Source organism: Lynx rufus, unplaced genomic scaffold (assembly GCF_022079265.1).
Source record: "Lynx rufus isolate CCGP_SWC_20201006 ecotype Redwood Valley unplaced genomic scaffold, mLynRuf1.p SCAF_3, whole genome shotgun sequence".
Classification (NCBI taxonomy): domain Eukaryota; kingdom Metazoa; phylum Chordata; class Mammalia; order Carnivora; family Felidae; genus Lynx; species Lynx rufus.
Genome location: NW_025814845.1, coordinates 149,887,579 through 150,030,846, shown reverse-complemented (window position 1 = coordinate 150,030,846; position 143,268 = coordinate 149,887,579). Strand labels below are relative to the sequence as shown.

General features: G+C 45.5%; 2 protein-coding genes across 7 annotated transcripts; both read left to right on the top strand.

Annotated features, from left to right (window-relative positions):
- The first annotated feature begins 60,708 nt into the window (after nucleotides 1-60,708).
- On the top strand, nucleotides 60,709-108,513 carry GATA4 (GATA binding protein 4). 3 transcript variants are annotated; one of them, XM_047092385.1, is made up of 6 exons: nucleotides 60,709-61,324; nucleotides 99,853-100,019; nucleotides 101,715-101,840; nucleotides 104,987-105,074; nucleotides 106,946-107,094; nucleotides 108,331-108,513. In XM_047092385.1, exons 1-6 carry the CDS (start codon nucleotides 60,709-60,711, stop codon nucleotides 108,511-108,513), a joined length of 1,329 nt encoding a protein of 442 aa, XP_046948341.1. The 3 variants fall into 3 exon arrangements, with proteins under 3 accessions (XP_046948341.1, XP_046948340.1, XP_046948342.1); XM_047092384.1 differs by having other exon boundaries at nucleotides 99,850-100,019; XM_047092386.1 differs by lacking the exons at nucleotides 60,709-61,324; nucleotides 101,715-101,840 and having other exon boundaries at nucleotides 99,855-100,019.
- An 11,658-nt stretch (nucleotides 108,514-120,171) lies between these two features.
- On the top strand, nucleotides 120,172-135,463 carry NEIL2 (nei like DNA glycosylase 2). Of its 4 annotated transcripts, none has more exons than XM_047091879.1 (5): nucleotides 120,172-120,299; nucleotides 122,219-122,358; nucleotides 127,389-127,741; nucleotides 132,304-132,500; nucleotides 134,422-135,463. In XM_047091879.1, exons 2-5 carry the CDS (start codon nucleotides 122,221-122,223, stop codon nucleotides 134,733-134,735), a joined length of 1,002 nt encoding a protein of 333 aa, XP_046947835.1. In that variant the 5' UTR covers nucleotides 120,172-120,299; nucleotides 122,219-122,220; the 3' UTR covers nucleotides 134,736-135,463. The 4 variants fall into 4 exon arrangements, with proteins under 4 accessions (XP_046947835.1, XP_046947834.1, XP_046947836.1 ...); XM_047091878.1 differs by lacking the exon at nucleotides 120,172-120,299 and adding an exon at nucleotides 120,675-120,954; XM_047091880.1 differs by lacking the exon at nucleotides 120,172-120,299 and adding an exon at nucleotides 123,520-123,969 and having other exon boundaries at nucleotides 122,294-122,358.
- The last annotated feature ends 7,805 nt before the right edge of the window (nucleotides 135,464-143,268 follow it).

Below are 143,268 nucleotides of genomic sequence, written 5' to 3'. Positions count from 1 at the left end.
TACCATCTACTGACTCCAGAAGTCAAATCAGGGTCAGAACCAGAATGATATGAAGAAAGTCCATGCCAAGTGACTTTAAGAGTTTTAAATGCATATTTCATTGAGGTAAGCTATACATAAGATGTATTATCTTAACTATTTTTAAGCGTACAGTTCAGAGGCATTAAGTACACCCACCTTGTTGGGCAACCGTCACTGCCATCCATCTCAGGAACTTTTTTCATCTTCCCAAACTGAAATTCTGTCCCCAGTGAACTCCAACTCCCCACTCTCCCTTGCCCCCGGCCCCTGGCAACCACCGTTTTGCTTCCTGCCCCTATGAATTTGACTACTCCGGGAACCTCACGTAAGTGGCATCATAGTGTTTGTCCTTTAATGGCTGGCCTATGTCACCTAGAATAATGTCTTCAAGGTTGAATGTATGGATTATAAGATCCTTTGCACAACGTGTTGTGGCCTGATAAGTCACCCCTCTCTGCTGAGGAATCTAAAGCCAATTGGTCTGCACTAGAAAACCACTAACAAACCCACACTGGCCTTTCTGCCCATGGACCGTACCTCCAGTAAAGCCATGTTAGGGGAACATCTTCTCCATTTCTACACTTCCGGGTCTTGCTAAAGTCCCCAGATGTCCAGGTCACTTTTCACTAACTTGTTTTGGGGGATGCTTCCCTGTCACAGCTGCACAGGCTCCTAATCTCATCAGGGTTAGACAGACCCCCAAATGCCCCAGGGGTGGTTCCCTCAGGGAAGACATCCAGAATCAGCAACTGCCTCGTGGGGCTGGGGGTTCTTGGTTTCTGCCATACAGCTGGGCACCTGCTGGCCTTATTCTAGTCTTCTGCTCACTGGCTCTCCCCACTCAATTACAACCCCAAAATAAAGCTGGCCTCTGGGTCCCTCCCCCGCCGCTTCATTCCAGCTCATCCACCGTCCTGCTCCTTGCCTGTGCCCACCTGTGCCAACCTGCCATTTGTCCCCTCACTGCCCCAGGAAAAGACCTTCCTTCAGTCATTCCTTGAGGGTTGAGGCAACCTGTCCCTCCTAACCACCTGCTGGCTGCCCCAGACTGCCCAGGGCAGCTTCACCCTGACCTCCTGGGAACACACACGGCCATGGATTGCGTCATGCACACCTTTAGACTGCAAGTGCCACATGGGCAAGGACTCTGCTATTTGTCTTGGCTACACCTTTTTCTTTAATTCCCTGCTCTCCTCATTTACGGCCCCATAAAACTACAGGATTAGAAAGAAAGAAATAACCCATTGGCCGTTGGCGCTCCCTTTTCTGGGGAGAGGTTGGGAGGGGTCCTACTGTCCAAGTTCAGAAGTGAAAATAGCACCTTTCACCTAAATAAGGAGAGGAACCCAAGAGGCCTTGCAGAGCTCAACAGCTGCCGTCTGAGCCCTGTCTTGTCTGCTTCCAGAAGACCTTCCTCCCAGAGTGATGTCTTCTGGATGTGTCTACATGTCGCACCTCGTCCCATCTCCTATCCTGTCTCCCACCTTCTCACTCCCAGCCGTCCTCTCCCCTGTAACTGTCCAGAGCTGCCCCCAATCCCCACCGGAAACTTTCACCACCGTCCATTTTCCCTCCTGGATCCCAGACTTCTCCCTTCACCAAAACCCTGGACCTGCTTCCCCAACAAACCCCCTCCATGGGGCCTCTCTCACCTTATTTGTAAACAGAGAATAAAACTAAGGACCCTCCCCCAGAAGCACCCTCTGTACCTCCTCAGCACCATCTGTCACCACAGACCACCTGCCCCTGCTGCTGCCCAGAGGAAGTCCCACTGATGAGAGGCAGGGCTGGCCTGCAGTCCCCAGAGAGCTCTTCCAACCTCTCACCCACCATCAGTCACCCTAGCTGACACGTGGAAAGGCCCAGCTGACAAAACCCTCATCACTTCTCTCTATGGTGGAAGCATTCTGGCTTCCCAGCTCCACATTTTAGAAATCACCTGCCTTTTCATCTTCCTCTCAGGCCTATTTTCAAAAGTGAGAAGGGCACCTGGGCGGTTGAGTCAGTTGAGCGTCTGACTCTCGATTTTGGCTCAGGTCACGATCTCGCAGTTCATGAGTTCTGGTCCCACATCAGGCTCTGTACTGTCAGTGCCAAACTCGCTTTGGGTCCTCTGTCCCCCTCTCTCTCTGTCTCTGCCATTCCTCTGCTCATGATCTCTCTCTCTCTCTCTCCTCTCTCTCTTAAAGATAAACATTATATTTATAGCAGCACTCTCAACAATAGCCAAATTATGGAAAGAGCCTAAATGTCCATCAACTGATGAATGGATAAAGAAATTGTGGTTTATATACACAATGGAGTACTACGTGGCAATGAGAAAGAATGAAATATGGCCTTTTGTAGCAACGTGGATGGAACTGGAGAGTGTGATGCTAAGTGAAATAAGCCATACAGAGAAAGGCAGATACCATATGGTTTCACTCTTATGTGGATCCTGAGAAACTTAACAGGAACCCATGGGGGAGAGGAAGGAAAAAAAAAAGAGGTTAGAGTGGGAGAGAGCCAAAGCATAAGAGACTCTTAAAAACTGAGAACAAACTGAGGGTTGATGGGGGGTGGGAGGGAGGGGAGGGTGGGTGATGGGTATTGAGGAGGGCACCTTTTGGGATGAGCACTGGGTGTTGTATGGAAACCAATTTGACAATAAATTTCATATATTGCAAAAAAATAAACATTATAAATAAATAAATAAGTAAATAAATAAATAAATAAATGTGAGAGAACTCCTTTTTTACCAACATTCAGTCCCATGACTGGAGGTATCTTTGACTGCTCCCTCCTCCACTCACACCCAACCTTTTTTTGTGACTTAAAAATTCATGCTAGACCAGGTGTCTTGCAGCACATTTCCTCTGGGTTCCGTAGCTGCCTCCATCACTAGGGACCTGGTCCTCTCCAGCCTGGGCTGGGACACCAACCACCCAACAGCTCTCCCCACCCCTCCCCACTGCTACAGAACAGCCTCAGCAAGCCAACACCAGAAGCCTCCACGGCACCCTTCCTCAAAAACCCTAAATGCTTCCTTATTTTCTATAGAACAAAGTACTCGAAGCCCTGAGCACTCTGACCCCAGCCTCCCCTTCCAGAATCACCTCAGTGTAAGTACCTTCCACCACAATCGAATGAACATACTCTTCTTTCATAGAACATGTGTGGCTTATCCCCTGCTTTCCGGGGAATGTGCAATTAACTAAGAGAGAATTTGGTTTTGAAAGAAAGCAGTTATTATGCGGTGTCTGATGGGTAGCAGGAATGATCCAGGAGAGAAAGAATGGATGAGTCAAAGGAGAGAGGGGAGATTTGTAGAGGCCACCCTCAAGCATCAGGAAGGAATGGGGTACACAGGAGAAGAGGGAGTAGCCTCACAGATGAACAAGGGCAGCATGGTCATGCACAGATGGGAAGGATGGTCCCAGACAGATCCTAAGGTAGGTGGGCAGATGTTGGGATAGGAGCACACGGATGGCTTCTGTTTTCTCAGTGAGATAAGTAGTTGATGGGGTACCTGGATGGCTCTGTCATTTAACGTATGACTCTTGATTTCAGCTCAGGTCATGGTCTCGCGGTTCATGAGTTTGAGCCCTGTATCAGGTTCTGCACTGACAGTGTGGAGCTTACTTGGGATTCTCTCTCTCACTCTCTCTCTGCCCCTGCCCCCTCACTCTCTATCTCTGTCTCTCAAAATAAATAAATAAACATTAAGAAAAAGAAGCTGAGAGAGAGGAAAAGGAGGTGGTGCGGAGGTCTGGAGAGAGAGAAGGAATGAAATATAGGATGACATCAACTATGAAAACACACACCCATTTTTATGTGGCTATGTCTGTCTGTCTGTCTAACTGTCTTTCTGTATACCAATCCCCTCTCCCTCTATCAGCCTGGACAGAAATACATCAGCCTGGATGTAATGCGAGTCTACGTCTCAACAGAGGGTTTACAGGAGGCTCCTGTTTTCTTCTTTGTATATTGCTTATATTTTTCAAAATGTGTCCAGTGAGTGAATTAATTTCATAATTAAAATAGAATTTTTCATAGCAAAAACAAAATGAATTACAGGCCGGTATCTGGAGTTAGACAAAATGGTCACTTTAGATAACAGGTTAAGAGAGTCTCAAACCTGAGTCAGCCTTGAAAAGAAAAGGCAGATTCTGACCCAAATAGGAACAGAAGGGTTTGCCTCTTCCATGAGGAAGGAACAAAGTAGCTACAAACTCTCCCTTTCTCCCCTCCCCCCACACCTTCACCACACACACACACACACACACACACACACACACACACACATATCAGGAGCTGCAGGGCCAAGGAGAGTACTGGACTATGAAGCTCTGTTCTCCCCACTGTCTGGAACCCTGTGTTCATGAAAATCTCATGTCTCTGGCTCTCTAACACCAGCCCACATCTTATAGTCTGTCCATTGTTTCTTTAAAGTTTATTTATTTTGAGAAAGAGAGGGCAGGGGAGGTGCAGAAACAGAAAGAGAGAGAGAGAATCCCAAGCAGACTCCACACCAGCAGTGCAGAGCTTGATGCGGGGCTTGAACTCATGAACCATGAGATCCTAACCTGAGCCAAACCAAGAGTCGGTTGCTTAACTGACTGAGCCACCCAGGTGCCCCTCATAGTTTGTCCATTTGACACCATAAAAACCCTGAAGTTGTCTACAAGTATGGTCTCTATGCTGTGTGCCTCTCAGGAGGGCAAGGGGTCACAAAATCCAGAGAAGTATGGCTTTTGAAAGAAAGATGACAGCGTATAGTTGCAATAAGGCTGAGCTGGCTGAGCAGAGAGGAAATCAACACCAAACGTGAATCTCAAATTTTGTCCACGGCTTCTGAGAGAGGACAGTCCTGGGCTGTCATCACCTGTCCCCCCATGTACGTGGCAGTAAGTCACAGAGATACACGACAGAAGGCCCCTCTCTCCAAGCCGGGCCAGTGTTCCGAGCCCTGATTGCCTTACAGACCAAAAAGAGTGAGTTTTAAAAGCACAGGCAATGAAAGAAAGAAAGAAATTGGACTAGAGCAAACTTTAAAACTTCTGTGCAGCCACAGACACGATCAACAGAGTGAAAAGGCTTTCTACAGGATGGGAGAGAACATTTGCAAATCCTCTATCTGATAAAGGGTTAATACCCAGAATATCTCAAGAATTCCTACAATCCGATCATAACAGAAAAAAACAAATAACCCCGTGAAAAGTGAGCAAAGGACTTGAATACGCACTTCTCGAAAGGAGAGACATACGAAAGGCCAATAAGCACACGAAGAGATGCTAATCGTTAGGGACCTGCAAATCAAAACTGAGAAGGGGAAACATTCAGACTAAACAGCTAGAGGAACGACGTGGACAGGCCCCTGCAGCTGTGACGCGGCTTTCCCAGGAAGAGCGAGGCATCCGTGTCACTGGGGCGTCCGAAGCACAGTATTAGACCGACACCTTTCTCAGGGGGAAAGGTGGAGATGACGTACAGGTTCTCACATGATCCTCTTGGGCGACTCGGAGCCGCCCCAGGATTTTCACACCGACAAGCTCCTTACTTGCATCCAAAACTCAAGCGTACCTGGAAGCGAAAGGAGAGACCAACTCAGGTTGGCTCCGTGGAAAAGGCTCCCTGCCCACCCTGTGCGAGTTCCACGGCCACGCACCTGGAGCCCTGGCAATGCAGGCAGGGGTTGCTGCCCTCCTGCACTTTGGGGCACCTGGCACCACAGATCACATTTCTAAATTTTTTCTTTTAATGTTTATTTATTTTTGAGACAGAGGGAGACAGAGCGTGAGCGGGGGAGGGTCAGAGAGAGAGGGAGACACAGAATCCGAAACAGGCTCCAGGCTCTGAGCCGTCAGCACAGGGCCCCACGCGGGGCTCGGACCCACGAACCGTGAGATCGTGACCTGAGCCGAAGTCGGACGCTCAACCGACGGAGCCACCCAGGCGCCCCACGCAACACGTTTCTAAAGGACCAGTTCGGGAGCCCAGAGAGGGAGAGGGCCTTGTTCAAGGCCTCCCAGCAGGTCAGAGGCCGAGCCTCACGCAGGTCTTTGACTCCGCACTGTGTCCGCTCACCACCCCCAGCTGGTGCCTGATACCAAGCCTGAAGGGCACCAGCTTTTTCGACAAGTGGCACCAAAATCTGAGCAAGTCCATCTTATCTAATGGAAGTCGCTCTCCCCACTTCGACCCTCTTTCCCCGTCTGCGTCTGGCCCCATGCCTACGTCTCTATTACCAACACTCAGGCTTCCTGCCCCGCCGGAGGCTCCCCACCCCGTGACTGTTTGAGGCGTCCTCCTTTCTGGATGAGCTGGCAGCCATCGCGACTGCCGGCCTCCTCCTCTGAACTACGCTCTTTCCCACCACGGCCCTTGACCGCCACAGAGCGAGTCTCCAAATCTTCTCCCATCAAGCGGAATGGTACCTGTTCTTTTCCGCTGGGGTAGTCTAAACAGGCATCTTAAGAAAAAGACACTGATTGCCAAGACAGTCGGAGATAAGGGAAGATCATCTGTCTGCCCAAATGGCTCGGGCCGGGCCTGAGGTGCAGCGCGGTCAGTGATTTTAGCACAGACCCTGCTCGACATTAGGCTCTTACAAACTCTAGATAAGACGCTCTTTTTTATAAGGCTTGGAGGAGTAGAAAGGAGACGGGGAGTTGCATGATAGTTGCCACTGTAGATAAGGAGAATATATATTTTGTTTAACCAAACCTGTCCTTTGGCTGGAAACTCCACTGAAATAGCATCCATCAAATCCTTTTCTGATTTACACAAATACCTGATTCCCCCGATAAGGAAAAGTGTAAGTCAACACTGCTCTGTTGTAATTGGGTGTTACCTGCCCAGATACCGGACTTTTTATCTACAGATCCTTTTGCAGGCTCCCTTCAGCTTTATCTGCCTCGTAGGTGTGACCAAATTGCTGTGTGTGTGTGTGTGTGTGTGTGTGTGTGTGTGTGTTCCAAGGGTCCATTCATGAATATGTCCCAAAGAAATGGCACAGAAAAATAGTGACTTGGAATCTAAAGAGGAGAAAAAAAGGGAGACGACAGGAGAATGATGGATCCATTTAATAATCGTACCTAAGCCGCCTCGAATTGTCTGCTGTTCGGAGATCTCGTCTGCTATCCATCACCCATAACACGGGGAAGCCGAATCCTGGGGCTGCCCTGATAAGAGGCCAATGCTGTGGTAAATCATCCCACACCTCTGGACTCAGTTTCTCCATCTACGAAAGGGAAAATTGTATCTACCACCATGTATCTATCATGAGGATAAATGAGCTGCTTTACACCGAGTGATCTTAAAACAGAGAGGCTGGTGGATTAAATAAAGATTTACAAAGAATTATGTCCAAATGATCATTATTGATGATGTGCTTCATGAAGGTAATAGATGAGACCTGGAAGGGACCCCAGAGAAAACCTGCTTCCGGTACCTCTATTTCCAGATGAAAAAAAAAAAAAACAGGGAACCATCCCCCATGCACCACCCCCCTCCACACACACACACACACACACACACACACACCTTCCTCAGCTGGCTGGTCAGGTCAGTACCTGGGGAAGACAGGTTGGTGATGCAAATCACTGGTAACTCAAAGTCCACCCTTCTAGCCCTGAAAAGTGACACAGTAGCAATGCACAGAAACAGCTGTGACAAAATTTTGAGCAACGTAGCAGAATACAAACTAGCACACTGTGTACTACAGTATACATATCTCAAAATGAATGAAAATAATTGTTTGGGAGTGAGTTTTAGTTTAGAATTTGGTCTCTAATTTCACCGCTTTGTTACTGGTCTATTATTACATTCTTTGTAAAAGAATTTTTTTTTTGCATGCAATACAAAAATGGATAAGGTATAAAAAGTAAAAGTGCCCACACCACCCTCACTCCTCAATCTCTTAATCCCATTCTCCCAGGGTAACTCCTTTATATTTGCAACGTCTTTCCAGACCTTTCTCAGATACAAACCTGAACCACAATGTTTGTATTTATGTGTGTTTTTTTTAATGAAAATGGTGTGAGGTGGTGACTCTCAGGTGTCACCCTACTCAACAACAGAACGAATCGCCCTGTGACTATAAGCCATCAAAGGGGGGGAGGGTACACTCTCCACCAAAGGACCAGGAAAAGGTGACTAGTGGAACAGGATGAGAAAAGAGTTCATTCACCTTCTTAAGAGGAGACTTTACTCCCAGAAAAACACGAACTCAGCATGGTTCCTCCTGGTCCAGCTTCTTCCCCTTCAGCCTGAAAGCACCAAGTGCATTAGTCTGTGGACTCAGTCCCCACCAGCTTAGTCACAGGCCAGCTTGATGGAGGTGAGGCTCTGAGACATCAGGGAATCAGTGTGCGTGAGTGATTTGGGAAAAACAAATCATAAAAGAGGAATTATGGGAATAGCAGGTGGAGCAGGCAGGCATTATGTCCAACATATTTTGTTATGTACATGCGTAATATTCCTGGAAAATCCACCATCTTTCATGACCTAATTCAAATGCAACTTTCATTAAATATTCATTTATTCTTAACTCTGGGTTGTCATAATGTACTAATCCAAATTTTGAAACAGGGTACTTTCTTTTTTTTTTTTTAATTTATACTTGAGAGAGAGAAAGAGAGACAAAGTAGGGGGAGGAGCAAAGGGAGAGGGAGAGAGAGAGGGAGGGGGGGAGAGAGAGAGAGAGAGAGAGAGAGAGAGAGAGAGAGAGAGAGAGAATCTTAAGCAGGCTGCAAGCTCAGTGCGGAGCCTGACGTGGGGCTCAATCCCAGGACCCTGGGATCATGACCTGAGCCAAAATATAAAGTCAGACACTCAACCAACTGAGCCACTCAGGCACCCCTGGAACAGGGTACTTTCATAATGCCATGCCCTAAGTACCCTCCAAGTATAAGGACACCCTCGTTCACAGGCCATCTCCATCAACACATGCCCCCATCTATTGACCCAAAAACACTTGTAGTGGGCTCTCCATATTTAGAGTTGCCAGATTTAGCAAATAGACGCATAGAATACTGAGTAAAATTTGAATTTCATATAAACAACAAATCATATTTTGGGGTGCCTGAGTGGCTCAGTCAGTTAAACATCTAACTTTGGCTCAGTTCATGATCTCACAGTTCATGAGTCGAACCCCACATAGGGCTCTCTGCTTGTTGGTCCAGAGCCAACTTCGAATCTCCTGTCCCTCTCTCTCTGCCATATGCATTCTCTCTCTCTCTCTCAAAAGTAAATAAACAGGGGCGCCTGGGTGGCGCAGTCGGTTAAGCGTCCGACTTCAGCCAGGTCACGATCTCGCGGTCCGTGAGTTCGAGCCCCGCGTCAGGCTCTGGGCTGATGGCTCAGAGCCTGGAGCCTGCTTCCGATTCTGTGTCTCCCTCTCTCTCTGCCCCTCCCCCGTTCATGCTCTGTCTCTCTCTGTCCCAAAAATAAATAAACGTTGAAAAAAAAATTAAAAAAAAAAAAGTAAATAAACATATTTTTTTTAATGTGCAAGCTCAAAATAATTCCTTTGCACATTTAATCAGGTACAGTGGTACCTCACTTAGTCTTTGAAATAAATTACAGATATATCTCAATCATATTTCAACCATGTGTTGTAACCCTGTGGGTTATACTAAACATCATCATCATCTCCACTACCATTTATATAGTTAGTAGTTTATAAAATACTTACCAATTATGTGTGCAATTGAATATAATGCTCATAAATATCCTGTGAGGTAACCATTTATTACCATCACCATTTTTAAGTGTAAAACTTTGATATATTATTTTTGTTTTTATTCACAGGGCGTCTGCCAGACAAGAGGAGATCAGAGGAATAAGTATCTTGTTCAATTGCCGAACAGCTGGTAAGCGAAAAAAAAAAAAACCAAAACGGGTGTTAAATCAGGGTCATCTAATTCTAAATCCTGTGCTTCTTTATCTCCACACATCCCTAGTCTAAAAGCAAAAAATAAGTTAGTAATACATAATATTTCCATAAAAGTGGGAAAGTAAGGATTAGGAAAAAGAAAAAATTGGGGCACCTGGGTGGCTCAGTCGGTTAAGCGTCTGACTCCGGCTCAGGTCATGATCTCACAGTCTGTGAGTTCGAGCCCCACATGGGGCTCTGTGCTGACAGCTCAGAGCCTGGAGTCTGCTTTAGATTCTGTGTCTCCCTCTCTCTCTCTCTCTTTCTCTGCCCCTCCCCTGCTTGCTCAGGGGCGCACTCTCTTTCTCGTTCTTAAAAATAAACACTAAAACAAAAAAAAGGAAAAAGAAAAAAATGTTAATCACCAGATATGCCATCACCCAAAACCAACCACTTTTAAAATGTTAGAATTAACTGTATCTCCTTCCAGACATTTTCCAACACAAATAGATAACGTGGGTATATACCTAAATAAATAGTATCTATCTATCCATCTATGTGAGCTACAGAGACCTATTCAAAATATCTATCTGATGATATAATTCTGATTAAAACTCTTCAAAGACTTACCATTTTCCTGGAGATAAAACCCAAAATCCTAGCATGGCTTGCAAGGCCATGAAGTGGCCCAAGCTGGTCTTGATCTGATCACATCCCACCTTACTCTGCTCTTCAGCCACATTGACCATCTTTCAGCTTTGTTAACTCAATTAACAAAAATGATGCTGCATTTATGTTTTAATTTGCATTTATATAAATTATTAGTGAAGTTTCACTTTTTTCACATTAATTGGCAATTTTTCTTTTTTGTGTGAAATGTCTAGTTATAGTCTTCATCTAATTTTCTACTGAAGCCTTGTCTTGTTCTTACTGATTTGTAAGTGCTTTCTATATATTAAAAACGTTGTGGGTGCCTGGGTGGCTCAGTAGTTTAAGCGTTTGACTCTTAATCTCAGCTCAGGTCTTGATCTCAGGGTGGTGAGTTCAAGCCCCACATTGGGCCCCATGTTGGGTGTAAAGCCTATGTAAAAAAAAAAAAAAAAGTTGACCTTTGTCTGACATGTAAGTTGCAGATAACTTCTTCCAATGTCTCATAGTAATTTTTTGCCATACAGAGTTTTAATTTTTTATCTAGTTACGTTTATAAATATGTTCCTTTATAGTTTCTACCTTTGATGTCATGCATTGAATGGTCTTTCCTACCCTGAGATCATATAAGTAAATGTTCAGTATATTTTTTTTCTACAACTTTTCGGTTTTATTTTTATTTATTTTAATAATTTATTTGTTTTTTAATTTATATCCAAGTTAGTTATCATATAGTGCAACAATGATTTCAGGAGTAGATTCCTTAATGCCCCCTACCCATTTAGCCCATCCCCTCTTCCACAACCCCTGTTTGTTCTCCGTATTTAAGAGTCTATTATGTTTTGTCCCCCTCCCTGTTTTTATATTATTTTTGCTTCCCTTCCCTTATGTTCACCTGTTCTGTGTCTTAAAGTCCTCATATAAGTGAACTCATATGATATTGGTCTTTCTCTGACTGACTTATTTCGCTTAGCATAATACCCTCTAGTTCCATCCACGTAGTTGCAAATGGCAAGAGTTCATTCTTTTTGATCGCTGAGTAATACTCCATTGTATATATATACCACATCTTCTTTATCCATTCATCCATCGATGAACATTTGGGCTCTTTCCATATTTTGGCTATTGTTGATAGTGCTGTTATAAACATTGGGGCGCATATGCCCCTTCAAAACAGCATTACTGTATCCCGTGGATAAATGCCTAGTAATGCAATTGCTGGGTTGTAGGGTAGTTCTATTTTTAGTGTTTTGAGGAACTTCCATACTGTTTTCCAGAGTGGCTGCACCAGCTTGCATTCCCACCAACAGTGCAAAAGAGATCCTCTTTCTCCGCATCCTTGCCAACATCTGTTGCTGCCTGAGTTGTTAATGTGAGCCATTCTGACTGGTGTGAGGTGTATCTCATTGTGGTTCTGATTTGTATTTCCCTGATGATGAGTGATGTTGAGCATTTTTTCACGTGTCAGTTGGCCATCTCAGTGTCTTCTTTGGAGAAGTGTCTATTCATGTCTTTTGCCCATTTCTTCCCTGGATTATTTGTTTTTTGGGTGTTGAGTTTGATAAGTTCTTTATAGATTTTGGATACTAACCCTTTATCTGATATGTCATTTGCAAATATCTTCTCCCATTCTGTCGGTTGCCTTTTAGTTTTACTGATTGTTTCCTTTGCTGTGCAGAAGCTTTTTATTTTGATGAGGTCCCAGTAGTTCATTTTTGCTTTTGTTTTCCTTGCCTCCAGAGATGCATTGAGTAAGAAGTTGCTGTGGCCAAGGCCAAAGAGGTTTTTGCCTGCTTTCTCCTTGAGAATTTTGATGGCTTCTTGTCTTACTTTGAGGTCTTTCATCCATTTTGAGTTTGTTTTTGTGTATCGTGTAAGAAAGTGGTTCAGTTTCATTTTCCTACATGTCGCTGTCCAGTTTTTCCAGCACCATTTGCTGAAAAGACTGTCTTTTTTCCATTGGATATTCTTTCCTGCTTTGTCAGAGATTAGTTGGCTCATACGTTTGTGGGTCCATTTCTGGGTTCTCTATTCTGTTCCATTGATCTGAGTGTCTGTTTTTATGCCAGTACCATACTGTCTTGATGATTACAGCTTTGTTATACAACTTGAAGTCCAAGATTGTGAAGCCTCCAGCTTTGGTTTTCTTTTTCAAGATTGCTTTGGCTATTCAGGGTCTTTTCTGGTTCCATACAAATTTTAGGATTGTTTGTTCTAGCTCTGTGAAGAATGCTGGTGTTATTTTGATAGGTATTGCATTGAATATGTAGATTGCTTTGGGTAGTATTGACATTTTAACAATATTTGTTCTTCCTATCCAGGAGCATGGAATCTTTTTCCATTTTTTTGTGTCTTCTTCAATTTCTTTCATAAGCTTCTATTATTTTTCAGTGTATATATTTTTCACCTCTTTGGTTAGATTTATTCCTAGGTATTTTATGGTTTTTGGTGTGGTTTTATTTTTTTTAATTATATGTTTAATCCAACTAAAATTTATACATACAGTACTGTGTGAGATAAAATTTGTTATTATACTTTGTTATATGGTTAGCAGTTATCCAAATACTTTTATTGAATAATCTGTTCTTTCTGAAATGGCACATTATAATGTAATAAACTTCTATATATAGTTCTGGACTACCTATTTCTGTTCCATTGATCTATCTAGTATTATTAAGTCAGTGCCACAGTGCTATGATTATAGCTTTATAATACATTTTAACATTTAGTGGTCAAGTCCCCTATGATTACTTTTCTTTCATGGCTATTTTCATCCCTTTATTGTTTTAAATAAATGTTAGGATAAATTTATGAAGTTCTAAAATATCAGTGTATCTTTCAATATTGAGTCTTCTCATCTAACAGAATAGTGTGTTTCTCCATTTATTCCACCTCTTCCTTCTCTCTCAATAAAGTTTAACATTTTTTTTGTGAAATCCTTCACTCTGCATTGTCAGTGAAAACGACATAGGAAGCCTGGTCTCACAACCCCACCCAGTAGCAACGTAGCAACCACACTCTCAGCTGGAATGGTTAGAGAAACTGAATGGAGTCAGGACTTCCACCACCACACTTTGATAATGAGGCCATCCTTCTTCTCATGGCATAAGTAGAGTCCACACAGAAACAAGACGCCTCCGATGATCTCAGGGAGAGTTGCATCAGTAGAGGCTTAGTGGGGAGCCTGAATTTCCAGTAGTGTCAGAACCCTACTGTAACAGAAGGTTTAAATAAGATCCAGTCTTGTCATGTAATATGCAAAATGTCCAGGTTTCAACTGAAAGTCATTCCTTATACTGAGAACCAGGGAAAATTCATCCTGATAAGAAAAGACATTCAACCAAGATGACACACGTGTTAGAATTATCTGAGAAAGGTTTTCTAGAAGCCATAATAGAAGTGTTTCAAGAAGCAATTACAAACACACTTGAAACAAATGAAAAAGCAGAAACTCTTAGCAAGGAAGAACAGAGAAAGAAGAGCCAAATGGAAATTTTAGAACTAAAAAAATACAGTAACCAAAATTAAAAATTCAGTAGATGGATTCAACAGCAGAATGGAGGATATAAGAGTAAGAATCAGTGAACTTGAAAATAGAACACAAGGAGCACCTGGCTGGCTCGGTTGGTGGAGCACACAACTCTTGATGTTGGGATTGTGGGCTCAAACCTCATGTTGGGTATAGAGATCACTTAAAAATAAAATATCTGGGGCACCTGGGTGGCGCAGTCGGTTAAGCATCTGACTTCAGCCAGATCACGATCTCGCGGTCCGTGAGTTCGAGCCCCGCGTCGGGCTCTGGGCTGATGGCTCAGAGCCTGGAGCCTGCTTCCGATTCTGTGTCTTCCTCTCTCTCTACCCCTCCCCCGTTCATGCTCTGTCTCTCTCTGTCCCAAAAATAAATAAACGTTGAAAAAAAAATTGTTAAAAAAAAAAATAAAAATAAAATAAAAAATAAAATAAAATATCTAAGACAAAAAATAGAACAGTAGAAATCATTACCCAGTCTAAACAACGGAGAGAAAATAGACTTAAAAATGAAGAGAACTTCAGAGATAATGAGATGATAACAAAAAAATAACAAGTCACTGGAATCCCAGAAGAGAGCAAGGTTAAAAAAGTATTAAAAAAGAAAGACTTAAAATTTCCAAATTTGCCAAAAGACATAAACTTAGAGATTAAAAAAAAAAACTGAGTAAACCTCAAAACAGGATAAATTTAAAGAAATTCACTTCAAAACTCATTATAACCAAGCTCTGGGAAAATAAAGACAAAGGAAAAGTCTTGAAAGCAGTGAGAGAAAAATGACACCCCACCTATGAGGAAAAATAATTGGAATTACAGCATATTTCTCAGCAGAAACCATGGGGGCCAGAAGAAAGTAGCATAATATTTTCTAAGTGCGAAAAGAAAAAAAATTGCCAACTCAGAATTCTACACTCAGCAAAAATATCTATCAGGAATGAGGGTAAACCAAGTCATGCTCAAATGAAATAAAATTAATAGAACTTGTTGCTAAAGACCTACATTAAAAGAATGGCTAAAGAAAATTCTCTAAACAGAAAAGAAACAATAAAAGAAAAAATCTTGAAACATCAGGAAGGGAGAGAGAACAACATAAATGGGAAAATATTGGTAAATAAAATAGATTTTCCTTCTCTTTTTGAATTCTTAAAATTATAGTTGGCCTCTGAAGCAACAATTTTAACATTGATATGGTTCTCAATGTATGCAGAGGAAATACTTAAGACAATTACACTGTAAATGGGAGAGGAACATAAAGGGAGGTAAGATTCCTACACTTCATTCCTTCACTCAAAGTGGTATCAATACCAGTTGATAGTGATAGCTTATGTCACTAAAAAAGCTGTACAAAGAGACACATTCAAAAACACTGTAAGAACACCATCAACCAACAAAAAATAATCAATATTGGTACAACATTCCACCCAACAACAGCAAAATACACATTTTTTTCAAATATCCATGGAACTGATACAGATCATGTCCTGGCTCATAAAACAAACGAATAAATTTAAAAGAATTGAAATCATACAGAATGTGTTCTTTGACCACAATAAAGTGAAAATAAGAAATCAATAGCTGAAAAAGAACTGGAAAATCTGTAGACTCTTGGAAACTAAGCAATACACTTCTAAATAATACATGGTTCAAAGAGTAAGTTTCAAGGAAAATCAAAAAATACATAAAACAGTATGAAAATATAACATAAAAAATTTGAGGGGTGAAAATACTAATTCAAAAAGATATATGCAATCCTGGGGCACCTGGGTGGCTCAGTCAGTTAGGCATCTGACTCTTGATTTCAGCTCAGGTCATGATCTCACAGTTAGTGAGTCTGAGCCCCAGGTTGGGCTCCATGCTAATAGTGCAGAGCCTGTTTGGTATTCTCTTTCTGTCTCTGCTCTCTCTCTCTCTCTCTCTGCCCCTCCCTCCATTTGTATTCTCTAGCTCTCTCTCAAAATAAATAAACATAAAAAAAGATATATGCAATCCCATGTTTGTTACAGCATTATTTACAATAGCCAAAACATGGAAAAAACCTATGCCCACCAAGAAATGAATGGATAAAGAAGGTATGGTATATGTACAATGGAATATTACTCAGCCATAAAAAAAGAATAAAATATTGCCATTTGAGGCAACATGGATGGACCTTGAGGGCATTATGCTAAGTGAAATAAGTCAGAAAAAGAAAGATAAATGCCATATGATCTCACTTATAATGGATTTTTTTTAATAAACTCATAGATACAAAGAACAGATTGGTGGTTGCCAGAGGCAGGGGATGAAGGGTGAGCAAAATGAGTGAAGATGGTCAAAAGGTACAAATTTTTAGTTATAAAATAAGTAAGTCATGCAATGTAATATACAGCATGATGACTACAGTTAATAATACTATATTGCATACTTGAAAGTTGCTTGGAGAGTAAATCTTAAAAGTTGTTATCACAAGAAAATAAGTGTAACTATGTATGGTGATAGATGTTAACTAGACTTATTTATGGTGATCATTTCACAATATATACAAATACCAAATTCTTACATTGTTGACCTGAAACATACATTATATCTCAATTATACCAACTACAAGGAGACAGGGATTTCTCTACCACTGCCTAGTTGTGTTCTTTGAACATGTAATCTTGTTCTGATTTAGCTTTGCAATCTGTAAAGGAGGACATAATTTTTTAAAATGTGGGGGGCACCTGGTGGCTCAGTTGGCTAAGCGTCCAACTTCAGCTTAGGTCATGATCTCTTGGTTTGTGGGTTCAAGCCCTGTATAGGGCTCCGTGCTGACAGCTTGGAGCCTGGAACCTACTTCGGATTCTGTGTCTCCCTTTCTCTGCCCCTCCCCGATTTGTGTTCTGTCTCTCTCTTTCAAAAATAAATAAACATTAAAAAAATTTTTTAAATTTTGAGAGGCATAGTTAAGGCAATGTTAAGAAGGATATTTATAACACTAAATGGTTGTATTAGAAAAGGGAAAAAGTCTCAACTAAATAATCTAAGCTCCCACCTCAAAAAGCTAGAAAAGTCAGAGTGAAATAAATCCAAAGTACGTAGAAGGAAAGAAATTAAAAAGGCAATAATAGATATCAATGAATTTGAAAACAGAAAAAATGATAGAGAAAAATCAATGAAACAAAAAGCTGGTTGAAAAGACCAATAAAAGTGACAAAACTCTAGCAAAATTGAAAATTTTAAAAGGAAAGCAAAGATACAAATTGCCAAGATCAGGTATGAAACAAGGAATATTATTTCAGACCCTCCAGGCATCATAAGACAAAAAAGGAGTACTATGATCCATTCTACACACATAAGTTTGACAGCTTAGATGAAATTGACCAATTCCTCAAAAAACAAACTACCACAACTTACTTAATATGAAATAGATCATTTTAGTAACCCTGTAACTCCTGAGAATATTACATTTGTAATTTAAATTCCCAAAAAGGAAATATCCAGGCACAGATTATTTTATTGGATAATTCTACCAAATATTATGAATGTGAAGAAATAACAGCAATTCTATACAATCTCTTCCTAAAAACAGAAATGGAGGAAACATTTCCCAGTATATTTTATAAGGCCAGTATTACCCTGATACCAAAGCAACACCAAGAAACACACAAAAAGAACATGACAGACCAATATCTTTTTATATAAATGCAAAATCCTTAACAAAATATTAGTAAATAGAATACAGCAATATATAAAAAGAATTGCTCATCATGACTAGAGAGATTTATTCCAGGGATGCAAATCTGGTCAAATATTTGAAATCAATCAGTGTAACCCACCACATTAATAAGCCAAAAAAGATAAATCATATGATCATATCAATTGGTACAGAAAAAAGCTTTTGACAAAATTTGACATCTATTCACAAAGAAAACTCTCTGAAAACTAGGAAGAGGAGAATTTCCTCAACTTGATTAAGATTATTTACAAAAGACTTATAGCTAACATTATACTTAATGGTGAAAGACTGAATGCTTTCTCCTTAAGATTGAGAATTAGAGAAGGATATCCACTCTCATTACTTCTGTTCAACACAGTACTAGAAGGTTAGTCAGAACAATGAGACAAATAAAGAAAATAAAAGTAATGCAAATAAGAAAGGAAAAAATAAAAGTATGCCTATTAGCAGATGACATGATAATCTACATAAAAAACCCCAAGGAATCACCAAAAAAGATTTCTAGAACTAAAAAGTGAGTTCAATAAGGTTGCAGGATACAAGATCAACAATTATGTTTTTATATGCTAGCAACAAATATGAGAAAACTGAAATTAGAAGTATAATATATACAATTGCTCAAAAAATAAATACTTAAGAGTAAGTCTAACAAAACATGTATAGGACTATATACTAAAAATTATAAACACTAGTGAAAGAAATCAAGAAATATTTAAATAAATAGAGAGCTATACCATGTCCATGGATTGAAAGACTCAACATAGTAAAGATGTCAATTCTCCCAAAATTCATATATAGATTTAATGAAACTCTCGTGAAACTCTCAGTAAGACTTTTTTATAACTACAGACAAGATTATTTTAAAATTTATGTAGGTAGCCAAAAGAATTAGAGTAGTTAAAATGATTTTGAAAAAGCAGAATAAAATAGGAGAAATCATTTTGCTTGATTTTAAGACTTATTATATAGCTATAGTCATCAAGAATGTATAGTATTTTTTTAATTTTTTAATGTTTATTTATTTTTGAGAGAGAGAGAGATAGAGCATGAGCAGGGGAGGAACAGAGAGAGAGGGAGATGCAGAATCCAAAGCAGGCTCCAGGCTCTGAGCTGTCAGCACAGAGCCTGACACAGGGCTCGACACAGGGCTCGAACAGGGCTTGACACAGGGCTCAAACTCACGGACCGCAAGATCATGACCTGAGCCAAAGTCAGATGCTTAACCGACTGAGCCACCCTGGTGCCCCAAGAAAGTATAGTATTTTTAAAGAAGTAGATACAAAGACCATTGAAACAGAATGGAGAACCAAGAAAGAGACTCACACAAGTACATCCAGCTGATTTTTGACAAAGGTCCAATTCAATGGAGGAAGGATAGTCTTTCAACAAATGGTGCTGGAGCAACTGGATGTCCATAGGTAAAACAAATAAATAAACTTTGAACTAAACTCACACCTTATACAAAACTAATTATCATAATTAATAATTAATTAATTATCAAAATTAATTATCATAGATTTAAATGTAAAATATACAGGTATAAAACTTTTAGAAGAAAGCATAACAGAAAATCTTCAAAAGCTAGGGTTTGGTGAATGTTTCTTCGACACCACACCCAAAGTATGATCCATAAAAGAAAAATTAATAACTTGAACTTTATAAAAATTGAAAACTTTTCTCAGTGAAAGACCCTCCTAAGAAGATTAAAAAATAAGTCAGAGACAAGGAGAAAATATTTGCAATATTTGCAATAATTAGTTGTAATAATATTGCAAATATTCGTATAATAATCTGACAAAAGATTCCCATCTAGAATATATCAAGAACACTCAAACTCGACAGTGAAAAAAGAAACAACCCAATTAGAAAATGGGCAAAAGACACGAAGAGACATTTCACTGAAAAGAATATACAATTACAGATAAGCACATGGAAAGATTTTCAATAAACGTCACTAGCCATCAGGAAAATGCAAACTAAGACCATGATAAATATCACTGTAAACCAATCAGAAGAGCTAAAATTGAAAATAGTGAGAGACCAAATACTCCACAAGGATGTGGAAAAACTGGATCTCTCACACATTGGTGGCAGAATATAAAATGATACTGTCACTCTGGAGGACAGTACGGCAGTTTCTTACAAAACTAAATATACCGTTACCATGTGACCCAGCAATCACATTCCCGGCATTCATCCCAGAAAAATAAAAACCTATGTCCACACAAAAACCTATACACAATTACTTTTAGCAGCTTCATTTGTAATAGCCAAGAACTGGAAATAACCAAAGTACCCCTCAACAGGTTAATGGTTAAATAAAGACTGGTGCATCCATACCATGGGATTCTACGCAGCAATGAAAAGAAATGAACTAATGATACCTGCAACAACTTGAATGAATCTCAAGAACATTATGCTGATTTTCAAAAGCCAATTTCAGGGTGCCTAGGTGGCTCAGCCGGTTGGTTAAGCATCTGATCTTGACTTCAGCTTAGGTCATGATCTCACAGTTAGTGGGTTTGAGCCCCATGATGTGATCTGCGTGGACAGCACAGAGCCTGCTTGTGATTCTCTCTCTCGCTTTCTGTCTCTTTGCCCTTCTCTCTCAAAACTAAATGCACATTTAAAAAATAAAATAAATAAAAATAAAAAGCCAATCTCACAAGGTCACATACTGTATGATTCTATTTATATTACATTCTCAAAATAACTAAATTACAGGGATGGAGAAAATTGGTGGTTGCCAGGGGTTAGGGAGGGGGATGGGTGTGACTATAAAGGAGTAGTACAAGGGGGAGGGAGTCTTTGTGGTAATGGAATAGTTCTGTATCTTGACTGCAGTGATGGTTACACGAATCTACATATGATTAAATGGCACAGAACTATACATATACATTGTACCATGTTCCTGAATTTGATACTGTTTCATAACCATGAAAGATGTAATCACTGAGGGAGGGAAACTGGGTAGAGCATATGGAATGTCTCTGTACTGTCTTTGCTTCTTTCTGTGAATATGTGTGTGTGTGTATTATATTAATACATTACATTATTATATATACTCAGTGGTGTATTAGCAGCCAAGAGACCTTCCTATGAATAAGGCCTGTAAAGGGAAGAGCATTTGGGTTATAATGAGTCCTTTCCTCATATTTTAATTGCACACATTTCTTTTTAACAAGCTATGGATGATGATCAGGGATAAGAACAATGATTGCACTGCCTTCCTTTTATTTTTGAGAAAGGGAGAGCATGCACGCACAAGAGTGAGGTAGGAACAGAGAGAGAGGAGGACAAAGGATTCAAAGCAAAGCAGGTTCTGCACTGGCAGCAGAGATCCTGACCTCAGCCGAAGTCGTTGCTTAACCAACTGAGCTGCCCAGGCGCCCCACACCGTCTTCCTTTTAAAGTATGTAATGTCAAAGGAAGGCTTAATCACTTAGAATTTAATAGAAATTGGGGCACCTGGCTGGCTCAGTCAGAAGAGCATGCGACCCTTGATCTCAAGGTTGTGAGTTCAAGTCCCACACTGGGTGTGGAGATTACTAAAATAAATAAACAAATTTTATTTTTTCAAAAAAAGAATTTGAGGGGTGCTTGGGTGCCTCAGTCGGTTAAACAGCCAACTCTTGACTTCGGCTCAGGTCATGATCTCACGGTCATGACAGAGCGGAGCCTACTTGGGACTCTGTCTCCCTCTCTGCCCCTCCCCTACTTGCCCTCTACCTCTCTCTCAAAATAAATAAAAATAATCACTTCTCAGCCTTTTGGCTAAGATCAAGTGCAAAATAAAATTAATTAATTAATAATAAAAGAATTTTGTAGAAACTGTCAAACCATGAGAGAAAAAGGGATACAGTTTCTTCAGTTCCATAGTCTCCTCATTTATACAGGCCAGCCAGTCAATGGAATTACAAATTATTCTGTGTGTGCAGCCCTTTGTTGGTATTCCTCCATTGCAAGTGTCTAAAAAAAATCATATTAGCTTAATAAGGGTATAGCTGAATCTAGGGGTTCAAAATATGTCATCAGGGCCCTCATTACCTCCCAGACTTTCTTTCACATGTGGAGCCTGAAGTACACATCCCACCAACTTTGGAGCCCCAGTGGACAGATGGCTTGTTTTGCATCATTAGCCTTGGCTGGAAAGTCCCAGGAAAACCCTGAGTGCATCTTCAAATTGGCCAACTTGGGACACTTGTTCCAACTAAGCCACCAAAAAATAAATGTCCCAGAGGAAAGAGGATTCTGCCACTTGAAGAAGGGATGAGAAAGGCCAAGTGCTGGGACCATCCTTCCTAAAAAGCCCTCTCTGCCCTTAAAAAGGGAATTTTCAGGCAGTCTGTGCTCCTGAAGACTTTATGTTCCACAAGGAGAAATAAGATAAGCCCAAATGCCCAAGTTGTATATCAACACAAGAGACAGGAGCTTGCAAATATGTATGCATTGAACCCCAACTTTCTAAAAGACTGATCTGAGTAGGATATCAGGAAAGTGTGAATAACAAACTGCTGCACTGGTCTTGGACATGAGTGGAGGACCTGGAATCTGATGGATCTGGTATGGGGGGGGGATCTAATTTCAAAGGAAGGGAAGCATTTTGGCTCCTGAACACACAAGGTTAATGGGTCAAATGAGAGAACAGAGGCGAATGCTTGCTAAACTGTAAACTACTTACACAAGTATTATTTAGCAGACAACATGGGGAGAACATCCCAAACTTGAGGCAGAGCCCAATGCATGGTTCAGAGTCCATTGGCCCATCAAGAAGAATAACAGGGTTGAAGCTAGCAGACCTGAGTTCAAGGCCCTTCTGTGACATTAGATAAAAGGATAAGGGAAAATGCACATAAAGTGTTCAGTGTCGTGCTTGGCACACGATGAGAGCCCAAGCAATGGTCACCATTCATAGCTATGGTCCTGGTTCATCAGGTCCATGTGCAGAGCAAGAGGGAGAGAGTGTGACTGAGCTGCAGGTGCAGACACAGAAGATGAAGCTAGAATGAAGTGAAACTAACAAAGCCCCAAGGACTGCTCTAGCTAGAGAGCTTGGGATTTTATTTAAGGAACTTTTAGGAAACGTCTATTGAATCCAATCAAATTGCAGCCAGGGTGATGGAAATGTTCTGGACTTAGATAGCGGTGATGATTGCACAGCCTTGTGAATACACTAAAAGCCACTGAAGTGCACATTTTACAAGAGAGAATTTTACGATATGTGAATTATATATTAATTTTTTTTTAATAAATTGAAACCTGACAGGCTAGAGAAGCGAAAGAGGTCAAAACAGGGTGGAAATGCAATTAAGTCTGAACCTGCTCCCCCCTCCCCCTGCCGCCCAGGCCACTTGTTTCTGTCTTTACCTCTGCCCATGCCACAGGGACTTGAGGGACTTCTAGAGTCAATGAGTTCTTCTTAAGACCTAGGCCCACATAAAGTGCCCACCCTTACCTAAAGCTAGTCCCCTAGGGCTTCCTGGTCCCAAGGGGATACTTACCTACAGTTATGTCACCACAATAGAAGGGACTGCTACCTGCTAAGCATGGCACAGCCATGAGATCCTGATCCTGGAAGAGTTTTTGGACAGCTGGCTGACACTTGCCAGGCAATTGTCCACGGATTTCCTGCCTGGACACAGGTAGGCACAGGTGGTTAGAGCAGGGTCACTGGGTGAAATGCAAGCCTCCTCTTCTGCCCCCAGATAATAATATTAAAAACAGTGTATCTATGTATTTATCCATTCAGTCAGTCATTTTAATTAAACGTTTATTTATTTACTTTGAGAGAGAAAGAGAGGGGGGAGGGCAGAGCTAGAGAGGGAGTGAGAGAGTTCCAAGCAGGCTCCAAGCAGCCCTCAGAGCAGAGACCGACCAAGGGCTTGATCCCATTACCGTGAGATCATGACCTGAGCCCAAATCTAGAGTTGGCCGTTTAACCAACAGAGCCACCCAGGTGCCTCTTTTCATTCATTCATTTAATGCCAGGCTTCACACTCAGTGATTCCCATCTCACTGAACTTATGCGATAAGAATTGTTATTCTGCCCATTTTACAAATTTGAAAATTGAGGCTTAAAGATGCTAATTAATTTGCTCACACAAGAGGAAGAAATGTAATTTCTGGAGACTATCTCTTAATCATATGCTCGATGTTAAACATCTCAGAGAAAGAACAGGCTTCAGAAGGGAAGTGAGAATTTAAGAGTTATTTGGTGAGAGGAGGGGGGCAGGTGGTAAGAAAGACTGTCGTTTTCTACCTTCTATAGTACTTTTAATTTTAGCAATAAATATGTAACACTTTGATAATAAAAAAATGAATAAAACTCTGTGTGTGTGTGTGTGTATACGTGCTTTAAAGAATAGGGAACTACAGGGGCGCCTGGGAGGCTCAGTCGGTTGAGCGTCTGACTTCGGCTCAAGTCATGATCTCACAGTTTGTGAGTTGGTGCCCCGCATCAGGCTCTGTGCTGACAGCTCAGAGCCTGGAGCCTGCTTTGGATTCTGCGTCTCCCTCTCTCTCTGCCCCTGCCCCGCTCATGCTCTGTCTCTGTCTCTCTCTCTCTCTCTCTCTCTCTCTCTCTCTCTGTCAAAAATAAATAAACATTAAAAAAAAAAGAATAGGGAACTACAGAGAAAGACAGATACCATATGTTTTCACTCTTATGTGGATCCTGAGAAACTTAACAGAAGACCATGGGGGAGGGGAAGGGAAAAAAAATTAGAGAGGGAAGGAGCCAAACCATAAGAGACTCTTAGAAACTAAGAACAAACTGAGGGTTGATGGGGGGTGGGAGAGGGGAGAGGGTGGGTGATGGGCATTGAGGAGGGCACCTGTTGGGATGAGCACTGGGTGTTGTATGGAAACCAATTTGACAATAAATTTCATATTAAAAAAATAAATAAGTAGCAATCCTAAAATTCATATGGAACCACAAAAGGCCCCGAATAGCCAAAGTAATTTTGAAGAAGAAGACCAAAGCAGGAGGCATCACAATCCCAGACTTTAGCCTCTATTACAAAGCTGTCATCATCAAGACAGCATGGTATTGGCACAAAAACAGACACATAGACCAATGGAATAGAATAGAAACCCCAGAACTAAACCCACAAACGTATGGACAACTAATCTTTGACAAAGCAGGAAAGAACATCCAATGGAAAAAAAGACAGTCTCTTTAACAAATGGTGCTGGGAGAACTGGACAGCAACATGCAGAAGGTTGAAACTAGACCACTTTCTCACACCGTTCACAAAAATAAACTCAAAATGGATAAAGGACCTGAATGTGAGACAGGAAACCATCAAAACCCTAGAGGAGAAAGCAGGAAAAGACCTCTCTGACCTCAGCCGTAGCAATCTCTTACTCGACACATCCCCAAAGGCAAGGGAATTAAAAGCAAAAATGAATTACTGGGACCTTATGAAGATAAAAAGCTTCTGCACAGCAAAGGAAACAACCAACAAAACTAAAAGGCAACCAACGGAATGGGAAAAGATATTTGCAAATGACATATCAGATAAAGGGCTAGTATCTAAAATCTATAAAGAGCTCACCAAACTCCACACCCAAAAAACAAATAATCCAGTGAAGAAATGGGCAGAAAACCTGAATAGACACTTCTCTAAAGAAGACATCCGGATGGCCAACAGGCACATGAAAAGATGCTCAACGGCGCTCCTTATCAGGGAAATACAAATCAAAACCACACTCAGATATCACCTCACGCCAGTCAGAGTGGCCAAAATGAACAAATCAGGAGACTATAGATGCTGGCGAGGATGTGGAGAAACGGGAATCCTGTTGCACTGTTGGTGGGGATGCAAATTGGTGCAGCCACTCTGGAAAACAGTGTGGAGGTTCCTCAGAAAATTAAAAATAGACCTACCCTATGACCCAGCAATAGCACTGCTAGGAATATACCCAAGGGATACAGGAGTACTGATGCATAGGGGCACTTGTACCCCAATGTTTATAGCAGCACTCTCAACAATAGCCAAAGTATGGAAAGAGCCTAAATGTCCATCAACTGATAAATGGATAAAGAAATTGTGGTTTATATATGCAATGGAGTACTACATGGCAATGAGTAAGAATGAAATATGGCCCTTTGTAGCAATGTGGATGGAACTGGAGAGTGTGATGCTAAGTGAAATAAGCCATACAGAGAAAGACAGAGACCATATGTTTTCACTCTTATGTGGATCCTGAGAAACTTAACAGAAACCCATGGGGGAGGGGAAGGAAAAAAAAAAAAGGAGGTTAGAGTGGGAGAGAGCCAAAGCATAAGAGACTCTTAAAAACTGAGAACAAACTGAGGGTTGATGGGGGGTGGGAGGGAGGGGAGGGTGGGTGATGGGTATTGAGGAGGGCACCTTTTGGGATGAGCACTGGGTGTTGTATGGAAACCAATTTGACAATAAATTTCATATATTGAAAAAATAAATAAATAAATAAATAAATAATGATCAAAATTTTAAAAAATTAAAAAAATAAAGAATAGGGAAAACACACCAAAAGCCAAGTGTTCCTCAGAAAGTCTCTCTCTAGTTGTCTCCCAGGTGTGGGTTTTGAGTGATTTTTAGAGAGTTCTGGCTGCTTTTATCAGCAGCACCCTCATCTTCATCTCTGGGGGTTACCTTCTGACCGAGTAGGACAAGCATGTGAGCACATATGACGTTCAGCCCTTTTCCGGACCAGCACACTAAGCAAGAGCCGACAGGAGGCTCTGCTAACTGGGCCCAAAGCACACCTGGGGTCCCTGGGGTCTCATCACCTCACCCGTCACCATTCTAGTCAGTGAGGGGCCCAGGGCTCCTATCCCTCCCAGGAAAGGCTGGTGCTAGCCTGGACCTGACGGATAGAGCCCCAAGTTAGGCCTCAGGATGGCGAAGTTTCAGGTTCCCCAAAATATCTTCAGACCTCTGGAAAGTTTGAAACCACAGGGGACAAAAATGGGCTTCCCTCCACCTCACAAAAAATTCTGGAACGTAGGGAGAAATGAAAATACATAAAGGTTCGTTAACTCCCCTGTGATTGTTTTAAGTTTTCAAATTTCTGAACACAGAAAACACGTGTAATCTATAGCTTGCACATTTCTTCCCTGGGCATCGCTAGCTAGCCCCGACCATTATGCTGTGAGGCTCCCAGATTCTTGCAGTCACATGTAGAAGACCGAGGCAAGGAGATGTCAGTGCTGGGACTCCAACACAGGTGCTGCTGTCTCTGCACCTTAATCAGAAGTTAGCTCCCTTAATCTTTTAATTAGGAAGCATTTCTATGAGCGCTGTCTCTGCTCCAATGTAACTCCCAAGAGAACCTCATGGCCTCCCTTCTTTCCTACTGCAAAATCATTCTCTCTTACAAGCTTCTGAGCAGGCAGGGTAATCTGCCCCTGAAGAGAACCCTAAGTAGGAAAAGTGGAAGTTGCCTCTTCTCCAAATTTTAGATCAGAACTCCATAAGGAGTGGACAACTGCATGGCGGTTCCTCAGAAAATTACACACAGACTGCTTTATGATCCGGCAATACCACTTCCTGACAGCGGGAACGAGACACAGGTATTCGCACAGCCATGCTCAGAGCAGCATTGTTTACAATAGCCAAATCGTCCATCCGGGGGTGAATGTGTGCACCAAAGTGGTCTCTCTACGCAATGGAATATTATTCAGCCTTAAAAAAGGAAGGATATTCTGACACATGCTGCAACATGGATGAACCTTGAAGACATTACCCTAAGTGAAATAAGCCAGTCATAAAAGGACACGTGCTGCACGTTTCCACTTAAATGAGGTACCTAGAGTAGTCAAATTCATAGAAACTGAAAGTAGAATGGGGGTTGCCAGAGGCTGGGGGAAGAGGTATGGGAGTTGGGGCTCAAGGGGGCAGAGTTTCAGTTTGGGAAAATGAACAATTTCTGGAGCTGGGCACAGATGGATACACCGAATTGTATACCTAAAAGTGGCTAAGATGGTAAATTTTATGTTATACATAGTTTACCATAATTTTTAGTGTTTATTTATTTTGAGAGAGAGAAAGCGTGTGTGTGCAAGTGGGGGAGGGGCAGAGAGAGAGAGAGAATCCCAAGCAGGCTCCACGATGTCAGCACGGAGCCCAACACGGGGCTCGATCCCAGGAACCGTGAGATCATGACCTGAGTTGATATCAAGAGTCAAACGCTTAACTGACTGAGCCACCCAGGTGCCCCTTACCATAATAATTTTTTTTTTCAGGAATAGAATTTAGTGATTCATCACTTATATATAACACACAGTGCTCATCCCAATAAGTGCCCTCCTTAATGTCCCTCACCCATTTAGCTCATCCCACCCCCCAACACCCCTCCAGACCATAATAATTTTTTATAAAGTCCATAAAGGGAAGCTACTTGGGAGCAAGACAGTCCTCTGGTGAAATATCGGATGCGCTGCTCCCCTGGAGAAAGAAGGTGGACCCAAGCTTCTGCGTCCTTGTCTTATACTGTTCAGCTCACTCTTTAGGAATTTTAATGATCTGACACCACAGGGAGTTTTACACTAAAATCTTCCTGTGGCATAGTTTTTACAAGCTATTTGGCGGGGGGAAGAGTGTAGAGGCAGATAACGGTAATAGACACCTTATTCATCACTTATAAAAAGATTCGTAACTAAAAATTTTTAGAAGGGAAAAATATTCATTTTCCCCTTGTTTTTCCTTTTTTTCCCAGGACTTCATCTCTCTAATTTCTTTTCCACTACACATTTGCTCTTTGATTTCTGGTAGTTCAGTTCCCTTTTCTGTTTCAGGTTCCTGGTCTACATACGGAAAAAAGGTAGTACGTTGTATGTCCTCTCCTCACTTGGCAGAGACCGTTGTAAGGATCCTGGGAGTCTGGGAAGCGGGAACTATGTTAAAGTATAAAGGTATTGTTGTTCTTCTTATTATTAAGAACCGCCTCTGGGAGATGCTGATTCCACAGAGAAGACTCGCCCTAAATAAGGCCGGGCCTGAGAGGAAAGAATTCCATGCAGCTCGTTCGCCTGATGACTCCAATCAGGCCGCGGCCGGCCGCAGCTCCCTGTTGCTTCCCGTGTGCCTGGCACAGCCCTGCAATCTTGGGTCATTTGTGGGGCAGGGAAGTATGGTGGCCAGTAGAGCTGTACCTCCATGCATTGTAGAGTGATGAGCTCCCCATAGCAGGAGTATTCAAACAGAGTACAGCTAATCACCTCATGGGGATTCCTGCTCTGGGTAAGAGATTGGAATTCTGAGGTATCTTGCAATCCTAAGAATTCACTGATTTCTTTATTGCTACATTAGAGAGCAATTCATCTAGAATCCGACATGGGCTCTAGCCTTTTCCAGGCTGTGTGAATGGGCCACTGGCACGTTTCTAACCTCTCCAAGCTCAAGGACCTCATACTGTTTTAGAAGCTGCCTGCTGCTCCTGTTGTGAGGAGCCCAGGAAATACTACATGAACAAGTGTTATTTTTTATTGCCTACTGGAAGAGCAGTGCTGCTGTTATTGTTATTTCTGCCCTCAGAGGACGATGTCGCCTAGGCCAGCACCACCAAAGGCTGGACTAGCCTCTGAGAGAGACTTGGGGGGAAGAAGTCTCATGCTGTGAAGTCAGCATTTTTCCCCCACAAATGGTGACTCCTTAAGTTTGTTTCCTGTAGGTCTCAGTCCTTCTGAGTGACCTTCCGGAAGCATCTCTGGAACCTTGTGAACACTGACTTATTAAAAAAACGTCCAACTAGGGCTCCATTCCCTAACAGGGTTTCCTTCCACTTGTACACATACCGAAAAAAAAAAAAGGCTTGCTGAATTAATGAACCACTTCTCTTATCTATTTTTCCTGTTATCTAATTCTGAGGGGAAAGCTGGGAGCTCTGAGGGAGCTGGGAGACTCGGCTCACAACGCCTCCCTCCCACCCCGCTGAGAACAGCCTGGAATCCCTGAGACTGAGGGAGGGACGGAGACCGACCGTTCCTGAGAGACTGCCTCACACCAGCCTCAAGGAGCTGCAGGGACACCGCTCCCACCGAGGGTGAGTCCTTTCCTGGCCTTCCTGGGGACCCTCCGCCCAGGAAGAGAGAGAGGCAGGGAGCTGGGAGGCCAGGAAGGCCAGGAGCAGCAGGGCGGAAGGAAGAGAAGGCCGAGTGAGCTCTGACTCTCAGGTTTGGGCAGAGGGGAGGTGTGGGGATAGGGGCAGTGAGAAGACCTGCCAGTGAGGATGGGCAAGAGGCTCTCAGACCTTTGAGGACAGGAAGAAAGGATGAGATTCTTGGCAGACCAAACCGCAGATACAAGGCTTCCTTTCCCACTTCTTCCCTGTGCTACATTTTCTCTCTCTTTCCCTTTCTCCCAACTTGGTACCGTGTAGTGTCTCTATTTCCGGGTTCAGCCTCCTACTCCAACAATCAGAAATTGGTGGGGATGGTCAGTCTCTCAGTAAAAAGTAAATAAATACATACCACACAAAAATGCAAATGGATCTGACCAGGTGCCCCTGGGCCCGCTTGTCTTTGCTCGGTCCAACACAGATCCATGCCTTTCCCCTGGGTCCACGCTGCTGATGCTCAGTCTTGAGAACCCCTTGAGAAAGCTCAGGAAAACCCTTCCTGACCCCTCTCAGACCAGCCTGGTAGGCTCTCAGGCCAGAAAGTCTCAGCCGTGTTTCCTATGGCTTCATTAGTGAATTAGCGAATAGGCCTCAGGGCCCTCGGGATCTGATACTTTTCTTTGCCTATTTACAGGCCAAGGGTCAGCCAGGCTAGGTGTAGGGTTTAATTTTTCATTTATTCTGGAGCCAGACATGTGATGGGAAGGAGGAGTGGAGGTGGGTTTTGCAGGTGCACTGCAATGATTGTGGTTTTCTTCCCCAAGCCCACTGCGTGCTTTGAAGAGCTTGGTTGCATATGCTTTTGCATACAAGATAAAATGACCTTCGCTTTCTATAAATCCTGAGATTGGGCAAATGAGCTTTGAATCTTATTTGTAGCTGAGAAAAGAGCCGAGTCCAAAAGGAGAGACACAGGTGAAGAAAGAGGGGCAGCTCTGAGAAAACACAGGTGGAAAATGAGAAGATCCTGAGTCCAGAGAGAAGCGTTACTTAACAGCTAAGGCTCTGGGAGAGTTTGAAGGCAGCCGGTTTGTCTGAGTTCCTCCCCTTGCCCAAAGGTTGAAAACAGACAAGGACATATTTTAACCTTGCAGCCTTAGGGAGGACTGGGTGAGCCCTTTTTTGGAATCGGGTAGGATTTAGTGCAGTCTCTTGGTGTCTGTGCACTTACTACAAATACCAGTTCTGCAAAACAGAGAATGGAAAATTGTTCCTTCGTGTATGCTTCCCTCTCCCAAAGCCTTGCTGGCTTCCACCAGGATAAATTCAAAAGCTGTCTCAAACTTTAATTTCCCCCTGCCCAGCTCCAGCTTGCCTTGGCCCTCCTCATTTCCCCTGAGTCCCCACACACTCACTCTCCTGCGGATTCACCAAGATGGAGGGAAACTGGAAGGCTTTTAGCTGGGCAGGATTAAGGAAGTGCCAATATCTGAAATGAGGGGAAGCATGACTGTGAAAGTCTGCTAGAATCCCACAACCTATCATCACAAAACTGGCTTGGCTCTTTTATTAGTAGTAGTGATTAAGTGTTTTGTCTCTGTTAGTCTTCTTTGGATAAATGGGCCTAGAGTAAAAAGATATTTGGAAGTCCCAATTTATGAAGTTGTTTTTTGGTTTTTGTTTTTTTTTTTTTTTACAGAATACATTGGAGTTCATTTTTAGTGATGTAGACATTTCCTCTTTCTTCTAAAGAATTTGTGAAAGTGATTTTTCATTGACGAGTTCAAGGGGCGGGGGTGGGACGTTTAGACAGTTTTGTGAGGTTGGTATTGAGGAAATGGGAATAAGTTGCTCTTTATCCCTGCTCTATTTCTCAAGCCCAATAAAATATCCATTTCAAATGACTTTCTAATGCCTAGTTATATTTGCCAAGTGATTTATAGGACGTAAAGTTACAGTTTGCATGTGTAAGTCCAGAGATGTGTTAAGGCTGGGGACAGTAGAGAAGACGGCGTTGAGGGCTGGGGCAGCGCAGACACTGAATAAATTCAAACGATCAATCTCCAACTGTCTAAACACAGCACCAAGTGGAGATTCGAGACAATTATCCGAATAATTGCGAGGGGGGAGGGGGGCACTTTCACCTACCTTATCTAGATAAAGGGGCGACACAAGCAAATATTCGTGGCCCTGAAGGCCCTGCCTCGGTTCTCTCCATGAGCGCGGGAATTGGGGCGATGTTTCTGTAGGTTCTTGGAGCTGAGTCGGGATGGGGCCCGAATGAGAGGTTTCTAGAGAAGCTTAAAAAGGGCTCCCACCGCGCCACTGGGGGGCGAGGGGGGGTGGGGAACGTGCCCCGCGGGACGCTCCGCGGGGCCTGATAAAGCCGCGGAGCAGATCTAAGGTCAATAAACCAAGTGGCGTCAGGCTCTGGCGGAGGGTAGGAAGGGACAGGAGAGAAAAGGGAGCAGGCTTAAGGTTGCCGGAAAAATGAAAAGAACCGAGGACGGCTGAGTTCCAAATCTGGGCGCCAGTGACGAGCGCGCGGGGCCGGAACCCTGGGTCTCAGTGCGGGCGCGCAGCCGGGGAAAGGGAGCCCGCCAGGCGGACTGGGTGGGGTCCTCGCGGCGCGGCCCAGCGAGAATAGCGACGACCTTAAAAGTGTCCCCGGGGAGGCCTTAGTGGGACGAGTCTGGGGCGAACAGTCCTAACCCCGTGGAGAGTTTGGTGAAGGAAACGAAAAGTAATTTTTTTTAATTTAAGGGAGGAAGGGGCGATGGAGCTTCCCAAATAATGGGAACACTCAATAAAGCTTCAGGGACCCCTCAAAGAGGCAGAGAAATGCCCCTAAAGTGGGGGGGGTGGGGGGGAAGAAGACCGTATTAATTAGTGATCAATATTAATCCCTTTTGGGTGGAGCTTAAAAGCTTACAAATTCACTTCACATCGAGGTGTTGTTTCTCCCACACCTTACATGACGGGAAGAAAGATTGGGAGCAGTTACTCTGCCCAAAGTTACATCGCCTGGGTGCACCGCAAAGGGGCTCGAACCCTTTGCCAAACAACTCCTCATCAGGAGCGATCTTCCCGGGAGCAAGCCCCGTGAGAAGCACGCAGCCCTCGCGGAAACCCGGGCAATGGAAACCCGAAGGGACGCTGCTCTCCCGTAGGCTGGGTTAACGTCCCGAGTCCCTGGTCCCTCTGGGGGAGCCGCTCGTGCACAGTCCGAGTGGCCAGGTGGGAAAACGAAGCGGTGGTGGTGGAGACGGCTCCTGCCTGCAGCAACAGGAGGCCCGGAGGAAACCCCGAGCGCGCGACCACACCTTCTAGACCAGCGGATCTTTGCAAAGAAACAACTAGACCGCTTGAGTTCTTGGCCACTTTGCAGCGGAACCTCCTCTTATCGTTTCTATTCCTGGCGAGGCTGAGGTTACGTTGGTTTGGACGCATTCAACCATTAGGGCGCCACATAAGCCAGATCACCTCACACGGGTGTCGCTCCGGCGGCCCCCAGCCTCCCGAGCGGGGGTAATGGGAGAGAAAGCCCAGGCCGCAGACAGCAGAGTCCAGGTCGCGGTCAGTCGTGTGACCTCGTGCCGGGGCCTGGTGCTGCTCAGAACGCGTCCCGGATCGCCCTCTCCCAGATCTGAGCTTGGGGAGCTCAGACCCCGGAAATGCTCAACGCACAGATGGACCCAGGAGCCGAGGAGATCCGCCTGCGCGCGCCGTTCCAAGGGCAGGGGCTGACGCGACCCTGGACCCGCTCGCCCCAACGCCGCTGCCCTCACGGTCTGGGCAGCGACGAGGGGAGCGAAGCCGCGTCCTTCCGCTGTCGTTCCAGTCTCTAACGCCCACGTAAGGTCCCTAAACAGGCCAAGAATTACAGTAGGAGTTTCATCAAAACGTGTATTTTTACACGCACACACCCACCCCCAGTTAGGCTGTTCCGCATTTCAACATCCCCCTGCAGATAGACACCTCCTTCCCACCCTAGTCGAGGGCGCAGCGAACCCGACTCCAGTCCGCAAGGCACTGGTTCAATCCTTTCCTTGGCCGGGTTTGGAGGGTTCCTAAGGGACTCGGATGGCACCCGGATCTGGCTCGCGGGCTTAGTGGCTACGGACGCAGAGTTCAGAGTCTCCCTCAGCCGCGTTCAGAGAGCCTTAATATTTCATGCACAGTTCCTGCCGGCGCGGAGGCCGGAAGCAGAGATTTCTCGAAGCTTCGGGACCTGGGACTTGCGGAGAGGCCACCGGATTCCCAGGCCTGGGCAAGCTGAAGTTCTGGGGAAGGGCACTGCCTTTTTATCATTTCTGGCCGCAAACTCGACAGTTCCTCAGCGCCGCTCCTTCTGAGCCTAGAAAAGACTCCTGGCAGACCCTTCCCAAATCACATTTCGCTAAACCCAGGGTCAGTAGTGGCAATCCTGCGCACAGATGCCCGCCCCAGGGGGCCGGTGTCCAGGCGCCGGGCGCGGCTTTTACCGGGTCGGTGTTTGGCAGGGCGGAGTTTGGAATGGCTGCTGCTTTTTCTTAGATGCCGTGATGTGTCGTTTCTCCCCCATCCACCCTACCCACCGGTCTTAGGGATTTTCTTTATTCGTTTCGTATTGTCTTAGCTTTCCCTGTTTTCTCCTTTCCTTCGTTCATCCCCACCCACCCCCACCTCCCTCTCCGATTCTCGTTCCCCTCCCTCTAATTCAATTCCTGAGTTTCCTTTTCTTGCTTAATCAAAATCTTTCCCCCTTACTTTGTTCTTTATCTATAAAACGTGCTCTTCTTTTTTAACTGCGTGCCTTTCTATTTGCCCGGTCCTTGGCGGCTGCAGACCGGGCTGATCTGAGTGACCGCAGGATGCTTCCAGACACACGTCCCACGTTTGAAATTTCCCTGTGTCTGGCTTGATCTTTTCTCATCCCAACCATAGGCCCTTCCCCCTCGTGATAAATTCGTTTTTATTAATTTGGGTGTACCACTTGCGCGCAGAACTTACTGGATAAAGATGTCTCCTTGGGTGAATCAGAAGCCTTCTGTTGGCGAATTATTTTGATGTCTGGATATTAATCTACACAGTAGCTGTGCCGTTTGTCCTTACGAAATTTCTTGAATTTCCACCTCTAAATAAATAGCATACTATAAAATCATTTTCCAGTGGCTAAGTGGAAGTCTACCAAGATTGATTCACTACAAAACATGATGCAGGGTTTTTTGTTGTTGTTGTTTTTTTTTTAATGTTGTAGAAACATTTCCTACTGAGCCAGATGATTTGTCCTGCCACACCATTTATTATGGCTTTTCACTAACTGCAAGATTTAACAGGAAATTGATATGGTATAAATAGATAACTTTTCCTTGTTCACCAGCTAAGACTTTATTTGCTTTCTGTTATATCACAGTACTTCTATCATAATAATGATAGAACAATTAGTCTCTCCTTGTAGATAAATAATGATTTTGGGCATTTATCATTGTTTTATGTAGAATTTGTTGTTAGAGCATACATGAAATTCTTACTTTTTTATAATAGTGTTGATAAATAGTAGATCCTTTTTTGCTTTTAGATAATGACTGGAGACAAAAAAAAATCACTTGTAGGGGAAAAATCCTTAAGGTTTATTTAAGGAACTTAAAGAAAACTCTAAAGAAACTTTTCCTTAACAAACAGGATCATTAACAGGTAAAAACTTGACCATGGAGAATTAGGAAGGGAGGTCAGAAAGTCAGCTATGTTTCCTCTGCAACGATGCAAGAACAACAAAAATTAGGAAAGGTACAGCCTTCCTGGTCTCATGCAGCAGTCGCTGTGCAAAAGCATCTCTCTGGTATTAAGGGGAGGGAGGGTGTTATCGTCAAAGTGTTTCCAGCTTCTCAGAAGTTGACAAGAAGAATCTATGAGTTACTGTCTTAGAACTGCTCCCCAGAATTCAGCAAATAGTAACTACCGACCACTTCAGTAGTTACTTAAATGCTATAGGGGGAGGGAGTGAAGGATTTAGGGTCCAGAGCAAGTTCTGAGAAGAGGCGCTATGTGGAAACAGACTTGGGGCCCCAGGATTTGTTAGCAGCTCTCTGCTCTCCCTTGCCTTCCAGATTCCCCAGGCTTCTCGGGGCTGCCTTAGAAAGCTCTCACCAGAGTGGCCGCCCGGGTTTGCTCCAGCCACGATAACGGAGGGGCTTGCTATCTAATCTGGACAGCAGCATGAACAATCCATTAGACCTCAGCATTTATCCGGGGCGGGGGTGGAGGGAGGGATGCGGTCTGGCTGCCCCACCCGGTTCTGGGAGGCTTTGAGCTAACCCATCGGCGACAGGAGGGATTAATGAAATAGAGAATTTTGTGTGGACTCAAAACTGACCACTGAATAATATGCTTGCTGATGCTGGTAAATTATCAGTGTAAGGACGAACTAGAATCCCTTTGGGTTTGGCAGATCACATTTCCTTTTAAGAAGTTCAGAATATTTTTACATTATCTCATTCAAACTCTACACCAGTCAAAGGGCACTGTAAGAATCCAATAATCACCAATATTCCTTGGGACTTGGGAGGCTTAAATGCATCCACCATTCTTTCGGTCATTCATTCAGCAAACATTTACAAAGCTTTTCTCTGCACCAGGCATTGTGCCTTGTACTGACAGGTTAAATTATTTGCCCAAGATGAGAACTTCACTGGTGACCGGGGTGGGACCCTAAATCAACTATTCCAGTCCCGTGACTGCTCACTTCTTTACTCCAACACATACAAATCAGAGACGTCGGGAGCTAGAAGGGCCCCAGAGGTTATCTGGTTCAGCCTTCCATTCAGTGCAGGAATCCCCTCCCCAGAAGGCCAGCAACAGTCTCTACCCTCTACTGGTGCAGTGACAATCGCTCCTGCCTAAGCTTTCCACTTGAATGTGGCTCATAGGACTGGCAGGTCTTTCCCTGGGAGAAGACCACCTCTGCTTGCCCATACCTAAGCTCAGGGTGCTAAGTCCCTTATGCTGCTCTGTGACCCACAATACCCCCACCAACCCAGCTGTGTCACTTCCCTTTCAGACTTCTCTTGGAAAGGGAGATCCCGGGTGCTGGACAGGAACCCCCGTGAAACTTTAAGGCTCTATGGGTCTTAGTCAATCCTCATTTGCCCACAGAGGGTATTTGCTGGCAGAGGAAACACTATAGGCAGTAGCCAAAGAATCGCAAGAGCTTGGATTCTAGTCCCAATGCAACTCCCCACAAACGGGGTGACCTCAGGCAAGTTATTTCTCTTCTATTTCTGGCATATCCTAGAAATAAGATGTATGAATGTGCTTCTTAATAGATGAGTGTCACCTTCTTCACAGATAAATTTTCCCTTCATAGATAACCTGAGATTATTCTCATTTACTGGTTAAAACCTTAAAAGCTACAAAAGGCAACTTCTGGGCAGTGAACTCATGACAAAGAACATTCTGGAGACTTTAGATTTGCCGAGATACTACATTCAAATTTGGTCAGTGGTAAGAGTTTGGACTCCGATGTGATAATAATATGATTTGAATCCCATCTGTACTACTTACTGGCTATGTTATTTTGGGAAACTTTCTTAACATTTTTGTGTTTCAGTTTCTTATATTTTGAAGTGGTTACAAACTTTAGAGGACAGACAGGACCTCTCACCAGTCCCTGAAATAATCTCCAAAGTGTGATTCATTCAGTTTGGCATCAATGTTCCCCTTGGTTTCATTTGGCATTTTGTTTTGTTTCTTACCTGTGGCTCCAGAAATTAAATTTGCCTAATAAGGGATGGAAATTTACCTGACACTTTGTCAGATATATTTTTGAGTTATCTTACCCAAAACTGAGTGCTGCTGGTGGTAGTAGGAATTTTGGATGCAAAAATTCTAGAAAGCAACGTTGCAGTATGGATGCAAAACCCTACTAGTGTTCATATTCTTTGACTCACTTTTTCCAGTAATAGAAATTTACCCCAAGGAAATAGTCAGAGGTTTACAAGGTGCTTTCCTTACCAAAATTTATGTCAATTTGACAAGGACACATCAAAATTCTATTTATAACAGTGAAAAGTAGCAAATAACCTGAACTCTGAACAGTAAGAATTTATGTACATAAACAGTGCAATGTATGTAGCCATCATATTGTTTCCTTGAAATATTTAATGACCTAGAAATGTCTCATATTTTTAAAAAATAAAAAGTAGATTGCAAAAGCACTCTATTCAGTGTGAAACTGGTGGAGAGAGTTTGGGGAAGGGAGAACACTAATGTTCTCAGGGGTTCTTTCTGGGCGGTGTGATTAGGACAGATTTTCTTTTTCTTGATATACTTTCCTGTATTTTCCAAATGAACTACAAGGAGTTCCTGTCTCTTTGAAATTAGAAAATGAGATGTTTTGAGGGGGGTGGGGAAGATTGACCAGATCCAAGATCTGTTTCTTCCTAAGATTTCATGACTATTGTGCTTCTGATAAAAGTTTATCCATTTTAGAGAATTCAGCTTTAGACTTCCTAAAACTCCAAGAATAGCCCTGGACTCTTGATTCCTGGCTAAATACATTTACAATTGGTGGGAGTGAGCTTTCCACAAAGAGGTCCCCTCATGTCCCTTTCGAAATGTTTTCACAGTTGTCTCAGAATTTCACTTGTAACCTTGAGTGTTTCTGAAATTGCAAACAAGTCTAAGTTCTTGTAACTTTTCCTCTTCTCAAAACTCCCTTTGCTGACAGAAGGATGTGCTGGAATGTAAGGCCAGGTGCTGGTCCAGCTGCAAATAAAAGCTGATTATTCAGACTAGGGAGAAGAGGAGGAGAGCTTGGACAGGGGAGGGAAGACAGACATTTAGTGGTGGCCCAAAAGCTGGAGAGGGTGTTCAAAAGAAAAGACCTTTGTGAAAGCAAGAAAGTTAATCACTAAGAATGGGACTGAAGATCAAATGAATTACAAGACAAGTATTAATGAATGTCAGGTGCCATTACTGAAACTGAAATCATTTTAATTTGTACATAAATAAGTAGCAGTTTATAAAGATGAAGGTTGCTTCCTCCCCCTTTATAAGCAGGTGTGAGATGGGGTGAGGGAGAGAATGGTAACAAAAAGAAACAAAATCCCACCATAAAATTATGGAGGCTTCAGGAGGCTGGCTGGCTCTGTGGCTGGAGCATGTGATGCTTGAACTCCAAGTTGTAAGTTCGAGCCCCACATTGGATACAGAGATTACTTAAAGATAAAATCTTTAAAAATTTTTTTTAATGTTTATTTATTTTTGAGACAGAGAGAGACAGAGCATGAATGGGGGAGGGTCAGAGAGAGGGAGACACAGAATCTGAAACAGGCTCCAGTCTCTGAGCTGTCAGCACAGAGCCCGACACAGGGCTCGAACTCACGGACCGCGAAATCATGACCTGAGCCAAAGTCGGCCGCTTAACCGACTGAGCCACCCAGGCACCCCAAGATAAAATCTTTAAAAAAAAAACGTTAAAACTTAAGGAAGCTTCAAAAACCTTTGCACTGAAATTTTTAACTTAATGTGTAACTCATTTGGTCATGAGAAGGTAAAAGTAACATCAAACTAAAGGTCAGTTTCATCATTGTTAATTAGCAAATAAACATTTAGCAAATAAAAACTTGTAGTCTGAGTACCTAGGAAGTATAGACTTACAATACCACTCTTATTCTCTTTCTCTGTGCTCTATACTTTTTTTTTTTTAACTTTGAGGTCAGCCTTTGTCTATTTGGTTGGTTGGTTGGTTGGTTGGTTGACTGTTTGGCAGTAGGAAATATGAATAGAATTTTGATAGAACCACAGAATTTTAGTTTTTGTAGAATTACGGTTTTGTTGACTGTTCATCTCTGACCTTCTCCACTACAAGGTAAGCAGGACCCAGTCAAGCAACATATTTATCGTCATTCCACATTTGCTAGCCCCCTAGCACTGTACAGACATGGTGGGAGTGCTGTCTTGAAGAATAATTCTCACAAGGCTGTGTTCCAGACACTTTTGCTGACTTCTTTACAACAACAATTCTCAGCAACAACTGCTTTCTCTGCACACATCTCTCTAGGGAATTAAACCCAAAGCCTTGGGCAGACCGTAAGTACTTTTCACATGGCCAGGGTGAACCCCAAAGCAAGGGGTCTGAGACGCAAGGAGAACCAGAGCTGGAAAGGGTGCATATTTTCAAAGGCTTCAGAAAATGCTTTATTTTCTATTAGCTGGGAGTTCCTAGGTTTGTGGGCCAGTAAGATATTAACTGATTTTCTTATCAATATGTCATTTAGCATTCCCAGAAATTTCTCATCAGGCACAGGTTTCTTTTGAACACTCAATCTTTATATAATCTTTGTATAAAGATTATATAATCTATTTATATAATTTTTAAATAAATTTCAATATGTAATCCAAATAGAACAAGAGAGGTCAAACAATCCTTCCCTTGGCTCTGCTACAAACTGATTAACCAAACGGTACCTCGAATGGTCCTCTCATCTCTAAATTGGGGCCAATGAATAACATTTATCAAAGTGCTTTCACATGTATGTCACATTTGATCTTCACATTTTATTGCTCTTTGGAGTAATCAGTGTATTACTGGAGTATTGTGCCCGTTTTATAGATGAAGAAACTGAGACTCAGAAGTGTTGCATTGCCAAAGGTCACACCACTAATAAGTAACAGAATACAACTCAGAATGCCCTGCTCTAACTACCGAGTGCTGCCTTCCCCGCCCACCAGGAATATGCAAAGGATTCATGAGATAGTCTATATGAACTGATTTGTAATTGCTCTAATAGGTATTATCAGGATCCCTTAATTTCCTCCTTTGAAAATCATGGAATCAAGGGCTCTAAGACCAGCAAAGCTCTTAGAGCTGATCTAGCACCACCACCCCCCCCACCATCTTCCTTCTGCAGGTGAGGCCCAAGGAGGTTAAGTGATTTGCCAAAGGTCATCTCATGAGTTAGTGGAAAATGACCAATGTGATTTTTAAAAATTAGTTTAAAAAACTGCCTACCAAGCCCATTTTTATGGCTTATTTTAAGCAAGTTAATAAGTATACCAGACATAGCTTTAAACCCAACTGAGTAAATGCTGACACTAGTTTATAGATTTAGCAGATAAGTAGCAATAAGGAATTATTCATCTCTCATTTATCAACCAGCCTCTCCAAGGTGCAAGCTATAAAGTGAAGCAAATAGCACTTTAAGAGCCCCCACACATATGAGATCAAAACAGTGAAAATAAAGTGGTTTACAAAGCCATACTTTTACAATGTGGCTGTGACTGAGGTTTCCTGAAGTGTGAAAAGAGAAAGAAATTTGCGCAAATTATTGCATTTCAAAAATAGGAAATTTCTTATACAGAACTCCAGATTCAGTTTCTAGATTTATTCGTTCAGTCACTAATTTATTCTTTTGAGTGTGTATTGAGCACCTACTATGTGCAGGGCGTTGTGGGGGATCTGGAGAATTCCTAAATACTATTCCAGACATCAGGGATTTTTTTTAAGTTTAACAAAGTGACAAAATAACGTACACACACACACACACACACACACACACACACACTTGAATTTCAGAGTCAGCCGGTATAAAGGGAATGTTTATGTGGAAATAGGAGGAAAGAGGAGACTGCCTGACTGTTGGGGTAGCCACAACAAGGACCACACTGAGGAGGTGGCCTTGCCACAACCTTCTCCCCAACACCATTTCTTTATCATGAGAATGGTGTTGGGAAACATTATGGGATGGGGGGGGGAGGATAAAAAGAGACAGTGAATTAATGGCCCCAATTGAGAACCACATAAAACAAATCCTGTCTCTTCCATTTAGCTAGGTATTAAATACAAACAAACTGGTGGAGAAGAGAAAGGAGAACTGATAGGGTGCAACAGCAGTTGTAATATTTGTAATACAGTTCTAATGAGTAATATTAACATGATCTGCTTATTTGGGAGGTGAGTGCTAATTAATTCCCACATATTATTCAGAAGGGCTGGCTTATTTTATTATTTTTAATCAATCCCAGTTTGTCAATGGTGAACCTGAAGCCCAAAGTTCAATGTCAATAACAGAGCAATCACCAATCCATTAGTGACTTTGCTCTCAGCTGCCCAGACAAAAGAAGCCGTGAAGCTTCTCTTGCAGCCCCACATTCATAAAATTGAAGCATTTTCAAAACATTGAAAAGAAAACTTGAAAGATATATACTCAAAACCCTTTATTTTGTAGATGGGGAACCAAGGCTCAGAGAGTTCAAGTGACAAAGAGTGACCATTTAATTTGTGTGAAACTGATTGTGTGCGCTGCTAATAATTACCCAGGACAGCAGGCATAAACTGGAACATGGGGTCACCCTATGAAATGATGAGAATCGGAACAACGATAAAGTCCAGAACTCCGCCCATTATGTGCCCTCCAACTTTTCTGTCTTATTTTCTTTATTTGGAAGGCTGGAATATTTATGAGTCCACAGGATATGTGGAAGATATTCAGTCTAGAAATATAATATATAGCAAGTGCCCCTTTTGGCTTGGTTTGTCCTTGGTTTAAGAGGGGCATGGAGTGACTAGAGTTTTGAATGTCTATGATTCCTTGAGACCCTGTGTCACATCCTCATACCCCCACCAGCCCCCCACTGGGGCTGAGCCAGGGTGACTGTTTCCACCTTCCTACAAAGGGCAGACTGAGCAGTGCTAACCAGGTTCCCAGACTACCCCAGAGCTCAGTGCTGCCTTATCGCTAATCTTCTCACCCTGGTGATTGTATCAGGGTGAGGAAAGCTTGGCCTTGGGGTTCAGATTTATAGAGGGGAGATAGCAGTTCCTATAGCAGCATGTTGAAATAGAAGAACAGGGAATGACCAGGGTCCCAGATCCCCTGCTGCCAGCTTTGCCATGAAATAGCTGTGCGACTCTGAGTAAGTATGTAGACCTTTCAGGGTCCTTGGACCAGAATCTCTGTGATGCCTTGCAACTCCAGCACACTACATCGACATCAGTCAGAGAGAGGCTGTCCTGTGACCAATAACTGAGCCAAAGGTACATACATGGAGACTTAATTATGCCACCAACAGGTGCACTAGAGCTAAGACGCTAGTGAGGCATCAGATGGCATCTCCTGTATGTGCGTTTTTCTGTTCGCACTCAGTGGAAGGGACCACGGCACATGTGTTTCAGCCACATCCCTGATAGTACATCTTCAGTCATAAAGGACAGGGATTTTACACTGTATAAGGACAAGTTGAAACTCCAATTTTCTGAATTTAATTCAACAAACTTCTTAAAACATCAACTACATGCTAGAACTATGGAAAATACAAAGGCACCAAATATAGGCTTTCTGCCCTCAAGAAGAGTGAAGTTTGGGAGAGAGGGATGCGGAGACAGGCAGGCACGTGGAGATATTACACTGAAATACAACGTGTTAAAAGGCTGTGAAACCAGAGGGAGAAAAGGGATTGATTCTGGGAATGGGGGGTTAAAATATATTTTTAAAAAATTAAAGGAGGATACATAAGAAGTAAGCCCTTGCTTTTCCCCTTTTATATCCCTCCTGGTACCAATGCCTTGTTCATAGGGATAGTGTTTGGATTGTGAAAGCAAACTACTTGCCTATAAATCTCGGCTGTCACCTATCAAGCTGGGTGAGTTACTTAATAGCTTTGTGCCTCAGTTTCTTCATCTGTAAAATGGAAACAGAGTGATTGTGTGGCTAAATGAGCTAATCTATCCATGCAACATACTTGGCAGCATGCCTGGCATATAGTAAGTGCCCAGTGTTAGCTGTTCCTCAATAAATGTTTGTCTAGTAAATGGATTGAAGTTTTCATCTGCAGTCCAAGTCTTTTATCATACACACTCAGTCGGGCCTCATATTTTGGGTTCCTCGCTGAACACACTCATTATCTGCGGCTAAGATTAGGTTCAGACTTAGAGGCCTGGCATTCCCGCCCTTCCACTGTGCAGGGCCAGGAATGAACCTCTTGGTATCGGATCTTTGGGGGGCACAGAATGGCACGATTTGGTGCTATCCACTTGGGGACCCCCCCCTAAGTTACAAACGTTGACGTAAGAAGGTGTCCATTCTCTTCATCTGACAGACGAAATTAAAACTTAGACAAGTTAAGTGATTTGCCTGGGGTCCTGCCACTCGCTGGGTGGAAGTGTCCGGGATTAGAACCCAAGACTTCTGACTCCCAGATCAACGAGCTTCCACCATTGGCTGCCCAGACCCTGCCCCTCCTGGCTTAAGTTGCATTCTCCAATGAGTGTCTTGAGCCACACCAACATCCACTCTCTCTACTGAGCCCCCGAGAAAAGACTGCCTTGTTTTTTGGTTCTTAAGTCTCATCCAACGCAGAAGTAGGGCCCTTTACCTGTCAGGGCTAGCCCGTGCTCCAAGTGGGGAAAACAACAGCATGTACCCCTCAGCGCTAGGAGTTAAGTTGTCTCCGGTATTGCCTTACTCCTTTCATCCTTATGAAGTAAAGCGCTTTGCAGGTTACGTTCACGGTTCTCACGTTAGTGTCACCAACAGAGAAGGTGGCCTTGGGGGCTTTCGCTAGAAAGGCAGAGGAGCTAAGGCACCCTGCCCGTGTTCTGCAGCCCGTCAGGCGCTCCCACATCGGCCGGGCAGGCCGCCTTCTCGTTCCGAAAGGGCAGTGGGAAGAAAAAGAGGCAAAGCAAGGTGGGAGAAGGAGGAACTGGGAGGAATTAGGAGGGGGGCGCGAGAATGAACTCAGCTCCAGTGTATCCCAAAGGAGCAAGTAAAATGCCTTTGCTGTTGGAAACGAATACTTGCTCAATCAGAAAGTAAGCGTACAAAAATGGAGGAAATGCCACGTGGGGCATCACCAACTTTACCCGTAGGTGTACTTTATCTACTTATCTTCTTATCGATCACTGTATACGTTTCTGAAGAACACGAATGGAATAGTCGCCGGTGTCCCGGCTTTTCTCACGCCCCGCATGGCTGCCGTGAAACTCCTTCTAAACCGTGCTGCACGTGAGACTGGCGGCGGCGGCCGAGTCCCGCCTCGCAGGGCGCGGCCCCTTCGCTCGGGAAAGGCGCTCCTCTCCCCGAGCAGCGCCGGCGGACACCGCGGCCCCGGACGCCCGCGCCGGCCTCGCCCGGGTAGGAGCGGAGGTCCCGGCAGCGGCCGAGCGGGAGAGAGAGGAGGGGCCCCCAGGGGAGGTGTGCGGCCGCGGCCCCGAGGGCAGGGGTGCGGGGGGCGGGAAGCGCGGCGGCCGCGGGGAGGAAGCGGGCCCCGCGCTTCGGGCGCCAGGCCCCGGAGACGCTTCCGCACCCGCCGCCCCCTCTGCGGAGCCGGGCCGGGGCGCGCCGGAGGGGCGGGCGCGGCCGGCCGGGGGCTGACCCCGAGCGCCGCCGAGTCTGCGGCCGCCGGCCGCGCCGCGCTCGCCTCCTGCCGCCTCGGGTTACGCGGCGGCCGTCAGCGCGCACCTCATCAATAAGGCCTGACAGGCCGCCGGCTCCGCGGCCATCCATCACGCGGGCCCGGCGCGGGCTGCGCGGGCGGAGGCGCAAGGGCACCCGCGCGGGGGGCGGGCGCGGGGGGGGGGGCCGGGAGCCGGCGGCCCCCCCGGAAGAGCCAGACCCGGGATGGGCCGGTGTTCACCGAGGGGCCGGGCGATTTCGTGCAAGCCCCAAACAGACCCGCGTGGTCGCGGGAAGCATTTGTCTATCAATCAACAAATATTTGACGTTAGTCCACCCCTTAATCCTAGTTGTCTTTTTAGGATGTGTTCATTTGTTTTTAAAGAGCTGTAAGGGAGCTTAGAAATGATGTAGCACAACCTGTCCATTTCACAGATGAGGAAACTGAGAACCAGGTGGGGGGTGTGGGAGGCTGGATATGCGGGAGGTCACACGACCGGTGATGGTAGAAACTAGAGCCCACATCGCCTGACCCGGACTCCCAGCCCAGGCGCCGCCGGCCACGGTGGAACTCTGCAGGAGCCATGACCCGTATGCATGTGTGGCTTCCAATGTATGAAATGGGGGAAGTCGTGCATGTTCTGAGTTTCGTCTGCCTGTCAGTGCAGGAACTATGCAGGGTCCTCACAATCCCTGCTCCCAAGCGAGGCCGCCGCATCCCTAGGTCTGCAAAGAGAATAGTTAATGAGGCAAAAGTCTGGGGAGTGGGAGACACCTACACATACAAATAATATAGTTCCTTGAATCCATTTACTTCCTCCTCCCACCTACCCTTCCCCGCCCCCCCCCCCCCGCAAGGAGTTTACATGGTTTCTCTTCATGCATTCGTCTATTTCCAGAACTTTCTCCCCGTTGCCTGTTTGCTGGACTCTTTCTCACTGATCTGAATAGTTTGAGTGTAGAGACTTCGTTGTGTTCCTCCTTATATCTCTCCAAAGTTTGCAGGGTGCCTGGCACATAGTATGTATTCAATTAATGTTTGATCTATGAATTTCAACACTTGTAAGAGAATTTAAATAATTCCAGTTCAGAAGACATCAAGGCTGAAAGAACTATCAGATCGTGGTGTTCCTTTCATAAGAGGGAGACTGGTCCACAACCCTGTCCTTGATTTACCTAAGGCTTCCCAGGGGGTGAAGTTGATGCTTGGTGGTTCCCAGGGTTCCCTTCCTTTTTTTTCATTGCCTGCCATCATGCTCTCCTAGTTGTGATTCCTGCGCCCTTTTCACTTCTTTCCTTGCCTTCCCACCTTTTGGTTCTTCCACTGATTAATTAGCAAGCTCTCCAAGGATGGGGATGAGAGTAACAGGGAAATCCGCAAAACCAAACTGTTTGCTCTGGTTCTAATAGGAAACAAAATATTTTGTGGGGTTTTGTTCTGTTTTTCTATATTATGGTGTTATGATGGTATTGTTGGTTTTTTAATTCAAGTGAAAAGGATAAGATTAAAGCCCATGGCAATGGGTGTCTGTTAACCTTAACGTTATTCATTTTCCCTCCTTGACCACAGTGCTTTGACTGTAGTTGGAAACAAGGATATTATCCACAGCTCTGGGAAAGGATAGAAATCAATACACACACTTTTATTGAGGAGGAAATGTAGCAGAGCCGTTCTATGGCCGAGGTAATCAGTGGCATTTGGGTTCCCCTGTGATGTCCACTAGACTATGATTTCTGTAAATACAGGTACAAAGTGTGGTTTTATCTGGCACCGGGCACTCTTTCTTCCCATTACCATCCACCCGATGGTTGCCAATCCATGTGCACATCATAAACTGCAGCTAAGTGTAATGAAAATTGATGTGAGAGTCAGAGTCAAAACAACTTAACCCGCAGAGCTGTTGTGAGGGTTGACTACAATCATGTGCAGGAAAGGCCGCGGTCCAGCAAATGCTTTCCCTTTAGTCCATTCAGAAATACAGCCCTCCTCTCAGGGGTACACTCAATTTTTCAAGGCCAGGCCTTGGCTTCCTCTTGCCTCGTGGGACTAGCTGGAGGAAACCCAGTCTGCCTGGGGAGACCGGGTTCTGGTCAGCTGGGTCGCTGCATCCTCCACTGCCAGCAGGTTGCCTGGGAAGTGACTTTGAAATCTCTGAGCTTCTGATGACTGGCTCCAGGACTCTTGGGATGAGAGAACAGAATAACCCATCCTCATGCGCCACCCTCCTTGCAGCCCACTGTGAAAACTGAGTGCAAGTGTGGGACATGTAGGAACCAGGCACTGGAACTGCCATAGCATTTCCCGTGGATCTGGAGGAAGGATGAGCAATAGGGAGGACCAGCCTTGGAAACTGGATCCTTTTGAAAGAGATGCAAGGCTTTCTTTTGTATATAAATCACTCTTCTGAAGTGTTTCAGGTGGGAGTTGAACATGTACCAGGGATGTGGCGTCTCGCTAAGGACTGGGGATGGCTGCACGCACAGGGGTGGGGGGGGGAGGGCAGGGAGAGAGAGAAAATAAGGGCTAAAGAATCTTATCCTACCCCAGCCATACTGTTTCCCCCCTGCTTTTCGAGAAAACTAATTTATTGAGATGAAGTTTACTTCCAGTAAATTTATCCTTTTTAGTGTACAGTTCTTTGAGTTTTGACAAACACACAAATGGTGTAACTACTCCCACAATCAAAATATAGAACAGTTCCAGCACTCCCCAAAATTCCTTTCTCCCCTTTTGTAGCCACCTCTTCCTCACCGCCCTGCCCCTGGCAACAACCACTGATCTGTTTTCTGTCCCTATGATTTTGCCAGTGTGACTGTGTCATATGAATGGATTCATTTAGTCTTTTGAGTCTGGCCTCTTTCGTGCAGCCCCAGTGCCCGAGATTCACTCATGTTGCTGCACGTGTTTGCATCTCATTGTCTTTTGTTCCCGAGTAGTGTTCTGTTGTGTGGATACATATCCCTGTATCTATTCCCCAGTTCAGGATCATTTGTGTGATTTCAAGTTTGGATCAGTCATGTATACAACTGTAGGGCTTGAAGATCCCAGCAATCCTCTTTTACAGATTAAAGACTAACTTAAATTTAGCTGTTCTTATCCTGAAGCATACTGGGAACAATGCATCTGCTCAGGAGCCACATTCAACAAGTTTGGGGTGAGGATGTCAGAGTCCCTAACAATAGTGGCATATGGAGGTGTGGGGTGGGGGAGGAAGAGAGCAGAAAATAAAGAAATGAATGAATAAATCTGGCGAGGAATGAGTGTGTGCTAACTACTGAAGCAGGGAGGGGTTGGGGGAGGGGAGAGAGAGGGGATGAAAATTTAGGGCTTTTGAAGTGGACTAAAGACATTTCTCACATAGTGATTGAGAAATTGATCACTTTTGATTGATGAGGCTCTGTCTTATACTATATGCTCTCAGCCTTCTGCCTTATCCCCACCACACCCCCCAAGCAGAGTGGGACTTCTCCAGAGACTTTGTAAGGGGGTGGGTGGGAGATTCGTTCCCCTCACCAGGGAAAGGCTCCAGCTCCTCACGTGAGGTGGTAGGAGATGGCCGAGGGAGGATGGGAGGTTAGCAGAGACTCCTGGGGTTAGCTCTGCACCTCCAAGAGTGAAAAGCTCCCCTTCTTCTAGGTGCTGATTATTCCATTTCACTCAGACCTTTGCTTCTTGCTCTGTCTCCCTGTAGTTTCTTGCCCTGTGGAAATTTGCTGTTTATTAGTGCTTTATTAGAGGGCCTGGGGCTGTGGAAGAAAGCAAACTTTAAATCTAGAGCACCTGTGTCTTCCAACCAAACTCACAGATACCAAATGAAGGGGGGGGGGAGGTTGAAACTGGTTGAAAAGACATGGAATGCCAAGGATCTTCCAGTCTTCATACTCTCTCAGGTCAGAGTATAGTACATACCCTTGGAGGGAAATAGATCGGTGTAGTTACTGCAAGCTGCATGCCTCTGCTTTCCTCCTGCTGTTGCAAGAAACCAATTATTTCCAAACAATGAGTACCTCCAAGCCCAGACGGGTGTTACAAGAATGAACAGAGCACTCTCTATGGGCACCTGCTACAACTGTGGGTTGGTGGCACGTAAAGCCACGTTACTGTCCTTTACAGGGAAGCCCAGGCCTGTCTGGAGTGGGTCCTCACAGGCGTGAAGGACCTCAAGGCCTCCAGCCGCCAGTACCCCCAGCCGCCCCCGCCCCGCCCCCCACCCCTGCCGCTGTTTTCGCACTTGGGCTTCGCGCTTCCTTGACACTTTCCTGTCTCTCGCTCTGCCGCGCCAGGTCGCGGCGCCTGCCTGGGCGTCTTCTCCAACTCCGGGTCACCTCGGGCTCCGTGGCCAGGGGAAGGGTGCCGGGGCTGACGGAGGAGGGGGCAGCCTGTGCGGAAACGCACCCGAGCTGGCGATCGGAACATCACGTCTCTGGTGGCCTCACAAGTCCCCCGATATGTGCGTCGGGGTCTGACAACTGGCAGCGCTCCAGCTGCTGGTGTCCTCGTCACCACCACTGCCCTCCCTGGCAGCTGGGCGGGGGATGGGAGTGGGGGGCGGGGTAAGCCCTCGACTCCGGATTGACCTCGTCCCTATCTGGTCCCTCTCCTCCGATTGAGCCCTGGCGCTTTCCTTCCCATTTCTCTTGCTGGCTTTTTCTCGAGCTGTCTCTATTTCTGTCGCCAGGTCTCTTGATTCCTATTTCATCTTCTTTCTCTAGATTTGTGCTTTTCTCTCCCATCTTCCCCTCCCTCTTTTCTCTGGTCTCCGTCTTTAATTCCTCTCTGCTCTCTCTGCGTGTCTATTCCCTGCTGTTTTTCCCATAACACTCCACCATTAATACTCAATATATTTGACTTTTTTATTGTCTGTCTTCCTCTTCTAGAATGTAATCTCCTGGAAACAGAGTTTTCTCTATTTTGTTCCATGCCGAATCCGAGTGCCGGGAAAGTTCCTGGCACAGAGTAGGTGCTCAATGAATATGGAAAGGAGGAAGGGAGGAATGCACGAGTGATCCCGTCCGTCCCTCTCTGGCTTGCTAAGGCCCCTCTCACTCTCAGTTGCTGCCCCCTACTTTTTCTCTGTGCTCCTCTCGGCCTGCCTTCCCTTGTCTACCTCCCCCCCTTCTCTCCTTTCTCCTGTTTCTGACTCTCTCCATAGCCCCCCTTCATTTTTTCTGGGTCCTAGTGTCTGCCTGGCTCTCTCCACCTTTTCAGGAGTTGTGGGTCTGGGCCCTCCGTGCTCCGGAGACAGTGCACCCGGCACCCTTGTCCATCTTTGCTCTTTGTTCCGGGGAGTCCCGAGGCCTCCCTTGCTAATCGCCACGGTCTCAGCGCCTAATCGGGTTCTTCAGTTTAACTCAACTTCCAAAATCCTGACTGCGCTCCGCGACCGGAAATCCCTTCTTCCTGCAGATTCCAGAGTCCAGGGACTCCGGGGTTTTCCTAGGGGCAGCCTAGATTTGGGCAGATTTGTAGTTGGCCAGGGTGGGGCTGAGCGTTGCAGATAAATGCTCTCCAGTAACCCAGACTGTGCTACTCTCTTGGTGTCCAGCCTGGACCTCAGTGAGTTACTTTGTGAACTGGTGGTGACCCTGGGCACCTACTATGTGCCCTGGGGACACATTCCCCTTTGAGGGGAGTGCTCCATTCTCCAACTGCCAGCAGCCCTGGGAGATGCCATTGCAATCCCTTTTGTAGTTTTAATCATTCAACAAACATTTATTGAGCAACTACTGTGTGCCAGCCACAGTCGCGGCCCTCATGGAGCTTACCTTCTGGGGTGTGTGTGGGGAGGGCTGTGTATAACCAACCACAGATAAATGAATTTATAACTCCAGGGAACATAAGGCCTGTGGATAAAGCAAATTAATATTTTATGTATTCCAAGAACATTTATGGAGTTCTTGTTATGGACTCGGTGTTGTCAGCACTGTAGTTTCTAAAAGTCTCTGCCAGGGAGGGAAGGGGGAGGACCCACAAGTGAACATATTGAGGCCCATGTCACCAAGAGAGATCCCAGAGGTGACAGTTTTGGTCCCCAAAGGGTAGAGGCCCTCCCCTCAGCTCAGAGTCTGCAGGCAAGGAGTCTCCATGGAGCTTGGACAGTAGGTACAGGAAGCTCCCGTTTGCTCCTGTTTTCATAAGGTTCTTGGGTGAGGAGGGAGAGAAGGAGCCAGGCTGGGAAGGGGGAAAGGGGCCTGTGCGAAGGCGTCAGCGTGGCCGCAGTGAGTTGAATGATCCGGGATCCGCAGCCTGCTGGCCCAAGTGCCCGGACTTTCGGGCGCCGCAGAGACTGGGTTTCAGTTCTGCCCTCTGCGGCCCCGGGACCTAAGGAGCGCCCTCCCCATTTAAAAAGTCGCTGGCATCCTTCCCAAATTTAATGAAAATGTGGGGCCTCGTTTTTGTTTTTCTTTCTCTTCGCACGGGCTCTTAGGTTATGAGACACGACCTGCTTTGTTTTAAATTGATTTTAATTTTTAAGTGTTGGGCGTATTCATTAAAGCAAATTTAGAAATATTTGAAAAACAAAATGCAGGTTTTAAAAAGTTTCATTATAGATATAAACTCAATATTAACTAGAGTGGAAAAAAGAACTAAGACTCAGGAATCTAGATTCAAGACCTGCTGCAGAGCACACAGTCTTTGCCACCTGGGACAGGTGTCTTAACCTCTCCGGTCTCTGAGTTCCTGTTCCTATGAGACGGTAACACCTTCTCTTCCGCCCTCTCGCTCGTCGATGTTGTTTCCTCCAGAGAAAAAAAATGAAATCTGGGAGCGTTCTATAATCTTGAAATGACTATAAAATATTAGGAGCTGTGCCAAAAACTCCAATCCTCACAGCCCGAAGCACCAATGAGGCGTTCGCCACGGTCTGTGAGTGACATCGTGGCTTCACTTTGCAACACCGAATAGTATTTTTAAAAACAAGACAGAATCGGAAAGCGTTGCTGCCTTTGCTCCGTTACATCTGCCAGCGGGTGATGATCACTTCCTGGGGTGCAGAGCTTGGTTCCCGGTGGGAGGGGGCAAGGGTCTCTAGGTCCCCGACACCCTTTCCTCCCCGCCCCTCACAAAGAATTCTGGGTTTGGAACACCGGGCTCTAGGAGGGAAAGAAGGTCTCCGTAGCTTTGCAGCTTAATTCGTTCTGCGTGTTTGCACCAGCGGGAACGGCCCTGCTCCGCAATTTGGTTCTCCCAGCTCCAACCGCTTGTGGGGGCGTGGGTTTGCCCTGGGAGCAAGGTGGGCCACACGAGCAAGGCCCGGGAGTCGCAGAGGGAGGAGGAAACGTGTGGACCCGGTGGGGGAATTTGAGGGCCCTGTGGGAACCGGAGCCAGCCTACGTTCAGCGCGGGTCACTTTGCATGTCTTGTCATGAGCCCTGGCGCTCTAGTCCATAAGAAGCGTCTACATCTGGGAGGGATTCGTTATAAAGGGCGAGGGGAGACTCCTGTCGCCTCTCTGGTTCTCTCTCCCTATGGGGGTCTCTTGTTCCGATTAGAAGACTTTGGGGGCCCCGTGTTTCTTCAGACACGGTTGGTTTTCGGGTGCTGTCCGCGGAGGCTGATGGCCGCAGGTTGCCAAACGGCGTTACTAACCCAAATCTGAGATTGTGGCACCTGAGGTTGCACTCCGTTTAAAATAAGCTGGCTCGGCTCCGGCTAGGAAATCCGGTTACCCCGTGAGGGTAGACCCTCGATGGTGTCACTGTGAATTCCATCGCCCAGTTTATTAACCCTTTTGTTCAGGGAACTAGAGTTCAGCTTCCTCTGTACACTATGTCCAAACACAACTGTGTCTCTACCAGGGTTTGGACCAGCTCGCGTCCGGGAGACCTTAGTGGAGCAAGAAAATGCAATCTATTCTTGTGTCCTGGGAGATTAAAAAAAATTTTTTTAATTTACATTCATTTATTTTTGAGAAACAGAGTGTGAGCAGGGGAGGGGCAAAGAGAAAGGGAGACGCAATCTGAAGCAGGCTCCAGGCTCCTAGCTGTCAGCACAGAGCCTACTCGGGGCTCAAACCCACGAACCCACGAACAGTGAGATCATGACCTGAGCCCAAGTCGGACGCTTAACCGACTGAGCCATCCAGGGGCCCCGGGGAGACTTTTTTTTGTTTGTTTTTAAGAGTGCAGTACATCTAAATAATTCTTATTTGTCAAAAATCTCAGGACTTGACTCTTCATTAGACCCAGGCCCTTAGTAACAAAAAATTTGCAGTGTCAAATTTTCCCTCTCGACTATGGGAAAGAAAAGAAAAGAGAACGTGAGTGGTGTTGGGCCACCATCCCAGGCCAGCCCAGGGACATGTCCTTAAAAATAGCCAAGACTCCGAACCTCAAAGCACCCCCTCCCCTTCCCAGCGGCCTCCTGAGCGAGAGAGAAGCCTGGGAACTTAGCGGCAGACGATAAACCTCCTCCAGCCGGCGGGCCAGCGAGGCCTTGAAATGCTCCCCGCTCCTGGCAACGCGCAGCGGCCGGCCACGGGGGCTCCCGCCTTGTCCTAGAGAGGGGAGAAGGAGGGGGCCGGGCGAAAATGGAGGCAGGGAACGAGGCAAAATGAAACACCCCCAAAGGAACAGACCGCTAGCCAACCACCTTCTGCGCCGTCCTTGAGCTGAGCCCTTTGGGGAGAAAATTTGGGGCGCCGGGCCCAGAGAAGAAGGCCACCGGAAAGAGACACAAACTTCTCCATCCCAGGCGCATTCTTAGAATCAAGGAATCTTTCAAGATTCCCAGACCTCAGCCTACCTGAAGGGCGCCAGCGGGGTGGGGGGGGGGGGCGTGGGTAAAAGAGCTCTGTCATGTCCCTTGTCAGAAGATTCGCCCCCACCCCGCCCCCACAGCCGTGAATCCGGGGTTCCTAGCAAGCGAGCGCTTAAGAAAAGCAGGCTCTTCTATCTAGGGTCTCACAACAGCCACAAAGAGCAGGCAGGGCCTGTTGTGCACCCTTCCTGCCCCCCCCCCCCCCCCCCAGGAGGAGACTGAAGGTCCGAGAGGTCTGGTGTGGGGGCAGTGATGTGGGAGGCTCGCCCCTGGGCACCCAGCTAATGTGAAACTCAGCACACATCCTGAGCTGCTGGAAGAAGTCTGCCTAGGAGTGGCCTGCGTCCTTGGCTTTGGTGAGGGCGCTTGGATGGCCACTCCACCAGACGCTAAGCCCCAAGCCCAAGGCTTGTTGCTAAGAAAATTCACTGCCCAGGCCGAAGGCTCGGCGCTGAGGACCGCGTGTGGAAGGCAGCTCTGAGACCTAAGGCATCGCTGGAGCCACAAATCCCCACTGAGAAAAGAAAGGCCAGAACAACTTGCCGCTCGACTAGCCCAGACTTTTAACTCTCCAGAAAGCCCTCGTAGGCCAATGGGGATGTTGTTTCAGACTGCGCTGAGATCGAGCACCCTTCTCCACCATTCGGCTGAATATGCGTGCGCCCGCCGAGTGTCCTCCCCCAAACCGCCTCTCCCCAGCTCCAGCCTCCGGGGTCCTCAGAACACCCTCCCTCTTAAGTTCCTAGACACCTGGGATCTGCTGCGCCAAGTTCTGCAGAGGCGCTGGCGAGGAGTTGAGGGAAGCTGGAGAAGGGTCTCTAAACACACCGCCCTAAGCTTCCGGGGCTCCAAGGGTCCTGGGCCAGCAGCTCCTAGGGATGGGACGGTGAGGCGTGGGTGCGTCCAGCCGCAGCGCAGACCTTACGTCGCTCCGCCGGGCGCCTCAGTTTTCTCTCCTAGGCTCCTGCCCCTCTGGACCTCCGAACGTTGAGCTCAGGAAAGAGAACTCCCCGCGCAGCCGCGCTCAGTCCTTCCTCCGGGATTTTCCTGAGAATCCCCACGAGTTGGCCACGATCCCTGTGGGGTTTTCCTTCCAATCAGCCCTGCGTCCTACTCTCGTCCTCAGCGCTCAGGTTGCCCTCGCGCAGGCCAGGAATCCACCACTGATTACCAACAGCTGAAGCTGGCGTAGCCCCTTACCCTTCCTTCGCAGCCGCACAAGTTTCGTGTAGGATGGTACCCCGGCCCCCTCCCGACCCCTCTAATCTGGTATGAAAAACCTGCTCTAGGGAAAGAAACTCGGCCTTAGTGGGGCGGGGTGGGGGGAGTTTAACCGAAAGGGTGAGAGCCACCGGCCGGGTGTTATCTGGGGCTGAAGGCTGCGGTAATCGATGGGTTATTTTTACGCGGTAATAGGGCCCTGTGATTGCTCTATTAACCTTTAGACCTGTCTGAGGGACTCTCCGCCTCGCAGCCCCGCTGCGCTGGGGCCTCTAGGCACTGACGCCGACTACAGACTCAGGCCTGCCACCCTCCCCGCCCCCAGTCCTAGGGAGGGGGCTGAGGAGCCTTGGAAGAGCCCTCTCGGCTGGGAAAGCCTGCTCCCGCTGGACTGCCAAGCCTCCCAGGACCCCGCCACGTCCCTAGGATTGGTGCAGCGGCGCCGAAAGCTGCTGGGAAAACGGAAAGATCTGAAGGGAGGAGGCCACAGGAGATGGGAAGCGTCGCCAGGAAGGGGTGCACGTTTTGCATAAATACATAAAACTGAGGGCTGGAGGGCCGCCTTGCGGACTCCCCAGGCTGCTGGGAAGGCGGAAGGGAAACTTCGGTCTCTGCGCTCTGACTTGAGTGGGCCAGTCCCAGGTTTGGTGTCTTTTCCACCGGCACTTCGGGGCTAGCAGGGACCCCACTATCCACTACCTCCTGGAGACTCGCAGCTAGCCGGGCACCCCTGGTAACCCGGTGCTCCACAGCCGGTCAGGGGTCTCGCCCAAAAAGGTCACCTTCCCGTCTATCAGCGCCGCCCCTTGACTCGCGAGTCCTGGGCTGGGGCTGGACCAGGACCACCGGGAGGCGGGGTGGGGGGTGGGGTGGAGGGAGGAGGTAGGAGAGGGGACTCCTGAATAAAGCTGACCCTGGGCAAAACTGCAAACCGGATTGACCTCTGGCAGGGCGGTGGGTGAAGCCCTGCGCCCCGACCGGTGGCACTTTAGCATTTTCCGAGATCCGAGCGCCTGGACTTTGCCTGCTGGGGGAGTTTTTTGAACAGCCCCGAAGCCCGGCGCCGAACGGAGGTGCAGCCTCTGCGGCGCACCCCCGCCCCCCGCCCTTGCACGTGACTCCCACAGGCCAGTCAGCGCTCGGGAGCTGGAGCGCAGGGGCGAGGGGACTAGCGCCGGGAGGTGGGGGACTCGGAGGCGGCCGGCACAGTGGCCGCGAGAGGCACCGCCGCTGCCAAAGCTCCCGGGGCGCTCAGGGGAGCGTGCGCCGGCCCTCCAGGAAGCTCAAGTCCCGCCAGGTACTGCGTTTTCTGTCTTCTCCTTGCTCTTTCCCACCGTTTGAGAAACCCAGAGCTCCTCCGCGCTTGTTTGCCTGGGAGTGGAGAGGTAACTAGTGGGTGGAAAGGAGACGTTGATCACTCCCTCCTCCCCAAACTGGCCAAAGCCCGCTTAACTTTTCGCTTTGGCTTAACAGCTTCTTTAAAGCAAAGTTAAGATTTGCGGGGAAAGCGGAGAGGGATATTCGAAGTGCTTTTTGATTGTGTGTGTGTGTGTGTGTGTGTGTGTGTGTGTGTGTGTGTGTGTGTGAACTTGAACGTTTTTAATCCCTGCCCCAGCGTATATATTCTCCAGCCCTTGTTTGCACCTCCCCAGGCCAGGGCCTGGATGGTGATGATGGCCGTGCGGAATCACACTGATCAACTGACCCGGGACAGGTCGCACGGAGGGACTCAGGCGAGGAGTGTCGCCGGTCGGTGACTCCGGGGACTCAGAGTGGCTGTGGGAGGCTGCGTAACTGGGCCTTGGGCCCCGGGGAGGCGCTTCGAAGCCGGGAATGGCTACTGAGCGCCCGGACGTTTTATGCCCTTCTGGCCAGCCTTCTAGCCTTCCTGACTGGGGTCCAGAGAGTCAGAACGCCACCCACGAAGCTAACAACCCCACCCACCCACACTGCTTCTGGGTAAAAGTAGCTGAGGGCCGGAACCCGGGAGGAAGGCAGTGACGTTCCTCCGCTGGCCACGGTTAGCTGCCCCGATCCACAGTATTATGTCCCTTGGCTTTGGGTTGGGGGGTTCTTCAGGTAGGAGGAGGATGCCCGGATGGTGAACTGCCACCAGGTTGAGGGAACGAGGAGGCCTTTCGGTTGGGAAGCAGGGTGGAGGACCCAAGGCTGGAGGGATTTGGGGCCGCACGGACGGCTTTTCGGGGAAGGTTGGGGAAGCGCCGAAGGCAAGTATTTCCTGTGTTTCTCAGAAATGGAATGGACAGCCAAGAGCAGGTTTCAGGCTTTTAAAGTAGGGTTTCATTTGGGATAACGGAGTGGTGCCTCCTCCCCCCCTAAACTTCTGAGTCTCCACGTTCCCTAGCAGCGGACAGCTATATTACTGCTGGCTAGTGTGTGCGTTCGTGTGTGACAGTTTTCTGCGCAGCAGGCCGAGAGTGAAGGCGAGAGGCTGAGCCCAAAGAGCAGGAGTGACCTGTAAATAAACACAGACATTAGGGCAAGTTTTCAGAAATAGATCGGAAAAGGGCCGTGGGCTAAATCACGAAGAAAGCATCTCCTATTTGGTCTGTGAATTGGAGGTGAACTGAAATGAATGATCTGGAGGAGAGGGAAAAACTGGGGATCAGGCCTGAGTCCCCATGATGAGGCCGGATCTCTTCTGCCATTCTCAGTAGCTCTCTCTGCTTCCTCCACGGCCACACGCCGGAACCGAGGCTTCATAACAGAAGCAGGCAGAATGATTTCTTCTCTTTTCAGAAAGGTGTAGAGGGGTATTTTCTCCACCTTCTATTGTTCAGTAATCCAATGCCCAGGTAATGTACCAGCCATTTTAAAAAGGCCGAGAATTTAGTAAAGATGAGTGTTAGATTTATGGCATTTTTAGCATTTACATTTTAAAGCTGGTAAATTAGCATCTGTGTGTAAGTTGGCTTGCAAAATTATAAATCTTCCTTCCCTGCAGTTATGTGGGAAAAAAGTATGATGTTATGCATTAGAACTACAGACGTTGAGTATTACAGAAAATACAATGAAATAGGTGAACTATTTTATTTAAAAATTAAATACTGAATATTTTATCAACGTAAGCCTATGTGTTTACTTATTGAAGCGCACAGATTCCTATAAGGTACTAATTTTTTGCCTTCATTTTCAAAGAGTGAAGTTGGTGATTTCAGATAAAAAATTTTTTGTAATATTTTAGTTTTAAGTAATCTCTATACCCAACTGTGGGGCTCGAGCTCACAACCCTGAGATGATGAGTTGCATGCTCTACTGACCGAGCCAGCCATGTGCCCCTCAGATCAAATTTTTTGTATCTACCCTCTAGCCAAACTTCTTCCTGGAAGGAAATGTCCAACAAACCAATAATTTGTTGTATAGTTTTGAAAGCAAATGATAAACCATCTAGAAGTTGACATGTGACTATAGAATACAGTTCTATTAACTCCATTATCATTAGTGATGTTGCAAAGATGGTTAAAAGCATTATATAGGTATATTAGATGTAGTGTAGATTAGATTTTCAGAATTTTTTACAATAATTAAGATGACCATTCATTATAGTATGATTATATCTGAGGCATTGTCTTATGGTACATTAGAAATCTGTAATAATAATAACAATAGCCAACAATTATATAGAACTTTGTACCTGTTATAAGTTTTATAAAACCCTATTATACTTGCTTTACATATATTAGTTTACAATCTTTAAAGTCCTCACCATGACTCCACAAGATAGGTACCTTTAACATTTGCATTTTTCCAAATGAGGAAACTGAGGCACAGAAGTTAAGTAATGTGTCTAAAGTCATTTGTTCAGTAAGTGACAGCCTGGGTTTAGTATAATAAAAGTCAATTGATGTTTTTGTAATTCTGTGGCAGTGAAAAAGAAACCAGTGTTAAAAAGTGGCCGTCTCTTAAGGAGACAAGCGGGAATGTAGTGGTCAGCCTCAAATCCCTGGAGACCCACAGATTCTGTCCCCCAGCTCCTTTAATTGTACTTTGATCTTTGGCAAGTTTCAAAACTTTACGATGCTTCAGTTCCCTCTTTTGTAAAATGAGGAGACACACTTTTATTTGAGGAGCTGTGGAGAAAAAAAAGACCTGAGACAGAGCAGGTGCTTCAGAACACTGAGCTCTTATTTTATCAGAAAAATTGCCTGAGAAAATAGAAACACAGGATACAAGGGCATAACCAAGCCCTACAAACTGTTCTTCCCCTTCAGTTTGTCATTGGCGTTCTGATTTCCTTCCACGGGTGGACCAGTGATTCTATATGGGAAAAAACCCATTCAGTGAATCTGAATGGTCCAGTGAGTAGTTCCACAAAGTGAACTTGTACATTTCCCTCACTATTCCGGTTTTAATATCCAATCTGCAGAATCACTAAAATATAACTATTTTCCAGAAACAAATGTCTTGTCTGATTTGACTTCCATATGGTATAGTGTGTGGATGGATAAGAGATTTCACAATCCTTTTCACAGAGATTTAGCAGACACTATGCTCATGTGTAAACATTTAGACTCTACCTCTAGTTTTAATAAAAAGATTACAAACAAAATTTTCTTAGGTTGCTGGTTTTTTTTTAAAGTTTGTCATTGTGTTTCATGGGCAATCTAAAGTTTTTTCATGGCCAGGGACGCTTAGGGTTAGGTGGGGGGACAAAGATGAGCGATATTTCTTGGGTCCCAGGCATTCCGGCAAAAACTGAAACCCTTAAACTTATCTGTGACAAGAGTCTTTCCTGAGAAGCAATACCAAAAAAATTTGACTAGGTCACAGTCAATAATTACATGTCTAATAACCGTGAAGCCCCACTTCTCTAAGGCTCTGCTCCCTAGGCTTCCCTTGGGCAGTCAGACCCCACGGGCTGAGAAAAACAAAGACCGCATCTTCCTTCGGAACTTCGTGGCCTCCAAGGCTGGGCGCCGAAAGTGGCGATTTCTTTGGTTTGCGGTGCGGGAGAAGCAGCCGAGCACAAGGAAAGTGGGCTCCGGGTGAACTTGTGTCCCTTTTTGTCGTTCTTCTAGGATCGCGGCTGCGGCGAGGAGGACGGGAGCCAACCCAACCCTCCGCATCGGAGCCAGCCTACTGCACCCAGAGCCGGAGTCTGCGGGTGTCCTGAAGAGGGTGCGCAGCCACGGCCACCGGCGTGACCCGAAGGCCCGTGCCCCATACCGGCGCCCAGGCACTACCCCGTGTCTTCTGCCACTCGTGTAGGCGCTCAGGACCTCTAGGCCCTGGGGTAGATCCCGCCCCTTCTCCAGCACCTCCGGGAAGAACCAAAAGTTCAATTTGGGATTTTCCTGTAAACAAGAGCCTAGAGTGTTTTGCTCGATGCTGGATTTAATACGTATATATTTTTGAGGGATTTGCATTTTTACTTTTGATTTTGGATCTTCATTTACCTGACAGCCGTCACGTGTACATTATTATTATTATTATTATTATTATTATTATTATTATTATTATTACTACTCTCTCCCTGCCTTGCGCCTTGACTCGCGAGTGAGAGAGAGGACTCGGAGGCGGAGAGCTCCCAGAGGCCATGTACCAGAGCTTGGCCATGGCCGCCAACCACGGCCCCCCTCCCGGGGCCTACGAGGCGGGCGGCCCTGGCGCCTTCATGCACAGCGCGGGCGCTGCCTCCTCTCCCGTCTACGTGCCCACGCCGCGGGTGCCCTCCTCGGTGCTGGGCCTGTCCTATCTCCAGGGCGGAGGCGGGAGCGCCGCGTCCGGAGCCACCTCTGGCGGCAGCTCCGGCGGGGCCCCGGCGGGCGCCGGGCCCGGAACCCAGCAGAGCAGCCCGGGCTGGAGCCAGGCGGGGGCCGAGGGAGCGGCCTACACGCCCCCGCCTGTGTCCCCGCGCTTCTCCTTCCCGGGAACCACCGGGTCCCTGGCCGCCGCGGCCGCCGCCGCCGCCGCCCGGGAAGCCGCGGCCTACAGCAGTGGTGGCGGAGCGGCGGGCGCGGGCCTCCCCGGCCGCGAGCAGTACGGGCGTGCGGGCTTCGCAGGCTCCTACTCCAGCCCCTACCCAGCCTACATGGCCGACGTGGGCGCGTCCTGGGCCGCGGCCGCCGCCGCCTCCGCCGGTCCCTTCGACAGCCCGGTGCTGCACAGCCTGCCCGGCAGGGCCAACCCCGCCGCTCGACACCCGAACCTCGGTGAGTACTGAGCGAGAGTACCCGGGCCCGTTGGCTCCCGGAACAGGCTGTCCCGAACACTGCTTGGGGGCGTTTAATTTTCCGCAAGTGTGCGTATGGTGGGGAGCGGTGGGGAGGGGGCAGGATGCGTGAGTTTCCAAGGAAAGGAAACTGGAAAACAAGCTGGCGGCCGCGGCACGTTGGTGGTGGTGAAGGTCACAGCCCCAAGAAGCCCATATTCTGTTAGGTGAGGGCAGGCCTGCTTCCTAAATGCTTTTCTGAACGAGAGAGGACTGCAGGGTGCAGGGTCTGAGTGTGTCCCCAAGCAGCCCCGACGTCGGGTATGTCTGTGCGCCGTAGGTGAGCGCTGGCGGCCGACAGGCCCCACGAAGAGCTGGGAGGAGCAGCCCCGGCAGCCCTTGATGGACAGCACTAGCGGTCGCGGGGTTTCTGTTCGCATTTCCTCTCGGCCCTCCCTTAGGGTCCTCAGCAGGGAACTGATTACATTGGCTAGGGCCCAAGATCTTCTGGGCCATTTGGCGGCCCAGTTGGAAGATCCTTCGGAGTGGCAGATGATTTTCCTGTCGGGATTTCACACCTGGAACAAAGGAGGGACTGGAGCAGCGGAGATGGGTTGAACGGAGGCTAGCACCTTGTGGGTGCCTCGGGGACACGGCGTTCTGTGCCCTTATTGTGCACTGCGCTGGTATGCCGCCGCACTTGTGAGGGGTGCACTGAAAGCGCATGCCTGGTCAGCGTCCAGGAACTCGGGAAGCGCAGAGGGGCTTCTTTGTAAGACCTGACTTAAATGGACACTTTGCAGCAGCTTCCATAAGTGGAGCGTCCTCTTGTTCGGAGGGCCGGGGTTAGAAATAATCTAACGGGCACGACTGAATATTTCCTGTGAATGTCAGACCCGGCAAGGACGGCAAGCCTGTGCTACCCCGCTCCGATTTACAGTTGAACAAAATGAAGCCTGAGAAAGGGTCCGGGTGCTTTGCGCTGGGAGAGAAAAGGAAGTGGCAACCACTAGTTCAAAATGGAAAAACAAAACAAAACAAAAAACACCTCTGGTCTTGTCGAATTTCAGGAAGGGACAGGATGGGGTTGGTTGGAGATGGCTTCTGGGGGGGGGGGGGAGGTGAAGTACAGACCCGAGAAACAAAGTTAACGTTTACTGACTACCTACTAAGTGCTAAATCTTTTCGCATTTGTTCTCACTTTGAAGAGTAAAGCCTGTCCCTCCCGGGTTTCCAGTCTTAAAGCTGGCTCCGAGAAGGGTCCCGGCTTTGAAGAGTTTTTTAAATTATCCTCTGACCCTGGGTGGCCAGGGAAGGTCCCCAGGGGGGTGCAGCCAAATACACATCCCAGGTAAACTGATTAACCGTGGAAGTGGCGCCGGGGCTGGGTCTATAGCTCCTAGTTTCCCCCTCCCCCTCTCAGGGGAGCCAGACGGCACCCCCTGGGGGAGGAGGGGCAACTGGCTCCGGAGCCTTTCGGGAGGCCCGGAGTGAGATAGCTGGCCTGAAGTATCTCCATACAATGGCAGCTGGAGGTGGGCGTGTTGGGGAGGGGGTGGGGCGCTGTGGCCCCGCGTTCTCGGAACTCTTGTGTTCTCTCTGAAACTCTAAGAGCGCACTGTACCCACTGTATGCTAGCCAGTTTGACAATAAATTATATTAGAAATAAATGAAACTTTCTTTAGAACTTATGTTTTAAAACAGGGTGAAATGGTCCCTCCCCATAGTTCTGCTTTTTGAACTTGTGGGAGGGAGTGGAGAGGTTGCTTTCTAACCCCTATCACCTGGAGTCAAAAGGCAAAAATGGAGGATGCTTTTCTGATCAGGAGAGTTACAACCGCAACAATGTTAAACACACACACACACACACACACACACACACACACACACACACACTGTGTGAATGCACACAGTACTTAAATTCTAAAATGTAACCCATACCAGCTAGGAGGGTGCTGAAGTCAGTAATGTTTCCCAAATTAAAGGGTCAACAAATGGTAAGCTGACCTCCACGGAGCACTTCATCATGGAGAAGTGTGGCCTGTCTTCCCAGTACTCTGCTCTGTGCCATTGGTTCAGGAGGTCCCACCTGAAGACAGCCCTTGGGTCTGGCCTAGCAGCTGGATTGGCTCGCCTGGACAGAGCCAAGTGTGTTAAATGGTCAAGTCAGGAAAGCTTCCCTGTTATCTTTGTGAGGGAACATGAGGCATGCAGAGCATGTTGGCATGCAAGTCTTCCGCGTGTTCTGCAGGTGGCACTTACATAAAAGCCAGCTAAGTTAGAAGCAGTGCATGTAAATAAATATGCTTTTTATATATGTCCCTCCTATCACGTGGACCCTCCTGTAAATGCCTGGTAGCTGTCTCAAGGACCAACACCAGCACATTAGCTGATGCTGAGTGATAGGAGCATGGTGATAAGTGATTACTGATTCCATGAGATTTATCGAGAGCTTGCTGTATGGAGCTGCCATTGGACTCTCAAACGGTAATACAGTGTGGTGGTATGAGACAGGCAAGCCTGGATTCCATTCCAGGTACCCTTGTGATCCTGGGCAAGTTACTTACCTTTCAGTTTCCTCTCTTGTTCTGTAAAATGTGATAATCATAACTGCTTTCAGTGTTGTCTTAAATTCGAAAAATAAGGCAGTGTTTGTGAAGTAGTTGGTTTTGGCTCCTCATAAGTGATGGCTATTTTATTAAATAGCTACTCACTATCATGTAGAGGGATGTATTTTTCTGATTTTCTTAGGACTGAGGCGTTTCCCAGGACTTGGGATTTTTAGTGCTAAATCTAGGACAGTCCCCAATAAATGGGGATGGTTGGTCACCCTAAAGACGTGAAAATGGGTAAATGACCCAGTAACATGCTGCAGGAATGAGCTGAGAGAAAAGGAGAGAAGACAGAAGTGGTTCTTTCTTCTGTCTAGGAATCTGGAAGTCTTCACCCAAGTGGTGTCATCTGCATTTGGTCTGGAAGGGTAAGTAGGAGTTTGCCAGGAAAAGCCAAGCACCTGCTTTTTGAAAAAAAGGAAAAAAGTTATACCCTCATTTGCCATCACATTTTGTGGTACCATGAAATGACCCAACACAGCTTGGTTTTTGTGTAAATAATATATTTATGACCAGAGGTAAAACCACAGAGGCTAACTCACTCTTCACCTCAGAAACTGCTTTCAATTTCAATGAAGAGAACTAAGAGAACAGCTTTATTTTTTTCATGAGGTATTAATTGCCTCAGTTTTAACAAGAGTTAGTATCTTATGTTGGTTACTGGAAAAGACAAAAATCAAAGTGATGAAAGCTACCAAGGGCCTCAATAAAGACCTGCACTTAGGTTGAAAGGAATTATTCTGCCTTGATGGCAATGTATATGAACTTCAATTCATTCCAAGTTCAATATGAACCTGACCCTGAAACAACTGTTGAAATCATTAATGAGGCTGCATTAATGGAATTATGTGACCTTAACTGAGGGCAGGTACAGAGTCTTACTCATATTTAAGTGCCAGGCACATGCTGAGCACTTGGCAAATATTTATTTGAGTAGAGATCTAGGAGATACCACAGTACTCGGCCCAGGTCAACACACACACACACACACACACACACACACACACACACACACACACACACACACACACACACACACACACACACACACGCTGCTTCAGAGGTCCATTGGAGAGCCTCTGGGTACAGTGAGCAGGGTGGGAGAGGGTTCTGCAACCCTTGTGACCACCTGCGTGCTCCCCCCCACCCAGAACTGTTTAGGGAGGAGAAGTCACAGGGTGGTTGAGAGAGAGAGAAGGACCGTGTAAAAATACCTAAAAGGTACTCTAACGTTTAAAGGCCTTTTATTTAACGTTGTGTTCCTCCAGGCGAGCGGACATTAGGTTTGGCGAGAACACTTTTTCACACGTGATTGTAGTTGTTGAAATGGAATATGGAATCTGGAATATGACTTATCTTAATAACACTCCCTGGACACTGAAAGGGCTTAAGGAGGTATGGTGTTGCCATCTGCCAGTGGAGCTGGGCCGGGAATTTCTTGCATTTCAAGGGCTAGGGTCCATTGTTTGTGTGCACGTGAAATGGCTAGAGCAGGTAAGATGACTGTCTCCTTTTAAAGAACCCAATGAGGGTAGTTACGCAGGTGTATCAATTTTTCAAAACTCATGATGGAAACGTACTATTAAAACGAGCATGAGGGCACCCACCTGGCTCAGTGGGAAGAGTCTGTGACTCTTGATCTCGGGGTTGTGGGTTTGAGCCCCATGTGCGATGCAGAGGTTGCTTAAAAATAAAATCTTTAAAATAAAAAAGCAGGAGTACTTTTTTGTATGTACATTATACCACAGTAAAGTTGACTTTTATAATAATGCTTGCAAATATTTAAGGCAGAAAGGAGACAATGGGAATTATGTGTAAATATGCGATGAAGTAAATAGCATTGTGGTAGATGTTACTGGAAAGCTGTGAAAATATGTTTTATTATGAAATAATTCCTTTGGGTAATAAAGAAACAAGCAATTATAATATTATCAAAGGATCTCAAAATTGTTAAATAATTTTAAGGGTTAAAAAAATAACACAGTGAAAAAATGTATATCACCCAGTGTTACCTGAATGGTTTCTTTAAAAGCTTTGCCTCATTTGTGGTGTTTCGAGAGTTTGTTTATGATGTAGGTTGGTAGGAAACTCTAAAGTGTTTTCTGGATCTTCTGGGGACTGCTTATCAATTAAGCCAGTTTCTTTCAGAGCCAGTTCATTTATGTAGGGAACTTTGTGAGATCAACTCTTAAGTAGCTTGTTTGGCCACAGAATGATTTGTCAGTCTTTGAGAAAACCAAAGTTGTTTAACTTTCCGGTTACCACCCTGAGCAGGTCAGTCCGAGTTGGGGCTGGTCTGTGGTGCTAGATTGAGAACCAATTAAATGGGGAAGGTGTGTGTGGGGTGGCCAGGGGTGTGTCACTGCTTCCAGTGAGATCTGTCACCTGCCCAATTGTGTCCCATCAAAAGGTCAGGCCACATTTGCTAGGCACTTTCTTTCTAAGCACTCAGGTGGAATGATGCACAGGAGACAGTTTTAGATAACACTTTCTTCTGTATCCTTTCCTTTTTTTTTTTTAAACTCTAATGAGCTAAGAAAACAAACATACTCAGAGGTGTAGGGAAACAGGAACTCTGATACCTGTGGGTGGGAGTGTAAATTGGTACAACCTTTCTGGAGAGCCCTTGATGGTATCCAACAAATTACAAAGTAGATACCCTTGACCCAGAAATTTAATTTCTAGGAATTTATTCTGCAAATGTACCGGCACAGTTATAGCCCTGTTTGTAATAACAGGAATTGGAAATAACCTAAATGTGCATTATCAGCGGAGTGTTTGTATACATACTGTATGTGCAAACAATAGGATATCACGTAGGCTTTAAAAATTAGGAAATTCATTATGTAATGGTAATAGAGTTGTCTCCAAGAGAAGTACAGGATATGTATATTGCATGTTGTGTAAAAAAAAAAAAAAAAAGAGGGGGGAAGAGGTGCCTGAGTGGCTTATTCAGTTAAGTGTCTGACTTTGGCTCAGGTCATGATCTCATGGTTTGTGGGTTTGAGCCCCACACTGGGCTCTGTGCTGACAGCTCAGTGCCTGAGCCTGTTTCATATTCTCTGTCTCCCTCTCACTCTACCCCTCCCCCCCAAAAAAAATAAATAAACATTAAAAAGAGAAGAAAGGAGTGTATGCATTTGAACATATTTAATTTATCTTTGGAAATATTTGCAAGGAATTTGTAACGTCAATTGCCCATGGAAGGGATAACTGGGTAGGTGAAAGATAAGGGTGGGGAAAGCATTTTTACCACATATGCCTTAGAGCCTTTTGAATTTTTAACCAACTTAACCACTTTTTAATAGTCACTTCTATGCTTTTTTTTTTTTTTCAACATTTATTTATTTTTGGGACAGAGAGAGACAGAGCATGAACAGGGAAGGGGCAGAGAGAGAGGGAGACACAGAATCGGAAACAGGCTCCAGGCTCTGAGCCATCAGCCCAGAGCCTGACGCGGGGCTCGAACTCAAGGACCGCGAGATCGTGACCTGGTTGAAGTCGGACGCTTAACCGACTGCGCCACCCAGTCGCCCCACTTCTATGCTTCTTTATTAGCCATTTAAATAATAAGAAAATATATTTAAAATATAGGGAAGTTAAAAAAATATAGGGAGGTTAAGGTTAAGTTTCATTTTATTTTTTATTATTAAAAAATGTTTTAATGTTTATTTTTGGAGAGATAGAGAGACAGAACACGAGTGGGGGAGGAGCAGAGAGAGAGGGAGACACAGAATCCGAAGCAGGCTCCAGGCTCTGGGCTGCCAGCATACGGCCCTATCTATGTGAGGCTCGAACCCATGAACTGTGAGATCATCACCTGAGCCAAAGTCAGATGCTTAATGGACTGAGCCACCCAGGCACCCCTAGTTTTATTTCATTTTATTCTTTACCGTCTTAGCCATTTTTAAGTATACAGTTCAGCAGCGTTAAGTATATTCACATCATTGTGAAACAGGTTTTCAGTGAAAACACTTTTCATTTTGCAAAACTGAAACTCTAAACCAATTAAACAACAGCTTTCTATTTCCTCTTCCCCAGCCCCTGGTAACTGCCATTTTAGTTTTTGTCTGTATGAATTTGACTACTTTAGGTACCTCATATAAGTGAAATAATATAGTATTCATCTTTTCATGGTTGATTACACTTGGCATAATGTCCTCAAGGTTCATCCATGTTGTAACATATCATATGGTTTCCTTCCTAACACTGAATGATGTATATATCACATTTTTCAATCCATTCATCCCCCATGGACACTTGAGTTGTTTCCCTCACTTGTGAATAATGTTGCTGTGAATATTGATGTGAAAATGAACCTTTTGAATTTTGAGCCATGTGAATATATTACCAATTAAAACATATTAAACCAGCTATTAAAGAGACATACAGCATTCATGAATTAACTTCCTGAGAGTCTCTCTCCCTCTTTTTGTCTAAAACAGGGTTCTATATTTAGAGTTATGGATATCCAGGAAAAGTACTTTATAATATAAATTGTTGTTTATTGAATTTAGCTTTTGGTTTTTGCTCATCCAACAGGAGATTGCTTTACTGAAGGGACAAAAAAAGCTTATTCCACTCTCAGTAATGTCTCTTGGTAGCAAATCTCCGCAATTGTCAGGTTGCTGGCCTTGGGGACACATACATAGGTGCTCCTGGCTGGTATGGTCGTTCTCCCTCAGGTTATCTTGGGACTAGAACCAGAAACCACCTTGGCAGTGATAGGGATTATGTTAGAAAAATAAATTACCTTCCCCCCCAGGCAAGGTAAGTCTTTTAACCAATTCTTTTCTGCCTGTCCTTTTAAGGCGATTGAGTTCTGAATTTAGAGCTGAAGCCAGTTGCAAATGTATGCTGCTTTTGTTTGCATACGGAAGAGGAAGGTGTGCTGGTTTTTCCATTGCCTTGCTCTTAGCAAAGGGCAATTCTTGCAGGCCTCTGGATACTGCTGCTTTAAGAACTTGAAGGGGCCTTTTTGACACCTGAAAGTATTTGTCTGCTGGTGACTTTTTTGGTCTGCTCATCCTGAATAAGGTGCAGGTGATAAAGCCCTCTCATGGTTTGAGAATAGGTATCACTCTGTTCTATTGACCTTCCATGGACCATGACCTGGGCTCATGTAACACATTCCATGAAGGATTATTTAAACATTTTATTGGCTATCTATATAGCTATTTCTTTGTCTCCTTCTAAAGAAAGTAGAGAAGATAATATGAGTGGGATTATAATAGGAATGGCCTCTGATCTCTTTTAATTTGTACAAAATAAATTTACAAGTTTGGATACATTAATGTTTGGAAACTAGTTAACTTTTTAGGGACAGTAGCTTATGTCTTGTGCTACATATATGCCTGTAATCTTGCACTCTATAAATGCAATTTATGGATAGTGAGTTGGACCCTTTATCAAGGGTAAATGGGGAAGTTGTGATAGGGACTTTTAAGTCCTTGAGAGGGCAGACATAATCTCCATTTTGCAGAAGAGGTAACTGATCCTCAGAAAAATGAAGTAATCTGCCCAAGTTCCCCGTGGTAGTAAGCAACAGTTCTGGCTTAGAATTCAGGGAAGTCCCACTTCCAGGACTTCCATGTTTTCCTTTCATTTACCTCTTGCATTTGCCAAGATGAGGGCACTTATCCCTTCAGGACGAGAAGGTGTGTTGTGTTTGAAGGACTCAGATGTTAGTATTTTCTCTTACTTGGTCTCCCCCTGCTCCCTCTCCCCAGTGTAGTTTTTCCTCAGTGCTTCTCCAGGTACAGCATCTTCTCTAGTGGCTTTCCATCTCATTCTGATACAGCCCACCTTGCACTTGGGGAGTGTTAGGAACCCCTGCCTTGCATCAACTTCCTTTTCAGGCTCCTGATTCTCTTGTGCAGAGAACTGAAGAGACATTTCCCAGAATTCAGACCCTCCAAACTAGAGGATTCTCCTATTCTGGGGCAGGAGTGGGGATTGCTGGCTGCAAAAGAAGAGCAAAACCATATGGCTTTCTCAAAAATCCTTCCCCTTTTAGGGGAACCATCTCCAGAACCATCTCCATATTCCCTTTTCTCTGAAGATTCAAATGCATTTGTGGTAGGAGCAGAGAAAGGACAGGAGAAAAGCACTATAGTAATTATGTTTTTAGTGAAGATGAGAATAGGGGATAGGGGGATGAGGACAGTGAATAAAACCTCAGGCTGGAAGAGCCCCGTGGAGTTGGGCTGAGCTGAACACAGAAGCCGCCAGTGGAAGCTTTCTCATTTCTGGCAGGGGGCCTATGGTTTTATCTATTACTGCTCTGTAATCAGAATTGAGCCAGGATATTCAAGCCTCTTATCTGAATGAAGGGAATTTGGTTTTCTGGTCTTCAGCATTTTGCAGGAGTCCTAAAATTGACTTCATGGCTCAGAGTATCTTTTTTTCTGCCTAAGGAGGAATATAATCCAGACAGGTAAGCCATTCCATTCTTTTAAAGTCATTGAAGAGCTGTTCCAAGTGGATTGTGAGTTTTTCACTCTGTGCTGAATTGTCCCAGATATACTTTATTTTGGTGGATGAGAAATCAAGGAGATACCACCAGAATTCGGTGGATTGTTAAACCATAGGCGTTGGGATTCCCTAATAGCAGATCTTAAAGCTGAATTTGGTCCTTAAATTATTATGGAATCTTCCCTTTTTCCTCCCGGTTTAAAGCTCCATTTTTACTTCTAGAAATCCAGTCAAACTTTATCACCTCCATTCAGAATTGATCAATAGCCACTGGTGAGCAGGTTAATTATAATCGCAGAATAAACGCTGAAGTCTCAAAGTTCACCACTTTTGCAATGTTTCCAAACCCCTCGGGGACCGTGCCAAGAGACTCTCATTGACCCATTCAGAGCAGGTGTGGGAGTTTGAACCAGGGGCAGACAATCGGATCTGATTCAAGACAACTCAATTTGGTTTCTTATCTGCAGCTTTTCCTATCTTACGAGGTCTGTCATTGCAGATAAAAAAAAGTTCAGTCAATTGAGCTGGGAAATGGCAAGTTATGTTTTCTTCTGATAAAAGTTTTCTGGTTGTTGTTTTATCAGATCAGGTTGAAATTGTATGTTTCTGTCAAGGTCTGCAATGACCTTTTCAGATATTTTATCAGGTATTAGGTGGAGGAACCTTTTTTTTTTTTTCTTTCTTTCTCTCTTCGACCTAGCAAAGAATGACCTGACTTCCAAGATCATAAATCAAACCTGGTAAAGAGAGGCAATAATACAAGTTACCCCTCGAAATTGACTAGGCGGGGAGAAAACAAACAACAAATAAAACCTTTCCCTAGCATATAGAAAGAACTTAACTTGACCCTAAATAAAGAATGTGGTTCTCATGGAATACACACTTAATAGGAAAATACAGCTGATTTGAAAAAAGCAAATTGTTTTCCAGGTCAAAGTTGGCCTCAGAAAAGCAAGTAGTTTTTGTTTTTGTTTTTGTTTTTGTTTTTGTTTTTGTTTCAAATAGTATCAGTAAAAATTATCCTTCTTTTATTAAACTCCATGTAATATGGAAAAATGAAAAACTCATATAAACCAGTGCACAAATAGTTTGTAATCTTAGCACCCAGAGATAACCACTGTTAGGCATTAATCCTTGACTTCTTAGTTACCATACATATGCAGGCATGTGTATACGTATATACTTAAACAGTCATAAAAGTTAGTGTTTAGTTATTCCAGCATTGAAGAAAGTTTTTAAAGATCAGTGATCCAGACTGACTCCTGAAGTCAGACTGCTGAAGTAGAGCAACAATGGGAAATTGGTAAAAAGAACCGCTAGCCAATCAAATGGGAGAGCTGTGTGTAAAAACTTAGTTTTTCAGTCTTTGATTTTTGTGTATAATAAATGTGAGCAGTAGCTTTCAACCCATTTTTTAGAAAGGGAAGTCAACGAGCTGAAAGCACATGAGTCTGGCACCAAGGGCCCCTAGGACTCTGTCCTGTGCTCTCTTTTTCCCACTGTACAAGTGTGAACAGCTTACTGTGCCTCTCTCCGCTTGAGTACCTGCATTATAAGACTAAGATATCAGGCCAGGGGAAGGAGTGGTGAGAAGGGCTGCCTCTGGCGCCCTTTGGGGTATTTGAAATCCTGGGTATTACAGCAGCCCCCAGGATAATAGTTCATGTTGACTTTGTCTTTGTCATACCAAAGCTATCATAGTAACTCGTAACCTTCCTGAGCTTGCCTGGGCATCAAACTCAAATTCATGCAGTCTCTGTAACATAGGTTTCCATGGTTACCTGCCTCATTTTAAGCAACAGTATCTGTGACATTTGGGGTTTGATGGGCAGTTTTATTTTTTATTATACATAATAAAATACTTAACTACTAAGATGTAAAAACAACTTTTGGAAACCATGGGTTAAGTTACCTCAGAGTTGGTCTTAGTTTATTGTTCCTTTGGTTTTGCTTTTCTGTTATTACTAAACCCATGCCCGTGTCTGAGTTTCTAGGAGCTTGTGGAGATCCACAGAAGGTAGGGCTCCATTTCAAACACCAGTGAACCAGCCAGCCGATATTTTTGCCTGCCTCCTAAGAGCAGGGCACTCGTTAGGCATTGGAGATCAAAAATGAACAAGATGGTTGCTGCATTCCAGCCACTTACAGTGTGGTAGGGAGAGGTAAGAAGTGACTGTGCCCCTTCAGTGTAGGGAGAGCTCTAGTGGAGTAAATCTGGGTTCCCTGGGAGCCCTTAGGGTACCGAAAGTGGCCCTGTCACCTCAGACCAGGCTTCCTGGTGGAGGCAACTCCTGTGTTGTGTCCTAAACAGTGATTGGGGGGGTGCTACGTAGCAGGGAAGGATAGTACAAGCTGAGGATGTGTCTGGAGTCTGGCTCTTCGGCCATGTAGGTGGGAGGCCAGGAGGCCAGGAAGCCAGGAAGTAGCTGAGACTGTAGAGTTCGAACTTGGCCTGGGTGAGAGCAGACTTGAAAGGAAAGCAGCACAGAGGCAGGACCCGAGTAGCATCTTGGATGTATCGCTTCGGTTATAGTGTAGAAAGGTTGAAAATAGTGGCTCTTAGTTTTGTTTTTGCCTCACTGTGGCAAGGTGATGGCTGCCTTCCCTCTGTGTTTTTGCACCCATTCCCAGTTAGAGAAGGAACTCTGATGGGAAGGAGGTACATGCTAGCAGGATGGTTTGGAGGAGTTACGTGTATGTGCATCAGCAGCAGGGCACAGCGTGGCTGTGTGGTTTGTGTCTGGGCTGAGGTGGAAAGAAGGGCAAAACGCCAGGCCAGCTCTAGTTCCTAAGCCAGATCCCTCCCTGCCCTGGGAAGAAGAGGGACTAGGCTACTCTGCCCCTGGAGGCGGGATCCCCACCCTCTTTTGTAATCCCGCCTGCCTGCTTCTGGTATTATCCCTAGAGAAGTGGGTGCCAGGAGTGGCCTCCAATAAGAATATGGGTAATTCCACAGAACAACACTGTTTATGCAGGTATGCATCACTAGACCCCATAGGATGGATTAGCCAGAGCACCTACCTCCCAGGAAGTTTAGAGGTGAAGATGAAGATTTTAACTTCAATTCTTGCCTTTTAAACAAATTTTGTAATGTTAAGTTTCAAACGTATGCAGAAGTAGAGGGTCACTGTTCAGCCCTCAGCTTCAACAATATCACCTCATGACAAGCTGTATTTCATCTGTATGCCCCCCCCTTCCCTCCATACTATGTTATTTTGAAGGAAATTCCAGATAACTTACCATTTCATCTATAAGTACTTCTGTATGTGTCTCTAAAAGATATGATAAAACTTAAAAATACATGTAGCTCCAATGCCAGTTATCACTCTGATTTGAATTAACTCACTCCTTAATATCATTAACTATCCAGTGTTCAGATTTTCCGCTTGTCTAACTTTCTTAGATTGTTTGCTCAGATCAGGTCCATATGTTGCCTCTGTTGATATGTCTGTCAAGTTCTTTTAATCTGTAGGTTCCCCTTTCATCCTTTCTTCTTTTTCTTATGGTATATTCGCTAAAGAAACTAGGCTCTTCCCGTAGAGTTTTCCCACTCTCCAGCCTAGATTCTGTTGATTGCATTTGCTTCAGACATAACATGTTCCTCTGTCCTGGTTTTTTTGTTTTTTTGTTTTTATTTTTAATGTTGAGAGAGCCCGCGCGTAAGTTGGGGAGGGGCAGAGAGAGAGAGGAAGAATTCCGCTGCCAGTGTGGAGCCGGAAGCAGGGCTCGAACTCATGAACCTCGAGATCATGACCTGAGCTGAAGTTGGATGCTTAACCGACTGAGCCAGCCAGGCACCCCTCTGCCCTGTTTTTCATGTAAATCTGTAATTGGAAAAATAGGCTTGATCACATTCAGCAGCCATTGATGGACAGTGCCTAAGTCCATGATTCCATTAGTGCTTGCAAATGGTAACATTCTAATGCTCTCATTCCTTCTTCATTTACTAGCTGGAATATATCTGTAACAACTAAAAAATACTTCAGTTTCCCAATTATTTGGTCACCCTGAGATACAGCTTGTGTCGGAAAGGCAGGATGAATGCTTGTTTCTTTCACTTTACTTTTCAGTGTTCAAAATAATGAATTAGTTCCCTGACCAGTGACTTTTTTTTTTTTAGTATTGTTAAGAATTCAGAGATTTAAATGTATATGATGTGTTGTAATCCATGTTAGCTAGTGTCCTAATTAATGCTCAGATTTTTCCGTCTTTGCCAGTGGGAACCTGTCTAAATTGGGCTCCTGAGTTCTTTTGGCAAAATCGTAGTTTAATCCTTTCGTGCTTTCCATACCACAAAATACTCCAAGCTCTTCTTAGCGTTTTCTCCCCCTAGACCTTGCTGTAGCCATTTCTCTAGGAAGCACTGGCTCCTTTTAATTTGGACACCACTCCTAGAGCCAGCTCTGCTGGTTGTGCTCTTTGTTATTGGGTTAGTCATTCAGTAGAAAGTTTGGAAAAACTTCCCTCATCCCACCCAAAGATAAGATAAAAAAGTCACGTGTCGATACCATACTTCGGATTGAAATTAAGGACTAAAAAAAAAGTTTTCACTTCCTTTTGTGCATGTTTTTTTTTAACCTGTGCTAAAATATACACACCATGAAATTGACCCTTTTAACCATTTTCAAGTGTACATACAGTTCAGCGGCATTAAGTGCATCCACATTGTTGTGCAGCTATCATCACCAACCGTCTCCAGAACTTATTCCCCATCTGAAACTGTGTATCCATTCCCCATCTCCAGCCCCTGTGAGCCACCATTCTCCTTTCCCTATGAATTTGATACTAGTTACCTCATGTAAGTGGACTCATCCAATATTTGTCCTTTTGCGTCTGGTTTATTTCACTTTGCATAATGTTCTCCAGGTTCATCCATGCTGTCGCCTGTGTCAGAATTTCCTTCCTTTAATGGCTGAATCATATCCTATTGTATGTATATACCACATTTTGTTTATCCATTCCTCTGTGATGGACGCGTGGGTTGCTTCTCCCTTTTGGCCATTGTGAACCAATGCCGTTGTGAACGTGGCACGCTTGAGTCCCTGTTTTTAGTTCTTTTGGGCAGATACACAGCAGTGGAATTTCTGGATCATATGGTAATTCCCTATGGTTTGGGGAACCACCATACTGTTTTCCCTGGAAGCTGTAGCTTTTTACATCTTTCATGCATCTTTCTAGCTGTAAATCTTTTCATCCACACCAAAGATTACATTCTCAACAACCCAACATCATTTCACATTTGCTTTATTTATGCCACGACATCCACAGAGTCTCAGAAAAAGAACATCGACACTTTGACTGGCAATCTGTTACCGAAACCAGTTTTGTCTGTTTGGTCATTCCTTGCCTTTTGACTTCAGGGTTACCTCCAGTGTTTCTAGCTTTTGGCTTTGTGCTCCTCTTCAACTACATGAGCTGTGTTACTCCTGGTAGACTCCCCCTTCCTCTTGCCTCTTGATACAGGGCTCCACCCTAGATGGCCATGTTAAACATTTTGGACGTTATCACCCATATCTCAAAACTTTTCCCAGCACTCTGGCAGCCTGCTTCCATTTTAGGGATTGATAAGGTTGACACAGTTGGGACCAGATATGCAGGGCCTTGAAATCTAGGCAGAGGAGTTTGGGGCTTTATGAATAGAGGGCAAATATATTGAATCAGTAAATTGAGAATACACACAGAGAGGTGTGTGTATGTGCGTGTGTGTGCGCGCACGTGTGTGTGTGTGTGTGTGTGTGTGTGTGTGTGTGTGTCTGTGTGTGTGTGTGTTGGCTGGCTAGTATGGAGACAAAAAGCAGGTGACTCGGTGAGAAGCTGTCAGAAGTACTCTCTAGCCTGGAGAATGAGTGAGTAGAGGCAAAAGACATGGAAAGAAAGGCAAGAGGAAATCACCAGGCCGAATTGGCCGAAGAAGGGTATAGGGGAAAACAGTGGTCATTACCTTTCTTTTGAGTCTCTACAGCCATAGTTCGAGGAGAAAGAGGTGTGAGAAGTATGCGTAAACCTACTTCCATGTACCTCGGGGGTGGTCATCTTGAACCCACCTGGAAATTGAATTTGAGTTTGCCTCATTTCTTTGGGATTTTGAGCTGTTCTTCCATGTTGTTGTCATAGAGCGTCACTCCTGCTGTATATCCTTTCTGCTTAGCTGATAATCTCCTGCTGGGGGTGGGGGGTGGGGGTGGGAAGGAGGGGACACATAGTAGCATATGGGACACAAGATCAAGGCAGAAATCCTGGATTTGAGGTCTCACATCACTGACCAGTCATGTGGACCAAGTCTAGTCATTCCTTTATTTCTTTGGGGTCTACTTCCCATCAGAAACACATACCATTTTGTTGCTGTTGTTGTTGCTGTTGTTGTTGTTTGCCCAGTACCTTGATTTGCTGGATTGAAAAAGTCAGTAAACTGTTGAGTACGATTCCTCACCCCATAGTCCCATTTAAACCTCCTTCGTGGCCCAGGGACTGGGGAATCTGATTCATCACTTTCCCCTTCTGCCTGGCAGCCTCTGACTGCTGGGTCAGCCTGGAAAATAAATGGCACTTCTAGGAAGGGCACTGGGCAGGAACTGGGAGTCTCTTATTTGATTGCTTTCCTATGGAGAGAAGAGCAAATTCTGTCTTTCTGGAAAGTCCCTTGGGTTTTACCGCTTAGGCTCAGTAGGTCTTGGTGTTTGACGGGAAGGCCAGGATAATTGGAACATTTGAACCGAGCTCTTGACTCTGGAGGGGCAGCCTTGCTGTTCTCTGTAATGGTGATGAGGAGCATAGACACCGGAGCCCTGGCACACTGGGAGTGTCACGATGGCTAGTGATTCTTACTCAGCACCTTGGCAACCATGTAGTTATCTGGTGGGCTAATTTTTTTCTTCCTACCCTAATAATTCCATAATGGCTTTTTATGCAGACAACTTTTTTTCTCTTGTTCTCACTCACTTGCCTGTGGAAGAACTGGAAACAAACAAGAATGTAGGTTCGTACTGCCTGTTGGAAGCAAAGAGGGAGCAGAAGGTCGATCTTGTGAATGTGTGAAATCTGGAGTGGGATCTCTCTTTGGAATCTCTGCAGTGGGCTTATCTCTGCAGGCAGCCTTTGATATGTCTCTGGGCAGAACTGTCAGTGTTCAAACAGGGCCAGTGTTCTTCCTGTATCTTATGGTACTATCTTTTTATTTGGATTATAGTTCAGTAGCCTGGAAGTGTTTTCAGGATATACGTCATTCATTTTGGGGCCCAAGTTACAATGACATGGTAGATAATAAATGTTCATTATCTGAAAAGACAAAGCCTGGAATTCATCAAAAATTATATGTGTGGGCCCTCAGGCTCACATACTCATACCTGCAGGCTGGCCCTACGGAGACTTAGAGTAGGAGGAGAGGAGGCATCCCTGTAAAAGGAGTCTGAGAGACAGAAGTCTAGGAATGAGCATGTCCAATTTTATAGGGAGAGGGACCCGGGATGGGTTGGAGGGGAACTGAGGAGACTGAGGGGTTGTAAGAATCTTGCAAAGGCAGCCAAAACCTAGAAGGCCAGGAGAGAGAAGAGCACAGAAGACCCCAATGGTTTTCTCAGAGCTAATAACAAGGAAACAGAGCACATAGAGGTGCGACCGTTATTTTGGATATGGTGGGTCTGAAGCCTGAGTGAGGGACATACAGGTGAGATTTCCAGGAGGCAGGTTGTATGAGCTCAAATCTATGGGGTCATCACTCTTATTGAAGCCTTGGGAACAGGAGAGAGCCCTTGGGGTATTAGGGAGAGTGATAGAGGCAGAGAAGCTCTACTGAAGGCAGGAGGGGAGTGAGGGGCAGTCCAGCATAACAGATGCCAAGAAAGGAAGCTGAAAACATGGTCAGGTGCCCTCCACGTTTTACTTTGGAAAAGCCACCTGGGCTCGTTTCCTTGATCCTGTGGTGCTCTGCTGGGCCCTGATGGTGCCCCCTTGGGCTTCCTAAGGACCCCCCAAAGTCTTCACACCCTATCAGTGTTCTGGCCTCAGAGCCAGACCGATTATAATCTTTCCCTGCCAGTTTACAGACACTTGTAGAATTTTGGTCATCGAGTTTGTCCTGAATCCACTGTTTTCCCTCCTCCCCACTTTACATAGATTCCTAAGATCCTTCTTAAAGAGCCTCTTGAGGCACCAGGGAGAGTTTTGTGTATATGAGTAACTGCCTCTCAACCTCACCCTAACACACAAGCTCAGGAACTCAAAGAGTCTCTGTAGAAACAAACTCTCCCGTCAGACTCTGTTTAAAGGGTGTAAGTGCCTTTTGATTTGGGCAGGAGGTTGGTCTCTCCCTGCCTGAAGTGCTTCACAGAAGTGACAAGACACTTTCCTTCGGGGAATGTTGATATTAAGTTTCCTGCCCTGTGTAAACACATCTCCAGGAATGGCATTAATAAAGGGGACCCTTTCCCCAGGACAAAACAGAAGGGGCAGTGAGGGGGGAAAAGGACAAAGAAGACAGATCTGCTGGGGAGGGGAGAGATGACCATCTAACCAGCTGTTCGTGGTGAAGGCAGAGCCCATTAGCCAGGCTTACTTCCATCATTTTCAGAACTATTGCTTATAATACTAATACTTTTTTTTTTCATTTTTATTTATTTCTGAGAGGGCATGAGCGGAGGAGGGGCAGAGAGAGAGGGAGACACAGAATCCGAAGCAGGTTCCAGGCTCTGAGCTGTCGGCACAGAGCCTGATGCGGGACTCGAACTCCCAAACCGTGAGATCTTGAACTGAGCCAAAGTTGGACGCCCAACCGACTGAGCCACCCAGGCACCCCAGAACTATTGCTTATGTTCCTTGTTGGGACCTCCAACTTTTTACCGTTTGGCAGCTGATAGTAGGAGGGGCAGAAGAATCTTGTATTTAAGATCGAGAGTCAGCACCTGATTTAAAATTCTAGCCATTCTTCTTGCTGTGTTCCCCAGTTTTCTTGTCCATATGATTGAATAGAAGCTACTTCATAGTGTTACTGTGAGAAATAGGAAATAATGTTCATAAACCGTCGTATTTGACATGCAGGGAGTATCTTTTAAATGTTAGCCATTAGTCATTCATTAGTAAACGCTTGGTGTTATCATTAAAGGGATCATTCAAATAGGATCTTGTTGGTTCCACCAATAGAGGGTTAGGTGGCTGCCAAGTTGAATTAAATGAGGGTTTTTGTATTAGAATTTGCTCTCATTCTCAGTATTCATCTACATTCAGGAACATAGACTCTACATCCAACTTAGTGTCTATAATTCCTTCTACATAGGGGGGCCCTTTACATAAGCAGAGGCTAATTAGGGTTGTAGATACCTCAAGAGTTACTTTTGTCATAGCTTTAGAACATTTTAAAACTCTTTCTAAGGGAGTTGGAACCAGCTGTCTGCATCCAGTGAGATCTAAACAAAAGGAAAAATAACCACTGGGTTGTGCTCAGAAAGAAACAGTTGTGGTATGGCTGCTGTTGGGGAGGGCGTGCATGTTCTGAGAAAGCCCTGACAAGGTCTGTGCCTGGGAATCTCTGAGAATAAGGGACACCCCCCTTTCACCATGAATTGCTTCCTAGGGTCTTTCCTAGGGTCCGACTGTTAACCAAATGGTTAACATTCTCATGGTGCTATATCGTGTTTGCTGAGAAGCAGGGGGCAAGTCGATTGCATTGTGGGTTTCTGCCAGAAAAGGTATCTAATCCTTGGTGGCTGCCACAGTGTGAGAGGGTTTGGAGAAAGCTATGAAGAAAAGGAGGAGTTGCTTATTAGTTTGTTTTGTTGTTGTTGTAATAACCCAACATATACGCCTTCCTGGGCGTTTCTCTCTGGCGTGTGTTATGCTCTGGAGACAGATCTAGGTTTCTTTATGCCTCTGTCTCTCCTGGAGGAGTGGTGTGGACTTGGTGCCCGTCTTAGCAGAAGTGATCAGGCTGTCTTTTCAGGAGTACTGGTGGAAGCTGCACTGTCCATATGGGCTTTTGGGGCTTCCAGTTCTTTCGTGAAAATGAATGAATTGGGAATGGGACACCTCTTATATCTATGGGCCCTTCCAGCTCTGCCCATCTGTGAGAGTCAGGGAGGGTGAAGACTCGTGAGGTTGTTTTAATGACTCTACCAAAAATAGGAATAGAATGTGAAAAACAGAAACAAGGGAATTACTTGTGCTATTATTATCAGGAGCAGGGGCCTTTGTTTGGTCCTCAATTAGGGGCTGAGGATGGCAGCTGGTTAGAAATATAGGCAGAAAATGGGGCGCCTGGGTGGCGCAGTCGGTTAAGCGTCCGACTTCAGCCAGGTCACGATCTCGCGGTCCGTGAGTTCGAGCCCCGCGTCAGGCTCTGGGCTGATGGCTCAGAGCCTGGAGCCTGTTTCCGATTCTGTGTCTCCCTCTCTCTCTGCCCCTCCCCGTTCATGCTCTGTCTCTCTCTGTCCCAAAAATAAATAAACGTTAAAAAAAAAATTTATAAAAAAAAAAAAGAAATATAGGCAGAAAATGAAGACTAGGTCTCCATTCACAGCTTTGTCCAGCCTGCCCAGCTATTGGGCAGTTTAGAGAGATTTGTGGTAGCATCAAGGCCCAGCAAACACTCCCTGCTGTCTTCCGGCATTGTTTTATTATTTATTCCCAGAACTGTCCTGCAGGAAGGGGTTGCAATGCCCATTAGCAGGTGGAGAAACTGAGGCTGTGGGATGTGCAAGGCCACAAAGGGGCTGAGGCTGGTGGGACTCAGGTCAGCCTGACTGCCTGGGCCGGTGCCCTTCCCATTCCCCGTGTCACCAATGGTACGATGGTACGAGTCCTCCCATTTCAAGGAATTGTATGCACGGAGGCCACCAGACATGCTCCTGAACAGCTCTGTCAGGTCTGGGCTGCTTGGGTAGTCTTCTTTCCCTCAGGACCTTGCTGCCGCAGGATTTTCCTTTCAGCCTGGCTTTTCTGCAGCTCCTGCTACCTCTGAGCTTCTTCCTAGAAGACTGAGTCTTACAAAGACTATGCCATGAGGAATCTCCCCAGCTGGGTCAATAAATAGCAGCCATAGGGGTCAAGATCTGATTGTTTTGTTTTGCTATTTAATGCACAGCTCTGCGTTTGTTCCTGATTTTTTATTTTTTTTTTGTAAAGACGAATACATTATTGATTGATTAAAAAGAGAGAGAGAGAGAGACAGTAGCTAAAAGGTGGAAGCAACTCAGGCGTCCATAGACGGACCCATGGATGAATAAAATGAGGTATATATGTATATAGAATGGAGTATTTGTTCAGAAAGGAAGGAAATGCTGACGTATTCTATTCTACAACATGGATGAACCTTGAGAACATTATGCTCAGTGACATAAGCCTGTCACAAAGATAAATTCTGTATGATTCCACTTGTGTGAGATACCTAGAGTGGTCAGATCCACAGAGACAGGAAGTAGAATGGGGGTAACGAGGGGCTACAGGGAGAAGGGAGTTGTTTAATGTGAACAGGGTTTCAGTTTAGGAAGATTAAAGAGGTCTGGAGATGGTTACACAGCAGTATGAATATACTTAACACTGTTGGACTGTACATTTAAAAAAGATTAAATGGGGGCGCCTGGGTGGCGCAGTCGGTTAAGCGTCCGACTTCAGCCAGGTCACGATCTCGCGGTCCGGGAGTTCGAGCCCCGCGTCAGGCTCTGGGCTGATGGCTCAGAGCCTGGAGCCTGTTTCCGATTCTGTGTCTCCTTCTCTCTCTGCCCCTCCCCCGTTCATGCTCTGTCTCTCTCTGTCCCAAAAATAAATAAACGTTAAAAAAAAAAATTAAAAAAAAAAAAAAGATTAAATGGCAATTTTATGTCACATATATTTTACTGCAACTGAAAATAAAAATAAAGAAAGAGACCATGCAGAAGCTTTGCCAGGGGCACCTGGGTGGCTCAGTCAGTTGAGTTTCTGCCTCTTGATTTTGACTCAGGTCATGATCTCACGGTTCGTGAGTTCGAGCCCCATATCGGGCTCACGCTGACAGCACAGAGCCTGCTTGGGACTCTCTCTGTCTCTGTCTCTCTCTCCCCTTTCCTCTACTTCTCCCCCACTCAAGCTTGCATGCTCGCTTGCTTGCTCTCTCTCAAAATAAATAAGCTTTAAAAAAAAACTTGAAAAAGAAGAAACAACATGCTATGTAATTTTCTCCAAGTTTTATTTTTGACTATTAATATGTTTCTGAGTTTTAATTATGTTGATAAATGTGGAGGTACTTTGAGTTACTTTTATAACTTTCCAATTACACTAATATATCATATTCAATTTTTAATTTCCTTATTGATATATATTCAGGTTGTTTTCAATTTTTGCTATAATCAATGCTGCAATAGGCATCCTTGTACATATCTGTTTATATACGTAAGAAAAGTTTCTCTAGGATATATTAGACATGTTATTGATACGTTCAAAGATATATTTATAAAACACTGATGTTTGCTTTTGGTTCTGTTTAACAACGTTACAGTCAGCTTTTGTTCCATATCACCAAATCTCAGTGGCTTACTATCTTAGAGATGTATTTTTTGCCCTTGCACATTACGTGTCAGCTGCAAGTCTGTCATATGTGTGTGCTTCGCTCTGGGATCCAGGCTAAATGTGCAACCTCTACCTGGGTCATGCCAGCCTCATGGCAGGGGCAAAAAGCTAGGTCAGAACCACATGGTGGCCTTTGAAGCCTATGCTTGGAAGCTGTGTAAGTAGCTTATACACTTCTAGTCACATGTCATTAATCAAAGCAAGTATCACAGGCAAGCTTATGTTTAAGTTTATGATATGATCCTCCCCCAGGAAGGGCCTCCCAGGAAGAACAGTGCCATTTGCCTGCACACAAATGGGATCATACCATAAGAACTCTTCTGCAGCTTAGTTTCTCCGTGGAAGCACATCTGTTTGGATATTCTCCCATATCAGTACAGATCTACCTCACTCTCTTAAGAAGATTTATTAGTTCTACATTTTAAAGGTACATGACACTTATGGGGCACCTGGTTGGCTCGATTGGTAGAGCATGTGACTTTTGATCTTAGAGTTGTGAGTTAGAGTCCCATGTTGGGCGTAGAGTTTGTTTAAAAAAGAGTATGTGATACTTACATTCTATTTCATAATTCCTACAGTTGTTTAGCTGTACTTTGATATTTGAAAGGATTTAATGCTTAATGCCAGTCTTTTTATACTACAGCTTCCCCGTTTCTTATGCCTTGGCTGTATTTCTGCAGGTAGTTTTTCACTACTGCACATGAGAAGGCTGTAATGAACATCATTACATTAATTTCTGTGCCATTACCTGCTTACTTTCATTTGTTCTGATTTCTGACAGGGCAACATCTCCTCTGTCTTTTTCTATAAAAATTAACTTGGATATTCTTATACAATAACTCTTCCTTATAAATTTGCCACTCAGCCTGACCAGTTGCATTTAAGAAATCCTGTTGGGAAGTTTGCTGGGACTGCATTAAAATGAGAGATTTGCTTGGGATGTTTGGAAGAAAGAATACTACTCTATTTTCCAATCCAAGGATAGAGTATCTTTTCCCATTTAGTCATGTCATCTTATACATCCTTTAGCAAAGTTTTGATAACTTTCTCCATAGTGGTCTTACAAATTTGTTTACCAAAGTTGACCATTCTTTCATCTGCAAATAATGAAAACGTTGCCTGTTTCTTTCCAATCCCATTTATTTTCTTACCTGGGAAATTTATAACCTGCTGGAGGTCTGAGAGGTATGGCTCTTCAATGTGATCTGAATTTCCATCGCATTGGACAGTATCTCTGTAGATGAGGGTAAGAATTGTTTCCTTGTTTCACTGGAGATGAAACTTTTATTTTTGGGAGTTTGGTTTTTATTTTTGTTTCTTTTTTCTTAATTTGATTGACTGGTGTTCAGGGAGGTCCAGGAGAAAGCATCCCTTTCCTCTGCTTTCACAGGAAGTGTCCACCCCCTTCTTCACCATACACCCTTCTCAAATCCTGTCACCCGTCCCTCTTCCTCTCACTAGCCTTTCTAGCCTAACCCAGTGTTTCCATGGGTATACTTGGCAATTAATCACATCGGTACCGAATTTTATCTACTGTATCCTTGTCATGGAATATCATTTAGATCATTCAGTGTTTTTTTATTCTTTCCTATTAACTCCATTTTGCTCCTAAGCCAAACTATAAGCACATAGAGATAAGGGTACATTTCACACCTTGTTTATTCAGTTAGTTTTATTTTCTCTGTCCTTTTTCACTCTAGTCTAGGAGTGGAGATTCCCTGCATCGGAGACTGTACAGAGCCTGGCTCTCAGCCTGTCTTCCTCCCATCCACACACAATACCACGGTTGAGTCCCCGCACTTCTCAAGCATATTTGATAACAAAGGTCTCGTAGTTCAATGCATCTGTTTACAGCTTTCACTTACTTGGCAGACATCTTAGGAAAAGTGTAAAGCTGCTGCAGAAAAACAATCTTAAACAATAAACTCAGGAGGGACAGTACTAGCGGTTATTACATTAATACTGCTTACACCTTCAGAGAAGGCTACAGAATGTCGTCTTGAGGAGAGAGAATTTTTATAGTTTACTCTCTATTCATGAATTTTTTTAAAAAAGAAATGTTCATTTATTTATTTTGTGCAGGGGAAGGGGCAGAGAGAGACTCCCACAGAGGAATCAACTGTATTTGCAATGTCTTTTTCTTTAAAAAATATCTGAAGCAAATATGGTAAGATATTAAGATTTGACAAAGCTAGGTGGTGAGTCTAAGAGTTTTGTTATATTCTTTTTTTCTCAGTTACTGAAATACTTCATATTTGTAATAAAGTAAATTTATACATGTGATTTACAGTGTGAAGGCATTCAAGTAAATTAAAAAAACACAAAACCAGACTTAATAAAGTTCAGAGGTGCATATACATGTGTGTAAAAATACAAGAATGAATTGGAAGGGTATCTTCTAAATTCAAAATAGTGATTGGGTAAGAGATCGTGACAGGGAATACAAGGGATTATTATATTTTTCTTGGTGTTTTATGTAATTTCTAAATTTCTAAAAATGATAATTAACAAGATACAAAATGTCTAAAAATGTAGAAAATTTGCTAGCCATCATTGCCTCTAGAGAGCATGGTATCGGTAATGGTGGAGACTTTATTCTTCATGTGACATCCTCCGGTAGTGTTTGAATTTTTATAGCAGTTATGAATTATACAACTTAAACTAGGGGGGAAATTTCTTAACATACATAAATGGGAAGAATTACAACGTAGTGCCAAATTGGATGATTTTGAAAGGAGGGAGCTCGAAAATCATCTTGTCCAAATACTCCATTTTTGAATTGTGGAGACCAGAGCAAAAGAGGTAGCGTTACTTTGGTAAACATTTCCATTCCTGATAGCTTGTGAAATTGTTTCTTATTGCTCCCAGCCTTTAAGTTTGGTAAATGTAGGTTTGTGATATTGAAGCAATGGATGGACCCTTAACACTCCTACAGCTATGCTCCAGCTCCCTCTAGTGGCTGGAGGACCTTCCTCAAGACCACAGGGTATGGATGTCAGCCCATAGAGGGGGGTTTGGGAAGAGTCTGGGATATCTTTTCACCTAATTAGCTGCACTGTTCTGCCTTTCTATGTCTGGCTTCCTCAAATAAATTTTCTTTGAAGACTGCTCAAAACAGCAAATGACAGAAAAATCACTAGTGCAGAGTAATTCGTACATTTGATCTGAAATTAATCTGGATAATTTTCAAAGTAGGAAGGACCTAGATTATCTGGTCTAACATCCTCATTTACAAAGAAGATCCTAGGCACGGGCAGGTAAATTGTGTATAGCCCAGGGTCCGTTGTAGGGAGGGACAGTCTCCTAGCCCTGCTCTATGTGGTCTTTACCCTGGTTTTCCGTGTTGTTTTGTCTTAACTGGATTCAAAGCAGAGCCCTTCTGGTTCTCCTTAGACTTCACACTTCATGCAAAAAGCTTGCAGGAAAACTAGGTGGATTAGCAGAAGATGTAAAGTGGTGGTGATTGAATTTAACCATGGATTGATTAAGTAATCCTCAAGAAACCCCCAGAGGGGAAAATATTCCCCGTGTATATGTTTCTATACCTTTGCTCCCCTCCCCTTCTAAAAGGCGTAAATCTCCCCTGAAATGCCTCCCTAGCATTCAGAGCAATAAAGAGGTCACATTATAACTCCATAAATCTCCCTGGCTGACTGGCTGGCTGGCTGCTGCCATTCCAGGAGGCGAAAGGGAAGTTGTTTCCTCTTGACAGCCACTGGGCTGGAAGGAAAAAGCCTTTTCCCTCCAGACCCATTGTCTTGGTCCCTGAGGGAGCTGGTCTGGCAATTTGTTCAGTGTTTCCTTTCTATCCCGCCAGCTTACAACAAGCTGGAGAGGGGTTTCAGAGTCCAACAGGCCCAGACTGACCTGGGTTAAGTCTTCTCAAATGGCCCTGATAGAGGGTCTGGCCAAAGCTCCCGCTCAGTCTTCCTAATTACAATAAAAAGAACGAAGTTTAAACAGGCAGTGTGTGTGTGTGTGTGTGTGTGTGTGTGTGTGTGTGTGTAACTGTGTATTAGAAACCAAGCCAGATGCAGTGGAGGCTGGAGCCTGAGCCTGCCTGTGAAAGCCTGTCTGGGGACCCCTTGAGACAGGAGCTAAGGCACTGGGAGAGAAGACCGTGGGTCAGTGAGGCTGAGAACCCACTTGGAAAATGGGAGGCCATAAGATGCCTTTGTGGGAAATCAGAAAATGGAACCTTCTCTAAATTAAATATAGTACTACAGGGCCACTTGCATAGCTGGCGTAGTTGAGCGCCCGACCCTTGATTTTGGCCCAGGTCGTGAACCTGGGGTCATGGGATTGAGCACTGAGTGTGGAGCCTGCTTAAGATTCTCTCTCTCCCTCAGCCCTTCTTCCCTGCTGCCCCCCCCCAATAAAAAATAAAATAACAACAACAAAAAAATAATAGTGTACATGAAACAGTGGTGATGTTAGGGCATATTTGTTTATTTATTTTACATACAAAAGAATTATTTATTGCAAATAGGAAATAAATTAACATAGTTCAGTCTTAAAAATATTCATATGAACATGTGGTCAAAAGCATCCCTGAGCCACCGGGATGTTTCCCTGGCAGCAATCAATATTATCTGTTTTTTGTCTGTCCTTCTAGAGATATTTATTATATATACAAATAAATGTGTGTACAGACTCTTCTCCCCTTCTTTTTGTAAGAGAATATCATATGTACCGTTCTGTACCTTGCTTCTAATATTTCACAGCATATTTTGGGAAAAATTCCATATTAGTATATGAAAGATCTTTATTCTTCATGGCTACATAGTGTACTTTAATTGAGTTAACCAGTTCCATACCGATGAACGTACAAGTTGTTTTCAATCTTCTGCTATTGTAAAAAAAAAAAAAAACAAAACAAAACCAAAAAAACCCACAATGAATATTCTTATATGTGAGCCATTTTACACAAGTGCCGGTGAATCTGTAGGATAAATTCCTGGGAGTGGAATTTCTAGATCGAATGGCCCACGCTTTCGCTAAGATATGGTCAGGTTGCCCCCCAGCCCCAGCCCCGGGCTGAACCATGTCACCCTCACCCACAATGTGGGGACTGACATTTAAATGACAGAGGCAGGTTGGCAGGAGGCCTAGAGAGGGACATTGACTCACCCCTCCCCTCCATGACTCCTGACTCAGAGGGAGGATGCAGGACCAGCGTTGGACTTTGCCCACAGTGTGACTGGCAGACAGCTTTTGATTAGCTCATCATGTACATCCTCACACTTTCTGGTCCTCTACCCTGGAAAGAGCCTTTCTCTTTCCTTCTGTGGGGTAGAAAGAATAGTCGGTGCCAGGCTGGATACCTGAGCTTAGAGGAGGCTCCCCTGTGGAAGGGGAGGCAGTTGGGCCCAAGATAGAGAAGGCACTTTGTTTTTTTTTTTTGGAATGAGAGGATCCCAGGAAGTGGAAGAAATTAAGTAGACCTCTCCATTCCTCTGACTCTTAGGCAGAGATGGCTTTTCAAAATTTAACTTAATTTTTTACTATTTTGTAACACCTTTATTAATATATACTTCACATTCTGTAAAGTTCACTCATTTAAAGTGAACTTCTTCAGGGGTGCCTGGCTGGCTGAGTCGGGAGAGCATGTGACTCTTGATCTGGGGGTCGTGGGTTAAAGCACCACATTTGGGCGTGGAGCCTACTTAGAAAATAAAAAGTGTACTATGCAGTGGATTTTAGTATACTCAGTTGTGCGTGCATCTCCCGAACCTTGAGAGCATTTTCATCATTCCAAAGAGAACCTCTGCCTAGGAACAGTCTCCCAATTCCCTTTCCTCCTGCCCTTGACAACCACCATCTGTGTCCTTCCTGTCTATGGATTTGCCCATTCTGGATATTTCATATAAATGGAACCACACACTGGTTTCTTGGACTGCTGCCTTTCGGGGTGCATGGTATTATTTTTATAACTTTTTTTGTTATTTGTTTTTTTAGCAAGGGAGAGAGAGAGGGCGCACGCTCATGAGTGAGTGTGGGAAGGGCAGAGAGAGGAGAGAGAAAGAGAATCTTAAGCAGGCTCCACACTCAGCTTGGAACCTGACACAGGGCTCCATCCCACAACCCTGGAGTCAAGAGCTGAGCTGAAATCAACAGTTGGATCTTCAACTGACTGAGCTACCCAGGCGGGCTTTTTTTTGTTTTGTTTTGTTTTAGTTGTTTTGTTTTGTTTTGTTTTGTTAACTCCGACGTTATTTATTCGTTTCCCCCCAAGTTTAGTGCCTTTGCACTGCTGTTCCCAGTGTCTCCTACATATTCCCCAGATACAGAGATGCTTGTTTAATTAAGTGCTTAATTAATGAACTTAAGCTGTGTTAAAGGAGGGGGGGATCTTAACATAGTTCATATAATTGTCATTTTAAAAATCAACTCAAATTTTCCTATTTTTTTTTTTTACTGCAGCTCAGTTTTCTTAGTCATTTCCCTATCTATGGATATTTGGCTTGTTACCAGTATTTTGCCATGAACATCTTAACAATGAACATTTTCTTTCTTTCTTTCTTTCTTTCTTTCTTTCTTTCTTTCTTTCTGGGGGGGATGGGGGTATCCTTTTGATGTGTTCCAGGGTATTATTAGAGCAGTTTTGTCGCTGAATCATGGAGTAGTTTTCCATATCTCATCCATCTGTTATATATAACTACACACACACACACGGTACACATATGAGAAGCCTCTGGCCCTGCATAGTTAACTCTCAGTTGAATTATATGTGTCCAGGAACATGGCATCTCGGTGGCCAGGCTGTCAGGCAGAGCGCTCAGATTAATACCATTCCATGGGCACTATTGCTGCCTTGTTAGACACTTTAGGGCTCTGCATTTTGTTGAAATCTGATCATGAATGTGCATTGAGTTTCCGTTGCATGCCCAGCATGATAGAGTGATTCAGCCTAAGAGCAGCGTGGTGCTGGGGAGGGCAAGGATCAAGTCACAGAATGTTCTGGAATCTTACATGAGTCACTCACCTTCTCTGGACCTTGGTTTCTTCTCCTGAATGTTCATGGAATCACCCAAACATCGCTTCCAGTCTTTAAGATGACTGTGTGCCACCTGCCCTCCAGGAGACTTAGAGTCTTAACTGAGACAAGTCAGCACACAGGGGACCAATGATTAGGGGATGTCCAGAGCTAAGCAGTGGCTATAGTCACTATATAAGGCAGGGTCCAGAGAAGGGATGGTACAGTTTGGACTCAGTACCCAGAGTCCAGAAAGTGGCAAACATTTTCAATTGCTGGTGCCTGGTCAGGGCTCCCGTGGCTGTCACTGAGCCAAAGGCAGAAGCCAGGGAGCTGTGAGATAGCAGTGGCCAACTAGAAAACCCAGCCTTTAGAGTGATTTTACACACTCCTCTCCTTGCATCCTGCATGCACCCTGTCTGGGAGGTGGTAAATCAGCCCAGTTTAAGTCACTTGGTGACACTGGAGAAAAATGGCTGCAGGGGACCGCAGAGGGCATAAGGATCAGTGATGCAGGTCTCAGAGCCAGAGTTCTGCCTAGAGTGGCCACACATCCTGATTTTAAATCTGTTGTTCCGGAGTAATTAGCAATATGCCCCTTTCCCTCAGAAGCGCCCCATCCTGGAGGATGAATTATGTGGCATCCTGGTCAGACCTGGCAGAAGAGAGGAGCACCAGTGGTTCCAGGTTTAAGAGGGTCGGTATGGGGGGTGTGCTTCAGGACGGGGAGTCCACTGGACACGGCAGCCTGTAGAGACTCAGGCTTCTGCATGCTAAGTAGCGTGAGCTCACGCTCCGCGGGCTTCTTTCTGAGGACCCACAGGGAAGAGCCTAGACTTCTCCTTCACTGAGGGGTAATGGACAGGAAGCAGGGAGAGGGAAGCCCAGAGAGGGAACCCAGATAACGCGAGGAGACAACTGGGCAAAACAGCGTTTGCAAAAGCATTTACTGTTAGAAGGACAAAATATCAACATTTGGTTAAGTTTTATAAATAGAAATGATAACACAACCCTGCCTTTGAGCATTCCCTTCTTTGCTTTGTCCATTTGCCTGCTTTCTTTTTTTTTTTTTTTTTAATGTTTACCATTTTTGAGAGAAAGAGAAAGCACCAGCAGGGAGGGGCAGGAAGAGAAAGGGAGAGAGAGAATCCCAAGCAGGCTCTGCGATGTCAGAGCGCAAACCGTGAGATCTATGACCAGAACTGAAATCAAGAGCTGGACGCTTAACTGACTGAGACACCCGGGCGCCCCCTATTTGCCTACTTTAAAGATGCTATTCCAGCCTGTAGATCACCTGTAGGTGGGAAGGGGCTGTGGGGACCCTCTCCTGGGAGTCTACGTGTGTATGTTTAATTTCCAGATGTGGCAAAGGAAGTCATATTCTCAGCACCTAACACCATAGAACTTTTCCTAGCAATGTGGCAATCTACATCATTAATGGACCTAACTTTGTACAATGCTGAAGGCCCAGGACCTAGTCATCGCTGAGGATTAACTTTGAATTGTAAAGCACCAAGAAATTTCTCCTGGAGCTAGTGAGTGACCCTGCATTTCATGGGGAAATCTTTAATACTGTAATTACAGTCTCCCATGTGGGGATTCTTGAAGGTCTCAACATCTAATCTTCCCAAAGATGAAGGCTAGGGAGCATTTCTCAATTGGTATGCCAAAGAGCATTGAATCAGATGCGCCTTCAGATGCTTCTGTGATCATATGAGTCAGGAAGACAGAGCATATGTGGGTCCTGGACTTCTTAGAGCCCTTGCTGCTGACGTGTTATATTGTGACCCTAAACGATCTTTCATGTACCGATTTTTGAACTGTTTATGTTGACACCATCTGCTTCTGGGGAAAGGATTGGGTCCCCAGCAGGATGGTGAAGTCCGGAGCTGGAGCTCATGGGATTCTAGGCCCACGGTTAAGAGACAGCTGGTCAGTCAGCGTGGGTTTGTAATGTCAGTTCTGCTATTGATTCAGTAAGATCTTTTCCGAACCACGTGAACCACGTTAACATTCTTCTATTGCCTGCCCTCCTGGGCCAGCCTTCCACTCTGCCCCTACTAGGAACACACACCAGGTAGACCTGGAGGTGGATATTTGGGGGCTTCTAGATCTCAGGGGAGGGCCAGTTGGTCACAGAAAGGAGGACAAATGGTTGACTCTTTCCATATAATCCCTTCAGTGATGGGGCACCAATCACCGAGTAGAGCCTTCTTCTTGTCCTTCTGTTTGTAATTTGCAATTTCTCTTAGCGTATGAGGGAGGTATTAACTCTTGGCAACATGCTCTAAATATTTTTCTTCAGTCTCGTTTGTTCTTCAGCCCCTTCCTTTTGCTTTCTCTTTCTTTCTCTCTTCCTCCCTTCTTGTTTTGATGCTTTTTCCTTCCTCTCAGAATGTTCTTTCTCCTTTTTTTTTTTTTTAACCTGAGTCACGTTCTTTAACTTTCCTTCTAAACCTGAAGCCAGGCTCCTAGAAGAACAACAGTGTTTTTTGTTTGTGTGTATGTGTGTGTGTAAAGGTGAAAGTTTATTTCCAGTGCAATTACAATATTCGCCTGGAGAAAAGTTTAAAGGTCTCTCTCTCTCCTATTATTCAGCCACTATTAAGAAATGTAGCATGCTAAATGTTTCATATAGATTATTTTCCATTTCCTTGTTTGTAAGATTCTAACGATGTTACGCATCTCATGAAACCGCAGTCAGAATGTAGTTGATTATCTCTGTGAATCGCTGACGTCTTTGTCCTTCAGCGCTCTGAAGCCGAGGCCGCAGACGCTAATGGCCCACTCTTGCCAGGCCTGGCGGGAACCGTTTCTGTTCAGCTTTCAGAATAGGTGCCCTAATCCCTGCCAGCCTGGATGCTGCTGGAGCTGTGTCCGCCTTCCCCTTGGCAGCCTCCTGTCACAGGCCAAGCCTGACGAAGCCCAGAAGACCAAAGGCTCAGGCTGCCAGAAAAACCTCAGGATCTGTTTGCTCCTTGTGCCCCAGACCCAGGCGCCAGTCCCGGGGACAGATCCAGGCCTGTCAGGAAATCCATACACAATCTCTGGTGAACTTTGGATGGGACAGCAGGGCTGGGGTTCAGCAAGGGACATATGGGTGGGGCTAGGGACTTTGTTCTTGAAGCCCCTTTGGCTCTGGGGGAAGTCTCTGGACAGGTACCTCCTCTGGCATCGCCCAGGCCTTGGATCCCCTCTGGTTGTAGTTTTGTCGCATTGAATGGCTGCCCGGAGCATGGGCAATTTCCATTGTGTTTATGTGTCTTCTCTCCTCAGATTGTGGAGTGATCTAGGACAGCTAAAGATGTGTAACGGAGGGCGGAGAGGTGGGGGTGAGTGAAAGAGCCTAGGTGCCGTTGCAGTTTGTCACATGTAATAGAATTCCTTGTTTTGAATTGTGTATCCCCAGCCAGACCAAAACAACTTTGGGCAGGGGTCTTGCCCCAGTTGTGTCTGCTAGATCTCCATGTCCAGCTCTTGCTACAGGGGTCAGTAGAGTAGACAGATGGCAAATGTTTGGGGCTTCAGTGCCCCCCACGGAAACAGCGGAGGGCCTGAGGTCAGATAGTCTCCGCATCTGAGGGTGAAGGAAGGGGCTCAACATGGGCTCTGGCTCAAGACCCAGCTTTCTCTAGCAAGAGAAATCCCTCGAAAGACGGAAGCCTGAGGGGCACCTCTACAGCAGAGCAGAACCAGGCTCTGTGGCACCAACCCGGTGGGCTGGCATTCATGTGGCAGTGCCCACCGGCCTGAGCTTGACCTCCGGCAGTTGGGGGACAAAGCCAGCTTTCGGGCAGTGCTTACCTAGTGCTGCCAACCATGACCCCGACCTCTGATTCCTTTTCCTTGTTCCTCCTACTTTGCCCCTCTCCCTCTTCCTTTTTTCTTTCTCCCAGTGTATCTAGGGCACGGGGGTGCAAGTTCACCTGACTCTGGGGGCCCCAAACAGACCAGGTTTGGCCACTCCCCACTGACAAAATCCAGAGGCAGAGAGACCAATGGTGGCAAAACCAGAAAGGAATTTCTTTCGGTGAGGCCAACCCAGGAAGACAGAGGACTAGCATCTGAAAGGCGGTCTCCAAAGTGCTGAAAACACTTCCAGGTTTATATAAGGAAAACGTGGGGCAAAGGTCCGTGGGTCTGTGCAGGTGGGCAGTGAAAGTCAGACCGATCGCTGTCTTGGAGTCAGTCCTGGGCAGGGTCTTGCTGGCTGAGGGTAGTCCCTGATGAGGGGGTCCTTTGAGTTCCCAGCAGGGATGCGTTACCCTCAGGGTCTTCTGCCTGAGTCTAGAGACAAGCTGGAAAGAAGAATCCAACTAAAAAGTTTGAGGTCAAAATGGAGGCCGCCAAAACCCTCTCTCACCAGCCCTGGCTTGCTTAGCCCTGCCTGTGGGTGGGTTCCCCAAGATGGATGGAGCAGGTCAGGGGAGAGGTCGAAGCCTTTGTCTTTGATTGTGTCAGTTCTCTGTGGGGAAGTCAGGGGTGGGATCCTTCAACCTCCTGGCCCACATTTTTCTTTCAGGCACTTGGGGAGAAGTGATTCCTAGGAACACCCGTAATAAATTGGATGTCTACGAAATCAGGCTGAGTTTGTTGCCCTCTTTAAAAACCATGTTTTCTGAAGTGGGTCATGGATGGAGGTGAGGAGTTAGATCCCCTTTCTCGGGGTTAGGACCCAATTCACTTTGTGTTTCTGATTGCTAAGAGTCATTAATTACTATTGCCTATGAACAGCAGCCTTGTGACCTCATAAGTGTCCCCTGTGAACCACGTTGCCAGTTCGTTCCCTGCCCACCAGCCTCCAACTTGGTCAAGTCTGGGAGTGATACAGTTTACAATTCTGAGCATGGCCCCAGTGGTTTGAGAAAAGGTCAGATTCCCAAATCTCCTAGCTCTTTTATCTATCCCCTCCCTCCTGCAAAAATCCCTCCTGAAGATTTGTCCCTGGCCTTCCCACTCCTCCACCCCTCCAAACCTAACAATCATCCATCATTGTTATCTCATTTGGTGTTTACAAATCACTTTACAGCCATTGTTGTGAGTTTTGCCTCTCATTTGCAAAGTACTTTACAACTATTATTACAAGTCTTTTCTCCAACGTGGGGTAATGCTGACCCACTTCCGAGAGAGTTGAATTCCCACTGCCCTCTAAGTGATTGGACCCATTCCCATGATGCTCAGCACTGGGTAGGTGGGGCTTTCATAAGTGAAGGTCATAGCTATGCCCTTGGAAATCTGGCTTATAAACTGGCTTCAGACCACCGCCTGCTGGCCCTTTGGGAAGTTTCACCCAGTGCATTTCTTAATTTTTTTTCCAAGATTTTTTAAGTAATCTCTCCGCTCAACTCACAACCCTGAGATCAAGAGTTGCAGGCTTTGCTGGCTGAGTCAGCCAGGCACCCCACCCCCCAGTGCACTTCTAATGAAGCAATAAGAGATGGTTGTTACCAGGGTCCATGCTGCCAGATGTTCAGGCTGGTGTGGGGCTCCCTCACTGCCTATTACCTCCTATTTATGGCAGCCTGGCTACTAAGCAGCAAGGTTTGAACTCCGTTCTCTCCTTCCTTCTGTCCCAGGTAGGGTGTGTGTGTGTGTGTGTGTGTGTGTGTCAGATGCAAGAGAGAATAGTCCCCACCTCCACCCCACCCCCATAGTGGACTGGGAGCTGCTTAACATGATCAAAAATTTTTCTGGTTTTGTTTTCTGTTTTTTGTTTTTAATGTTTATTTTATTTTTTGAGAGAGAGAGAGTAAGTGGGGGCAGAGAAAGAGGGAGACACAGCATCTGAAGCAGGCCCCAGGCTCTGAACTGTCAGCACACAGCCCTACTTGGGGCTCGAACTCATGAACTGTGAGGTCATGACCTGAGCCTAAGTCGGAGGTTTAACCAACTGAGCCACCCAGGCACCCCTGTTTTTGTTTATTTTAAATCAGGTTTTTAAAAATAGGCAATATGACATTACAGAATGGTGGGTTTTTTTAATTTTTAAGTTTATTCATTTGGAGAGAGAAAGAGATAGTGTGAGTGAGGAGGGGTGGAGAGAGAGAGAGAGAGAGAGAGAGAGAATCCCAAGCAGGCTCTGTGCTACCAGCACAGAGCCTGATGCAGGGCTTGAACTCATGAAACCATGAGATCATGACCTGAACTGAATCCAAGAGTTGGGCACTTAACCAACTGAGCCACCCAGAATGGCATTTTTAAGAAAGAGAAGCCCAGAGAGAGGTTAGAGTGGGAGAGAGCCAAAGCATAAGAGACTCTTAAAAACTGAGAACAAACTGAGGGTTGATGGAGCAGGGGAGGGAGGGGAGGGTGGGTGATGGGTATTGAAGAGGGCATCTTTTGGGATGAGCACTGGGTGTTGTATGGAAACCAATTTGACAATAAATTTCATATATTTAAAAAAAATTTTTAAAAATAAAATTAAATTAAAAAAAAGAAAGAAAAGCCCATATCATAATAACTGGCCCAAGAAAAACTTCCTTCCTGGTGGGCTTAGCTGCCATCACAATGGATATGGCATTTTGTGTATTGCATTTTTCATTTAACATGCGGGGTAAGCCTTTTCCTTTATTGTTACATTGTCTTTGCAATAATCATCTAAAATTTTATAACATCTTATTGAGTAGGTCGGATGGTACAAGACTTTCTGGTAGAAAATATGGAAATCTCTGTAGATTTGGAGGTGTAGTGGATTGTAGAGAGACATGGGATGTCTGAGAGCATATCTTTAGGAAGCATGGCCTTGACCTCCTATCCATTCTCTTCCTTTGGCTACCGTTGTTAACACCTGACCCTTCAATCTGGGTCTGACTTCTGCATTTCCTACCCTAGGCAAGAAGTATTTGCCATCCAAATCCCCAGTTAGGTTAAGGTATGTTCTGAATATGAGTTGAATAATATTGTTACCCATTATCGATATTTTGGCTCAATTTGCCCAACTAGGTTATTAGCATTCTGAGAATAAGTTTCCCTCTTAGCATCTGTGACATCTATCAGAGGGCTTAAAAAGCCGATGCTCAGTAAACATTTGTTGGTGGTAAATACGTTATTTGCCAACCTCCAGTGCCTTTCCCTGGCTAGTAAAATAGTTGCTCAAGTGTGTAACCAATTCTGTGAGGCAAATGTGAAGGAATTTCTAAGGCAAACTTTTGTGTTGGGGTCTCAATGCAGCATGAGGCCAGTAACCACCACCCAAGAGACCTATAATTTCAAGGATGGTTCCTTCAATGAGATTCTGTCCCTGCATGTAATACCTTCAGTGTGATGAGAAGAGGACATCTCCCCTCCAAAAGAGAGAACAGATTATGAGATTTTTGTCTGTAGAGGCTTCTTTAGATAAACTAAAACATAGGAAAGAAGCTGGTTTGCCTATCTTTAAAAGGAGGAGAGTGCATCTTTATCTGTGAGAGCTGCATACTGGAATATTTATGAGCGAAATGGTAGAATGTCTGGGATTTTCTTTAGTTATACAAGACGGAGGAAAGTCAGTAGAGAGATACATGAGACCAGACTGGCCACAGCTTGTTGGAAGCTGGCTGATGATTAAATAAGAGTTCGTTCTGTCCACTTTTGAGTATGTTTAGCTCTTTCCGTGATAAAAAAAAAAAAAAAAATAGAGTAAGAGGGTTGCATTAGGTTTGGACTGGAAGAATGATCTAGAAGAGTCCTCCACTCCCAGGCATGGTTTAAGCTAGACGGCTGTCTTGGTTCAATTGTGAGGCTGTAGCGCCATCTAGTGTTTACAGCAGATCCCCACCAAAAGGATGACATTGCCAAAAGCCCCTCCTTGTTCGAAGGTCCTTCTGTGAACTCCCTTGGCCTTCCCAGTTCCCTTGTGGGAAGGCCTGGGCCAAGGGAACAGGGTTTACTGGCTCAGGGCAAGGTCAGCACATGCCAGTTTGCAGGTGGTGGTGGCTGTGATGGCGGTGATGGTAGTGAGGGTGGTGTGCGGGCTCATTGCTTGCCTCCCCCCAGGCATGGGGAAGCAAACTGTGGACAGCAGTTGCCGTTTTGTGTGTGGCTCTGAAAGCAGGTGACCTTGCTGGAGGGTTCTCAGTGTGACCCAGGTGCAAAAATAGCCTCTCGTGACTGTGTGTGCTCAGCTCCCTGGCTTGAGCAAATAGCCCCTCACACCTGCACATTGTTGACTCGTTGTGGACACACAGCTACTTGTTTGCAGGTGCAAATGACTGTTTGTATACCCAGACTTGAGGAGAGGGCCCCCCACCATGCTCTTCTTCAGCTCGCATTCCCTTAGAGCAAGTAGCTGGGCCACAGAGCTAGAGAATGTGGGACCTTAAACCTCAGTGCTAGGTCCTGGTGGAGGGAGAGCTCTTAAAAACCCTCCCTTCCAAATATCCCCCCGTTACTAGAGAAGATCCCACTCCCACTCTGGAGGTAGGACAAGAACTACCCTAATACCAGGGTAGCTGTACTTAGGGATGAAAAATCGGGATAGGATGTAGAATATTTTTCAAAATAGGAAGCAGGTACATGGAGTCAGAGAGACTTCTGGAAGTTCTGAGCCAGGCTTTATACAGATCATAGGGAATAAGAAGCGCACCCCAGCCTATCTCACCAGGGCAACTGAAATGGGCAGGAGTGAAATTTGTCGATTGTCAAATTCTGTAGACCTGGACGGTAAAGATGGTGATGCAGCGGGTTTGTCAATGACTGCAGGAGACTGACCATGATGGCAACGTGCCCGTGGGACTGTGAGCAACACTAAGTCACAGTTGCTTGCAGTGCAGGCCTTCATTTTATGCAGTAGGCAGGAAAACATGTCAGACCAGGATACAGCATATCAAACAGATACTGAAATGATGAAATGATGAAAATGATTTCAAAATTTCAAAAAATTTTGTCCCTTTGGTTCAGTAATTCTACTTCTAGGGGAGCACCCTAAAAGAATAAGCAGAAATGCTAAGATTTGTGCACCAAATGAGCTGTGTTTACAAAACAAAAATCGGAAGCTGGATAGTGATTGAGTAAAAGTTTAATAATAATAATAAAGGATGGCACATTTGTATGATGGATAATATACTGTGCTAAATGAGTTTACAAAGAATTTTTAAAAACTTTCATGTGTTTTATTTTATTTGAGAGAGAGAGAGAGCAAGAGCAGGGGAGAGGGGCAGAGGGAGAGAGAGAAAGAAGAGAGGAGAGAGAGAGAGAGAGAGAGAGAGAGAGAGAGAGAATCCAAAGCAGGCTTACACCCAGCACAGAGCCCAACGAGGGGCTCAATTCCATGACCCTGGGATCATGACCTGAGCTGAAACCAATAGTTGGACACTTAACTGACTGAGCCACCCAGGCACCCCAAGTTTATGAAGAATGTCTAATGTGGGAAATGCCTTGGTATTAAGTGAAAACAGTTGGCTCAAAATTATATAGCTTGACCTTGACTAGGCACAAATATACGTCAATATATAAAGTACTGCAAAGGATATAATAGAACAAAATGTTAATAACACTGGTGATCTTGCAGTCATAGGATTACATATGATTTGTATTTTCTTTACACATTTTATTTTCTAATTTCCCAGAGTAAATTTCTTTTTTTAATTGAAATGGAAAGGGATCTCCATTTTGAAGGGGAAAGTGAGGAAAAAGGTCTGGGCAGAATTCAGTGTTGGGTGAGACCTTCAGGGATACAGGCTCTGAAAGAGAGATAGGGACGAAAATCCAGGCTGCCGGTGGTCGCGGCCCGACTTTTCTTTTTCTCGTGACTGGGGAGAGCCTTGTGATATCTGGGATGCCCGGGAGTAAAACTGTCCACTCCAGGGGTTGAGGCCAGAGTCAGGAAATGGGAGGCAGCCTGAGGTGATCCATCTTTTTACTTCTTGCAAGGAAAAGACATTATTTCTAGATTTCCCAATGTGAGATTTCTGGGCCCCAACAAAGAATGAATCCTCTGTGTTACTCTCCACCCAGTAGACATGTTTGATGACTTCTCAGAAGGCAGAGAGTGTGTCAACTGTGGGGCCATGTCCACCCCGCTCTGGAGGCGCGACGGGACGGGGCATTACCTGTGCAACGCCTGCGGCCTCTACCACAAGATGAACGGCATCAACCGGCCCCTTATCAAGCCCCAGCGCCGGCTGGTAAGCAAGTGCCTGGCTCCTCGAGTCTGCCCTTCCCTCCTCCTCTTGGCCCCCGGCTTTCGGGCTCACACTTAGGTGGGAAATGCCTAGGTTTTGAATTCTGGACTTCGAGTCGTGTTTGTTTGTTTAAGTTTATTTATTTATTTTTGAGGGAGAGAGAGACAGCAGGAGTGGGGGAGGGGCAGAGGGAGTGAGAGGGAGGGAGGGAAGGAGGGAGAGAGAGAATCCTAAGCAGGCTTTGCTCTGTCCGCACAGAGCTGATGCAGGGCTGGAACTCACGTAAGGGTGGGGTCATGACCTGAGCTGGAACCAGGAGTCAGGCGCCCAACTGACTGAGCCACCCGGGTGCCCCTTTCAAGTCCTCTTGAAAAGGAAGTGGGTTGAGGAGTTGGGTGGGTGGTTGGCAACATAGTAATGTCTCATCCCTTTAGCGTGCACTTGAGCTAGGAGGATGTTCCAGACCATCTACTTTAACATCTTAATTATGCAGAAGTGAAAAGTGAGGCTCAGAAAAGCTAACAGTCTTGCCCACGGTCACATGGCTACTGAGTCTCCTATCTGGAACCAGAGCCCAGGTTTCCTTGTTCCCAGTCCAGCCTTGCCTCCTACATCTCCTGTTTTCTCATCTATCCCATGAGCAAGGTGGACTCTTCCTTACCCTGTTTCAACTGATCAGTTGATAAAACCCAAAGCCCAGGGAGATTAAGCAGGGTGTATCAGGCCCTCTGGCTGGAAAAATGTTTGTAATGGGGTTTTTGGCTCGTGGCTCCATGGTCTTTTCTAGTAGAATTTTCTTTTGACCAACACAAACTAGCTTTCGTGTATATTAGGAAGGGAGAAATAGAGGGGTTAAGTCCTGATGCTTCCCTTTCTCTCTGGTCACAAGGCCCATTCAGTCTTTGATGTATTCAAATACAGTAATTGTTCACCCACCACCCATGCCTGGTCCTGGAAGCCCACATTTATTCTACTTTTGAGAAAAGCTTTTCTGCCTCCAGTGCCCAGTGCTTGCTGGGATCTTTGATGAATGACTGATAATGCCACTAATGCTACAGTTAGGAAAAGAATTCACTCTATCACTCTACTTCTCCTACAGCTGAAGTCCTTGTTCTCATTCACCACCCCGCCCCTAGGCTCTTTTTTTTTTTCCTTTTTTTTTAATGTTTATTTATTTTTGAGAGGAACAGAAGAGAGAGTGGGAGACACAGAATCTGAAGCAGGCTCCAGGCTCTGAGCTGTCAGCACAGAGCCCGACGCGGGGCTCGAACTCACAAACCATGAGGTCATGACCTGAGCCGCAGTTGACTGAGCCACCCAGGCGCCCCGTGCCCTGGGATTCTCTCTCTTTTTTTTTAATGTTTGTTTATTTTTAGAGGAGAAACAGAGCGTGAGGGTCAGAGAGAGAGAGGGAGACACAGAATCTGAAGCAGGCTTCAGGCTATGAACTGTCTGCATAGAGCCCCATGTGGGGCCCGAACCCATGAACCATGAGATCATGACCTGAGCTGAAGGCAGACACAACCGACTGAGCCACCCAGGCGCCCCCCCCCCCCCTTGCTCTGGGATTCTTATACAGGGCTACGATGGCTGACCCTGCCACCCATTTAGGGCCAGCCCCTCGGTGCTCCCTGCAAAGTAGAAGCAGCAGCACTTGCCTTTTACTTGGACTTGAAGGGTTTGCCTTCTCTGTTGCAGTCTGCCTCCCGCCGAGTGGGCCTCTCCTGTGCCAACTGCCAGACCACCACCACCACCCTGTGGCGCCGCAACGCCGAGGGCGAGCCTGTGTGCAATGCCTGCGGCCTCTACATGAAGCTCCATGGCGTAAGTAACCCCACCGCCAGGCAGGGTGAGCAGCCTACCAGCGGCCACACGTTTGTTTCCGTTATTCACTTCTTACTTGTCTTCCAACTTTCAGATCATAATCCATTTTTCCCTTCTTAGCAAAGAAACCTAGATTTAGAAGGGACCTTCCAGGCTGCGTTAGTCCGTTGGGGCTGCTGTAACAAAACACCACAGACTGGATGGCTTATAAACAACGGAAATTTATTTCCACATTCCTAGAGGCTGGAAGTCCAAGATCAGGTGCCAGCGTAGTCAAATGCTGGTATGGATTTGGGGAAATACTCTCCTATGTCATTGGTTTGCATGTGAATTACTGCAAGTATTCATTAGGAAATTAACCTAGTAGTTCTTATTAAGGACAAGAAACACACATATCTTTTGATTTTGGCAGCTCTGCTTTGGGGAAAGTAGTCTATAAAACAATAAAAGAATCAGTACCTAATGATGTGTGAACTGTTTATTGCTGCGGTATTTGTAGTGGCAAAAACAAGAAACAGTCATAAAGCCTCCTAAAGGAATGGTTGACTAAACTATGGCACAAACTATAGTGTGAAATATTGTGCAGATGTTTAAAAAATAATTAAGTCAGAGCCATGTATCTTGACCTGAAGTAACAAAACACATTTGCAAAGTAATGTACATAGTATGACCCCATACTATGACCCCTTACTATGGGAGTAAGGGTGAGTAAAACACACACGGATACAGATGGGTGGGTGAATGAATACACACATACATATGTGTATAGATGTGTACATGTGCACACATGTTTGAGAATGTTTTAAAATGTCAGAAATATAACAGGCTGGTATTTCAATCGCCCCATGGGGACAGGATTGATGGTAGTGGAGTGGGAGGGGTTGTTACTAACTTAGTCTCATGAATCTAAGAAAAGATTCTTCATGAACATGAATTTTTTCATGTTTCCTTTCTTTTTTTTTTTAAATTAGGTGTTTAGTTTGAATTCCAGTGTAGTTAACATACAATGTTATATTCAGTTTAGGTGTACAATACAGCGATTCAACAGTTCTATACATTATTCACTGCTCATTGCGAGAAGTGTACTATGTTTTCTTATTATAGTGAGAAAAAAATAGCCAAAAATATACTTAAGAACATTCATAAGAAAATACACTTCCTTCTGCAAAGAAGTGTATCAAGGATGTTTGTTGAATCACTGTAATAGTGCAAATTGAGGGGAAAAACAACCTTCAGGAGGAAAACGGATAAAGAAATTCTTGTTCTTCAATAGGGGAATGGTAAAAGAAACTGATAAAGGAATATTATGCAGGTGTTAAACAGATTGTGTCCTCAAAAAAATTAAAAACAGAATTACCATATGACCCAGCAATCCCACTTCTGGGTGTATATCCAAAAAAGAATTGAAAGCAGAGTCTTGAACAGATGCTTGTGCCCTCATGTCCACAGCAGCAGTATTCATAAGAGCCAAATGTGAATGTAACCCAAGGGTCCATGGATGGATAAGTAAAATGTGGTCTGTCCACACAAGGGAATATTATCCAGCCTTTAAAAGGAAGTAAATTCTGACACATAGTACCAGATGGATGAGCCTTGAAGTCATTATGCTAAGTGAAAGAAGCCAGTCACAAAAGGACGAATCTTGTACGATTCTACTCATATGAGGTACCCAGAGCTGTCAAACTCATAGAGACAGAAAGTAGAATGGAGGCTGCCGTGGACCAAGGGGAGGGGGAAATGGGAAGTTAGTGTTTAATGGGTACAGAGTGTTAGTTTTGCAAGATGAGAAGTGTTCTGGACGTGGATGGTGGTGATGACCGCACAACAATGTGAATATACTTAACGCAACTGGAAATGGTTAAGATGGTAAATTTTATGTTATGTGTATTTTACCATGATTGTTTTAAAACAAGTACTGAGATTGGTGGGGATAAACATGAGGGCTGTCTTTTTCTGAAGTCAGGATGGGCTTCAAGTGGGCCAAAGTGTGGGGCTGGGTGCTGGAGGGAGGAGAGGCTACTTCCCTCCAAAGGTGGGAACACTGACCTCTCAGTTGACTAGAAGGCAGGTTCAAGTTCATGTAATCTGATACCCTTCTCTCTTAACCATTCCATGTTTAATCTCTCAAGTGGCAATTGCTTTCCTTCAGTATTTCAGGGATGGCCTTTATTAGTCCCATACAGGAGAAAAGCACAGACCAGGAACTAAAAGATTTGGGTTGGCCTGGCCTAAGAGAAACCAGCTGTGAGGAGGGCACATGTTTAAAAATACTAGAAAGATGACCCAGCAAGCCTGTTCCCCAGACACTTATTTAGGCATCTGTGAACGGTTCAGGAGCATGATGCTTGACAGTCACTGCTTGTTTATGAGAAGTCAGTGCCGTAAAAGTGTTGCCCACGGATAGTTTATCTCAGGACCTGGCCTCAGGGCCATCTCCCCAACATAATCTCTGGTTGCTCCCCACCACCCATGGAAACACTACGATTTGCTCCAACCAGACTCAGTGCGGTGCAGAGCTGCTCTATTTAGAGTGACTTCACATCTCAATTCACTGAGCTGCACCAGCTTCTGCCTATTTTCTTGGCATAATTATTAATAGCACCCCGTTTTCACTTTCACAGTGTCCTGATACTGCTGATAAACTAAAGGCTTTTGCACATACTGCTCCTGATGCCTGAAATGCCTGCCTCTTGTCTACTCGACAGCCTCCCACAACTTAGGCATCACCTCCTCAGCGAAGCCTTCCTTGATGTGGTCATGTGCCTCTTCCCCTCCTCCCGGGCCAAGGACAGAGCTTAGTGTTTCTTTTCTGTTCCCCCACATCATCTATGAGTCTGGTTGTTTCCTACTTGTCTGTCTTTCCCAGTAAACTGTGAAGCTCTGGAAGAAAGGAATGGTGTCTTTAAGCTTCCATTTCTCCAGAGCTAGTATAGTACACAGCATATAGTACAGTATGCTAGTATATTTGAACAGCATTGGTTTCTTTCTCAGCAGGAGCTCCAGGGACTGATTCACTTAGTCCCAGCCCTAAGGTTTGTAGAGGAATTGATTAGATGTTGCCTTCTCATAGTGTGAGTGCGTGTTTAAATAAGGTAGCAGATCACGTGCAAGTAGAAAACCATATATGTTGATTTGTAACTCTCTAGGTCCCCAGGCCTCTTGCAATGCGGAAAGAGGGGATTCAAACCAGAAAACGGAAGCCCAAGAACCTTAATAAATCTAAGACACCAGCAGGTGAGTAAAAGCATTGTGTGTAATTATATTAAGAACTCAGTGGCCCTTGGAATATGTAAAAATCATGTATTTTAGTGCGTCAGCTCAGGCTACCAAGGCATAATGATAGCATTGTCCATCCTAGCTATTCAGTTTAGTCCCTGCGGCTGTTTCCAATTTTCCACTTTCTCTCCAGCTGCTTTTGGGGAGGAGTGCTTTTCCCGTATGCTCCTCTCCTCCCCAGTCTCCGTCCTCTCTCCGCCCGCAAAAGGGGTTCCCTACCTTTCGGGGCTTCTTGCTCCCCAAGTTCAGCTCTTCGTGTCGTGTACCTGCTGAATCCTGTGGTTCAGGTTGTGCAGATTGTTGTGTTAATCTCCCAATCAGTTTTCTGGGTGTGTAGGATGGTTTAGTGTTGGTCTGGCTGTATTTCATGGACGCGAGACACACAAAAAGCGTCATCCCAGCTATTCAGGAGAGAATGATAACCCAGTGAAAAGTAACATCACCACGCAAAATTTTGGGAGCTTTTGAAGCAGGCTCAAATCAAGTTGCACAATTCTTTCCAGTTGCAAAGGCTGCACTGGGCCAGCTGGACCAGTTGTGGGCCAGAAAGAAAAAGAACATTACTGGTCCCTCCATCTTTGGTACTGCGGCCACTCAAGAACTCAGCTCCATTATGTTCTCTTTGAGATAACAGAGATCTAGGAGGACAGGATTCCATTAATTTCAATCCACAGATTGATTTGTAAGCCAAAGTATAGTTAACATCATGTAGTACTTAGCATTCTAGAAAGCTGCTCTACAATTAATATCTCCCTGGTCCTTAAAGACCCCCTTGAGACCAATTATCTGCATTTTACTAATGAGCAAACTGGGGCTCAGAGAAGGCAGTGACTTAACCAGAGTCATACAGCTGTGAGTGGATAGACTTGGACTTAAAACCCAGGTTTTTCCACTTCAAGCTCCATATCCTGTCCAGTATGCCACTTTGCCTTTTCAGTTTCTAGATTAAGAATGAGGACTACTTATGCTCCTATCAAGAGCATTCCCTCTTCAGTACTGCTACCAAATCAAAGATTTCACTGGGAAATGCTGCAGTTGCAGAAAAAATAAATCAGCTGATCCAGTAGAAAGTTTATCTTCTAATCTAAGGCATGACAAACAGATAAATTTTCCTTGTCCACTACTGAGAACATGACCCAAGTCCTCCTTTCCCAGATTCAACCATGGCTTACCCCTTCTGGCAGTATATCTGATTAGGTATTTTATTTTAGATCTTATTTAATATTACATCTTATTTTCTGTGTCTCATGCCAGTGGTCTTCAGCCTTTCTCCCTGTGTTCACACTGTTCTAGAAGCACAGCACATTCCCCTAGGTAACTTCACCTCTTTACATGTTGCAGTGATAGAGCAAGCATTTGGTTCAGGTGAGCAGCGCCCCCCTATCCAAAATTCCCAGTGTAGGGAGCTAGATTGGGCAGCAAAACCTAATCTGAACAGACTCAGGCTATTTATAGTCTTTATTTATCCCATGTGTGAATATTCACATGTTTTGCTGTAGAACAATTAATGTGCTTAGTTACGGAGTATTGTCTCAGACTCCGCTGGGAGTATTCTATAATATACAGTATTAAAATCCAAACACTTCTGAGTCCTGAAACATGTAGTCTCAAGGGTTTGAATAAGAGGTGGTGAGCCCGTCGCTTAAATTCTGATATTTTCAGTTGTCCCATTTTGAGAATTGTCGCCCTGCCCTGATGAAGGGACCTGCTTCATTCCCCAGCAAATAGAAATAAAGCTGTTAGCACAGACCTACCCTGGCTGTCTCAAAGGACCACCATCCATTCGCCCCTGTCCCTGGTCTAGGTGTCCTGACTCTGCCTTATTTTAGGTCCCTCGGGTAGTGAGAGCCTTCCTCCCGCCACCAGTGCTTCCAGCAACTCCAGCAACGCAGCCACCAGCAGCAGCGAAGAGATGCGCCCCATCAAGACAGAGCCCGGGCTATCGGCCTACCATGGGCACAGCAGCTCCATGGCCCAGGTACGTCCCTGGGCGGGGAGATAGGGCTGCCTGTGGGATAGTACACCTCAGACCACCAGGTGGCTGGGTCAGCGCTGGAACACGCGCTTCAGCAGGGCCCCAGCAGGTGGCAGCAGGAGCCGCCTGGTGCCTTTGGGGTCCCACCTGAGGCCCTATAGGGGCTATCTGCACAAGGGTCTATTTCAGCACATCTGATCACATTACAGTGATTTGGACGTACAACTACAACAGACAGATGATTAGCAGCTCCTCTGTGCCAGGACCTTCAGAGACCAGGAGTGGGGAGGGACACATTATGGCACAGCCACAACCTGAATCAGACTGCATGCTTTGGGGGAGGGAGGTACAACTGTAGAAGGTTCTAGGAGGTGGCGCATGGGCTTTCTGAGCAAGTCTGTCTCCTAAGTGAGAGGTGGTGTGACCTTCTCTTTGAAGTTTGGGAGGGGATGGAAGAGGACCCTCCTGGCGTGGGCAGAGGTGTGGAAACTGTGGGGAGGGCAGGGTGGATGGGCAGGGGGTTGGTGAGGAGGTCACAGGCAGGCTGCCATTTAATGAGGGTCGGCTACAGGTCCAGCTTCACGTGTGTCCAGAAGATGAGTCAGTGGTCCTGTCCTTTCCCTCTTTCAAATATGATGGCATTCCTACTCCCCAACCCCTTCCCTCTTTGGTTCCCCTATTTGGGATTAGGGAAGTTCTGAGCTTGGTTACGGTTTCTAAGCAGTAACCAAGCTTGGTTACCGTTAACTCTGATCTGTCGTCTGCATGCACTTGAGGGAGTCTGTGTCCTAAAGAGCTTTTTACTGTCAGGGTAAAGAACCCGGGTCCCATAGGACCAGGAGAGCCAGGAACCTCTTCTGGGCGTGGATAAGATTGGCGTGGATCTGGATCACCTCTTCTGACGGTGATAAGATTGTGGAAGATGTCTCATGTAACTATCCGAGCCATCTGAGAAACCAGAATATCTACAAACCTCTACTGGGTCACAGTGCTCAGAAGCTGGTGAATCACACAGACCCTTTGGTTCCCACAGCACAGGGGTTAGGAAAAACAGAGAGAAATGTTGCTTGGTGTCTTGTCCTGCCTTTGTCCTAGGGCCCTCTCCCCTCATCCCTTTCCTGGGGTGGGAGCCAGCTGGGGGACATCTGTGCACCAGGGCTCCCCTCTCCAGCCCGGACCTCTCCTCCTGAGCCTTCAGGAGTGATTCTGTTGAGCTCATCTTGCACTTTTTGTTTTCAGACGTTCTCAGTCAGTGCGATGTCTGGCCACGGGCCCTCCATCCACCCAGTCCTCTCGGCCCTGAAGCTCTCCCCACAAGGCTACGCATCTTCTGTCAGCCAGTCACCGCAGGCCAGCTCCAAGCAGGACCCTTGGAACAGCCTGGCCTTGGCTGACAGTCATGGGGACATAATCACTGCATAATGTCACCTCCTTCCCTCCTCAGATTTCGGCACAGACTTGGGACTTGGAGGACAGCAGAGATGAGGCTCTGGGCTCCCAGGGGCCAGCCTGCTCTGTTGGGGAATAACTCCAGAAGAACAACCGGGAAGAAACTTGAAGTTGACAATTTGGCTTAGGGGAAATGGGTATTGGATTTTATTGGATGCCTTTTCAAGGGTAGGCGACTGGAAAGAACCCAGACTCTGATTCTGGAAGAACCCACCCTTCACTACAAGCACATTTAAGTCCCTTCTGTGGAGTAAGAGACTTCTTTCTTATTTTCCGCCCTACCCCTCCCCTACAAGAGACGAGATATCTTTCTCCTCTGCCTTTCTACCACCGTGACCTAAGATGGTGGCTTTTCCATGGTGTTCCTAGCACCGGGGCTCTGAGGGTGGGTGAAGGCTCTGGGACCCCTGGTCCAGCCTGAATTTGGATGCGACAAGCCCCTCCGGGCAGCTGCTGCCCTTGTCCAGCACTCCCCATTCAGGTTTGGCATACTCCTGCTTTCCTCAATACCGAATCTTGGCTCCTGAAACGTTGCGTATAGCGCCCATGCTACTGAGGGCTTCGTGGGGGAGATGGAGGAGAGGGCCACTTCACCCACTGCCACGTGTGGCTTGGGCAAAATTGCAACTTGGAACTTCGCCTCCCCCAAGTTCCTTTCCCTGACCCAAGGCTCAAGCCTCCGCTCCTTCTCCTCACCCCCAAAGCCTCTGAAAATAAAAATCCCTTCCACTGCTGAGTGATTCAGCTCTGCCTTCAGCTTGAACATGTCTCTCCCTCCACAAAACAAGAGCTTGGCAGCTTAACCACACAGCAGCCTCCCCCACGCCTGTCCCCCCAAATCCTTCATCCACCCCTTCACACACAGGTGGGTCCCAAGTAAGTACAAAAAAAGTTCTGCTGCTAAAGCGAGTTTGACAAACACTCACCTAAGACTTGAGATCCTTCAGAAGAGCGTGTCTGGTGGACACCAGCCCCGGGGGTGGGCAGGGGGTTTCCGTGAATTCTTGTGCTTGGATCTCGTGGACGACCCTCTTGTTCTGCGGAGCTGTGTCTCTTGTTCAGACAGCAGGCCGAGTTCATCCAAGGGATGCGGAGCCCCTGCACCTACCTACATCCTTTCCCCAGAAGACATCTTCTGTCCAGGAGGCAAAAAGCTAGAGATCTTGCAACATACATTCAAAGCAAACAAACACAACATGACAAAAACTTAATGGAAAGACAACAACCGATAAGAGAAGACACTGAGGGTGGGCCTTGAGGGAGTGTCCGGCCCTTGTATTGTCCTGGAATTGGCCTTCTTCTCCTCTTCATATTGCCGTTTCTGCCCGAGATGCTGGAGCTCCTCGCAAAGACTTCTCCTTCCTCGTCCTCATCGTCAACAGACCTGTAGCTGACTGTGGCCTTACCACATCTTCCCTCCCAAATCCCCAGCTCCCAACCCCAAAATCCTACTGGCTGTAGCAGAGAATATTTTTAAACCAAGATTCTGTTTTAATCATCATTACGTTGCTTTCTTCCATGAAGGCCACCCTCATATACCTTCCCTGACCCACAAACCTGTTAACATTGTCTTAAGGTGAAATGGCTGTAAAATCAGTATTTAACTAATAAATTTATCTGTACTCCTCTTTTCCTTCTCCTCCCTCAGAAGTCATTACTGGGAGGTTCAATGCTGCCCTTTGCCAGGCAATCTTGAGCCACGGAGGCCCCTTCGCCGATCTGCTCACAGGCCGCATAAAATCGTTTTCTCCCTTCAGTCATTTATGGCAGTTGGCCAAGACTTCCTCTGTATGTGATGGTGGCTAGTGAAAAGAACACTCATCCCAGCCCTGCTATTGACTAGTTTGCGACTTTGACAGGTAACCTCTAGGCTTTGGTTTCCCAAGAGAGGGTTGGGCCAACCAGCCCTCAATAATTAAAGTTCCTATGGCCCAACAGTTGTTGCCCAATGAAGGGAGCCATTTGTAGGGCTTTCCTCGGGGCCAGCAGGGGCTGGGGCATGGAGCAGAGTGCAGGGCAGTGGTCTGTCCAGCCCACCTGGTTTAAGACATGTCCTGGGGGGTCAACCTGAGTTGTTCTTGCCATCTTCCACTTCTCCTTTATGGTTTGATCCAAGCAAGCTTCTAGAGAGGAGAGGAAATCTTCTCCTTTTTCCATTTGTCTTCACCATCTTCAGCTACAGAATTGCTTCATCTTAAAAATGGGGTGGGAGTGGGGGCAGTGGTCCTGAGGCCACCCTCTGACGCAGTACCTGTGGAATGGGACCCAGACAAGTAAACCTGCCCGCATTCAGAACTGTTCATGGTGCCTTCTGCCTTCTCTCAACTGGCTTATGCCAAACCCACTGGGCAACTGGTGGCCTTTGACCTTTCACAGCACCCCTGTTATTTTTGAGCAGGTAAGAAAAAAATGGAAACAACCATTATTTTACATAAAATCAGAAAAGCTCTTAAATTTGCTAAGGAATAGCCAAACCTATTAAATGTAGCTACCATTCAGAAAGACAAGGAGCAGATAACTAACAATTAAGAGTAACAAAAGAGATTCAAAACCATAAATAAAACCTACCAGGATTTATGCTGGGAAGCACATGTTTTCTGACAATGAAGTCTCTGTTGAAGACATTTGCCACTTCTCTTTAGGAATGGCTTTCAGAACAGAATTATATACAACACCAGATCAACCTCATTCCTTGTATAGTCATAACTTGGGCTTCATCCTAGTTGGTATAATCAAGCTAGATTCAGCCTCCTTGCTCACTGGATTTGGTTGCTTCCCCAAATCAAATCCATTCTCAGAGGAGGTCAAGTTATTACCAATCAGGATATTCTAAAGGATGCAATTCCCAGAGGGTCGGAAAGTGGCTGGTGTGGAAGGATTGGGGCGGGTGGGGGGCGGGGGGTTGGTCACTAGCAACGATGGTGTCATTAGAATAAGTGTCTGGCCTGGTGTGGTGAGTGAAGCAACAATGCTTGTGTCCAGGTTACAAAATCCTTCACCTTCCCCTAGAGTCTCACCTCTTGCTATGACAAAACGGTCTTGTAATTTTTAATTATTTTTTATGTTATTATTTTTTAAGTGTATTTATTTTGAGAGAGAGTGTGTATGCACGTGAACGGAAGATGGGCAGAGAGAGAGGAAGCAAGAGAGAGAATCCCAAGCAGGCTCCACACTGCCAGCTCAGAGCCCAACATGGGGCTCAATCCCATGACTCTGGGATCACAACCTGAGCCGAAATCAAGGGTTAAATGTTTGACCCACTGAGCCACCCAGGGGGCCTTATGATAAAACCTTTTGAAGCACAGTTTAAATTAATGGTGGGAGAGCATTAATCCTTAATATTTGACTTAAAAAAATTTTTTTTTGAGAGAGAGTGTGAGCAGAGGTAGAGGGAGAGAGAGAATCTCAAGCAAGCTCCATGCTCAGCACAGAGCCTGATGTGGGGCTCAGTCTCACGCCCCTGAGATCATGACCTGAGCCAACATCAAGAGTTGAACGTTTAACCGACTGAGCCACCCAGGTGCTCCCTTAATATTTGACTTTTGAATTCCTTTAGGGGAATGATTGGTAGCACATTTATCTGTGATTATACTTGACTTCAGTTGACAATAGTGAGAATACATTTATAGTCCCTGAACATGCACCTAATGGAGCTGGGGTAGAGGTTATTTGGATGAGCCTCCTACCCCTCGAGCCCCCAGAACTTGACATACATGAATACCGACTGCATGAGAAATAGCCATTTGGAAAGCTGCTTTTGGAGTGGAGGTGACTGTTTTTTGGCTTTTTAATCATTTTCTGACATTGGAGGCTAATCTTCAGATTGTATCCTTGGCTTGCTTGAAGCTAGACCACCAAAATGCCATGTCATAACACAGGTTTAAATCATCCCATCACCAAGGATCAGCCTCAGAGCTTCAGGGTTTAGCCTGGGAAGTGGAGTCAGTCTTGTCCAGCTCTCCCCGCCTCCTGGGCACTTGCTTTCATTTCACTCTTGGCCTCCTGGAGAGTGCTGGCCCGAGTGTGATTCTTATCTCCCCTCCAGTGGCTGTGGCATGGCATTTGCAAACAGACTAGTCTGTAACAAGGAGAACTAAATAATCCAAGCAAAGGTGACATTAAAACAGACCTGGTTTCTCAAAGTCAGTTTTCTTTTGGTCTGTGTGTTGCTTGTTCACTCTTCTGGCTGAAGCCTGGGAGATTTACAGAGGTGATCGATAGCTGTGTTATGGGTTACCAGGAACAGAGGAATCCGAAAAAGCCTGCAAGGCACCCACAGCTCCTGGGCCCAGGCTGTAGAAGTGATTGCAGGCTCCAACTGGGGAGGTCTTCAGATGGATGCGAACAGGGAGCTTTTCCTCCTGAGTGAAGGGTGATAAATGAGATGTCCCCCCACCCCCCACCCCTGCACCCTGCACATGACTCCCATCACGCATGCTCCAACCCCTCCCTGCTCTCTGGTGATTGTCCTCTTGTACAGCTGTGGTCGCCCTGGTTCACCTGAGAAACAAAGATGTGACTTCCTCCACCCTGGGTTTAGAAGAGGTTTTTTTATTTTTTTTTTTTTTTTATTTTTTTATTTATTTTTTTTTTTTTGAAGTTTATTGCCAAATTGGTTTCCATACAACACCCAGTGCTCATCCCAAAAGGTGCCCTCCTCAATACCCATCACCCACCCGCCCCTCCCTCCCACCCCCCATCAACCCTCAGTTTGTTCTCAGTTTTTAACAGTCTCTTATGCTTTGGCTCTCTCCCACTCTAACGTCTTTTTTTTTTTTTTTCTCCCTTCCCCTCCCCCATGGGTTCCTGTTGAGTTTCTCAGGATCCACATAAGAGTGAAACCATATGGTATCTGTCTTTCTCTGTATGGCTTATTTCACTTAGCATCACACTCTCCAGTTCCATCCACGTTGCTACAAAAGGCCATATTTCATTTTTTCTCATTGCCACGTAGTATTCCATTGTGTATATAAACCACAATTTCTTTATCCATTCATCAGTTGATGGACATTTAGGCTCTTTCCATAATTTGGCTATTGTTGAGAGTGCTGCTATGAACATTGGGGTACAAGTGCCCCTATGCATCAGTACTCCTGTATCCCTTGGGTAGATTCCTAGCAGTGCTATTGCTGGGTCATAGGGTAGGTCTATTTTTAATTTTCTGAGGAACCTCCACACTGTTTTCCAGAGCGGCTGCACCAATTTGCATTCCCACCAACAGTGCAAGAGGGTTCCCGTTTCTCCACATCCTCTCCAGCATCTATAGTCTCCTGATTTGTTCATTTTGGCCACTCTGACTGGCGTGAGGTGATACCTGAGTGTGGTTTTGATTTGTATTTCCCTGATAAGGAGCGACGCTGAACATCTTTTCATGTGCCTGTTGGCCATCTGGATGTCTTCTTTAGAGAAGTGTCTATTCATGTTTTCTGCCCATTTAGAAGAGGTTTTTTTTAAACAGATGCACCTGAAAAAAAATAAAAATAAAAAAAAAATAAACAGATGCACCTGCTCTTCTCATCCCTGAGCAGTGGAAGTTTCTAAGCAGTGAATTTCTGATTGCAAGCGGTTCAGAAGCAGCTCAGTAGTAGTAAACAGTACTAGTGGATAACTCTAGTAGACCCCTCTTACAATGACTTGTCTCTTGTGCTGCCTCTTTAAGATGGATTTGCTCAAATGAAATGGATTGTAATTAGAGATGTGAAAACACTTAGATTCGCCATTCCTCCCTTGTTCTTTTCCTTAGAACGCAAATAAAAAATTGAAAATATCTGTTATTCCTAGGGTTCTTGATAACCTGAGACGTTTGAGTTGGGGCACAGATGTAGTAAGAAAAGACTGACATAAGAGAATTCTAAACAGGCGTACAAGCAGGACTCTCTGCCAAAGTGATAGGCAATGCCATTTCATATGCTTTTCATCCTAAAGGCATTGCTGTATGCCAAGCACCCCCCAGCACTGCTGTAGTGATGGGGGTTAGAAACACTTTTAGGAATCCACCTGTTTTCTCCCTGTCTCTCTGACATCCTTGACAGTAGCTTCATGGTGTAGCTCACCTTGCAGATTTCCTCAATGTGGCTTCTAGCCTTACCACAGCCGAGTCCCCTTTACCCCGCCCCACCCCTGCGTTAATTCGCATGTTTTGAAATTGTTCTATTTACATAATAATCTAGGCCTTTCCTCATTTTTCATAGATCAAAAACACAACCATGTGTAAATTACACCTCTATTTTAAAAAGAACAAAAACATAACTGTCAATCTCTGCTACCAAGTACCAGATAGTTGATACACTGAAGTGACTGAGTTCCCACTCAAGGCAGTTTTTAGTCTGCTTTACAGTCTTGGTAAAGCAATTAGGAGGATGGTTACCTTGGGACTTTCTGACTATTTAAAAATTACTTGTGGGTTCCTATTGGGTGAATTTCAGGGTCTCTAGAAGGGGGCCGCTGGCATATACACACTCCTGGAATGGATTCTGTGTCCATCTCCATTCATGCTTCTGCTTCCTCAAAAAAGGGAGAGGGCCAGAAAGAGTTAAAAATGGAAGTTTTTTTTTTTTAAGTTTATTTATTCTGAGAGCACACACACGTGAGTGGAGGGAGGGACAGAGAGGGAGAGAGAGACAATCCCAAGCAGGCTCCTCACTGTCCGTGCAGGAGCTCAATCCCACAACCTTGGAGAGAGAGTCCACTGGAAAGAGTAAAAAATGGAATTTGGGGCACCTGGGTGGCTCAGTCGGTCGAGCATCCAACTTCAGCTTAGGTCATGATCTCATGGTTTGTGGGTTCGAGCCCCTCATCGGGCTCTGTGCTGACAGCTCGGAGCCTGGAGCCTGCTTCGGATTCTGTGTCTCCATCTCTCTCTCTGCCTCTTCCCTGCTCGCTCTCTCTCTCTGAAAAATAGACATAAAAAACTAAAAAAAAAATGGAATTTGAGGGTTCAGAAATTGTAGTCCAGGTCTGGCCATCGTCTGGCTGCACGAGTTGGGGCAGTTCACCAAACTGCTCTTCACCTCAGCATCCGTATCTGTAAAATGTTTTGGATCCAGCAGATCTTTAAGGCCCCTCTGAGTTCTAAGTAGTTGTGACAGCTGCCATAATCTGAAATTATCCGTGCCACGTCTGGTATCATACAAGGAGCGCACGCTACCTTTCCTGTTTGGTACTCCGTTGTGTTGTGAGGATGATCAGAAAAGGACAGAAAAATTATTCCCCAGAGACCCACTGAATTAGATCTACCATCCAGGACTTCGGACCAACAGCTCTGAAACTACAAGAAACTGGCTCACCTCTCTCTCAGTCTTACATACTCTTGTCAGTACAGATGAAACCTCAGGGCCTGGAGTCTAGAGACTCCAGATTGATGTTCTTTGAATGGAAACCCATACCTTTTTTGTGTTCTAAGTAATGCACTTAAAAAAAAAAAAGTTTCAGAAGCCATACATCCAGCAAGTATTGTCTCACAAAGTACCCACCTTGGAAACTACTTATTTTAATGCTGCAGCCATTGCAGAAATATATGTTGGAATTCCCTTTAGACACTCTCCAGAATCTGCTCATGTCAACCTAAGAGAACCAGGCTTGTTGCTCATTGCTTCCTAGCCACATTCAGTGTGGGGCCCCAAACAGAATTACATCACCTGGCCAAATTTTGTCACCAGTCCTTTCTAACTGCCTCTTTAAAGGATAGGAATTTGTCATCAAATGAAGAGCTATTGAGGAATGTTCGATAGACTCTGAAAGCTACTCCCAGCAAAGAAAGCAGGGGAAATGGGGGACATTTTCGGGTCTTCTATGGATGCCACACTACAGAGGAAAGCATGCTATGCGCTAATTCTGGTCTGAGGTTTCCAGAAGAATGTTACTTACTTAGAACGTTACTTATTTAGAACATTCTAAGTAAGTATTCTGAAAATATAATGAAAGCCAGGTCTACTTGCCCAGAAAGGGACCCATGCCCTGAGATTTTACCCGCTATTCATCATTTTAGGGGTTTCACGGACTCTGGAAACTTCTCCATATAACCGAGGTTAAGAACTCCTACTCTCAGGCTCTGGTTTGGTCCAGTGCTGCAAGGCCAGGTCAGCTCCATCTAGGGTGTCCTGGCACTTGGTAGGACACGTTGGCTCAGAGTAAACCTTCCTATTTAGCTATGAAGTCAAGCAATCTATCAATCCCGGGGGCCCTGGTGCTGTTCTAGACTCCCAGGAGGCCCTGCAGCCTAAAATCCAGCTGTTTGCACAAGGACAGGGCCGAAGAATTCCTGGTAGTTCAACCTTACAGGATGGTATGGGTCTGGAGTCATGGGAATACGATGGGGTTACAGGACACAAGCTGCTAAGGATTTGGGGAAGTTAACGTTGCTAAGGTTTCCGATAGCAGGCCTCAACATTAAGATCCGCTCAACATTTAATCATTCAAAGAATATTTATTATTGAGTGCCTACCAACTGCCAACCACTGTTCGACCAGAAGAGTCGAACAGAAAGAAAACTGAACCCGGCTAGGAAAAAAGGATAGATACCTGGATTGAGAGACCATGCCTGATTCATTTACAGATCGTGAGGGGTCTCAGAGATCATCTGGTCCAAACCCTCTTGTCTCCCGCCATTGTTGAGGGAACCTGCCCAAAGCCATGGAGCTGACCTGGAGCCACACTTAGCACCTAACCTCAAGGAAGGCTCGGAAATTGGCATAAAAGTACCATCCTTGCAGTTAATGCACTCACCATAGGGGGGCACCAGCATCCTCCTACTCTCTTGTGGCCACCGGCATATAAAAAAGCCTGATTTTCAAGCAATCTGAGGTCAGCCCAGAACTTCTACTGAAAAAAGTGCCTACTGCTTATTGAGCATTTCTGCACGTAGGACGCTGCTGGTAGCTTTATATATCTACATAAAACATGTCTATATCCTCACAATCATGTTTTGAGCACCAGGAAGATACTGCCCATGGATTTTAAGTAACTCACTGTAGGTCACAGAATGAATATGCCTCCAGAAACGAATGAAACCTTCTCAGGGTGGTTCAGAATCCCACACTCTTTCACCGGCAGTTTGATTCCTCACCAGATCCTTCTGCTTTTCTCCTTCACGTCCTTTCTTGCTATCTTTGAGGTGGCTGTATTCTGATTTTCATGTGCACTGTAACTTTAATGCTGTTGGAGAAATCAGGGCCACAAGGAAGAGGGAGGAATTGGCTCGATGGCCCTTAGAATGCTAGGTGCTGAGGCCCAGGCTCCTGTGAGCTTTGGGGTTGCCCCCAATCCAGGAGACAAATAATAATAACTAAACATATGGAGCCGGGCCCAGTGCTCAGAGATGTAGGGAAATCGTCTCAATAAATCCCACAGTATCCCAGGGAGGTAGGCATTTCATTTCATCCCATAGATGAAGAAACAGGCACAGAAAGGTAAATTACTTGCCCAAGCTCTGCCCACTGAGTGGTGAGATCTGGACCCAGGTAGTCAGTTACAGAAATAGTGTTCTTTGCTGCTATTCTACAGAGCTGCACTTCTAGGACTAGGAGTTTGTCCTTCCCCAGCCTTACTGTCTTGGAATGATGGTTACATACCCTTGCACAGCGCTTTACAGTTCATGAGTGTTTTGCATCTAATATCTCATTTAATCATTCAAAGAATATTTATTATTGAGTGCCTACCAACTGCCAACCACTACGTTCTAAGTCCTTGCTGCCCCAAGTGTGGTCCCTGGACCAGCAGGAGAGAGCTGCTGGAAAGGCAGTCTTGGGCCCTGCTAGAAACCAGAGTCAGAATCTTCATGTAAACAAGATTCTCAGGTGATTCATAGGCATATTAAAGTTTGAGAAACCCTGCCTTATAATATGTCCATAATAAAGCCATATATATCTCACTTAAATTATAAAGATTCAAAGATCTATTGTGACTTGCTTGTCTTCCTGTAGCTAATAACAAGGCAATATAATGTAAAGAGCTTACAACAGTATCTCACATATAGTATCCGCTCAACAAATAGCTATTATAAATGATAGTCAAGCTGTGAAACATTTGGTTTCTTTTTTTTTTTTTTAATGTTTATTTACTTTCGAGAGAGTGCAAGTGGGGGATGGACAGAGGATCCAAAGCAGGCTCTGCACGGACAGCAGTGAGCCCGATGTGGGGCTTGAACTCACGAACCGTGAAATCATGACCTGATACAAAGCTCAACTGACTGAGTCAGCCAGGTGCTCCTGGTTTCTTAACTCTATAGCCCTTTGGCCTCAGCAGAGCCTTCTTAGGCACCATTCATTCCAAGAGCTGAGGCAATGATTGCGTTCTGTCTTCCTTCCTAACTCAGCCAGAGTCTAGAGAATGGGGATTTAGGGGCTCCAGAAGCTACTGTTTGTCCAGATCCTACAGCAGGGGGCATCCTGATGGTGAGGCTATTCTCCAGAAGAGGCCAGATATACAAAGAGGGAGACTAGAAGGTTCTCAGGGGATCCCAGTTTCCAACCTGGAAATTCAGCACCTGTAAACCTCATCCCGTCTCCAGGGTCCCTCCATGCTGAGGAACTTCAGTATCCCAAGCCTCCCTAGCCCTCCTCTCCTCACTTCCTGCCCCATCCCCTTTAGTAGAAGGCCACCTGTTCCGTTCCCTCTCAGTCAGAAAGACACCATCTGGTAAGGGACTGGGCCTGTCTCCTGTGCTGGCCAAGTCCTCCTCAGGATCCTCTCGGCCAGGGTCTATGGTGCCTGCTATCCTGGATAGTTTCCAGAACACCTGCTCTGGCTCTTCCCCAAACTTCCCTGCTGTCTTCTTGGAAAGTGCTGGCTCCCCATCCTCTTTGGAGAACTAACAAAGGAACATTCATTTTTAAATAATCTACCGTTTTATCTTTATTACTCTCTGAAATAAAATTTTAAATATTAATTTTAAAGCAAAATTTGCGGGGCGCCTGGGTGGCGCAGTCGGTTAAGCGTCCGACTTCAGCCAGGTCACGATCTCGCGGTCCGTGAGTTCGAGCCCCGCGTCAGGCTCTGGGCTGATGGCTCAGAGCCTGGAGCCTGTTTCCGATTCTGTGTCTCCCTCTCTCTCTGCCCCTCCCCCGTTCATGCTCTGTCTCTCTCTGTCCCAAAAATAAATAAACGTTGAAAAAAAAAATTTAAAGCAAAATTTGCTTAGGGCAAAAATTAATAATATTCAAATAATATAAAGTGAAAGATCCCACCCTTTAAAAATTTCATGAGACTTTCTTGAAACTTGTTTCCTTTCCAAAATGACCTAAGCTTGGACGCCGTGCGAAATCAACTCAAAAAAGGTTTTGCCCGAACCACCCAAAGTTCTCCTATTCAGGAATTTAACTTTTCACTATAGTTGCCTGTCTCCATTAGACAATAAACGTTCCCAAACGCGGTTTGCTGGTCTCCTGCAGGTGCTCGATATCTGCCTCTCTGTGCCCTTCCCTCCCTTTCTCCCGCCCTTTACGCCCAACACGCGGCCACCCCCTCAGCCTCGCGCCCTCCCCAGCCAGAGCAGGGCCCCGCCCCCTGCGCTCTCCCCCCCTCCCTCTCGGGGGCGGAGTCCCGCTCCACCACACGCCCCGGCCGAACACCGGAGCCCTGCCCCCCTGGGGGAGGAGCCTGGCGCTACCCCGCCCCTCCCCGCCTCGGGATCTGGACCTGCTTCTCCCGGGACCGTTCCGCGGGTAGAGCCGGGCGCACGCCAGCCTCCGCGTCCTCTACGTCCTGTGCTCGGAAGCGGCGCCGTGGTCCTGGGGCGGGCTGAGGGGTGCGGGCCGCAGCCGGTGAGTTCCGCCGGCCGCCCCCGCCGTGGCCCGCGCCTGCGGGGAGGGAGGAGCAGGCCAGGACGGTGCAGGCCCCTTGCGCAGCGGTGCGCGGAGCCCCTGCGACCGGGAGTGCCCGGTTTTCCCGCGGCCTGCGCGGGGTTGTCACCAGCTACCTGCGCGACGACGCAGTGACCGACAGTTTTAGAAGCATCCTTTCCGGAATCCGCACCCGCGGCCCAATTTTTTGGTTGGTTTGTTTACCGCTGTGAATCCCTGCATTTACCCCTGGGAGGTTCCCCCCCCCCCCCCGTGCTCTTCAGCCCTGTCTCTGCGGCTGCCCATCTCCCTGCCTCGCCCTGGGAGACTTAGGGAAAAGTAGCCATTTTAGAGCCACCCTCGGGGATTGAGTGGTTTACCTCAAGAAGGGAGGACGCCCTGAAGCCCCTCTCCTCTCCCGATTTCGGCGTGGCCGCTACGAAGCCATTAACCAGCCTCACGGCGGTTAGCCTCTCTAAGGAGGGGCCTTGAGAGTAGGCAAGATGTCCCCATCAAATCTTTGTCCTTTCCCCTTCTGGTCCCTTCAGGCTATGGCAGAGGTAACTTGCTGCCCAGTTTTACATCTCCATAAGCATACCTAAAAGAAATACGCCCCTGTGTCAAGACATTTCAAAGGGTAAGTGCATTTCAGATGGACGCTTTTCCAGAAACTTCCTCCGTTGGAGATGGCCTGGGTACAGAGAGCTGGTTGAGGTTTAGGTCCGCTCCAGTCTGGCAGGTCTCCTTGCAATCCAGAACTTTTTGTCAGTAAAGCCTCTCCAGTATCTTGAAGGCCTGATTAAGGGAAATAGCACTACTTTTTAGCGAATCTAAAGCACCATCAAATTTAAAATACACATTATTGAACGTGCTGCTAATTAAACTATGAGAAAGCACGCATATAGTAAGAGGCATCCCCATTTTGGAAAACTTTAAATGTTTTTTAGAACTGCTGAAATACGATAGCTCCCACCATACCAGGTACCTGCTTAGTTCTTTGGGGTTTTGTCATAACTTACAGAGTCTTGTGCAGGTGAGGAAATGGATGGTTAAGTAGTGTGCCCTGGTTAAGGGGAGGGGTGGGGTGGGGAGGGACTCCTAGCTGCAGGAAACCTGGGTACAGGCCACTCAGACTCAAACATCTGAATGCTTATACGTAAACTCTGAGTGAACTTGGGTGATTGGGGGCAGAGAGAGATGGAGGTCACAGATAACCATGGATCAGGGTTAAAACAACCCTAGCTGTTTGCAGTTACCAGGAATAATTATCTGTAGTTAAGCTGGATGTGGCCTCTCCCTGCTCGCAACGAACATGACCCCCTGTCTGCACTTGTCATGGTTCTGAGCTCTGTATTTGTCATCACACACACAGAACCCCTACTAGTGGGGTGGTCCTGGGAAGACCACATCCACATCTGTGTCTCTGTGTCCCTTACAGCCTTCTCTTCCATCACCATTTCTCCCCTAAAAGTGGGGAGAGAAATCAGCAGCAGTGGGTTGGAATAATTTTGCTGAAGGGGGAGGACAGGGAAAGTGAGGAGAGGAGTTTGGGGCCCACGGTGCAGGCAAATTACCTAGGGCCAGCTCCCGTCCAAGCCGCCACAGGAGCAAAGTGGAGGCTCCCATGACGTGATGCCTAGCATGCTGTTGGTGTGTAACAAGTTTGCTGCATGAAGAAAGGTGAGAGGGGCTGGAAAAGGAAACTGGGCCATTACTGGGGAACTGGCCCACACCCTGGCACAGCTGATCCTTCTCTTTGATCTGACCCCTCTTCTCAGCCACACTCTCTTTTTGGCCATCTATACTCTTCAAGCTGATGGCAAAACACAGCTGCTTGGAACTTGGCACCCATAAAAAATGCTAGAGAAAAGCTAGCTTCTTTTCCCCACTTCTGCCTGCAGGGATGCCAGAAGGACCATCTGTGAGGAAGTTCCACCACTTGGTCTCCCCCTTTGTGGGGCAGCAGGTGGTCAAGACAGGGGGCAGCAGTAGGAAGCTAAACCCTGCCAGCTTTCAGTCCCTGTGGCTCCTAGACAACCAGGTGAGTTGATTTGGGCTTGATACCTCACATAAATGGGCTGGCTCCATCAGCATGTCCTGTGACTCCCGTAGAATTTATCTCTAGGGGCGCCTGGGTGGCTCAGTTGATTGTGTGTCCGACTTCGGCTCAGGTTATGATCTCGCGGTCTGTGAGTTCGAGCCCCATGTCAGGCTCTGCGCTGACAGCTAGGAGCCTGGAGCCCGCTTCCCATTCTCTCTCTCCGCCTCTCTCTCTGCCCCTCCCCTGCTCATGCTCTGTCTCTCTCTCTCTGTCGAAAATAAATAAACATTAAAAAAAAAAAAAAAAGAATTTATCTCCAGACTTGCCATGCTGTCGCTTCCTTGAGCCCAAGACAGCCACGCTAAGACCCCATGCAGCCTCTCCTCTGAAAGAGCATAGCCTTCTGATCTAGATTCCGGTTGGCTCATCCTTGCCCTGAGCATAAGTCAGAATTGCCAAGGAGGGTCCCAGGGCTCCTGTGGTCTGACTTGTGGCTCTTCCTCTAGGCCTGCTTCTTACCCTGCCCTAAATCTCGCTTCCAATCATATTGAACTATCTGGAGCTCCTCTACCAATCCTTCTTGCTCAGGGTTTTGACATGCTGCTCCCCTGCTTGGGCAAGTCTTCCTTTTTTCCCCAAATCTGCCCCATTCCTATCCCTTCATGTGACCATGGTAATTCCTTATTTTCAGGATTCAGCCTTGCCATCACATCCTCTGAGAAGCCTGCCTGCCTGCTCTAAAGCTGGGGAGAGACTTCTCTGTGCTTCCAGGCCCCCCCACCCTGAAAGGCGGGCGGGGGCGGGGGGTGGGGGGTCCTCCAATTGAATTTGTTTTACTTGTTGAATGGAGGAGACAGATAAACAGGTCAGGGCCTGTGCCCTCATCAGTATTGTATGCCTAGCACTAAGCTGAGTGCCTGCTCTTAGGAGGCATATATATGGTAATTACCCTAGAAAAAATAAATTAGCTCTGGTTTTTAGCTGTGTGCTCCTAAGCAAATTGCTTAATCTCTTAGCTCTAGTTTCTGCAATCATAAAATGGGGATAAATCACTTACCAGTTAAAATTGTATTAAACCGACTTTATGCCTGGCACAGATAGGCGTTCCATAAATGCTAATTCTCTTTTTTCCACCTTACCCTTCACACACCCCCCCCTCAGGTTATAAAACCATTCTTGGTTAGAACTGAAAGAGGTCTTCTAGAGCTTCACGTATATTTTCAACGTTTGGAGATGGGGGCTCAGAGAGGTAGAACTCTCAACCCAAGTTGACATAGCTACCTGGAAGCCGGGTCCCCTGACTTCCAGGTCTGTGCTCCTCCCACGGGAGCCTTTGGACTCTTTGACCAGATGCTACACTGCAAGGTTTGCAGGGGCAGGATTATATCCTTTCACCTCTGGATCACTAGCACTTAGCCCGTGCCCGCCACAGAACTAGCTCTCCGAGAATATATATGGAATGGCTGAATGGACTGAAGAATGTGTGGAAAAGGAAATCTCGAGACGGAACTGGGAGCCAGTTTCCTAGAAAACCAAGGTAGAAATTGGGTGTTGTGGAAGCCTGAGAACCCTGCGGGACATGGCCTTGGGGAACAGCCTGGCATGTGGGTGGTAAGTTCTCATCATTGCACTTCCTTCTCTGCACGTCTCCCTCCTAAGGGTCCAAGAGTCGAATTTGGAAAGTAAGACCTGGATGGACAACAGAGGAAACTGTTAGGTAACAGTGAACGGGAAGGAGAAGAGCATATGATTAAGCCCCATTTGAGGGCCTCAACAGAGAAGAGGTCCTTGGGGCCTAGAGTAAAAGACTTCATGAAGGAGGTGGGATTTGAGTTGGACCTTGAAGGATGTAGGAATTTCGATGGACCAGAAGGAAAAGAAGGGCATTTCAGGTTTCTGAAGCAGTTACAGACAGGAATGAGAACAGTGGGCTGATGAAGCAGGGAAAAGATTGGCCCCACTCTGTGCCACCTGTTTTTCTGGCATGTCACTTTCCCTGTCTTTCCTTGTTGGTTCTATATCTGGAATTGTGTTTGATTACTCATGACAGATTCAGAAGAACAGCTTATTCATGTCTGGAGGTTCCTCCCTGCCACCCCCCGCCCCCCGCTCCCCCCTTCACTTCCTTGACATAATGGGAAGTCTAGAGGAGGCAGTCCAGAGTGGTATGGGAACAACACAAGATCATTAGGCATCAGGGTCTCTGCTTTCCCCTCCCTGGGGTGTGACTCTCATCCTCATGATGATAACATGGCTGCTGGGATTCCAGCCATTACATTCTAGGGAGGAAGAAAGAGGGATAGGGCAGAAGGGACCTGAAAGCTGCTTGTTCACCTGTTTTATTTTACTACTTTTTTTTAAGTTTATTTATTTTGAGAGAGAGAGTGGGGGAGGGGCAGAGAGAGGAGAGAGAGAATCCCAAGCAGGCCCCCTCACTAACAGTGCGGTGCCTGATGCAGGGCTCCATCCCACAAACTGTGAGATCATGACCTGAGCTGAAACCAAGAGTCAGACATTTAACTGACTGAGACACCCAGGCTCTCCATGGTTCACCTGATTTAAAGAGCTTTTCTGGAAACCGCATTTGACCACTCCTGCATATGTATCACTGGCTGCCCCATCTCTAAGGGAGTCTGGGAGACAGAGATTTTTAGCTGAGAATATTGAGGTTCCCATAATTCAGCAGGTTTGTCAGTAGGGAAGAGGAGAGAGGGAGCTTGGGAGGCAGTCAACAGTCTCCCTACACCAGGTTCCATATCTTCTTTGTTTTTCCCTCTCATTTTGCAAAGCACACACTCCAGGAGCTGCCTGAGAAAGAGTGCATGGGGGATAAGTATTGAGTCCTTACATGGCTGTTAATGTTTCTATTCCATCCTTTTTGGGTGGAGTGGGAGATCTAATCCAGCCCCCCTACATACTTAGACTTTTAACCAATCCTCCAATTTAAAAAAAGTCCGTAACAGCCTTACTGAGATATAATTGACATAACATACAATTCAGCCATTTAAAATGTGCAATTTGGTAGTGTTTAGTATCTTCACATAGTTTTACAACCATCACCACAATTGATTTGAGAACATTATCATCTCCCCAGGAAGAAACCCTGTGCCTGTTAGCAGTCACTCCCCATTTCACCCCAACTTTCCACCCCTTGCCCTAAACAACCATTAATCTATTCTCTGTTTCTATAAATTTGCCCCCCCCCCTTTTTTTAAACATTTCACATATATGGAATCATGCAACATGTATTCTTTTGTGACTGCTTTTACTGAGCATAATGTTTTCAAGGTTCATCCATGTTGTAGCATGTGTCAAGAATTTCCTTTTGAAATAATGAGTTTCCAGAGGGAAAGAGTGGAGACTTACTCATCTGTATGCCCCTCAGAGCCTAGCGCACTGCCTGGCACATTGTATAAGCTCAATTAATGGTCAGTTAATTGAAGTAACAACAATTTCACAGGAATTTAAAAGAGGGACAGTAGAAATTGCCAACAGTGTCTTGACCTAGGCATTTTTTGACCTGATGAATGTTTTGATCCTCAGGGGCATTTGACAGATACAGCATTATACCAACATTGGTGAATTTTCATCAAGAGGGTATTTTCTGGAACAAAGCCTGTTTTTGCCCACTTAATTCTTGCTCACTTTTTTATGTAGCTCAGTTAAAGCTGTTTCTAATATGTGGCAGCAAACTGCCGTGCTCAGACTTGCAGATGAGTTATTCTGGAATTCTTTAGAAAGGTAATGCCCTCTTTTAGGGAGAGGATTTCGAAGAACTACAGTTATAATGTGTATACTCACTGACAAATTGGAGATGACATCAGAACTGTGTGATCTCTAAGTACGTACTTTGGGTGGCTGAAAAAGCAACATAGGCGATTCCATTATTGACGCCGGGTGTTTTGGTTTTGCCTGAATTTCAAATCATGCAGATCTGGCTCATCCTGGAATCTGGACATGCATATTACATACTAGGGCTAGCAATATGAAAATAGAATACGAAGCAGCTGGAACATTCTTTTACATACATTTCCCTTTCTCCTCTTTTACTGAAATCATTTTCATTGGGATGAGGTGAATTCTTATTACATTTTATATACATTTTATGGTTTGATTCATGGATCAGTTTTTGTTGATCGATACTCAATTTTTATTGATTATAGTTTTTTATTGTGAGTTCTCTTGTGGTTTCTTCTGAATCCAGTTTCAGTGAGTTGAGAAGTACCAATTTTTACAATGTGTAAAATACATTGTGTATTTAGAGTGTACACAATACTTTAGCTGCTGTCAATTTGTGTGGTGTGTGTGCTGGCTATTTCTAACAAAGAAAGGTATTAATTAAATACAAGAATGACAATTTGCATTTACTTCTTAGCCAATCCGTGAAAGCATTTCCCCTCAGGAATTCTAGGGTGGTCCTGCTGTATAGCATGGATCTGTGTCGTTGCTAATCTAAGTCTTCTGCTTTCAATCACTTTGAAAACTGTGTGCTGACTGCCCACACCACTTGAGTGGAGAGCAAAAGGCAAGTACAAAACATTCAACTTGGGAGAGCTTCATGGAAGAGGCAAAAAGGGATAAATTTGCATTCAGAGAGATACCTGCATACCCCTTTTCTCGTCTTCCCTTCTTTGGGGCTGTAAGCCTGTCCCAGTCCATTCAGACTACTTTAGCAGAATACCACAGATGAGGTGACTTATCAACCACAGAAATTCATCTCTCACAGTTCCAGAGGCTGGAAATCCAAGATCAGACAGCCTGGCGGCTTGGGTGTCTGGCGAGGGCCTGCTTCCTGGTTCATAGACCGCCACCTTCTTGCTGTCCTCACCTGGTGGAAGGGGTATGGGAGCTCTCTGGGGTCTCTTTTAAGGGCACTAATCCCATTCATGAAGACTTCACTCTCATGACCTAATTATCTCCCAGAGGCCTCACCTCCAGATACCATCACACTGTGGGTTAAGTTTGACCGTACAAATGTGGGGAGAACACAACTCCATAACAAAGGCTTAGATCACTTTCATTTTTTTCAGGTCCATGGAAAGAAATTATTCCTTAGATTTGATCCAGATGAAGAACTTGGGTCCCTTGGCAACAACTCACTACCGGAGCCTCTGCAGGAAGGAGAGAAGAAGGAAGAGGCTGAGGACCAAAAGCAGGCCTTGGGGCCCAGCAGCCGGGAAATCAACCGGTCCTCTCAGTCCCTGGAGCATGTTGTTCCCAGTGGAGACAATGGTTTGGAGTGTTTGCGGGGAGACACTCCCACAGAAGGTGCTGAGAGGTGGCTGCAGGTCAGCTTTGGTTTATTTGGCAGCATTTGGATGAACGAGTTCTCCAGAGCGAAGAAAGCAAACAAGAGGGGTGACTGGAGGGACCCCATTCCAAGGTAATGGCGTGGTTGAGTGGGCTGTGGCTCTGCAGTGTTTAACACAACGCCCCCGTGCAGGCTTGGGGCTAGGCTCTGTGGGCTCACTCACATGGCTATCCTCCCTGCTCTCCAGCTGCACACTTCCTAGGAGAGAGAAGACACTTCTGTGTCTACCCATAGTAGACAGCAGTCTGTGGTCTGTACTCAGAGAGCGGAGGAAACATACTGGGGCAGCTTAGAAAAAAGGAAGAACTTTCCCAACAGGCGTGGCTCCTGAAGGGGGGGATGGCTCTGAAGGACATTTTATGGCTTGACTAGTGCACTGTGAGAGCAATGCCTTGGTGTGTAAGTCTCTGTCCATTTCCAGGATTATTTCCTTAGTACGGATTCCCAAAGGAGTCATTGCTGGTCACGGAGAACGCACATTCTCATGGCCTTGCAGAAGTGCTCACACTTGGCTGGATTCTTTTATATTTATATATATGTGTATATGTATATATAAAGCTTATAGATATATGGATCTGTAGATATGATCTATAGATATAGCATGTATATATTATACATTTTTTTCCATGGGGGTAAAATATGTTGGTCAGAGTTTAATGGATAATTTGTCCTGAGACCTTGAAAACTTACAAATCAGGGGCGCCTGGGTGGCTCAGTCGGTTAAGTGTCCGACTTCAGCTCAGGTCACAATCTCACGGTCCGTGAGTTCAAGCCCCGCGTTGGGCTCTGGGCTGATGGCTCAGGGCCTGGAGCCTGCTTCCGATTCTGTGTCTCCCTCTCTCTATGTCCCTCCCCCGTTCATGCTCTGTCTCTCTCTGTCTCAAAAATAAATAAACGTTAAAAAAATTTTTTTTTAAAGAAAAAAAGAAAACTTACAAATCAGAATGCACATCTCAGCACTGTGGGAAGGGACAACCAGGTAGTCCTGAGGCTGAGGCTGAAGCCCCTGTGCACTCTCAGAAGACAGATAATGAAGATTAAGTTTACTCTTATTATGATGCCCTTACTTTATGCAAGTCTCAATATCTTAAGCCACACAGTATGTGCACAATCGCAGATAATGGCGGGGAAAATAATGCCACTAAATAAATTCGCAACAAAAGATTTCATGTGTCTGTTTGCCATCTGGATGTCTTCTTTGGAAAAGGGTCTATTCATGACTCCTGCCCATTTCTTCACTGGATTATTTTTGTGTGTGTGTGGGGGGGGGTGTTGAGTTTGATAAATTCTTTATAGAATTTGGATATAACCCTTTATCTGATATGTCATTTGCAAATATCTTCTCCCATTCCATTGGTTACCTTTTAGTTTTGCTGATTGTTTCCTTCACTGTGCAGAAGTTTTTTATCTTGATGAGGTCCCAATAGTTCATTTTTGCTTTTGCTTCCCTTGCCTCTAGAGACATGTCAAGTAAGAAGTTGATGCAGCTGAGGTCAAAGAGGTTGCTGCCTGTGTTCTCCTCTAGGATTTTGATGGCTTCCTGTCTCACATTTAGGTCTTTCACCCATTTTGAGTTTATTTTTGTGTATGGTGTAAGAAAGTGGTTCAGTTTCATTCTTCTGCATGTTGCTACCCAGTTTTCCCAACACCATTTGCTAAAGAGGCTGTCTTTTTTCCATTGGATATTCTTTCCTGCTTTGTTGAAGATGAGTTGGCCATACATTTGTGGGTCCATTTTTGGATTCTCTGTTCTGTTCCATTAATAAACATATTTGCTTTTGTGCCAGTACATACAGTCTTGATGATTACAGCTTTTTGTAATACAGCTTGAAGTCGGAATTGTGATGCCTCCAAGCTTTGGTTTTCTTTTTCAACATTACTTTGGCTATTCGGTGTCTTTTTATTTATTTATTTTGAGAGAGAGATTGAGATTGTGCACAGGGGAAGGTCAAAGAGAGGGAGAGAGAGAATCCCAAGCAGGCTCCAATGCTGTCAGCACAGAGCCTGAACACGGGGCTCGATCCCACAAACCATGAGACCATGACCTGAGCTAAAATCAAGAGTCAGATGCTTAACTGACTGAGCCACCAGCATCCCAGGGGTCTTTTCTTTAAATCTTCTCTTGCCAAGTTATATCTGTTTTTTTTATCCTTCATGTTTTATATTTTCCTTTGTCCCCCACCCTACTCTTTTTCTTAATTAGGCTTACCAGAGTTTTATCAACTTTTTCGTCTTTCAAATAAATAATACTAGTTTTATATACTCTATAAGGGAAGAGTGTCTACTCATTTTCCAAATGTTTGAGTGGGGTCATCATTTTGTTGTCATTTTATTACTGGATTCTGATCAGGACAGTCAGCCTGTAAATTTTCTACTTTAGGCATCTGTTAAGATCTGTAGCCAAACACATCATTGATCTTTGCTTACATTTTTATGTACATAAATGAAGATCAAAGTAAAACATTATGAAACTGTTAAGAATAGGTTATTGCTTTGAGAACTCAAATTTTCTCTATCCTTGCTTATTTTTTTATTTAATATGCCAAGTGTGGGAAGAAGAGTGTTAAAATCCTCTAGGGTGATTGTGGTTTTATAAAGTTTCTCCTTGTCTTTCTAGTGTGTTTATGTGTTTGCTGCTCTGTTGTTCAACGCATCAAAGTCTCTGACTCTCATAGGTTCTTTGTAGCTTTATTATTAAATAATAACATACATTCTATTTGCCTTTAATCTTGAATTCTGCCTTTCCTGATGTGAATAATGCTACTCTGGTTGGCCCCCCATTTGGTCTTTTTCCACTTAGTTATAGGCATGCTTTTTCATTGATGTTAGGTATGTTTCTTATAAACAGTGAACATCTGGCTTTCGTAGCTATTTCTTTTTAAGTTGACTTATTTATTCTGAGAGAGAGAGAGCGTGCAGGGGAGGGGCAGAGAGAGGAGAGAGAATCCCAAGCAGGCTCCACACCAGCAGCCCAGAGCCTGACACGGGGCTCCAACCCACGAACCATGAGATTGTGACCTGAACCAAAACCAAGAATCGGATATTCAATTGACTGAGCCACCCAGGTGCCCCGGCTTTGGTATCTCTTTAAAGTCAAACCGAAACTGTGTTTTGGAATGGGGTAGCTGCAGTATTTGGATTTCTTCCATTTGCCATTTTATTTTATCTTGTTTCTTTCCTTCTGTTGGATTTTTCAAGTTTTTTTTTTCCTCTTTTTAACTCCTGTTAATTTGGAAGTGCTTCTGTTCATCTCCTTTCTATTGCTAATAATCTTGTCTTTAAATTAGACCTGTGTTTTTTCTTAGCTAATAATGACTGAGTTTTTAATGACATTAAGTGAATGGCACCTGTCCCTTATTATTAAAACTGGTTTTTTGCTCACTCTCCTTCATCATTCTGAGAGGAGACCTTTAAAATGTCTCTACTTCACTGCTGCTTTTCTGTCATACCCACCCTATCTCCTGCCTTTGCTGAGATCGTTTAGAACCTTAGTTCCAGGTTGTTAACTATATAATAGTATTAATTATGTGTAGGTAAATTAATTAATATTAAAAACACATGAACATGGGTATCTTCTGATTCAAGAATGTCTTCCTAACACATTACAGTTCTCCGGTGTGCTACTGTATAGTCTGCTTAGATCTCACAATAAATATTACACAACCCAGTGCTGCCCCTTATGACCCCCCCCTTTTCATCTCCCCTTGGCTTGAGGTCCCTGCTGCTCTCATCCCATTGGAAAGTTAGTCTTCCTTGAGTAGTTAACCTCAGTTGCTATGGTAGATGTGTCTCTGAGTCCTCTTCCTCTGAAGTTGTCCCTTCACTTCCACATAAGGTGCCAGCTACGTCAGATACGTGGATATTCCCTTTCAGATGTGGAGTCCGGTTGCGGTCTGATTATCTGCCCTCACAAAGTAACCCATTGTTTCTTTATCAAAGTTCCTAAAGTTTCTCCTCTGTCCTTGGAATTCAGGAAGCCCCTGGGAGTACGTGTGGGTATGGATTTCTCAGTAAATCTTGCCTGGACTGGGAGTGGTACCTCTTTAGCATTCATTTCTCTGTCCTTCTTAACGAACTGTGTTTTGTGCAGGTAGCCACACCTGCTGGGCTTTAAGACTTTTCTGTGTGTTCCACATTGTCTTCAGTGAACATGTATTGCTATGATCAGAGAAATGAAGCGATACAGATGTCTTCTTTTAATCACCGCATTTAGCCCTGAGATTTTTCTGATGCTGGCAGAGCCATCCCTTTTCTCTTTTGGGATCTTAGCTTCCCTGGGTTAATCTTTTTTTTTTTTTTTTTTTTTTTTTGTTAATGTTTATTTCTGAGACAGAGACAGAGCATGAGTGGGGGAGGGGCAGAGAGAGAGGGAGACACAGAATGGGAAGCAGGCTCCAGGCTCTGAGCTGTCAGCACAGAGCCTGATGTGGGGCTCAAACCCACAAACCAGGAGATCATGACCTGAGCCGAAATCATTCACTCAACCGACTGAGCCATCCAGGTGCCCCATGGGTTAATCTTGACTGTGGAGTGGGAGCACTGTGGATGTCTGGCCTGACTCTCGAGTGGGAACTGTGTGTATAAAATGTATGGACTGAAATGTATGGACTTAACGATCTTTTCTTTCTTCCCAGGTTGGTCCTGTACTTTGGCGGTGGCGGCTTCCTGGCATTTTACAATTGTCAGATGGCTTGGAGCCCTTCCCCAGTGGTCATACCCGCTTCTGACATCTTGTCCGAAAAGTTCCATCGAGCACGAGCCTTGGAAGCTCTGAGCCAGGAGCAGCCTGTCTGCTATACACTGCTGGACCAAAGATACTTCTCTGGTTTAGGTATGACTGATGGGAGAGGGAGGAGACCACCCCCCCCCGTCCCCCCCCCCAAAGTGTGCCAGTACTGCTGGTCTTGAGGCGGTCATTTAATCTCTTCAGCTTCACTTCCCTCATCTTTAAACTGAGGGAGTTAGATTAGGCAATTTCTAACTTCTCTCCTAGCTGAAGAATTCGTATCCTAATTATATTATAAGCTGGAGTCTGCCGGTGGCCACAGTCCAGTGTAACTTCCTAAGGGGCAGGAGCCCTGTCTTCTTCCTCCTTGAATGCTCCACTGCCTGGTGCGGTGCCTGGCACCCGGCAGGTACTCGATCACCTGATCGGTATCTGCTGGGAACTGAGAGCTGTACAGTTTGCTGAGGGAGAGCACCGCGTTCGCTGGTGGGGCCTCTCTTGGGCAGGTGGAGCTGCCTGCTGGCCGAAGCACACAAGCCTCAGGCCTCCTCTGGGAGCTTAAAAGACATGACCAAGGAAGCAGGTTCCCTCTCTCTGTGCAAGGGTCATGAGCAATGAAACTGTGAGCGCTTTGAGGCGGGGAGAGCTGAGCACTGTGAAAACTAGAACAGCCTGAACTAGAAAAACTTACTGCTCTTCCTGCTTCAGCAGAAGAATAAGTGCACCTGTGATTGGCTGCTGAGGCAATCGAGCGAGCCGGTGATGACAAAATCACCTCATAGCCGAGGCCTCGTGTTGCCTGCCGCAGCCACGGCTCACCTCGTGAGCAGGGAGGAGGCCCAGGGGCTCACCAGACAGCGGCCTCGCATTTTCACAGTAAGACTGTGGGAGTCCCTGAGCCCTGAGGAATAAAGAGACCCTTACAAGTAGCCTTTGGGATATTTATAGCGGGAGCTAATGCTCTACTAACTAGTCATTATTACTAACCATAGTAATAACAGCCAACATTTTTTCAAGTGACTCTAATATGCCAGGCACGTGCTTTCATTCTTACTGTTTCTCTGTAGGATAGTTACTTATTACTTTTCCCTTTATTCAGATGAAGCAACTAAAGCAGAGGACACATTGCAGATAAATGGTACAGCTGAGCCGTGAAACCGGTTTGCCAGTGAATTGGTCATCCATCCAGTCCACACATGCTGAACACTTGCCTTCCGCCACGCTCAGCTTCCCCTCTTAAGGAGGTTATTAATGGCCTGGTGAGCATGGACTCAGGTCACCACAACTTAAGATAGATTGTGGCAAATGCCTAGTAGAGATTAAAGAAAGTGTGCTGCTGGAACATTTTGAAGAGAATCAGTTAACTGATTCTGGAAGGAGGGCTCAAGGCTGACTTCAGAGAATGTGGCAGCAGTAGAAAAATAATGAAATAATACCTCTTAAACACTTTCTACTTCAGGCATTATGCTTGACATTTTAAATAATAACAGCTAATATTTATTGAGTATTTTCTGTGTACCAGCCACAGTGCTCAGCATTTGTGCTTGTGTGTGTGTGAGAGAGAGAGAGAAAGAGAGAGAATTCTCGTTTACTGCTCACAAAAGCAGGTAACCAAGCCCCATTTTACAGCTGAGGAAAGTGAAGCTTACAGAAGTTAAGGAACTTGCCAGAGTTACATAGCTAGGATCTGGTTGAGCAGGGGTTCAAAGGCAGATGGTCAGGTTCCATAGCCTGTTTTGATAACCTCTTTGCTGTAACATGGACCATGCCTAAGTTTACTTCATTCCGTCTTCACAGCAACCTTAAAGGTAAGTATTAGCAAACCCGCTTGGCAGACAGGAAGTTGACTCAGGATATGTGACTTGCCCAAGAGCCTCCAGTCCATGGTAGAGCTGGCTCCAGGTCTCCTGGAGGAGCCCCCTGCCGCCATCTGACCAGCTTCAGTTTGCTCTGCTAACTTTGGGGACCGCGCTCCTCATGGATGTGTTCTTTTTCCTTCCCTTGCCCTCTCCCTGCCTCCTCCCAGGGAACATCATTAAGAACGAAGCCTTGTACAGAGCTGGGATCCATCCCCTTTCTCTTGGTTCCCTCCTCAGTCCTCCGCATCTGGAGGCCCTGGTGGATCACGTGGTGGAGTTCAGTGCCGACTGGCTTCGGGGCAAGTTCCAGGGCAAACAGCAGCACACGCAGGTCTACCAGAAGGAGCAGTGCCCCGTCGGGCACCAGGTTATGAAAGAGGCATTTGGGCCTCCAGGCGGCTTCCAGAGGCTCACCTGGTGGTGCCCGCAGTGCCAGCCCAGGCTGCCACCTGATGAGCAAGAGCAGGGCCGGCTCTCCTAAGGCTCTCTAGCCCCTTCTTCATAACACTTTGCCCTGCAGGGGCTGATTCCTGAGTGTCAGGAAAGCGGGCACTGTCAGTATGTGGGACTGGGCACAGGAAGTGGAGGGCAGCGTGGGGCGGGGGCGGGGGGCGGGTGTCAGTACCATTGCTGTCCATCTCTCTGGTGTTCTAAGGCACTTTCTACAGGGCTAGATTTTTTTCTTTTCTCTAGTTTTGGTTAATTCTTCTTATCTAATTCTGCCATTGTGAAAGATGAGAAAAATTATGACAACGGTAAAGGGAGAAACCTCCCAGTGGGGCATTGAAAGTGATAGCATATGGAGAACAGCTATGCCTCCACATTGCTTTGCAGGCCTTTGGTTTTGTTTTTGAAAGCTTGGTTGGTTTTCAGGCCCTCCATTTGGAAAAAGGAGTTGTCTCTCTTTGTTCCCTTGGAGGGATCCAGGGATGAGGATGGAGTAGCACATGAGGGTAGTGACCCACCTGGATCCTTTCCTGTGGGATGGAGACCCCGAGAGAAGGGTGGGAGGAAGAGAGGGACCGGGAATTGGCTACCTTCCTGCCATGCCCAGTGGGCTTAAGAGAAAAGCTGCTTATTTCCTCCTTAAGGTGTTGATGTGTTGAACAGTGCAGGAATCGAGGATTGTGGAGACATGTTGTCAGGTTGTTAGCAACATGTCCAAGAAACGAGGACAGTGACGTGAAAATAAAGCTCTTTGTTCTTTTCCGTTGTTGTCTTTATTTGGTAGTCAGGGCTCTTAGGCTGTAAATACCTGAGCTCTCGTGAAGGCGGCTGTGTAGGACTGGCTGAGTTGGTCCGACGGGTCCACTGAAAAGGAGCAGGGCAGGGAGGGGGTGAACACACACCTGCTCTTCTGCCCGTAGGTGTGCTGCATTGCCATGAAATGTGGCAGAGCACAGATGGATTTATTTCCATGCGCCAACCTCTGGCCTGTAGAAGACAGTGATTTGCATGAGCAAAATGGAAAAACGGTAAATATTTTAAGGCTTTCCTTTACATTCATCTCTTATGTCATCAAGAGTTGTTAACACTGGGGAAAGCCACTTTATGGCAGACCTGTAACCTGTAGGGACAGTTAACATGTACCGAGTACTTTATGAGGAAAGCTGTTAGCCCAGTTATTGCCATATAATCTGCAAAAAAACCTTTCGTGGAGATAAGTACTCACTGTTACAGTCTTTGTTTTGTAGATGAGGAAACAGAACTCTAGACTAGAGGCTGAGGAAGTTGCTTAAGATCACACAGTTAACAGAGTTCAAGGGCACACACATATCACTCACAACTTTGTGGTTCCTTCTGTACAGGCCTCTATAACTGTGCCCCCGTACTGACCCAGGTGATGACTGACATCAGTAGGGGTATGTCCCTAAAAGTAGCCAAGTTTCCTTCGATGCAGCACTTCTGAAAATATGACCTTAGGAAGAAGCATCACCCCTGATGTCTTGCAAATGAAGGGTTCTGTCATCAGATAATGCCTTATTCCCCTCATGGTGCTTTGTGGACCTCATAAAAGGCTCCCAGAAATTCTGCAATGAAGCAAAGTGCTCTTACTTTGCCCACTGTTTCCAAACCTTATTTTACCATGAAACGCATTTCACCTTTACTCCTCCTTGGAACAGAGTGTGGAAAAGGCAAACTTCTTCAAGCACCATTTGAATCTGCTCTCACATGTGCCTCTCCATTGTCTGTTTTTCCTTTGGATCATTGCCTGCAACCAATATCAACAACCCCATTCAGTCATGACTTTTTTTTAAAGTTTATTTTGAGAGAGCACACAGGCGAGTGGGGGAGGGGCAGAGAGAGAGAGAGAGAATCCCAAGCAGGCTCCCCACTGTCAGTGCAGAGCCCGATGTGGGGCTCAATCTCGTGAACCGTGAGATCCTGACCTGAGCTAAAATCAAGAGTCGGATGCTTAACCGACTGAGCCACCTAGGTGCCCCTCAGTCATGACATTCTTATATCCAATCTAAATCATTTCTGCTTTCTTTGTATTTCTTTCATAAATATCTTACACAATTGTACCTTAGTTACCTTTTATACTTTACAGAAGTGCCATTCTTTCGGCCTTAGGCTGTATACGAGTCAGCTAGGGTTGCCTGACAAAATAGTATGGCGTGGGAAACTTAACAGAAATTTGTGCTCTCATGGTTCCAGAGCCTGAAGTCTATCGTCAAGGTGCCAGCATGTCAGTTTCTCCTGAGGTCTCTCTCCTTGGCTTACAGCTGCCTTCTTGGTGTCCCCACAGGGACTTTTCTCTATGTGCAGGTACTAACTGGGGTCTCTTGCTCTCCTTAGAAGGATACCAGTCCTATATATAGGTTAGGTCCCCACACTTACAACCGCATTTAACCTTAGTCACCTCTTTAAAGGTCCTATCCTAATATCCCACATGGCAGGTTAAGACTTCAATGTAAGAGTTGACTGGGGAGAGAAATGGGGGTATTTCACTTAAATTAGTTTGTAAAACCCAACTTCCAGACTGGATACTGTGAAAATACTATTTGAGTAATAGACTGCTTTTTGTATCTATAAGAATTATTTATCCACTCTTGCATGTATGTGTGTGCATGTATATATATTATATGAAAATGTTATGTGTGTGTATGTGTATATACATATGCATATACGTATATATATGTTTCCTGAATTCAAATTTATCTTTCTAACTCACATGGGAAAACCTAAGTGTAAAATATTAGGTATGAGCTAGGGCAGTGACAATGTCCAGACTGTTTCCTCTAAGTCAACATCTTATCAGTACACTTGGTCCAGAGTACAAGAAGGGGAATGGCCTGGGAAGGTTCTAGAGACACGGGAGGGTTGGGCACTGTGGCCTGTGTGTGGGTCTATCCCATTGTGATTGGTAGAAAAGGAAGGAGAAAAACGCTGTGGCTGCTGTTGATAAAAGAAGTGACAGAACTGGAAACAGCAATGGGAATGGAACGGAGGGGAGGTGCAAGGGCAGTCACGGGGTCGAGCTCCTAGGTGTCTAGATGTGGACACTCGAGGCCGGGGTTGGAGAGGGAGAGCTGAAGATAGCTCAAGCCTGGCGCCTGAGCTAGAGGAGCTTCCCCACTGACGGATAGGGAAAATCAGTGAGGAGGTGAGCAGGTTCTGGGGAGAAGATCAAACTTGAGGCATGTTGAGCTGGAGAGGCACCTGTACGGCACCAGAGCTGGGGAGGACAGCGTAGTTTGGAAGTAGACCTGGCCCTCCACAAGTGCAGGCCGGGCTGAGAGGCACGGATGTGAGAGCTTTCCTCGTAGCACAATGCTCAGTTAGAGAAGGTTAACAAGGGCCATCACATATCATGAGAAAAGATGGCGGTCACAGTGGGACCTTAGAGAATGTCTTGTGTTTAAGCGGCAAGAGCAGAAAGAGAAGCCAGTCAATGAAAGATCAAGTATAACAGGAGGAAAAGTCAACTTCAAATAGAAGCTGATAGTCCATAATACTGGCTCATGCCAAGTTGAAGGAAGAGAATGAGAAGAGGCCTTTGGATTTGCCAATCAAATGTGAGGTCATGAGAGCCTTCAAGAGAACAGTTGCACAGGGTGGCAGCCAGTCTAAAGGGGCTCAGAACTGCACGGGAGCTGAGGAAGTAGAAGTGATGAGGATGGTGTGCCCTTCAAGAAGGTTAGTCTTGAAGGAAATGAGAACGAAGAGGTCAGGGAGGAGATACTTATTAAAGGCTGGATATTGGGGCACCTGGGTACTTCAGTCGGTTAAGCATCTGACATCGACTCAGGTCATGATCTCAGGATTCATGGGTTCAAACCCCGCGTTGGGCTGTGTGCTGACAGCTTGGGGCCTGGAGCCAGCTTCGGATTCTGTGTCTCCTTCCCTCTCTCTATCCCTCACTTGCTCATGCTCTGTCTCTCTCAAAAATAAATTTAAAGAAATAAAACATTTAAAAAATTAAAATAAATAAAAGGTGGATATGGTGTGAGGATTTGTACGTAATTAGTTGAGAGGAAAAACTAGACAGCACAGTAGCGCTGGCACTTAAAGATGACCAGGCAAGGATAGGAAGAGAAAAATAGATCTGGAGGAAATTTGCTGAAGGTGAGATCTCTTTAAGTACAAAGGAGGAGGGGGCGAGTTTTGTAATAGCTGTTCTGGGAATTTAGAGCCACTTAGGGTTCAAGGGAAGGGTTGTAGAGCCACACGGAACACGCAGGGTGAATTGCTCTACCTCCCGACTTTCTCCAGCAGTATCCAGTAGCCAAGGCTTCAAAACAATGAAATGGATGTTGTATTAACCCACATCTGAAAGTGGTCTGGGTAAGAATGGTAGAAGGCCAAGAAGGTGAATGAGAATCTTTATTATTTAAAGTGTTTTTATTATCTTTTAAATTACAGATATCAAAAGATTCAAGTGATAAAGTGTACAGAATAGGGACACTTCTTCGATGGCTCAGTTGGTTGCATATCTGACTCTTGATTTTGGCTCAGGTCATGATCTGTTTGCGAGATCAAGCCCCCGGGTCAGGCTCTTTGCTTGCTGACAGTGCAGAACCTGCTTGGGATTCTCTCTCCCTCTGCCTCTCCACCCCCCCACCCCACCCCCACTCACATTCTCTCCCTCTCTGAAATAAAATAAAATAATATAAACTAAAATAAGATAAAATAATGAAGTTTATAGAAAAACATGGAAGAATCATCCTTACACCTGCTCTGTCCTCTCAGGAGGACTTCTTATTTTTCTGACTTCACTGACTTACCTAAAGTCTGTAGAATGGGGAAGATACAGCACCTACCAACAGGTGAGTTGTAGGTGTTGCTGTTGGCACCATCAGAACTTCATCAGAATTACACAGACTGGAGGGGGGGGGGCGGGGGGGGAGGGCGCCTGGGTGGCTCAGTCGGTTGAGCATCCGATTTCAGCTTGGGTCATGATCTCACAGTTCATGGGTTCGAGCCCCATGTTGGGCTCTGTGCTGACAGCACAGAACCTGGAGCCTGCTTTGGAGTCTGTCTCCCTCTCTCTGCCCCTGCCCTGCTGTGTTCTCTCTCCTTCTCTCTCAAAGAATACATAAACATTAAAAAAAAAAAAGAATTACACAGACTGGGTTCTGCATGGAAGAAATGTGGAAGCAGAAACGTGGAGAGCTGACAGAAACCACAGCTACCATGCTCCCCTCTAAGATTTTATTCATCATGGCAGGAGGGTGTCAGAAAGTTTTAGTTGGTCCTGAAAGGAGGGAGGAAGGTGTGGCATAAGCAGAGTGAATGGGAGCTAGAAAAGAGGTGATGGTGGTACAGAAACAACAGCAGGGGTGGGGTGGTGGGGGGGGTAGAACAGTGAAAGTACTCTTATCCTGTGCCTTTTGGATGGAAGGAGAGGCTTTTGCTTGACAGAATTGCAGGTGAGGGATGGGATTCATAGAGGGAGAGACCAGGTTTCACTTAGAAGTAAGGAGAGGTGAGATTTGTATTCAACAGATTTAGGGGAAAGATTTATTTATCTCATGAGCTGGAGTTATGTGATGACTGACATTGTGAAAAACTTGGTATTTAATGTTGTGTTTCAGTGGCCCTAGCCATTCAATAAATTTTTTTCTTTTTCTTTCTCTTTCTCTTTCTCTTTCTCTTTCTCTTTCTCTTTCTCTTTCTCTTTTCTTCTCCTCTCCTCTCCTCTCCTCTCCTCTCCTCTCCTCTCCTCTCCTCTCCTCTCCTCTCCTCTCCTCTCTCACTCTTCCTCTCTCTACCTCTCTCTCTCTTTTTTTAAAATGTTTGTTTATTTTTGAGATAGAACACAAGTGGGGTAGGGGCAGAGAGCAAGGGAAACAGAGAATCGCAACCAGGCTCCAAGCTGACAGCAGAGAGCCTGATGCAAGGCAAACTCACAAGCTGTGAAATGTGACCTGAGCTGAAGTCGGACACTTAACCAACTGAACCACCCAGGTGCCCTGTAATAAAGATTTCTTAAATGGCTTCTAAGTGCTGGGTCTGGGAACACAAGGATAAAAAAGACAAGAAAACCCCTACATTAGTAGCAGGAGGCTGGCTTATTACAAAAAGCATTAAAAGTGTTTCCGTAGGTTATGGAAAAAAATGTGTTGAGGGTGGGGAGGATAAGTGAGTGCCGATCTTGTGTTCTAAAAGTTCCAGTACAGAGGTGCCTGGTAGTCTTAGTGGAGCATTTGACTCTTGATCTTGGGGTTGGGAGTTCAAGCCCCAAGTTGGGTTTGGGATTGCTTAAAAATAAAATCTTTTGGGGCGCCTGGGTGGCGTAGTCGGTTAAGCGTCCGACTTCAGCCAGGTCACGATCTCGCGGTCCGGGAGTTCGAGCCCCGCGTCGGGCTCTGGGCTGATGGCTCAGAGCCTGGAGCCTGTTTCCGACTCTGTGTCTCCCTCTCTCTCTGCCCCTCCCCCGTTCATGCTCTGTCTCTCTCTGTCTCAAAAATAAATAAACGTTGAAAAAAAAAATTTAAAAAAATAAAATCTTTTAAAGGGGTGCCTGGCTGGGTCAGCCAGTGAAGTGTCTGACTCTTGATTTAAGCTCAGGTCATGATCTCACGGTTCACAGGTTTGAGCCCAAAGTTGGGCTCTGTGCTGACAGTGTGGAGCCTGCTTACAATTCTCTCTCTCCCTCTCTCTGCCTCTTCCCAACTCCTGCACTCTAGCACACACACTCTCTCTCTCCCAAAGTAAATAAACTTTAAGCCGTATATATAAAATATAAAATCTTAAAAAAAGTAAATTAAAAAAATGAAAATAAAAGTTCTAGTACAGTCCCAATTTCAAGCATTGTTATTCCACAGAAAGTAGTGGAGGTTTTGTTATGTGGCAAGAACTGTGCCAGGTGTTACATTTCGACATGGTCTCTGGCCTTGAGTTCACAGTGAAGAGACAGAAAAGAGATTTGGGACCACACCAATTTCAAGATGAGAGCATCTGATGAACATGATCCAACTACTAAGGTTTATGGAAATAAAGACTACTGAAATAACAAATGAGGCCCTTTATTCAGAGCTTGCTATATAGCAAGGGCATCAGCCACTGTCACTTGTCATCCGCATCTAGCAGAGACTCAGGCAGGGGAGTGGGAAAGCTTTATAATGAACAAAAAGGAAGGACTCAGGTGTGCTGACTGGAGGATGTTGGCATAGAGAAGCTGGAAGCAGGCTACCTGGCAGCTGGGTATCTTACGCGATTTCTTTGGCTTTCTGTGGTTGTTCTTGAGTTGAAAGGAAGCGCAAGAGAGAAGTTACTGACCTGGTCCTGACTATTCTGGGCCTGCTGCTGCAGAGGTTGTGGGTCAGAGTGTTGCTATGGTATATGGTCTGGCCATTGACTATTTGTATACGTAGTCTCTGGTTGGGCACACAGGTCAGACTCAGGGAGCTGGATTAGGATTCAACCATGTCTCTCATAAATACCAGCACCATTACGCAACTGCGTCTGGTGTGGTGCCTCTGGAAGCTCTTTGGGGTCAAAGCTCATCTTTGTTTTTTTCAGTGCCTGCCACATTGCTGATGTTTGGTGGATGCCTGTTGAATCTAAAGAACAGATAATGGTGAGGCCAGGAACTTCAGAAAAGGATTTCCGAAGGAGGGGATTCCATTTAAGCTGTAATGAACGTGAGGTGGGTGGCTAGATGAGGAGCAAGGGAGAGCATGCTAGAGGTGAATTACTGGGGCCGAGACTGGGGTATACTGTGGCCTGTTGGGGTCTGCAGGTGCTGCCAGGGCTGGGTCAGGGCTAGAAGTTAGGGTAGTGATGGGATAGAAGGTGGCTAAAATCCAAAAAAAGGAATGGAGGTGCCAAATGATGAGAGAGCTTTCTTTCTTTCTTTCTTTTTTAAAGTTTATTTATTTTGAGAGAGACAGAGAGCGGGGCAGAGGATCTGAAGTGGGCTCTCGTGAACCTCGAGATCATGACCTGAGCCAAAGCTGGACGCTTAACCGACTGAGCCACCCAGGCACCCCGAGAGAGTTATTTCATGCCAGAATCATTAATATTATTGAAAGGCATTTCCTTTGAGGAATTTAAAATTGAAGAATTGTAGGCAAGAGGGTAATATAATGAAGTGTGTGTTTTAAATAAATTAAGCTGTCACTAGGCATGCATGGAGAGAGAGAGAGATGCGAAGTTGATTTCAAAATTGTTTGGGAGAGAAGATGGGACTTAAACCAAGATGGATCAGAGAGGAGAGATTAAGACGAGAGATGTTTGTTTCTTGGACTCTAGACTTGATGAATGATTTCAAAGGGGACAAGTTTAGGGAAAGGAGAAGTTAGGGATGACATCTGGATTTGATAATTTGGCAGCTGAGAGGTTGTTAGTGCTATTCACCAGAAAAACAGTTTCAGTGGGAGATTTCAGTTATGGACATGTTAAGCTTGCACTGTTTGGGGAACACCAAAGAGGGGGTCCGGCTCAGTTCAGTAAACGTTCATTGTGCAACTAGTATGTGTCGGGCACTGTTCTAGATACTTGGTGTGTTAGTGAACAAAACAAAGATCTATCTCATCTTCCTCCAGCAAGAGGAAACAGACACTAAT

Coding starts and splice junctions, on each gene's coding strand:
- GATA4 (XM_047092384.1), top strand. CDS start 60,709: ATGTACCAGAGCTTGGCCATGGCCGCCAACCACGGCCCCCCTCCCGGG. Junction 100,020..101,714: donor TCAAGCCCCAGCGCCGGCTG/GTAAGCAAGTGC, acceptor TCTCTGTTGCAG/TCTGCCTCCCGCCGAGTGGG. Junction 101,841..104,986: donor TCTACATGAAGCTCCATGGC/GTAAGTAACCCC, acceptor GTAACTCTCTAG/GTCCCCAGGCCTCTTGCAAT.
- NEIL2 (XM_047091879.1), top strand. CDS start 122,221: ATGCCAGAAGGACCATCTGTGAGGAAGTTCCACCACTTGGTCTCCCCC. Junction 122,359..127,388: donor TGTGGCTCCTAGACAACCAG/GTGAGTTGATTT, acceptor CATTTTTTTCAG/GTCCATGGAAAGAAATTATT. Junction 132,501..134,421: donor AAGATACTTCTCTGGTTTAG/GTATGACTGATG, acceptor GCCTCCTCCCAG/GGAACATCATTAAGAACGAA.